General features: G+C 41.5%; 7 protein-coding genes across 8 annotated transcripts in view; 4 read left to right on the top strand and 3 right to left on the bottom strand.

Annotated features, from left to right (window-relative positions):
• The window catches only part of ZP2 (zona pellucida glycoprotein 2), a gene marked incomplete at both ends in the record, with an annotated part of 11,208 nt that extends 10,558 nt beyond the window's left edge, over positions 1-650 (bottom strand). The window contains 2 exons of the mRNA XM_082856242.1: positions 415-494; positions 589-650. Of these exons, the coding sequence (XP_082712368.1) occupies positions 415-494; positions 589-650 (142 nt within the window). The remainder of the gene's footprint in view (positions 1-414; positions 495-588) is intronic.
• A 17,907-nt stretch (positions 651-18,557) lies between these two features.
• Positions 18,558-28,901, top strand: ANKS4B (ankyrin repeat and sterile alpha motif domain containing 4B). The gene is made up of 2 exons (XM_082857974.1): positions 18,558-18,806; positions 24,338-28,901. Exons 1-2 carry the CDS (start codon positions 18,643-18,645, stop codon positions 25,410-25,412), a joined length of 1,239 nt encoding a protein of 412 aa, XP_082714100.1. The 5' UTR covers positions 18,558-18,642; the 3' UTR covers positions 25,413-28,901.
• A 510-nt stretch (positions 28,902-29,411) lies between these two features.
• Positions 29,412-47,146, bottom strand: CRYM (crystallin mu). Of its 2 annotated transcripts, XM_082857699.1 has the most exons (8): positions 46,923-47,146; positions 46,261-46,414; positions 44,297-44,359; positions 40,989-41,090; positions 36,630-36,813; positions 33,048-33,169; positions 32,249-32,333; positions 29,412-30,403 (listed from the first exon to the last, which is right to left on the bottom strand). In XM_082857699.1, exons 1-8 carry the CDS (start codon positions 47,090-47,092, stop codon positions 30,339-30,341), a joined length of 945 nt encoding a protein of 314 aa, XP_082713825.1. In that variant the 5' UTR covers positions 47,093-47,146; the 3' UTR covers positions 29,412-30,338. The 2 variants fall into 2 exon arrangements, with proteins under 2 accessions (XP_082713825.1, XP_082713826.1); XM_082857700.1 differs by lacking the exon at positions 40,989-41,090.
• An 11,085-nt stretch (positions 47,147-58,231) lies between these two features.
• Positions 58,232-59,502, top strand: LOC309972885 (apoptosis-associated speck-like protein containing a CARD; the record flags this gene model as incomplete). Its single annotated transcript, XM_082856793.1, has 2 exons — positions 58,232-58,547; positions 59,153-59,502. 2 exons carry the CDS (start codon positions 58,232-58,234, stop codon positions 59,500-59,502), a joined length of 666 nt encoding a protein of 221 aa, XP_082712919.1.
• A 13,331-nt stretch (positions 59,503-72,833) lies between these two features.
• Positions 72,834-104,253, top strand: UQCRC2 (ubiquinol-cytochrome c reductase core protein 2). Its single transcript, XM_082858180.1, has 14 exons — positions 72,834-72,931; positions 75,696-75,779; positions 75,877-76,026; positions 76,982-77,046; positions 78,405-78,461; positions 78,675-78,799; positions 80,763-80,860; positions 90,285-90,342; positions 94,778-94,873; positions 95,178-95,377; positions 98,165-98,245; positions 100,511-100,587; positions 102,658-102,811; positions 103,984-104,253. The coding sequence occupies exons 1-14, from the start codon at positions 72,899-72,901 to the stop codon at positions 104,065-104,067; spliced, it is 1,362 nt and encodes a 453-aa protein (XP_082714306.1). The 5' UTR covers positions 72,834-72,898; the 3' UTR covers positions 104,068-104,253.
• A 924-nt stretch (positions 104,254-105,177) lies between these two features.
• Positions 105,178-119,171, bottom strand: PDZD9 (PDZ domain containing 9; the record flags this gene model as incomplete). Its single annotated transcript, XM_082856792.1, has 4 exons — positions 105,178-105,897; positions 110,558-110,747; positions 117,092-117,271; positions 119,141-119,171. The coding sequence occupies 4 exons, from the start codon at positions 119,169-119,171 to the stop codon at positions 105,501-105,503; spliced, it is 798 nt and encodes a 265-aa protein (XP_082712918.1). The 3' UTR covers positions 105,178-105,500.
• A 5,989-nt stretch (positions 119,172-125,160) lies between these two features.
• The window catches only part of MOSMO (modulator of smoothened), a gene marked incomplete at its 5' end in the record, with an annotated part of 56,278 nt that continues 37,259 nt past the window's right edge, over positions 125,161-144,179 (top strand). The window contains one exon of the mRNA XM_082857124.1: positions 125,161-125,266. Coding sequence (XP_082713250.1) covers positions 125,161-125,266 — 106 coding nt within the window. The remainder of the gene's footprint in view (positions 125,267-144,179) is intronic.

The raw sequence follows: 144,179 nt of genomic DNA, 5'->3' as shown, positions 1-144,179 counted from the left end.
CTGACACTGTGCGTCCTCTGGCTCAGATGAAAATTTTGAAAAACTCATTACAAGTGGAACGGCTCTGATTTTGTCTGTTATGTTGACGCTTTCCTTAAGCGTGAGCATGTGTTTGAAGATGACTGCTCCCAAAGATGGGGGCTTAGTGTGTGGTGTGCTACTCTTTGGATGCCGTAAAGCTTGAGGCAGTGAGGGAATAGAAGGTAGTACAGGTGTTTTTGCACACTGCTCCATTTAGCTGGTAGAGCAAGCTCTAGGTAAGCAATGGAAAAACTGTAGTGACTTGATCAAGGTTATAAAGGGAATGAGTGGAGATTGTCTAACCTATGTTTGTGTTTCCTCGCCATCTAGGCACCCCAGGTGCAATCTGTTCGAAAGATGCTTAAGAGCACTTCCCTCACCCAAGAGGCCTACCTGGGAAGGCAGGATCCACCAACTGATGAACACGTATTGAGTTCACCGAAGTCAAAAGGGCGAAGATTAGAGGAAATGACCTGTAGGTGCTGGAGGGCATGAGGGAGAGAGTTAAAGAGGGACGAACTTCAGCAGACAAGGCCATTATGTCCTCTCCCTTCTGCCCCCAGTTACCTCCAGTCTGCACTGAACCAGCTTGAGGGTCTCCCACTGTCTCCTCTCTGCCTGCACGCCATGACCGAAGACACCACCAAATCAGCCAGGCAGAGGGGTGTGCTGCTCTGTGCTTTTATAGCAGGAAGCAGGCCATGATCCTGCCCTCTCCCCACTGGAGACACCTGAATCTTCTCCAGCCCTCCCAGCTGAGAGGAGGGGACTTGGGAAGGGAGAGCCTTTCTGGAAGGCCTGAAATAAGTGGAGTTCTGCGCTTTCTGACACTTGCCTTGCTGTTCCACCAGCTGCTCTGCGGGCCAGCCATGAAACCAGAGTTCCCTGAAACTGGCTCCAGGTGAATGAATTGGTGCTTTTTTTCTGTAACACTGGGAAAAATTAGGATCTTTTGGACAAAATCTTTACAGCTCAAATGCACAGTGAAAGAATGGTGGGATTTTTTTGAGGAAAGAACGTCTCTTATTCACGCTATCTTTAAGTAAACCTTTCCTTTAAGTTACTCCTGGTCTCCTGGCTATTGTGGACACCATCCTGGCAATGTGCATGAAGAAGTACCTTTGAAAAAAATGGATGAAGCATTATTTTCCCCCAAGAATAGATTTTAAGCTTACTTCAAAAAATGTCGACAGTTACAGAAGGATATGGAGAAAAGGAAAAAGTCATCCACATTTTACCACTGCTAATACTTAGGTATGTAACTCTATGGTCTTTTTCTACGAACACCACACACACTTAAAAACAACCTGAGATTGAAGTATAAATTATGTTTGTAACCTGCTTTTACTACTTTATATGTCATGTACATTTTCCATATCAAACATAAAGATCTCCATTACCATTTTTAGGGTTGCATAGTATTCAATGTCTAGATAAATCAGTGTTTAACTGTTCCCTAATGATGGACATTAATATAGCTTCCTAGTTATCATCATTATAAACAATAATCTGATGGACATTCTTGTACATTTCCCTGGTTAACTCTCAGGATAAATTTCTGGAGGTAGAAATTCTGGGTCAAAGGGAATAGTGATCTAAATAAGAATGTCACTGTGTAGCAATTGGGAGTTTACAGGTGGAGAAACTGAGGAAAAGCAATTTGCCCGAGCTGGGTGTCAGGGCCAGGGCCAGACTGAGATACCTAGATGTCTGCAGTCCATGTTCCATAACAGGTGATAATGCTCAAATTCTGTGCAAGTAGTGGGGTGGCACTTGAAATATTTATTTATGTGTTGTTTTTTATGTCTTTATGTCTTTATGATATAACTTGAGGAGTAATCTTCATTCCCTGTCACAGGTGTCTGAAATATGGTTGGTTAGAGTAGTGGTTTCCCCAACTTCCTTGATCAAAACGATCACATGGGGCTCTTGTTAACATCACAGATTCCTGGGGCCCACCCAAAAGCTGCTGAATCAGGCTCTCTAGGGGAGGGGCCTGGGGTACTGTATGTTTAACAAGCCAGGTGAGTCTTATGATCAGGAAAACTTGGGAAATATCTGGAGGGAGGCAGGCAAGAAACTGAATGATTGCCAGTGATTAACTAACTTCTTTATGGGAATCAGTTGATTATATACTAGTGGAATGGGGGAGAGGGAGCAAAATCCAGGATAAGCAGGATTTTGTGGATAGAGATGGTGAAAGGATTTAGATTCTGAGCAGAAGCATGATAGCAATAGTTACTCCTAAGCATATTTTCCGAAAAGTGGGACCTTTTCTACAACTGTGAAGGTAATTTGCTACCACGATGGTTAGGGCTATGATAAGAAGACCATTGGAGAGATTACAAGACCATTCCAGCCATTAGAGGATGGAATGCAGGAGCAAGATTCAGAGAGACCTGTTAAGAAGGTGGTCAGAGAGGTAATAGATTAATGTGTTGCTCCTGCTTCCCGGGCCCCACCCACAGGCTTGCTTCCCCCAATACTGTACCTTTTTTCCAGAGTGTGGGGTCTTGCCTTGGAAAAGGCAGCTCTGGTCAGAGCCCTAAACTGGGGGCTCTGGGAGACTAAGGGGCAGCACAAAGGCCCTGAGCAAGAGGCATGGAGAGAAGGAGGACCACTGTGAGAGCTGGTGAGGGTGGTGAGTGTACCAGAGATTAATTTCACTTGCCTTGCCTGACCCAACCAATGCTGTGCTTGGGACAGTCACTGAACAACTAGCTCCAGGCCCCTAAGAATCAATTCTGCATAAGGGCACAAGGATACAAATGTGTTCAGTGTAGCCAACTTTGAGAATGAGGAAGACATGGCTCTCTACAATAAGAAGGTGTCTCATATCACTAGCTAGGAAAACCAAAACCTTTACCAAAATAATAGATCCTTAATATTTTACTAAATAAACCGTAGGATCTCTTTCAGATGTATTTCTGTTTTCCACATTCTTTTCAATGAGACTTTTTAACTGTGTTTATAACTACAACGTGTTCCCTCTCCTCTTCTGTGAATGCCCTGGTCTCTGCTTGACGTATGAGGCCTCTTCTCACCTGTTGCTAATCACCAGGCATTTCTTGAAGAGAGTTTTAGGTTTTAATGCATAACAACAATGCATATTTTTGCCTCCTTTGGGCAGGTGCCCTCCTCACTTTCTGAAATGCAGTTCTTTCAAACAATAGTTCATAATTCTTAATTTCCAATCCCGTTGCCTTACTTTCCACAACAACTGTAAAAGTATTAATTGAAGATGACCTAACTGTTACCAGCAGGAGATGGTTAGATAAACTCTGGAATACTGTTCAGATACTAAAATAAATCTGTGGATTCAACTGGATCTATAAATGCTGATATTAAAGACATCCACAATGAATTGGAGTATTCGAGCTGTATGATTAGTATGTTGTCATATTTTACTTAGAAAAAGAAAAATGAGAAACGTGTGTATTTTCTATCCATTTATGTGTCTATGTGTGGGTAAAGAAATGTGTGTTTGCATTTATATGCCGGGGAGCCAACACGTTACCTGAGGGAGGAGACAGTGCAGGCATCCAGGCAGTCCACACCCATCCATCTGTGCTGGACATTCACAACTGTCGTCTGTTCTGATTTGTTTGTGCTCTTGCTGTACTGGTTATAAATATATGTGATGCATCATTCCCAGAATAGGAATAGGGAGATGAGAGACTCATACTTTTTTTTTTTTTTTGGCATCTTTATTGGAGTATAATTGCTTTACAATGGTGTGTTAGTTTCTGCTGTATAACAGAATGAATCAGCTATACATATACATATATCCCCATATCCTCTCCCTCTTGCGTCTCCCTCCCACCCTCCCTATCCCACCCCTCTAGTTGGTCACAAAGCACTGAGCTGATCTCCCTGTGCTATGTGGCTGCTTCCCACTAGCTACTTTACATCTGGCATCATACTTTTTTTTTAAACTTCATTCACTTCTGTATTGATTGAGTTATCCTGGTGATAAATAACCAATTGAAGTAATTTAAAAGTGATAACAGTAAACCTGATTTGTATATAAGTGATCTATAGAAGCTATAGAATGAAAGGCCGATGAATTCAAGCTTCATGGTATAAAGGTATATTGCCCAAGTGAGTAGATTTGGTTCATGAGGTTTTCAAAGTCCAACTCCCGAATATAAAATAAGGAAATTAAGCCTAAGAGGTTCTGTGACCTGCCCAAGGTCATTACAGAAAGTTAGTAGCAGAGCTCCAGGGAGAAACCAGATCTTCTGATATCTACTCCCAGGCTCATTCTAATTCATTATGATTTTCTGTGTGTGTGTGCTTGTGTGTGTATGAGTGGGTGTTTTAAAACTCAGTGCTTCTCTTGCAGTTCGCTTAGCTTTAAAAGTACAAGATGGCATTAATTAGAATTTAGCAGTATTAGATAAATAAGAAATACAGAATTTTCTATCAGGCTACCATAGCTTAAAATAGCTTTCAAATATGAAATATGAATGTAACTTGGAAAAGTAAGATAGACTATGTTAGTAAGAATGTTCTTGAGCATCATATAGTAGTTCCTTTAACTATACAATGTAACTATACAAAGTTAATGTCATTTTCTGCCTTTGGATCTTTAGACAGATCAAAATTGAATGAGCCTTGTAACGGTGATGGATTCAGAAAGAAATAGGACAAGGGCATAAAAGGGTTCATTGATCTGTTAATGTAAAAATAGGGCAGCTTAGATAAATGAATGACAGAGAAGGCTCAGAAGTTCTAAATAAAAGCTCATTTACATACAAATATTAACACAGATTATAGGTAGTAGCTAGGGTAATGGTTACCATAGAAATAAAGAAAATGCAATACAGCATAGTCCTTTTAGTTGATAGAATATGAAATGTTAAAGTTCTTAAGGTGATATGGTAGGTTAATTGTAAAGGTGCTAATCTTCCACCCCTCCCTGGACTCCCATCCTTGGCAGCATGGTTTGCAGTTAGCCTGGTCCTCCTACCCGCTGAATCTGACTGGCTTTGTAACTTGCTTTGGCCAACGAATGTGGTGGAAGTGATGGTATGCCAGTTCTGAGACTAGGTCTCTTGAGGCCTGTATACATATGCACTGTCTCTTAGCATTCGGCATTCACTGTGACAACAAACCCAGGGTATCCTACCGGATGATAAACAATCACAAGGAGCAGAGACAGGTCATCTAGGCTGAGGCCATCCTAGAGCAACTAGTTCCCAGCTGACCTGCCAGTTGACTGCTGATGAATGAGTGAGCCAAGCCGAGGTCAGCTGATCACAGAGGAGTTGACCAGTTGACTGTAGACTTGTGAGCTAAATCAATGCTTATTCTTTTAAGCCACTTAATTTTGGGTGTTTGTTAAGCAGCATGACTGTGGCAGTACTTGTCTGTGACTATTATTTAGAATTCCTGTTTCAAAATGAGCCCAATTTTACATTATGAAACTGTGGGTATTCTCCGAGGGAGCATTTACCGACCAACTATAAAACTGTGAAGTCTCAAAAGAAGCAACACACACATTTGTCCAAGTGCAGACAAAGACTGTCTTTAAGGGGTTTGCTTTCTGATGGGAGAGACCAAATGACTACTTATGTAACAAATAAAACCTAAGCATAAATAAGTAAACTTAAATACACACAGGTATATTCTTTTCTGTCTGGTATCCTTTTCTCTTCTTTTGGTAGGAACTCTCTTTCCCATTAGATATAGTCTTGGTGAGACTTTCAGTCAATCTGCCTCCATCACCCTTTGGACAAATGGTAGGCACATGACTAAAGCTAATCAAACAAGATCTATGGAATTTCAGTCTTGATCAGGGTAAGCCAGGTTGAAACTCAGCCCGTTTCCTGAAGGGTTGTCTCTTATTCAAGTAACTCCTAATTCTGTTAAATCTCCCTTCACTAAATCTCTGTAATCCACCCCCTTTCCCTTTGGGTTTCCCTGCGGGTTTTATAAATCCATGCCTTTATAATTCACATTTCACACAGAGTACTGGGAAAGAGTAGGTGGTCCTCAGAAGTGCTGTGATTTGGTGAGTCTCTGCAGGAAAGAGGGAAGGGAATTTTTGTTCAGGTCCATTGTGTATAGGTCCTGTGCTGGACACCGATGTATAAACCTTCAAGGTAGGAATAAGGAAAGGAAATTAAGGCTCCTCACGGTGAATTTCCCCCAAGTTGATAGCTACTAAGTAGAAAGCTGTTATGGAATGAATTTGTCCTCCTCAAAATTTTTTTATATTTTATTGAAGTATAGTTGACTTAAATGTTGTGTTAATTTCTGCTGTACAGCAAAGTGATTCATTTATACATAAGTATATATATTCTTTTTCATATTCTTTTCCATTACTGTTTATCACAAGATATTGAATATAGTTCCCTGTGCTATACAGTAGGACCTTGTTGTTTATCCATCCTATAAATCCTAGTTTGCATCTGCTAAGTCCGAACTCCCAATCCTTCCCTCCCCAAACCGCCTTCCCCCTTGACAACCACATAGAGAAAGTCTGTTCTCTATGTGATTCTGCTTCTGTTTCATAGATATGTTTGTGTCATTTTTAGATTCCACATATAGGTGATATCATATGGAATTTGTCTTTCTCTTTTTGACTTACTTTATTTAGTATGATAATCTAATCTAGTCCATCCATGTTGCTGCAAATGGCATTATTTCATTCTTTTTTATGGCTGATTAATATTCCATTGTATATATGTACCACACCTTTTTTTAAAAGTAAATTTATTTATTTGTTTATTTTTGACTGCATTTGGTCTTCATTGCTGCATAAGGGCTTTCTCTAATTGCAGCGAGCAGGGACTACTCTTTGTTGCGGTGCGTGGGCTTCTCGTTGCGGTGGCTTCTCCTGTTGTGGAGCATGGGCTCTAGGTGCGCAGGTGTCAGTAGTTGTGGCTCGCAGGCTCTAGAGCGCAGGCTCAGTAGTTGTGGTGCACAGGCTTAGTTGCTCTGCGGCATGTGGGATCATCCTGGACCGGGGCTTGAACCCATGTCCCCTACATTGGCAGGCGGATTCTTAACCACTGAGCCACCAGGGAAGTCCCTGTACTACATCTTCTTTATCCATTCCTCCGTTGATAGACATTTAGGTTGCTTCCATGTCTTGGCTATTGTAAATAGTGCTGCAATGAACATTGGGGTGCATGTATCTTTTCGAATTACGGTTTTCTCTGGATGTATGCCCAGGAGTGGGATTTCCGGATCATATGTTCATCAGTGATATTGGCCTATAGTTTTCTTTTTTTTGCAGTATCTTTGTCTGATTTTGGTTTCAGGATAATTATGGCCACATAGAATGAGTTTGGGAGTGTTCCTTCCGCTGCAATTTTTTTGAAACCGTTTCAAAAGAATAGGTGTTAACTCTTCTCTAAATGTTTGATAGAATTCGCCTGTGAAGCCATCTGGTCCTGAACTTTTGTTTGTTGGAAGTTTTTTAATCACCATTTCAATTTTAGTACTTGTGATTGGTCTGTTTATATTTTCTGTTTCTTCCTGGTTCAGTCTTGGAAGACTGTACCTTTCTAAGAATTTGTCCATTTCTTCCAGGTTGTCCATTTTATTGGCATATAGTTGCTTGTAGTAGTCTTTTATGATTCTTTGTATTTCTGTGTCCATTGTAACTTCTCCTTTTTCACTTTTAATTTTATTAATTTGAGCCCTCTCCCTTTTTTTCTTGATGAGTCTGGCTAAAGGTTTATCAATTTTGTTTATCTTCTCAGAGAACCAGCTTTTAGTTTCGTTGATCTTTGCTATTGTTTTCTTTGTTTCTATTTCATTTATTTCTGCTCTGATCTTTATGATTTCTTTCCTTCTACTAACTTTGGGTTTGTTTTTTTTTTTATAAATTTATAAAAATTTATAAAATTCTACTAACTTTGTTCTTCTTTTTCTAGTTTCTTTAGGTGTAAGGTTAGTTTCTTTAGGTGTAAGGTTAGATTGTTTATTTGAGATTTTTCTTGTTTCTTGAGGTGGGATTGTATTGCTATATACTTCCTTCTTAGAACTGCTTTTGCTGCATCCCACAGGTTTTGGGTTGTCGTGTTTTCACTGTCAATTGTTTCTAGGTATTTTTTGATTTCCACTTTGATTTCTTCAGTGGTCCATTGGTTACTTAGTAGCATATTTATTTAGCCTCCATGTGTTTGTGTTTTTTACAGGTGTTTTTTTTTTTTTTTCTGTAATTGATTTCTAATCTCATAGTGTTGTGGTCAGAAAAGATGCTTGGTACGATTTCAATTTTCTTAAATTTACCAAGGTTTTATTTATAACCCAAGATGTGATCTATCCTGGAGAATGTTCTGTGTGCACTTGAGAAGAAAGTGTATTCTGCTGCTTTTGGATGGAATGTCCTATAAATATCAATTAAGTCTATCTGATTTAAGGTGTCATTTAAGGCTTGTGTTTCCTTATTTATTTTCTGTCTGGATTATCTGTCCATTGGTGTAAGTGGGGTGTTAAAATCCTCCACTATAATTATGTTACTGTCGATTTCCCCTTTTATGGCTGTTAGCATTTGCCTCATGTATTGAGGTGCTCCTATGTTGGGTGCATATATATTTACAATTGTTATATCTTCTTCCTGGATTTATCCCCTGATCATTATGTAGTGTCCTTGTCTCTTGTAACAGTCTTTATTTTAAAGTCTATTTTGTCTGATATGAATATTGCTACTCCAGCTTTCTTTTGATTTCCATTTGCATGGAATATCTTTTTCCATCCCCTCACTTTCAGTCTGTATGTGTCCCTAAGTCTGAAGTGGGTCTCTTGTAGACAGCATACATACAGGTCTTGTTTTTGTATCCATTCAGCCAGTCTATATTTTTTGGTTGGAGCATTTAATCCATTTACATCAAGATGGCGGAGTAGAAGGATTTGGATCTCACCTCCTCCCATAAATACATCTACAAATGGAACAGTTCTCACAGAACACCTGCTGAACACTAGCAGAAGACCTCAAAAACCTGAAAGGACAAGAAAGATCTCCATGTAACCAGGTAGGATGAGAGGAAAAAAAAAAAAAGGGAGTGGGATGGGACCCGCGGCCTTGGGAGGGAGCTGAAAAAGAGGAAACGTTCCTGCACACTGTGGGAAGCTGCCTCACTGGCAGGGAGACCAGCTGTGTCAGAAAGTGAGCTTCAGAGGCTCAGAGGAGAGCACCGCAACTGGTTGGTGGCAGGCAGAACAGAGAGAGACTTACACAGACATTTGTGCCACCACCCTGCTCATCGTGGCCTGAGACATGAGTCTGCTGTTATGGGTGGGGCTGGGAGCCAAAACTCGGTGTTTAGAGGACAGACCCCGGGAGAGGAGTGCTGTTGGCTGCATGGAGACAGCCTGAAGGAGCTGGAGCGTGCTACAGCCGCAACGGGGATTGTTTGTGAAAGAAACCCGGGCCACCACAGAAGTGAAACGCCGTTGTTAAGTGGCCCACAAAGGGAGGGGTGGTGCTGCCTTGGTAGCTTTTTTCTCCATGCGCCACTCCCCGCCTACAGGGGTTCAGGGAGAGCGCATCCCAGCCGCCAGCTCAGCAGGCTTCTGTGCCCCAGCTGCCACCTCGGGGCCTCCCACCTCGGTGGCCTCCCATGCCCCAGCTGCTGCCTCGGTAGGCCCTGGGAGCAGATGCCACCCGGTTGCCCACACGCAGAGACAGGGCTGAAACCACAGCTGAGTCCCAGGGCCTGGGCGGCTTAGGCAGCAAGGCTGAATGAAATCTCTCCCCCCTGGCTGCACGAGCCACGGATTTACACCTCCACGGCCGGCTTTGTAAATTCAGCACCTGCAGGACATCTGAGTGGACAACGGGTGCTCCTGTGGCTGGGATGGTTCTGGCTTAGCAGCTGCGGGCTTTGTGGGCACCTGCACATGGGGCCTGGGCTGGGCCAGGGTATGAGCTGGCTCCGTAGCACTCATAGCGGGTCCAGGGGCATGCCTACTGCAGTCCTCGGGCCTGATTTCAGTGGACCTGCACTGGTTGCCTTGTAAAAACAATACCTGATAGATACCAGGGCCAATTGCTGGCACTCCCAAGGTTGAGACCTGGCCAAGGCAGTGCCAACGACAGTGTACTTTGTGAGCCTACACAGCGGGTGACAGGTGACACAACAGAGCACATTCACTGGTGAACATCTATGGTGGAGGAATACTCAGTGGCTCCTCTCCCAATGGGAGAGCTCCAGTCCCACCTAACTCACACGACAGCTCGGAAACACAGCTCAGAAATGGATCTGGGGGCCTCTATTCCAATAGCTAGGGAAGAGACCTGGCCCATGACAACCACATAGCAAAGAGGAGGCCCCGCTCAATGTCCAGTGAAGGCTCTGGTCACCGCAACACTAGTCACACCTATCAAGGGGATAATGGCCAGCACACACTGAGGAAAGAGGTGGCAGCCAGCCACACTAAAAACAGCCCTCGCACCAAAAAATATTAAATCCACGCAGGCTACACAAGGACACTCCCACATAAAAATAGCCCTCCAAGACCACGGTATATAATTGTTTCTCCTAAACTTATGGAGCAAGAGACATAAGTAAAATGAAGAAGCAGAGGAACCACTCCTAATGAAAAGATCAAGAGAATTTCCCTGAAAGAACAATGTAATAGACCTCTTCAGTCTAAGAGACACTGACTTTGAAAAAAGAGATAATGAAAATACTGAAGGAATTGCAAATGACTATTGATAGAAATGCTGATTACTATAAAAAGGAACTGGAAACTATAAAAAGAAACCAAGAAAAATTAGAGAACTCATTTGCCGATATGAAAGCTGAGCTAAAGGCAATGAATAGCAGAATGAAAAATGCAGAAGAATGGTTAAATGATCTGAAAGATAGAATAATGGATATCACCCAATCAGAACAGCAGATAGAAAGCCAAATGAAAAAAAAAAAAAATGAAAGCAATATAGGAGACCTATGGAATAACATAAAGCGTGCCAATCTATACATAATAGGGATCCCAGAAGGAGAAGAAAGAGAAAAGGGATTGAAAATGTATTTGAAGAAATTATGACTGATAACTTCCCAAACCTAACAAAGGAAACAGATATCCAGGTACGGGAAGCATAGAGGGTTAATATACTTGAATAACAGGGTAACCACAAATCAAAAACATACAGTAGATTCACAAAAACCAAAAAGAAGAGAACATAAGCATAATACAAAAGAAAATCATCCAACTAAAAAAGGGAAAAGGAAAGGGATAAAGAAGAAATATAAAATCAATAGGAAAACAACATTTAAAATGGCAATAAATATATATCTATCAATGATTACCTTAAATATTAATGGACTAAGTGCTCCAATCAAAAGACAGAGTGGCATATTGGATAAAAAACAAGAGCTTATAATATGCTGTTACAAGACACCCACTTTAGGGCAAAGGACACGCATCAGTTGAAAGTAAGGAGGTGGAAAAAGATATTTCATGCAAGTGGAAATGACAAGAAAGTGGGAGTTGCAATACCCCTCAAAATTAATGTTGAAAAAAAAGAAAAAAAAATTAATGTTGAAGCCTCCCCTGCAAAAACCAAGGTACCTCAGAATGTGATCGTGTTTGGAGCTAGGGTCTTTACAGAGGTGATTAACTTAAAATGAGGTCATTAGGGTAGGCCCTAATGCAATATGACCGGTGTCCTTATAAGAAGAAGGAATTTGAGCATAGGCATATACAGAGGGAAGACAATGTGAAGACGCAGGGAGAAGATGGCCTTTTACAAGTCAAGGACAGAGGCCTGGAACAAATCTTTCCCTCATCACCCTCAGAAGAAACCAATTCTGCCAAAACTTGGATCTCAGACTTCTAGCTTGCAGAACTCTAAGCAAAAAAAAATCTGATGTTTAAGCCACCCACTTTGAGGTACTATTTATGGCAGCCTTAGAAAACCAATATAAACTCCCAGATTGAAATACAGCTCTGTGTGACTATAAAATATATACTCTTTTTACTGTGTTGTAAGGTATAGGATGATAAAACCCCCAGGACCAAGTTGTTGTTCTTATTATCAAAAAGAAAAATGCAGAGGAAAGAGAAGAATGTTTAAGAAAATGCAGGGTCTAGTTTCTAACTTAAGAATCTATGTTCTTAACCATACTGTACTCTGGCTTTATTTCAGTGCAATGCTTGACATTCACATTTTCCTGTCTTCTCAGTCCAACTATCAGCTTTGAGAAAGTTGAATGGTTTTGATGGTATTTGATAATCTGCTTAACAGTGCTATACCACACCTCCCTTGTGGTAAATTCTGCCATCTTGAAACAAAATGACCACTGACGTAGGTTTCCCAGTGATCATTGTTCCTGAAGTTTTTATAGAACTTAAACTTTGTGTGAGGATTTAGGTCATATGATTATGTTGATTGAGGTCTTCAATTCATAAAACCATAATTAATTAGGAAGGGGAAAAGACATAAGATAAAAGGAAATTTGTCCAGCTAACAAAGTCAGTTAATTCAAGCGTGGAATTTAAATTCATAGCCCCTGCTTAGACTATCTAATATTCACATTTTAAAGAATTTGTTTTTGGAAACCTTTATAAAACTCTCCACTGTTAAAATGTACTGCCATCTGGGGTTTAGCATTTATAAAATGTGCAGTTAAGAGATGCCAAGAGATTCCTCATGCAAACCAGATGGTATAATAACAGCTCTATTTTTCTGGCAGAAAAAAATAGGACTTTGAGTGTCTTGAAACTTATGTGAATAAATTAAGCCCAATCAATACCTCAGGGACATTACAATTTCAATACTCAACTTATCCACCTAAATATTTTCATAAATGTTTTCATTTGGAGAAGAAAAAACAAAAGGGAAGACAATGGTTCTTTTGATTGCTTCATGTTTGTGTTTAAACAATGCTTCTAAGGAAAACACCACCAATGATCTTCAGTGTGGGAAAGAAAGTCTCTGTATTTTAAGAGTTATATATGAGTTTAAATGACAAGCAGGATTGTTGAAATCTCTTTTGAATAGAAAAAGTCCACATCAAATAGGTTGAACAGTTTTATTACAGTGATAAAGAGGAAAAAATACACATGTAAGTGACATTTCTTAATAATCCATATGAAAATGTCTTTACCTCAACAGATATATTTCTCATAAACCCATTCAGCACATGCAGTAGTGTGTTAACGATGCTTGGTTCTGCTCTTGCCTGATTCCTCTAAGTTTTCTGGGTAACAACAGGGCTTTTGTAATCCCCTTTATTTTCATTTACTTTCTGCTATTGTTTTTATTTTCAATAGAGTTCATAATAAGATGCTCATTAGATGAAGTAATCTTGTTAAAAGCAAATGTTCTGCTTGGATATTTTCTTTTTCCTTATTACATAAAAATGTGCTTCCCTACTATACAAGTGAATTTCCTCTGTAATTAGATGTGAGTAGCTTTGAAGAACAAATAATGTCTGCTTTTGAAAGCCAGACCTCTTGCAGTGCAGGGGGCAATCCCATTAATAAAAGTATAGGTTGCACAAGCTGTTGAATTTCTTTCCCAAATAGCAGTGAATGATTTTTCAGAACAAGGGAGAAGTTTGTTTTTCACTTTGCTGGCATTGGTTTTTCGTGGGGTAGACTGGAATTATCAACCACCACTAGTCTTTGTCCCTTCTTTTCCTCTCCCGAAGCAAGGGAACATACAGGATTCTGTTTTATAGATAGGTCAAAGCCCTGGATAAATCCTCCATCCAAGGACTACTTGGCCAGGATTGCATTCATGGTATATGGGACTCCTGTTCAGGCCACTCAGCTATCAGGTAGCCGCTATTAAAGCAGGAGAGGTCACAGAATTATAAACACAACAATGAAGAGTTGAAAATGGCATTGCTCTATGGGATAGAGGAGACCCACTGGTGAGAGAATCTCTCCAAATGCTGTTCCTGGAAGCTCGTTAACCCCGTTTTCTTATGAGTCTTTGGCAAAAAGAAGTGGTGTCTAGGCAGAAGGGGTCTCAGAGTTACATTCTTGGGGATCCTGGTAATAGGCTGAGTTTCTAGAGTTTTAGAAAAACAAAGGAGGAAATAGAGTCTACCCCTCTGAACCTAAGTAGCAACCAGAACAACACAGAAGACACTTGCAGGATGTTTCTCTAAAGTTATACTAATATTGCAGGAGTGTAGTGAGTTGAGGGCAGCAGGGTTGATTCCAATAGGATGGTTGATGAGGGCCTTAACTTGCTAGCTAGTAGAACAATACAAGGGAGGGTCATCACCACTTAAATCTAATCCTCAAAATCTCTGTGTATACGGCAGGTCTTCTCTGACCTTCCAAGCGTCCAGAAGCATACTGTTGGAACAGACTCAAATACTTATTTCCGTAAGAAAAAACAATCAAAAGTCACAATTGCCCCACAATTATCCAACCCCTCATAAGGAATTCGTGTCTACACTATACGTAAATCTGTGTTAGTTATTTTCATTAATCTTGGCCCTTACCATCTTCTACCAATTTTGCTTTCTTTGGGCCTTGGGGAATAAGGAAGTAGACCAATTATTGAGCTATAGCGCTCTCTCCCTGTCCCCTAAGCCACAATCACACTACTTCCAGTTTGTAATACCATGCTTTATAGTCTGTAAGGAATTTTTAAAATCTCATTTCACCCTTATTCCTGTAAGCTTAGGTGATGATGATAGGATCATGAGCAATTTCCTCCAATTTTATCCACAAAGAAATAGAGACTCAAATAGATAGTATAACTTGTCCCAGACCATATGGACTCTAGGCCTTCTAGCTCCAAGTTCAGCCCTCTTTCTCAGCCTCATCTTGAAGGGGTGAAGTAAGGAGGAACTTCAGATTCATAAAGATTTGTTTCTGCTTTCCCTCTCCCTCCCCATCCATTCTTCTCTCAAGGAAAAGTTTTCCCAAGGAAATGCCAGAGGGTGCCAATATCTTCACCATAAAAAAAAAAAAAAAAAAGCTCAGTTTTTTAACATTTCATAGGAGAGTTTAAGTCCAAGTCGTAAGTACTACTGGAGTTGAGAAACTCTTCCTTCTCCTCTTTGTCTTGCATTTCCAATTCTTATTCCCCTCCTCTATAATTGTTCTGTCCTCCTTTTCCTTTGCTTCTACCCTAATTCTTATCATTCTGCTCTTCTCATCATTGGTATCATTATCATTAATATCACCATCATCATCTCTGTCTGGCAGCAGACTCCTTGTTTGATTGGCACTTAGCATTCTATTACTGTAGAATAGAATAGAATACTGTATAATAGAACAGAGTGTTCTCTTCTATTAATCCATCTTTGAGAAGCCCTTTCTCAGGTTACATAAGATTTTCTATTTAGAGTACATTAGTGAATGCAATTGTGTCTAAATTAAAGTGGCTCATGCAAAAATGATAGAGCAACAGTGTTACATTGTTCTCAAAGTGCCCACAATCATGTTTGGATATTTCACTTTCTCTAGGCTAAAAAAATTCCTTTTTTTTTTTTTAACAAACAAATAATGCTGCCTTCCAGGCTTTGCTTCTACAGCTTCCACTGTTGTTCTCATAGAAACCAAAAAAAGGAACACACATTGACCTTTAGAGCTAATTATTGTGAGGAATTTGCATATGAAAGCTTTGTACTATTTCAGAGTGGGCAGATAATTTATCTTGGACTAAAGACTTGGACAAAAAGAGATAAGAGGAATAAACAGTCACAGACTTCAAATATATACCTTCCTCACATCAGTTACATGGACTATTATCCAAGCATATTAAATATTTTATAACAATATGGGAAATATTTATGACGTATTAAAGAGAAGAAAAATTACAATGCAAAATGGTAAGTATTTGATGATGAAAATGATGTAAAAGTTATATCACAAGAGAACATGTGAACAGTTAATCAGCTGTATAAGGATGATGGTTTCTAATTTTATTGCAGTGTCTTCAGAGAACATGATCTACATGAAGCCTATTATCTGATGTTTGTTGAGGCCTGCACCGGTTCTATTAAGTGGGCAATTTTTATAAATATTCTCGTGTGCTTGAAAAGAACATGCATTTTCTATTGAGTGCAGTGTTCTATATAGGATTGTTAGATAAAGCTTCTTAATTGTGTTCAATTTTTTTATACCTTTCCTAATCTTTAGTCTGACTGATATATAACATTAAGGAGTTATGTTAAAATCTCCCACTCTGATTGCAGATTTGTTCTTTCTCATTAAATTCTACTACTGTTTGTTTTCTCTATTTTAAGGTTATGCTATTAGGTACATACAAGTTTAGGAGCATCATATTTTCTTGATGAATTGTTCCTTTTATCATTATGTATTATCTCTCTTTATCCCTGGTAATATTTTTGGCTTAAACTATTTTTTTGTCTGATATAAATATAGCTGTACCAATTTGTTGTTAGTATTTGCTTGATATAACTTTTACATTTTTTACTTTCAGTTTTTTTTGCAATTTTATATTTTAGATGTCTGTTGTAAATAAGACATACCTCAGTCTTCTAACTGGTGAATTTGGTCTGTTTACATTTATTTTGATTGCAGATAAATTTGGACCATGTTTTTGGTCTTATATTGTGCTCTTTATTTACACTAATTTTTCTATGCTCTTCCTTCTTTCCGTAAGGTGGAAGTTTAAGTTAAGGATTTGAGATCTTCTTTTCTAACACAGGCATTAAAAACTGCAAATTTCCCACGAAAGTTTTGTTTTAACTGCATCCTGTAAATTTTGCAATGTTTGCTTTCATTTTCATTAAGTTCAAAATATATCTGATAAAAATTTGTATCTAGAATATATAAAGAACTCCTATATAACTCAATAATAATAAGACAACCTAATGAAAAAATGAGTAAAGAATTTTTTTAGAAGATGTTAGAATGGTTAATAAGCACATAAAAAAACATGCTCAACATTGTTATTCATTAGGGAGATGAAAATTTAAACCACAATCATACCACATCACACCCACTAGGATGGCTGAAAATGAAAAGACAGATAACAAATGCTGCAAGGACATGGAGAAATTTGAAGCCTCATACATTGCTGATGGAAAAGAAAATCGTACAGTCACTTTGGAGAGCAGTTTGGCAATTTCTTAAAAAGTTAAATACAAATCGTCATGTAATTCAGCAATTCCATTCCTCGGTATATACCCAAGAGACATGAAAATATATGTCCACACAAAGACTTGTATGTTCATAGCAGCATTATTCATAAAAACAAAATGTGGAAACAATTCAAATGTCCATAAACTGTTGAATGAATAAAGCCAATGTGGTATATTAGTATAGTAGAAACTATTCAGAAATAAAAAGGAAGGAAATATTGTTACATGCTATAAAATGGATGAACCTTAAAAAATTATTTTAAGCTGAAAAAAAGCTAGACACAAAAGACTATACATTGTATGATTCTATTTGTATGAAATGCCTACAAACAGCAAATCTGTAGAGACAGAAAGCAGATTAGTAGTTTCCTGGGGCTGGGAGTAGGAATGAGGATTGACTACAAATTGGCATGAGGGATATTTGGGGGGTTATGGATATGTTATAAAATTGGATTATGGTTGTTACCAAACAGAAGTTGGGTCTGCTCACCCTCAGTGCAGCAAAGCCAATCTACTGAAAATACAGCATTTATTGCAGGGTGCCAAGCAAGAAGAATGGGCAGCTTCTGTTCAAAAGACCCAAACTCACCAATGGCTTTCAGGGAAAGGTTTTTAAACACAGTGTAAGGGAGAGGGTTGCAGGGTGTGCGATCAGCTCATCCACAATTCTCTTATTGGTTGATGGTGAGGTAACAGGGTGATATTTTGGGAATCTCAATCATCAACCTTCTGGTTCAACCTTCTGGTCTGGGGTCTATGTGCTGGTGGTCAGCATGCAGTTAACTTTTTTCACCTGGTGAGGGTTTTAGTATCTGCCAAACAACTCAAGGATATGGTTCAGGATATTATCTATAGTCCTTGAGAAGGAACTAAAGGCCCTTGACTTTGTTTTATGGCTAAACTGTTATTATTTTGTTTTGCTTGATGGTTTTTCCTTTGTTTCTGTCTTTTCTCCCTTCTCTGATTAAGTTTGCTCTTTAGAACTCGGGGAAGGCCTAGGAGCCTACAGCTTTTCTGTAAACAAGAGGTGGGGGACTACAGCTTTTCTGTAAACAAGAGGAGGGGGTCTGTCCCTGGGAAGGCCCCACAGGGTCCTGCTTGGTTTCATGGTGATACAGAACTCTAAATTTAGTAATGATCATTGAATTGTACACTTAAAATGGGTGAATTTCATAGTTTGTGAACTATACCTCAATACAGCACTTTAAAAAATAGACCTCTCCAGGGAGCTAGACTAGTTCTGAGTTGTTTTGAAATTATTTTCTACATTCTGTGCCTAGATGACCAATATTACATTCAGGACTTGTTAAAGGACAGAAAAAAAAACAGTGCCTCAAAACATTCAAGATGAACACAGCAGTCCTCGGTATTCAATGTCATGGCCATTCCAGAAAGAAAAGGTCTAAGTTCAGTGCTGTGAACCTTTCTGGCTGCCTTCCATGGAGGGAGGTTGGAATGAGCTTTGCCCTGGGCTGACACTCTTCCTTGTCACTTATTAACAAGCTTCGTAGGAAGGCTGCTTCACTGACATCCTGCTCTGCCTGGAGAGTGATATTTGACAAAGCTTTGGTGAGCAGAAAAAATGTCCACTCGCTACCACCAAGCTGCTAGTGATAGCTACCTGGAACTTCTGAAAGAGGCTACCAAGAGAGATCTGAATCTTTCTGATGAAGATGGCATGACTCCCACACTCCTGGCAGCCTACCATGGGAACCTGGAAGCCCTAGAAATAATCTGCAGCAGAGGGTAATATCAACCTGATGGTTTTGATTGGAAACTGTTTATGGTAGGGTTTTGCAGACAGCAGCAAGAGGCAGGGAAAAAGTGAAAATACTTTGCTTTCTTTCTAGTCTGTGTAAAAAATTGTCTTTTTAGAGAAAAGGAGAAAATTCTCCAGAGTTGCTCTCTTTTCACTCTGAGAACCGGCACCATGTGTTGGCTGATCCTGTATGAGCCACACACACACAGATCCTGAACTCTAAGGCACTATTATTTGCCTTGGGGGAAGATATTTTAATTCTGTGTCTTTAAAAATCTTTTCCGGGCTTCCCTGGTGGCGCAGTGGTTGAGAGTCCGCCTGCCGATGCGGGGAACACGGGTTCGTGCCCCGGTCCGCGAAGATCCCACATGCCGCGGAGCGGCTGGGACCGTGAGCCATGGCCGCTGAGCCTGCGCGTCCGGAGCCTGCGCTCCGCAACGGGAGAGGCCACAGCAGTGAGAGGCCCGCGTACCGCCAAAAAAAAAAAAAAAAAAAAGGGTGCCATGTTTTACAGGCTTTTGGCACATATTGTGCCAGGAAATTTGAACCACTTTATGCTTCCTCCAGCATTGTTCATTTCCTCCCACTCCTGCCAAAACTGAGTAGTAGTATTCTTTTTATTTGTTGCCTATCTGATAGGCAAATAGATGGTGGTGCGTTGTTTTCACTTGCATTTATTTGATTACTAGTGAGTCTAAATATTCCTTGCTATGTAGAAAAACATTTCTTGAAAGAGTGATTTATTTTCTGAGAACAACTCCAAAAAAATCAAATCAACTTCAAAAGGAGAAACTGAAATGGAACAGATTCTCAGAGTAATTTAATATAAGCAAATTGCCTATTTTGTGACAGTAACAGCAATCCAGCTCTAAAAATTATTGCCCAAATGTACTAATCTACAAAAAAGCAAGGGCAAAATATGATTACTTAAAATCTTTTCATTGAGTTTATCTTTTGGGAAAAAAAGGATAGGAAAAAAGTCAAATCAAAATTTTATGAATTTAGCTGAAGGAAACGATATATGGAATAACATCAGTATCGGACTCAGATCATCAAATGAGTTTGTGACTATCTGGACAGGTATGTGTAATGGTTCTATCAAGAAATGTGAAGGATATCAGGGATTGAAAGACAAAGACTGATTTTAGAAGGACCCCCAACTTGTCAATAGTAAACATTTTGATTTAAGTTGCACATTAATTTGGAAAGTTGTCTGTAAACAGAATTTATTTCAAGTGGAAATAGCTTAAATGCACCAGGGAAACTCATGACTGTCATCTTTAAATTTGGAATTTTGTGTTTCTTAAGAGAAGAACAGTCTTTGGGGTCACCTCAGATTTTCTTCATGTTCTTCCTATCTTGAAGGATCATTTAAGGTCCCTCAGGATGGGAAAATTCCACTATTTTATGACCTGAAGCATGTAGATTTAACCCAAACTTTTTAATACCTCTAACATCCTTACCACAGTTCACTCCTCTCAATAATTTCTCTTTTAACTTACCCAATCTAATTTCAGGCAAACTTAATCCATATGTTTAGGTTTACAGTAATGTCTTAGATGTTTTACAATCCCTCTTTTATGTCTTTTGAGTGTGGTGTTTGGTTAAAATAAATAAGAAGTGAAACTCCATCTTTGGGGGTGAGGTACTGTGCTCCCCTAAGATATACAACTATTTTAAGGTTGAAAGAGGTTTCCTTTGATCCGAGACAATTAAATCAGGAAAAAGGCTGTGCAACAGAACTGTGTTATTTAATATATTTGCTTTCCTTAGATTCAATTTTCTTTTCTTTCCTTCCTCTTTGAACTTATTTGCCTTCCCTTATCTCTGGTCACACTGAAGTATACTCCTGGTGCCACAAATATGTAACATCACCTATATGTGCGTCTGCTTACACTGTTCTCTCTGCTCAGAAGGAAGTTGCCAACTGCCAGCTTATGGCTGGATCTAGCCCACAAATGTGTTTTATTTGGACTTCACTGTATTTTTCTCTTAAATTTGAGCCAACATTTAAAAATCAAAAAGCTTCACATGAAATTCTGGATTTCTGGCTTTGTTTGGAAAATGGAAACTCTGGCAATATTGTGTCTGCTTTTATTCAAGGTAGCAATCAGCCACAGCTGATCAATGTCTATTCTTTTAGATGGAACTTGCACTTAATTATGACTTTGTTGAAAGAACAAACCTGGCCCCATTAAGTTACTTACATTACATTCTTGGCTTCTTTAGGTTGAGTTTGAGACATCTGCTATGAGATATGGATGATATAAAGGACAAAAGACACAAAGGACAAAAGACACAGGTTTTGCCCTCTGAGACATATTATCTAGTTGGGGGGCAGGGCATATTTGACAAATTAAGACTATAAATGTTAAAAAGCCACAAGAGTCATCGCAGTGCTGCAGGAATTTACTAGATGGGTGTGAGAAAAAAATAAATATATGAAATTAAGGATTTTGAGTTTAGAGACAAGGGAAATGGTAACAGGTAAAGTTTATTGAGTACTCATTCTGTACCAAGCACGTTTCTAATGCTGTATGTATGTTGACTGATTCACGTAATAGTTCTATGAGTAGGTAATATTATCCTAAATTTATAGATGAGGACTCTGAGTCCTAGAAAAGTTGAACTTGGGGCCTCACAGCAGGTAAAAGGGAAAAGCTGAGGTGAGTTAACGTAAGACCATATTGTGTTGGAGACCAGTAGACTTGGAGGCAGGCCTGATCCAAAGTGTATTGCCCGTGTACTGGTGGGAAAATCAATTACGTGCTTGGAGTCTTATTTTACCCCTCTGATAATTCTTTTCTTCTCTAAGAGAAAGATGGTGCTTGTTGGTGGTGGGGTGGGGGGCAGAGAATGTGTAAGTGCTTTGTAACCAAAAAGCATGAAGAAGCCAAGGATTCCCATGGAGGAATTACAAATCTGATTCACCAAATTATAGGACACTGGTTGGGTCACCTTAACTAGTACAGCTCTCAACCTGCAGTGAGCCTAACCTGGGGATCTTGTTAAACTTCAGTTTCTGATTCAGGAGGTCTGGGATGCGGTCCAAGATTCTGCAGTTCTAACAACTTGCAGGTGATGTTACTGCTGCTGCTGCTGCTGGTCCAGGGACCAAATTTAAGGGACAAGGAATGGAAGGGCCACAGTGCATTAACATGCCAGTCACAAGGGCAGGGACCTTCTCTCCTGTTTCCACCTGATACCAGGAATGTTAAGAGGCCTTCTCAGGCTCTCTCTCCTGCCATCCCATGGGGCCAGCCTGGCCAAAGTTTACTGAGATCCTGATTTTGGAGTCTAGACTAGGGCAAAGGAAGAGGCCCTTTAGTACCTGTATTATCAGAGTTCTCAACAGTGGCTTGGGGTCAGAGCCATAGTTAATAAGTTATTACTTTACTTTTCATTTGTGCCTGTTTGTAACTCAAGGCCTCACAGGAGAAGGGCAAGGGGTGGGGGTTAGAGCCTGGGGCAGGATTCCAGTAGATATTCATTCCTCAAATCTTTTTTATCTACCATGTACCCGATTCTGTGTCAGGCATGGGGTCCCTGGCCATAATGCTGTCTAATAATGCCCCGAATTCTACCTTAAACCATTGCAGAACTACTCATAATTATGTGGAAATAAACTGAGGAATCAATAGACTCTTTGTACAAATATTAGTTGTATTAGACACTGTTTGCTTCCTGCCCAGTATCCATTCTTCTCTTCTTTTTTTGGAATACATGTTTTTTAAATTACTTAATTTATTTATTTTATTTATTTTTGGCTGTGTTGGGTCTTCGTCGCTGCGTGCGGGCTTTCTTTAGTTGCCGTGAGCGGGGGCTACTCTTCGTTGCGGTGCGCAGGCTTCTCATTGTCGTGGCTTCTCTTGTTGTGGAGCACGGGCTCTAGGCGTGCAGGCTTCAGTAGTTGTGGCACGCGGGCTCAGTAGTTGTGGCTTGCAGGCTCTAGAGCTCAGGCTCAGTAGTTGTGGTGCACGGGCTTAGTTGCTCCGCGGCATGTGGGATCTTCCCAGGCCAGGGCTCAAATCCATGTCCCTTGCATTGGCAGGCGGATTCTTAACCACTGCGCCACCAGGGAAGCCCCATTCTTCTCTTCTTTCTTGCTGATGGGGAACCAGTTTTGTTCAGTTTTCACTTCCCTACCTGTGACTCAGAGGAGGGTAGCAGTGGTGTACTGGAACTGAAACTGAGCAAGTGGGCTCATTGCCCACTGTGCAATGGAAAGACCAAGGCAATGGTCTTTTGCAGAGAGAAAAGGCTTTATTGCGGGGTGGAAAACAAGGAGACAAGAGGCACTCCTTTAGATCTGGCTCCTTGACTGGCATTTGAATGGAGTATTTATCTTGGAAGTAGGGAACAAGAGGGGGAGGGTGCTCAGAAATGATTGATGGAAAGTAAGTGCAAGTTTCAACGTAAGTTTCGAGAGTTCACAGGTTCCCTGCACAGGCCAGACAGTCCTTCATGCCTCTTCATGGGTTGCATGTACAATTTCAGAGGTGGAGGAGTCCAGTACATAACATGCAGTGGATTTTCAGCCTGCGGCATTCAAAGTGTGCTCTCAGTCATTCTAGTCCCTCAGTGCGCCCGCGTGATGCTCATGCTCAATTGGAGGGGCTGTCAGCAAGTTGTTTGCATATCTGTGGTTTCCCTGATACTCTGCGAAACAAGCTTGGTGTCCTCCATGTTACGATTTTTGTTTCTATCTTGTTTCTACCTTAGGGACCAAGATCCTTTAAGGTACAAGGTATAGTTTCAGAACCAGCTCTTACCAGCTCAGGAGAGATGACTGCTAAATTTTAGGAAGTTTGAATCAGATAAACAATCCATTATTAAAAATAAAATTATATAAACTTAAAATTTAATAAACTATATTAAAAAGGTAATACTCAAAACTTACTACTTTCTAATTATTTTACCACATTTTACTGTTATCTTTGCTCTTAAGATTACGCACATCTATTAAATATCTGTGTGGTGGGAATACTTTATACTCAATTGACTGTGTACCTCTTCCAAATTCTGTGTCCAGTAATGACACATTAGGAGCTTGAAATGTGCTGTGGTGGTGTGTTTACACCACAGAAATTGGCGCATGCTGTATAAATCAGAGCTTGATTTCTATCCTGGGTGAGCTGGTTGTTAACATTTACCAGCACACCACGGGGTAATGCTATACAGGGGAAAAATCTAATTGATTTAAGATAAACAAGGTAGCTCTATTTCCTTTCCCTTAGGCACGTGGCCCAATTCTGGCCAATGAGACAAGAAAGTTGCTCATGTTGGGAGTTTCTTAGAAAGCTTTTCTTGCTTCTAACGAGGAGATACAGGGTAGATATGGGCTCTTTCTGTTTCTGGCCATGGGATGTCTGGATGTGACATACGTGGACGTTCAGAAGTTATCTTGTAACAGTGTCAAGGCAGGATTAACATGCATTTTGTTCTTTTGATTTTTATTTTTTAGACCTCATGTTCAGAGAAAAAAATTAGCATGTATTTTTTATATTTTCTCTTCTAGAGGGGATCCTGATAGATGTGACATCTGGGGAAACACTCCTTTACATTATGCAGCCTCCAATGGTCATGCCCACTGTGTCTCATTTCTGATCAACTTTGGAGCCAACATCTTTGCCCTGGACAACGATTTACAGTCTCCACTGGATGCTGCTGCCAGCAGAGAGCAGAGTGAATGTGTTGGTCTCTTGGATAATGCTGCCACTGCCCAGAACATCATGAACCCCAAGAAGGTCACCAGGCTGAAGGAGCAGGCTCAGAAGAATGCCAGGAGGCAGATCAAAGAGTGCGAGAGGCTCCAGGAGAAGCACCAAAATAAGATGGCCCGCACCTACAACAAGGAGGAATCTGGGACTCTTTCTTCTTCCAAGGGCACTTTCTCCAGTTCATCCCTTTCAAATGTTTCTGCTTCCAACACATTTGGGTCACTGTCTAAGGGCATTAAAGACACCTTTAAATTAAAGTTCAAGAAGAACAAAGATACAGCAGAGCCGTTAGGGAAGGAGAGAACAAGTGGGCCGAAGAATGTGATGGAAGTGTTCAGAGAGGAGGACGAAGACCCCTTCTCAGGGGACTTCAAAGAGAAGCTCCAGTTCTCAGTAAAGGCGGACAGCTGTGTGCAACACGAATCCATTCTCAACCGTCCAGGTCTAGGAAGTGTTGTTTTTAGAAGGAACAGAATATTGAGCCCTGAAGACATCTCAGACAGCAAGAGGGAGTTGGGGTTGAAAATGCCCAGTGAATTGCTTCAGAGACAAGGAGGACCTGAGGCTGATGAAGAGGGAGCGGAAAACCACCATGAAGATGATCTGCCTTGGGATGAGGATGAAGTGGAATGGGAGGAAGATGTGGTTGATGCTACTCCCCTGGAAGTGTTCTTGCAGTCCCACTACCTGGAAGAATTCCTTCCTATTTTCATGAGAGAGCAGATTGATCTGGAAGCTCTGCTGCTTTGCTCTGATGAGGACCTTCAGAGCATACAGATGCAGCTGGGTCCCAGGAAGAAAGTCCTTAGTGCCATAAACAGAAGGAAGCAGGTGCTACAACAGCCTGGGCAGTTGGTCGACACCAGCCTCTGATGGAGTGTTGGGTCAACTGGGTGAGTCTGCAGCAGTGGCGTGATGCTGTGGCCCACTGGAAACATTTCAGGCATTGCCCACTCTCTACCCAGTACCAGACTACTGGGTTTCTAGGGTTTTGGAGGTGTCCATCTAAGAGGCCCAAATTCTACTCTTGAGAAATACTCTATACCTGTCCACATAAACCGCTAATGAGAAACTCAAGGAGACCTGGGAATAAGAAAATGACATTTCTCTTCAATTATCTTTTTGATATTTTTGAATACAGAAAGGGTTAAATGGATGACAGAGAAGGGAAAAAACTTTCTTCACTTTCCTAACTCTGGATTTAAAATTATAATCTCTCATCACATTAGCTGCTGCTTAATTTCTGATCCTCATAACTAGGGATTCGAACTCCAGTTCTGTCCTTAGCTCTATGACTTTACCTGTTGGTGGAGACTAAAGTTCCTCCATTGGCCCGCGGCGTGATGCCCAACTTAAATGTGTCTAACCCTTCAACAGATGTTTACATGTTCACAAGTAATAGAAATGGGTCTATAGTACTCCTGCCTGGGAACAGAGAGAGGATGGCAGGTAGAGAGAGAGAAGAAAGAAACGGAATGTAGGGTACCTGTATGGACTGAATTTGCTCCCTCCAAACTTCTTATGTTGAAACCGTAATCCCTAATGTGACTGTATTTGAAGATATGACCTTTATTGAAGAGCTGATTAAGGTTAATTGAGGTCATAAAGGTGAGGCTCTAATTCCATATGACTGTTGTCCTTTGAAGAGGTAGAGACACTGGAGATGTGCACACACAGAGAATAGGCTATGTGAAGACACAGCAAGAAGGCAGCCATCGGAAAGCCAAGGAGGAAAGCCTCAGGAGAAATCAAACCTTCTATCACCTTGATCTTGGACTTCCAGCCTCCAGAGCTATAAGAAAATAAATTTCTGTCGTTTAAGCCACACAGTCTGTGGTATTTTGTTATGGCAGCCCTAGCAGACTAATACAGTGCTTAAGCAAGAGAGTCAGGGAGGAGAGAAAGAAGAATACAGAAAAGAACTCTGGCTTGTTAGATGATGTTTCCTAAGGGTAAGTGCCTCCTGAAACTTAAAAAAAAAAAAAAGGAAAAAGAAATCTAGGTTCTCTGTAGGGAAAATTCAATTGTAAAAGTAAATTTTACCTTTTATGCTTATTATATACATATCTTTTATTTACTGTTGTCTATCACCATTTCTGCACGTCTGAATACATGTAGGTTCTACAATATAAACTGTCAACACTAATACTGCTGCTGATGTTATTTAAATGGAAATCCCAAATTTAAGTTGAAACCCTACTTGAATAGCTAAGCTTCACTGGATTTTTATAGCCAGCCTTGCATTAAATGGAATTTACCATTGATTATGTGTATAATATAGAAAAAGCTTCAGCATGCTTCCTGATTCACAGCTGTCTGTGTTACTTTAAGAGGCACCATGGAGGATACAGATGCTTAAATCTGATGAACAACTGGCACATTCTTCCTCAATGAATGGATCAAAAAGGTTGTCAGTCATTGAATAAATATGTTACACTAGGGGATGATTATGTTCACAAATACTGCATTTCATTGTTCTGGAGTAAACTGCAGTTGTACATGAAATAATGTACATGAAAGCAGTAGTCACATAGAAGGCACTCAGAAAAAGTTTGTAGTGTCTCAGTCTTTCTCTATTAGTATGTCCTTATTGTAGATGCCAGGATCCTCTCTCCAAGTAACCCCCAGAATCTGCCTAATGAGACACTCATTGCTAGGACATAGGAGAAGTATAAGCCCCTAGGAAAGTACTACTGTTAACAAAAAGGATGCTTTCCAGCAGTGCTTTGTACATCATTGTCAGAGGTAAAAATAATAAAGAAAGCCTGACAATGTATTCTAGCAAATGAGAGGTAGCATAAAGAATTTTGAGCTGGCAACCAGCAATGCTACTTGGAAGATGATAGAATAGTAAATGGAAAGGTACTCTTAGGGAAAATAAGAAAAGACAGGCCAGCAAAAACGTTACTGGAATTCAGCATTATAGGATTTAGTCCTGCTTCATGGGATTTGATTATTTCTAGTTGGAATTTGTCCATGTTGCCCTACTGGAGGGGTAGCAATTTGCTCAGAAATATGGGAAGGCGATGTTTGCGCAGCAGGACTGGACGTTCTCACCAGGACCATCCCATTGGACTTTATGTCAGTTCTGTGATGAGATAAAGGGATATGAATTTGAAGAACACCTCAAGCGAGTACGTGTTCTGTGGGTTTTAAAACCTCACATGAAACTTCCTTAACATTGCTGGATTAAAAAGGAGAGAGCAAACATAATCCCTTTATATAATAACAGTGAATAACATAAAACACAGTGAGGCCAGAATGGGTTGTTAGAAGGTGTTGGGGTTTTTTTCTCCAATAGTTGCATTTTATTTTTATTAAGGTATCCCAGCTTATAGACTCCATAGGCTCACCTACCATTCTCTGAATAACTCCTGTTCCATTTAAAGGGTAAATACTGTATTGATGATTATTGCAAAGACTGGCTTAAAGTGTATGAACCAAACAGGATTACCTTTGGTCTTACATATCAAGGAGCAAAGGAGTTAAATTAAACAGTTGCAGCTCCTGGGAATTCTCCTATGCCCACTTCCCTAGCAGAGAAGCTAGGTTCTGCCCTACTACAACGTAAGCTCCTTTAGCACAGGGAATTTGCTCTGTCCTGTATTCACTGATACATCCCTTGTACCAAGTGCCAAGCCATCACACAGCAGGTATTCAATAAATATTGCTGAACAACAGAATGTGATGCCTAGGCTGAAGGCGGGATGCAGATTACTCTGGTCTGTTGATTCCTATGATTCTGACCGACTTCAGGGGTTCACACGGCATTTGAGGTGGGTGGGCAATGTGAAATGGAAAAGAGTTAACTTTGAAAGGCAAAAAACTTCTTATTGCAACACTACTCTCGATCCATTTCCTGCCCTAACTCTAATATAGTTGGAGAGAGTCATCTGTGCTCTTTCGTGTGAGGACTATTTCTTTTCTGTTAGCAGCCTAGCGTGAGTTATTGTAGGGACTCTTATGAATGAAAGAAGAAATCTATGAACAAATTAAGGTGCTTTTGATAATCTCATCGTCACACACCCTTCTCTACACATCCTTAGAGTCGTGACCATTAAGATCCCCAGAAAGACTCCATAGTCACTTGAGGTGTGCAGAGCAGATCACGTGGGTACTTTGTTCTAGCACAAAGGCTAGACAGTCTGGCAAACGTGATAAACTTTTGGGTAAGCTACCTACAGCATGAAGAGGACCTGCCAGGAGGAACTTGGGTAAGAAAACAAAGCAAAATAATATGCTTCTCTTTGCTGCTGACTTATAACCAGCCTAGGGATTGGAGAGAGAGTATTTAAATGGGTCTTTGACAGGACACGGACAACACAGCTCTGCTAGTAACCCAGGGGACCTGAGGAAAGCATTGCTGCAGCTCAGTTTTCCCACCTGTAAGTTGAAGAGGTTGGACTGGATGATTCCTAATGGCCCTTCAACACGGATACTGTCGGGCACACCTGTAGATTTTGCCTACCCAATATACAGCCCTCCCCCTTTTTGGTAAGAGACCCCTTTCCTTTTGTTAGCTAATGTGGTCAGATGGGCTGATTGCACCACTGACTTCAAGGAGGGGCATGTGACCCAGGCCTGGATAATAGGGGAATTAGATCCCCCTGGATGATGCAGTGGTTCAGGGATAATAAGCATATGGGCCTGACCTGGCCAAACAGCATATTCCATTTCCTTTAGCCACTATGTTAGTTATGCATATGGGCATAGGCCCTAGATGGTCCGGTGTGTCTCCATTCTGAGACTTTTAACTGTTAAGGAAGAGAATGTCTCTTTCTGCCAAGGGTGCTGAAGAGGACAGACTATGATTCAAGAGCTGCTGGCATCCATCCTGCCACTATCAGGGGAGAGCTTACTGGATAATGCAGCCAACACCAAAGAAAACAGAGCCAAAGAACAGAGAGAGCAAGACGGGGTCCTGATGACACTTGGACCCCCTGGATCCAGCTATAGCTGAAACCAGTTACCTGTGTACTTCTTAATTATAAGAGCCAATGAATCCCGTTCTTCACTCACTCATTCATTCAACTTAAGGTAGTTTGAGTTGTGGTCTCTACCGATTGTGACTGAAGGAGTTCTGACCAATAGAGAAGCTCTGCTGTTCCTTGAAATTTCAATTATAAGAAGCCAGAAACAAAAGGCTACGTAATATATGATTCCACTTATATGAATGTCCAGAAAGGGCAAATCCATAACAACAGAAAGTAGATTAGTGGTTGCCAGGGGCTGAGAAGAAGGGGGAATGGGGACTGACTGCTAATGGCTACTGGGTTTCTTTTTGGAGTGATGAAAATGTTCTGAAATCAGACAGTGGTGATGGTTGCACAACCCTGTGACTATACTAGAAAACACTGAATTATATACTTTAAACCGGTGGATTTTATGATATGTAAATTGTATCTCAATTAATAAAATAGAAAAAATTTAACTATAGCCATCGGAGCTCCTGCAGGGAGTGAACGGGAGCATTTGATCCCCTCACTTTCCTTGCTGTGAGGGATAGAAGTTACCAAAGCAAGAACTGCAGAACTGGAAAACGCTTTATTTCAAGGGATTACAAAAGGTAGTGAAATACAGGGGAAAGGGAGTGCTAATATAATCTGGAATAACAGAGAATGGCCACTTAGTTTTGCTTTCTAACTACAAACACAAAAGGGGATCTCATTATTTAAGGTAAGACAGGATAAGCACAAAACTATAGATCACTGGGCTCCCTCATCTAATCTAGAGATTATGAGACAACTAGTTTAATACCCCTTGAGCTGTAGCATCCATTCAACACAAAGTTCCTTCGTTTTATTTACCAGATGACCAGGAATCGTACACAAGTTTGGCTGCAACCATGTCTTCCACCGCCATTCCTGGAACGGACAGAAATTTGGTTCACCTTTTGTCAGAACAACTTTTCCTCAAACAGCCCAGATCCCAGAACTGGCAGTCCCCTGATACAGTGTCCATCAGGGTAACAAGGACTGATGCCCAGAGGTGAGTTCAGGCTTGAAGTATTGGCAAAGGGCAGAACAAGGCAAGAAACGCCCACCAAAGAAATTTTACGTATCCTTCAGACGTTAGTTCAGGGGTCAGAAAACTTTCTGTAAAGGGCCAGATGGTAAAGATTTCAGGCTTTGCAGGCCAATTACTTGCAATTACTCAACTCTGCCATTGGAGTGCAAGGGCAGCCACAGACAACAGGGAAACAGCTGAGCCTGACTGTGCTCCAAGGAAAGTTTCTTTATGGACACTCTAGTTTGAATTTCTTACATTTTCACATGTCACGAAATATTCTTAATTTTTTCCCCAATCATTCGAAAATGTAAAAACCATTTCACTTGTGGGCTGTACAAAAACAGGTGGTAGGTTGGGTTTAGCCCGTGGTCTGCAGTTTGTTGGACCCTCTGGTCTAGTCCAAACCCTGAATCCTTCAGCAACGCACCCTCTGTCTTATAGTTTTGGGCACAAACCTTAAGCTTGAATGGACATACGTTCTTAAAGGCCAGGGGCCGGTTTTTATTAACTTTTGTAGCTACCACTGCACCCGGTATGCAGCTTGATACATAGCAGGTATTTAATGTGCACCTGCTGGAAGAACGGCTGTGCCGATAAACCAGTCCCCAGAAGTGAGAAAGGAAAAATTGCTCAGAGGTGTAGAGCAGCGCTATGCGGTGCTGTGTCTCCCGAAGGGAGCCGGCTGACCTCTGATCTGCTAGGAACAATGAGACTTTCAGACCCAACTAGACCAGTGTGATGTCTTTGAACCAGGCTCTAGATAAAGTTTATACTGTGTTTGCCTGTCTTTCTGTGCATGAGATTTAAAAAAAATATTTAACAGATGGCAAGGCATGGATCCTGACAGACTGGCATGGGTGCTGGGTGGTCAGAGTACTCTTAATACTCTGCCAGGCATTAGAGCTTTGGTTGCTTAATCATTAACAAATACGTAAGGTCTGGTGAGGCTGAGGGGCTCAGGGCAGCAAATACTTACCAACCATTTTGAGAGTATTTCAATATTTTAGGTGTAGGAGCTGAATATTAGCTCTGTTACCACGTGTGTCCATTTCCTTAAATCTGGTGGGATGGGAGAGCTGGGCTGAGGGGCAAACCAGCCGCTGGGAGCCCCTTCTTTGTTGGGCTTCTGCCTGTGCTAACTCAGGTAGTAATGGGGCTCCCCACTGAAGACCTTCTTAAATCAGCAAGCAGAAAGGTAGGGAAGGAGAGGAAAAAAAGGTCTCAGGCTGTACTTCCTGTCTGGGTCTCCATCAGGTTGGGGCTCCCTGCTCTTTCTCTTAAGCTCCCTGTTTTTAAACATCTTTTTCTCCTGTCCTCCCATCTCTGAAGGATATCTTCTTCTGAGTGTCATTGTCTTAATGCTGACACTTGCTGTGTGCACATTGTTTTATATACACATCTCACTTAATTCTCACAAAAACTCCAGGGAACAGGTGGTGAGAAAACTGTGGCTCAGAGAGGTGAGGTCACTTGCCCAAGGACGCGTGTCCAGGGAGTGGCAGAGAAAGGAATCCAACCCAGGACTGACCAGTTCCAGAGTTCATGGGCTTCACCACTATGCCGACGTAAATAATTGACCTGAGTGATAGATTTCACAATGCTTCAGCTGTGGAGCCTGCTCACCCATTCCTCTTCCCGCCCGTGGGTAAACCTACCTTGTGCTCTGGTTAAGTTTGTGCCTTGGGAGCAATGGCTCTTACCCAAAGACTTGAACACCGTAGTCTTCTCACAGTGGGCTGGTTTCACTCCCTTTACCACTTCTCCGAGCTCAGCGAAGATCTCGGCCTGTGAAATGAACACACACTGACCCAGGCCATGGGGCTAATGTCTGCTCAGGGCCAGCTTCTGAAGCCAGGACAGGGTGTCCCTGAACTGGATAAGGGACAAACTTGATAAAAGGACCTTTTGTAAACTGGATGATGTCAGGAAGGAAGCCTCCACCTTAAACCTTTTTTTTTGGGGGTGGGGGTGGCGGGCGCGGGTACCATCTGCCTCTGTGATACTGTGATTGCAGAGATACAAATCTGTAGCCAGGGGAATGTCCTGCCAGGATACTGCCAGTGAGGAAATAGGCCTGTTCTTATCTGAACACTCATTTTGGCAGCCCCCTTCTTGCCTCTATGCCCTGATTACAAAAAAAAAAAGGCCAGAAAGTGGCCAACCCTAGTCCTAATTTGTTGGCCACACTGGGGAAGTTTCCAGGCTGTAACAGGCTCCTATCTTCCAATCCTACTGCTTTATAGGACAGGCCAGTCCAACAGAAAAGCCCATCAAGCCGCTCTCTTCAGGCAAAGGGGACAGGAAAACACATCACCACATAATGGCCACATTATTCTGGGAGGGGATTAGAAAAGGTTGAGAGATGTTTGGGAGTTGTCATCCCACAAAGAGGTAAGGGTTACCGAGGTCTGAAGCAGGCCAGACAGAAGGAGGTATTAATGAAACCCTGGGATCCAGGTGAGGCCATCCAGGCAACAGCCCACCAGAAAGGAGGCTCACCCCTGACAAGAGGACATCTCCAGACTCTTTCAGGGCGGCCTCCTGGGAATCCACATACAGCACAGCCTGTGTCATGAGCTCATCATCCAGCTCTCTCCAGTCAGGTCTGCTGGCGCCGATGGCTAAGAGACAGCAAAACAGACCCTGAGCCTAGAAATGGTCACAAGGGATACCAAACACTCCAAAGAAGGAAAGGGGTGGGGAAAAGGAGGTGACAGAGGACACATGGGAACAGATGTGGAATGCCCCATTTCCCCAGGCCAACTCCCTCCCCATCGACGAGATTGAATTCACTAATAAGAATGATACCTGGGCATTTTTTCCTTTCCATTTCATATCCATTCTCATTACTAAAAAAAGATTTCGAGGCAACTTAGCATTAATTTACCGTGTGCCTACTATCTGTGGGATGTTTCACACATACTATTCATAGTCCTCACAAGCACACTTCACATCTGATTCCCATTTAAAAAGTACAGACTGAGGCTCAAAGAAGTGGTACATGCCAAGGTTAAGTATCTAATAAATGCATTTATAGCTCTGAGACAGTACATGCCTTTCATGCTTCTTCCACTTATCAGGAACAGAGACCTCCTTACAAAACCCCTAAAACAGAGACGTTACTTGGAGCTTATTCAGACCCCGCACTCCTCTATCTTCTGTCTGTCTGCTTGCTCTTCAATCATTCCCATCCCTCACCCCCAACCACTTCTCTCTTAACTCACGAGAAAAGAGCCCAGTGTTAGGGTCAGAGAGAAGCCCCAGTAAAGAGGAAACTGGCTGCACCCTGGCACCAAGGTTTCACATCCTCTGCAGAGCCCAGAACCATAATGATGAATCCAAGGAATCATGACTCCTGGCACTGGAACACAGGAATACGCAGAGGCTGCAACCAGATGCCTGCAGGGCCAGGAAGGTAATGAAAATGAGCAGAACTGGTCAGAGGAAGTGGATTGGAAATGGTGGAGACTGAGGTACAGAGAAGAAAGCAGACCCTTCTAAAGCGGACAGTTACTGTTCAGCTCAAGCTAATTGTTGCCATGTGAGAATGCAGGGCCACTGTTAGAAAGCCTCCCCTACCCCTGCTCCTTTTTTAAAAGAGAAACAGGAAATCTCTTTGCATGTGTTAGTTCTTGATTTTCAGAACACTCTATGGTCTGAAAAAAACACATCTGCTGGCTGGATCCGGCCCATGCCAGCCAGTCTTTGGAAACTGCTATAAAGCTTTATACAAATATAAGGCAGCATTTACAAGCCTTCTCTCACTGCCGTCCAGTTTTCTCTACTTGTTCCCTCTCCTGCTGTTCTCCCTCACTCTAATTTTCAAAGAGAGTGGTGTAAAAATGTCCATCTTGAAGGCTGTTTGTGTGAGAAGTTCTATAGAACAGAAGCACCAACTAATGAAGCTCATAAATAAATCATAAGCTGGTGGGAAAAACCCTAGCTTCTCAAGCCACCTCTTCTGATTGCTCTTGTTGCCCCCAATCTGGAGGCAGGGTGAGTTCTCGAAGGGCTGCATAAGGCCACTCAGGCTGATGGAGATGGTCCGGGTAGCAAAGGGAGGGGCTTGACTCGGGCTGGGCCTTGGTCTTCCTGCAGTGGGGCGAGAATGGGTGAGGGTCAGACGCTGGCTGTTGGGCTGCAGGGATAGGATGAGGGACGTGCAGGGGAGGTTGGAATTGGGCGTATCTTTAGCCAAGCTGTAAAGTAAGTAAAATCTGTTGTTGGTGTTTCCCTGTTGACTGCACTTACAACATACTTAAGTATATTTAATGCCTCTGTGAATACATAAACCAATTTCGTCTTTAGGCTAGGGAAAGATATGAGATGGCTTGACTCTCCTTCCTGGAGAGAGACTCAAAGTGTGACAGGGATCCAACATGAGGGATAGTCTCTGTTGTTGGCTTTGAAGGTGGAGCGTCCACATGAAAAGGAATGTGGACAGCCTCTAGGAGCTGACAGCAGCCCCAAGGAAAAGGGCACCTTTGTCCTACAACACAAGGAACCTGCCATGACCATGTGGGCTGGGAAGAAGACTCCGGGCTCTGGATAAGACTGCCGCCTGAACAACACCTTGATTTCATCCTTGTGTGAGCAGAGGACTTAGCTAACCCATGCCCAGACTCCTAACCACAGAAACTGAGATAATAAATATGTGCTGTTTTAAGCTGGAAAAAAAAAAAGAAAAAGCTGAAAAAATATCAAGTCAGTCTTGCTGAAGATTCAGCTCTTGTCCATTTCACCAAGAACTGGTTTCTCTTGATTCCCTAAGTCCTTCCAGAAATGGTCTTACTATTCGAGTCTGGCTTTATGAAGAGTAAGACCTACCCCCTGGACCCACATTCATAATACCAGTCCCACACAGGCTGAGACCTTCAATTTGCTATGGCCCATTCCTCAATCATACCACGTTTTGTTTCCTTTATAGAACTTATCTTCAGCTGGAACTATCTAGCTCATCTATCTGTTTACTTGTTTGTTGTCTACCTCCCTTCTCTGGAATGTAAGCAGCGGGAAAGCAGTGATCTTGATTGCTGGTTTACTGTGGCATCCTCAGCATCTAGAACAGTGCCTGACACATGGTAGGGATTCAATACATATTTGTGAATGAACTTGGCCCTTGCACGTGTGTGCTGACATTTTAGATTTTGAGTTCACACTATGTGCTTGTCACTAAAACATGGGGCACTGATACCATGTTTAAATTCTTGAGTCTTCAGTTGTTTGCTCATCAGAATCCAGTCTTCTTATTGAAAGATAACATAGGGTATCATTTAAGATCTTGCTAAAAAAATTAAAAAAAATAAAAATAAAAATAAATAAATAAAATAAATAAATAAATAAAATTAAAAAAATAAAAAAATTTTAAAAAAAGATCTTGGGCTCTGAGGGTGTATTACCTCAGTTCAAATCCCAGTTTTGCCTCTAAGAACCTCTGACTTTGGGCAAGTTTCTTAATCTTTCCATGCCTTGGTTTACCTACCTGTAAAATGGGGGTCATGATAATAATAGCTCCTACTTCATATGGTTGTTGTGAGGATTCAGTGATATAGTACATACAAAGAATTTAGAACAGCACCTGCAATAGTAAGTATTCAATATAGACCAGATCTTGTTATAACCCCCAGGGCCATTTGAGGATCTTCAGAGGCCCCAGGAACTCTTACGTTTAGAGTCCCAACCATCCTATCCCACATATTAAAAAGCACCCACATGTCACATTAAATGTCTTTGGTGTTGTAATTTTAAAAAATTTGTTTTTGTAATTCCAAGTGTTGTTAAAGAACAAGTGAGTCATTTGGCTTTTGTAATTTAAATTCCATAACATTTAAGAACTGAGCTATAATTGATCATTTGCTATAATGATACACTTTATAAAACTTTAATTAAATTTATTAGTTTCAGGTTTGTGATTTTTGTTTCATATTTTGGAGTATCATTTTTTTCAGAACTCAAATGTTTCTGAGGCCATTAAAACGCTCAAGCATTTTGCATGAGTAAAACAGCTCTGCAGATGCAGCCCCCTTGGTCCAGCCAAGGGAGAGTCTGGCCACCCAAGGCTCATGGAGCCACTCTGCTTACCATTGATGTGAGCCCCAGGCTTCACCCATTCACCAAACAAAATGGGCTCCGTTGCCATGGTGACTGTGATGATCACATCTGCCCCGGTCACAGCCTCCTGAACCGATGAACAGACCCGTACCTCTCCTTGCACTGTGTTCGCAAACTTCTCTGCATTTTCTTTGGTGCGGTTCCATATCCTCACCTTCATTGGGGGTAACAAGAGGGACATTGGTGCCATGATTATCTGGCTGTTTATGTTTCATTAAGCCCAGGGGTGCAAGGAAAAGTTGAACCACTCTGGGGTTAGGGCTGTAGTTATTTAAATCATTCCGTATGGCGAATGTACATTTGTCTGGGCCAGATATTTGAAAATGACCTTTCTCTATCCCATTCCCCTTTGAAGAAGGGGGGAAGTTTTTCACTTCTAGCTTGGGACACACAGCCTCAGTAGCTTAATAGCTACTATATAGCTTAATGATTAGCAGAGCAAGTTCTGGAGCTAAACAGGCTTAGAATCAATCCTTGCTGTCACTTACTGTTTCTGAAGTATATTTAACTTCATTCAGCCTAAGTTTTCATGTCTGTAAAATGCAAATGATAACAGGCAAAGTCAGCATCAAACTCACAGTTTATGTTTGGGAGTCTGTAAAGGAGTCATAACAGGCATGAGATTCACAAACAGGATGTGCACGGCTGTGCTTGGAATAGCTTGATCTCTGAAGGATATGTAGGGAATTAAAATCTGGAAGGGTTTCAGGAGTGAATGGTGCAGCAGAGTAGAAGGCCAAGAGTAATAGCTACAGTTAGATTCCTGGGAAGCGCTGGCGGGAGAGGGTGCGTCTCTGGCATCACCAGGAGGTGGGGACTTGCTAGCTTGCTTAACAGATTTTGATGTCTGTGGTGGCAGCTGTCAGCCTTCAACTGAAAATAAGGCCTAAAGAATCTCTCATAAGGAAATATAATAAATATGGAAATAAATGTTATGTCTGAGTAAGTTCATTAACTAAGGTGAAAAACAATACAATATGTCCATTTATAAGAGAATGGTTAACTATACCATCTTGCTTGATAGAAAAATATGAAATACCATACAAAACTTAAGTAATGTGGAAAAGTGGTATTACAACATTCAGTGAAAATACAGTATATACAACTGTGTATATCTAACATGATTAAATCTTTAAGAGGTTAATATTCAAAATATACAAAGAAATTATAAAATTTAATATTAAAAAATAAAGCAACCTTATTTTAAAATGGGCAGAGGACCTGAATAAATATTTTTCCAAAGAAGGCATACCAATGGGCAACAGACACATGAAAAGATGCTCAACGCCACTGGAACATAGGGAAATGCAAATCAAAACCACAATAAGATATCACCTCCATTTCCCTCAGCATGATGACTATGCACAGACCTATGGTCAATTAATCTCTGACAAAGGAGGCAAGAATACACAATGGAGAAAAGACAGTCTCTTCAATAAGCGGTGCTGGGAAAACTGGGCAGCTACATGTAAAAAAAATGAAATTAGAACATTCTCTAGCACCATACACAAAAATAAACTCAAAATGGATAAAGACCTAAATTTAGGACCAGATACTATAAAACGCTTAGAGGAAAACATAGGCAGAAAACTTTTTGATATAAATCACAGCAATAACTTTTTGAATCCACTTCCTAGAGTAATGAAAAAAACAAAAATAAACAAATGGTACCTAATTAAACTTAAAAGCTTTTGCACATGAAAGTAAACCATAAACAAAACGAAAAGACAACCCACAGAATGGGAGAAAATATTTGCAAACGAAGTGACCAGCATAGGATTAATCTCCAAAATATACAAGCAGCTCATGCAGCTCAATATCAAAAAAACAAACAACCCAATTAAAAAATGGGCAGAAGATCTAAATAGACATTTCCCCAGGAAGACATACAGATGGCCAAAAAGCACATGAAAAGATGCTCAACATCACTAATTATTAGAGAAATGCAAATCAAAAGTACAATGAAGTATCACCTCACACCAGTCAGAATGGCCATCATCGAAAAGTCCACAAACAACAAATGCTGGAGAGGGTGTGGAGAAAAGGGAACCCTCTTGCACTGTTGGTGGGAATGTAAACTGATAAGCCACTATGGAAAACAGTATGGAGGTTCCCATAAAAAACTCAAAATAGAGCTACCATATGACCCAGCAATCCACTACTGGGCACATACCCTGAGAAAACCATAATTCAAAAAGAGACATGTACCACAATTTTCACTGAAGCATTGTGTCCTGGCTATTAATTTACAATAGCCAGGACATGGAAGCAACCTAAGTGCCCATCAACAGATGAATGGATAAAGAAGATATGGCACATATATACAATGGAATATTACTCAGCCATAAAAAGAAACGAAATTGAGTTATTTGTAGTGAGGTGGATGGACCTAGAGTCTGTCATACAGAGTGAAGAAGTAAGTCAGACAGAGAAAGACAAATACTTTATGCTAAACCATATATATGGAATCTAAAAAAAAAAAAAAAAAGGTTCTGAAGAACCTAGGGGCAGGACAGGAATAAAGACACCGATGTAGAGAATGGACTTGAGGACACGGGGAGGGGGAAGGGTAAGCTGGGACAACGTGAAAGAGCAACACTGACATATATACAGTACCAAATGTAAAAGAGATAGCTAGGGAAGCACCTGCATAGCACAGGGAGATCAGCTCAGTGTTTTGTGTCCACCTAGAGGGGTGGGGGAGGGAGGGAGGGAGGGAGACGCAAGAGGGAGGGGATATGGGGATATATGTATACGTATAGCTGATTCACTTTGTTATACAGCAGAAACTAACACACCATTGTAAAATAAATAAATAAATAAATAACCTCCAATAAAGATGTTAAATAAATAAATAAGTTAAATAAATAAACCACTTGTGGTGATTTCCAGAGGGGGAGGGTTGGGGGATGGGTAAAACAGGTGAAGGGGATTAACAGGTACAAACTTCCAGTTTCAAAATAATTAAGTCATGGGGATATAATGTGCAGCATGGAGAATATAGTCAATAATATTGTAATAACTTTGTATGGTGACAGATGGTAACTAGACTTATCATGGTGACCATTTCGAAATGTATATAAATATCAAATCACTACAATGTACACCTGAAACTAATAAGATGTCGTATGTCAATTATACTTTAATAAAAAAAGCAGAGAAAAACCATACAACTATGTTACAAGAAGCAGACGAGAGAGATTGGAAATGTTAACTACTTGTCTTTGAAAACAGATAAAAGGGAATTTTTCTTTTGTTTTCTTCATTACAGTCTTCATTTCTCAAAGCAGAAGTATTATTTTTATCATAAGAAATCATACCTTAAATATACCCCACCCCTCTCACACACATAGAAAAAAATAAAATAAAAGTAGCATCAAATGTATCAAAAATAATAGGAAGTGTGAGCCAGCCAGAATGGGGAAAAGGAGACTAACATCTAGGCTGCAGAAGGCATGCTGTGGCCTCCTGCTCTCTAGGCCTCATTCCCAGCTCCTGGATCCCTAAGCCTGAATACTTAAGGACCCCAGATTCTCCTAAGAGAAACAACAGAAAGGGGCCAAAAGAACACCTGAATGTATGTAATGGATATGACACAATCTTTTAAGTAACCGAGTAGGCTCTCTGCGTACTTCGGCATACCCTGCAAACTGAGAAACTTGAGGGGGTGATTCAGGCCTTTCCCCCAACTCTTCATGTCCAGTGGGACTTCTGGGCAAATTGTTAAAAGAATGGTCTAGGAGGCTTCCCTGGTGGCGCAGTGGTTGAGGGTCCGCCTGCCGATGCAGGGGACGCGGGTTCGTGCCCCAGTCCGGGAGGATCCCACATGCCGCGGAGCGGCTGGGCCCGTGAGCCGTGGCCGCTGGGCCTGTGCGTCCGGAGCCTGTGCTCCGCAACGGGAGAGGCCACAGCAGTGAGAGGCCCGCGTACAGCAAAAAAAAAAAAAAAAAAAAAGAATGGTCTAGGGACTTCCCTGGTGGTGCAGTGGTTAAGAATCCACCTGCCAATGCAGGGGATATGGGTTCGATCCCTGGTCTGGGAAGATCCCACATACCACAGAGCAACTAAGCCTGTGCGCCACAATGCTGAAGCCCACGCACCTAGAACCTGTGCTCTGCAACAAGAGACTCCACCACAATGAGAAGCCCGTGCACCACAACAAAGACCCAATGCAACCAAAAATAAATAAATAAATAAATTTATATTAAAAAAAAGAATGGTCTAGATGGTGGGACTCTCAACCTGACAATTTCAGCATAACCCACACTGTAACAAAGGAGTACAGAGAAAGGTCACTGCTACTTCCTCCACAACCCTCCCTGGACCTACCTCCTTAAAGGAGAACTGCTCTGTGAAGACCTCATAATGGCTATAAGCCTGGACGCCAGCTCCAAGGATACACAACACTTCACTGCTGGGGGGTTTCAAAAACTATGTGAGAGAAATGAGATAGAAAAGGTCAAGGGAGACTCTAGTAGCCAGGAGAAGATCAAATACAGTTTGAGAATCAGGTGAACTTCAAGACCTCTCAGGCAATCAAGGAGATGTCATTGTGTATTTCCGTTTCCACAGAGTGGGGAGGGAAGGAAGGAGCCTTCATTGGGTACCTAACATATGCCAGTGCTTAAGCCTCATGATCTCATTTAGTCCAGACAATTGACCCTATGAGCTAGATACTCCCATTGTTATCCTCCTCTCACAGATAAAGAAATTGAGGTCCAGAGAAGTTAAGTAACTTGCTCAGGGCCCTATGACTACTGAATGGCACAGTGCGGCTCTAAAACCGCATCTTTCATTCTCCAAAGCCCACATGCTTTCTGCTGTGCTACCCTATCTCAGGGGTGTGATAAGCCACCCCTACTTCTGAGAGCTGTTAGTTGCTTCTGGAATCCATGAATCCTTGGGAGCCTAGGTTGTCAGCTATATTTGCTGTGCCCACTCTCTGTTGATCCTGACTCAGCCTCCGTCTTCCTTTAAAGAGGGATGTAGAGATGGCATTTGTGGCACCTGCTAAGGGTGTATGTGTGTCTTTATTTGTGAGTGAGGTTCTCTGATCAACTCTCCAGTAAAGTCTTTCTGACCACCCTGATAGATTTCACCACTTCATAGCACTTGTTTGTTTACAAATTTATTTTCCTGTACTGGTATGTATGCCCCAGGAAAACAGAGACAGTCTTATTTGCACAGAATTGACACATATCTACCATTACCTATGAGAAACAGAGCAGGGTTTCTTGACCTCAGCACTACTGATATTTGGGCTGGATAATTCTTTGTTGGCAGGTGGGTGGGCTGTCTTGTGCATTATAGGATGTTGAGAAGCATCCCTGGTTCTGTCCATTAGCACCCCCTATGTCCTCAGTTGCGACAACCAAAACTGTCTCCAGACATTGCTAATTGTCTCTGGGGCAGCTGGCCAAATTGTTTTCAGTTAAGAACAACTGGCATTGAGGAATGACAACACTTGCTCCTCAAACCATCCATATTAAATAAGACCATCTTCTGCCTTTCCTCTATTTCATTTAATAAAAATTGAGCTTCTTGGGGCTGCTCTTTCTTACAATGCTAATTATTGAGATTCTGGAGTGCAACCTTAAAAATGAAAGTATTCTTAATTATTAATCACTTGCAGAAAGGAGCCTCAAATATCGGCAGGTGATTAGAGATGATACCTCCTGTAGCTGCAGAAGGAGAGATAGCATTTTGTGCCGTCAACTATAGTTCAAAGAACCTTGATTTGAAAAGTTTTCAAAATGACAATATCCACAAGACTAGTAATCTTATGCTCCTATCCAATAAGGAGAATTATGTAATTTTTCCTTAACTAAATTTTTTTTTCTGTTCTCAGTTAATATGAATCTATTCTTGGAAGTACACGTGGGCTTCAGAAATTGTTGCGGTATCCTGTAAAGTAACCTTTAACCTCTGATAGAAGAATTAACCTGGTTGATCATCAGAATCAACCAGATACCATAAAAAACCAAAACACCTAGTTTCTTAGGCCCTACCCTCAGCGATTTCAATTCAGTGGTTTTGGGACTCTGAATTAAAAACAAAAATTCCCCAGATGCTGCTGCTGCTGCGTAGCCTGGGTTGGAAACTACTGATCTGGGACGAGAAGACCCACAGCTACCTGGGTTGTCTGACTACAGGAAACCCTAGACTCCATTTCCTTCTGCACAAAATGAGGCCAGTAATACTTGCTCTGCCTTCCTCCCAGAAATCCAAAAATAAATCAAACAATGGTTTGGAAATTATTCTGGAAAAGATCAAAGTCCTTTTCAAATGTAGGGCAGTATGGTTAGAGTCCCTCTGGTCCTAAGTTACCAGGGAACATACTTCAGAGTCCCTTGATCATTTCAATCTGAACTGGGTCTGCATATAATTTTTCAAAGCCAGTTCATCAAGCTGCACACTGTAGTCTACTCCCTTCCTATATAATTACCAGATTTATCCCCACAGTCTTCCCTCCCCATCATGTGTTTAGAAGACCTTAACACTCACAATTTGAACACCTGGTCTTTGCTCCTCCAACCCTCCGATAGACCCCACATTTCCTTTATGCTTAGGCCTCATAAACCAGCATTCCCAGACCTTTAATGTGAAAGATTCCAGCCTTTAACTGTTCCTACAGATACCTCGTCTTCTTAACCCTAGCCTCTAAAAATACTGTTCTTCTTGTAGGATGCCCTTGTAGGATGCTTAGAAATATCATCACCTCTATCACTTGCTTTTCCTTCTGCCTGGAGAGCTCCTCCCCTCTTCCTGTTTCACTCACTCACTTCTTTTTCAGTCTTTACTCAAATATCACCTTCCCAGTGAGGTCTTTCCTCGATAATTTAAAATATCACCCCTTCCCAATGCTCTCAATTCTGCTTTATTTTCATCCTTCTAGCTGGTGGTGGGGGTGGGCATGTTATTTTTTTAAAGCAAGTCCTAGCCTATTAGTAAACTCAAAAGGGGTTTGCTGTTGGTTAATTATTTTTTTTAGCAAATCATACTATGTATTTTACTTTTTATTTTATTTATTGTCTCACCTCCCCTCTGCATGTAACTCTCTGTTTCGTGCACTACCACATCTCTGACATTTAGAACAGTGCCTGATATGTGGTAGGATCTCAGTCAATACTTGCTGAATGGATACATCTGTGTGGCTTGGATCTGTTTATCTCCTCCTCTGCTTCTTATGCAGTACTGACTCTAGCCTATGGGGCAACCACACTGATTTGCCAGGAGCAGTGTGGTAGAGGGGAAAGAAAGCAGTCCTGGGAGTCAGAGAGGTCAAGTTTTAAATTCTTGCTCTGCCACTTGTTAGCTGTGTGACCCTGATCAACTCACACAACCTCTCTGAGCCATATTCCTTATACCTGGCAAATGGAGATAATCATATCTACTTTGCAAGGTTGGTGTGAAGATCAGGAATAGCACATGTGAGGTACCTGGAATCTTGGGCTCATTAAATGGTAGCCAATCATTTCGTGAATCACTGTGCTCAGCTGACATCCCATATTTGGCATATGAAGTTCCAGCTATGTCCAAAGAAGTTCCAAATGAGTTCCTCACTTCTACCTTAAACATTCAAACTTGAGACACTCAATCCCACCCACCAGCTCAGCACAGCCAGGCACTAATCTCACCTTGGTGGCGATGGCAGACACTGCAGCTGTTCTCTTCGCAGTTATGATATTTCCATCCATGACCTTGGAGGAAAGGAGAGACAGTGAACAAGGGGCACCCCTATCCACCACTTAAGCAGAGAGAAGACGCCCTAAAAGCGTTAGCCCTAGGAAGCATCATAATATTCTATAAAGAGAATGCTTTGCCTGGATACAATCCCTCCACTTATAAGAAATACAACTTTGAAAAAATATCTTAATCTTTAAGCACCAGTTTCCTACCTGTAAAAATAAAGATAACGGCAACCACTCAGAGGGTTTTTGTGAAGATTAAATGCACTGGCATACGTGAAAACATCTAGCATATGGCGAGCCCTCAAGAATTGCCCATTTGCTTTACTTGCCCTGGGATTCTCAAAACATCAAATTAAGGAGAAACTTCAGGAATAAGAGTAAGTCACTTGACATCTGTGCAAGGGCCCTGAAACTCTATCTCAGTGGCTCTCAACTCCTCCTGCACATGTGGGGAGGTTTGTGAAGATACCGATGCCCAGACATGACCCTTAGGTTGACTGAATCTGAACACTAGGGATGGGACCCAGACACTGTTGTTTTTAAAAGCTCCCCAGGTGATTCTGAATTATGCCTTGCTAGTAATAACTCCCATCCTTCGCACTGTTCTCTGTTTATATTAATCATCTCAATTGGTCCTCGCCAAGTAGTATCAGGATTCTCATTTTATGGACAAGGAAGGGAGTTGCTTGGCTACTCATCGGATTCAGGAAGAATCTCAGGCCTTGTCATTTAGTTCCAAAGCCTGAGGTGGTCCCGGTTTCCTGGGGAAGCACTGTTGGTAGGTAGTATGGATGCCATGTCCATTGGATGAGCAGAGACTGGGAAGAGCTACATACTCTTTTCAGGGGAGGAATAAATGGGCAGCTTCCTTGGGGAACCAGAAATTCTGAGAAGGAGAGTCTAAGGATCCAGGGGTGGTTTGGATTAAGGAGTCTGTCCCTGATGAGGACTCAACCGGCTGGCCTCAGAGCCAGGCTGGAGGGCAAAAAGCACTTTCACTAACCAGTCGTGTGACCTCAAGCAAAGTGACTCTAATTCTCTGAGCCTCAGGAACCTCCAAAGAAAGCGGGTAGGGAGGTGAGGGGGTAATAAAAACTCCCACAGAGGAGTGTTGTCAGGATTGAATGAGACCAATTTCTCCTGCCTGGTACATGATAAGTGCTCAGTCAACAGCAGTGAGAAAGGCAGTAGAGAGCACAGTCTTAAGACAGTATAGGCCTTGGACTTACACAGAGTAGGTGTGAAGTCCATCCATGCCCCTATGAGCTATGGAAATTTTGGTAAGTTTGGCATAGCTGCTCTATGACTCAGTTTTCTCATCTGCAAAATGGAGGTAATAAATTTACTTACCTCACAGAGTGGTTCTAAGTATTAAGAGAATTAACACATACAAAGTATTTAGAACAGTGCCTGACGCACACAAGGTGCTTAATAAATTTGGACTACTACTATGTTTTGATATTACCATTAAATGTTAAAACAGGTCGTTGTGTACCCCTTAGGAAAAAACTCCCAGGTATTAGAGAGCACCCCTACTCTGTAACTCACGTAACTCCACATCGCAGAGATTCACTAAATAAACGTTTCCTTGGCTACTGGGTTTGTGCGAGCTGTATATCTGGAGTAACCGGTAGAGGACAAGAACATTACAAGAATGACGAGATGATTCCTTCCACACTGTCACACGCTTAAAGCAGCAGTGGGCTCTGCTGCTGGGTTATGCATCCTTAGGCAGTTCTGGAATCAGATACACAGTCACAGACAACCTTCACTGTCACTGGCATCCAGTCACTCAGAGAGGGTCATGGGTGGTCACACTCCAAACTCCCCCTGGTCAACAGAGAACTAACTTCTGAGCCTAGCTCTGTGCACAGGGGCCCTGACCCACCCCTGAACAGGGAGTTGCTCACCGCCAGAAGGGAGCCATCGCTCGGCTGGAAGAGTAGCACAGTGGCCTGATGGGAGGGGACAGTGGAGGTGGTGCTGTGGCCCTCATAGAAGGTGACCAACTTGGTGGTCAGGGCGTCCTCTGCTGCACTGTAGGCGGGCATGACCCCCAGGAAACTACAAGAAGAGAGGGAGCAGCTTCAACCCCTTCCGATCAATGCTGAGGTATCCTATTAAGTCCTCATGTCGCTTCCCTTCTCTTTCCTCGCTCAATGCCCTACTGGCCTTCTCCCTCGCCCACCCCCCCACCCCCATCCGTCTGCCATTCCCTTTGGCAGTATGCTGAGTACGTTCAAGAATCCGGCTCTGGATGAGAAAAGTCACCCCAGTTCTGCCACTTATTAGCTGCGTAACCCTGGGTACTTCACTTCACCTCTCTGAGTCTCGGTTTTCCCATCAGTAAATGTTGCATCAATACCTACCTATATATGAAGTGTGTTGAATTAAACAAGGTAATTCCTGTAAAGCGCCCACTTGACACAGTGGGTTGCAAAAATCAGGTGGGAGCTGTTATTAGCAGTGGTTAGGTAAGCCCTCCCTTCCTTCCTCCCGCTGCTTCCATTCTCACCCCTTCTCTTCCTCCTTTCCAGTTTCTCCAGACCCTGGCCCGGCCTTCCTCACTCACCCACTGTGTTTGGCCACGGGCACCACGGTGCGCACCGGCTGCATGACCCCTCCTTCGGGGCCGCTGGAGAAGTTGGCCAGAGCCGCCTCCAGAGGCGGGATGAGTAGGCTAGAGCTGCGGAGGTGGTCCTGCACATCTGCCGCGCTCAGGAACGCTGGCACAGAGCTCATGTCGCCGCGGGCCTTCTACCTCCGCGAGCTCACGGGGATCCGCGCTTCCAGCGCTGTGCCCTATGCGAGAGCGCCCAGGGCGCGCTGCCGCCTACAGGTCACCGCCCAGCTCCGGGGGCGGAGCAAAGCTGGTTTCCTCCAACCCCCATCCGCAGGGGTGGGCGAGCTGGGTCCGCTCCAGACACAGGTTCCCCGAGATTGGAGTTGACGCGGCGGGCTGGCTGGGAGTTAGTATTCTTGGCTCCACTTTCTCAATTCCTGTAGTTAGCTGTAGTCACATTCCTTACAAAACATGTTAGTTTGGCACCCTACCTTCTTCCCTCCCCCCAACCCCACTATTTGCTGTCTAGGTCCTGCTGCCTGGGAAAGAGGAGACAGAGGGAGATGGGGGCAAACAAAGATGGGCTCCCTTATTTCTTAAATTATTGCCTGCTTTTTAGGAGCTCTTAGATGAAAGGAGATAGAAGGTTATTAAAAAACATTTTCCTTTCAATTCTGTCCCCATCTGGAGTCTCTTATCCCAACCTCGCTCCCACCCCAACCCCATCCCCACCCCCAGATCCCGGGCTGTTGACCGCTTCGAGTGCACAGTATTCTCCTGGGCTAATTAATTGAACTAACCTTCACCTTTAGAAAAGGGGGAAGTTCCCAGGACAAGATATAATGGCCTTAGTCACAAATCGCCAAATGCATAATATGTCATGTCAGCAGAGGAGTTGGGATCTGCCCTTGAAGAACTCTACTCCTAGCCATTAGGCTACATTGGCAGAAAGGGTGTAAGAGGGCATTTCGGGCCAGGTTAAACCCAGGGGTGGAAGGAATGTTGTCTCCTCCTTGAGGACAGAGTTGGACTGGAACCAGGGACTGATATCTAGGAGCACCAAGACATAAAACTGGGATGCTTCTTGAAGTCAAGCAGCTAAGAGGGTGATTCTTTGGAAGGGAATTACATGGTTAAAGAGATTAAACATTTAGATAGAAGGGTCTTGTACCAATGCAGAGGGTGAAACAAAGGAGCAAGAGTGTAGCCTGGGAGATAGGTCAGGAGACTCCAGTGCGTAAGTTGTGCTCCCCTGATATTTTCACTGGGAGCTACATGGGGCACTTCTTAGGAAATGGTCACATCATAATGAAAGTGTAGTAAGTGTCAAAATATGTACCAATGAGATAATAAATCACATGTAATGTACTTAGCACAGTGCTTGGCACAGAGTAGCCACATAATAAATGAAAACCTCTTATATCATCAAAACACAGAGAAGATGTGGCGGTGGTTGGAAAAGCTTATTTCAATTGCACAAATTTGTTTCTTCAGTTCACCATCCTTAGAAATGCAGGCCCAGGGCTGCTGGGATTACGGAAGTGTTTACGGCTCATTATTTGTGTTGTTATAATTATTATGATGTAACAATTACTGGGTTTAAAAAATGACAGAGGTATAAAGAAAACAGCAGTGTGTCTCATTATTCTTGAGGGAAAAAAAGCAAAACCAAATACTCACCAACTAAAAGAGAAATGAAATAGGAAAGCCAGATGGTTTTTTGTTTGTTTCCATTGTGTATTTAAAAATTGAGCCCTGGTCAAGTAGCAAGCTTTTGTATTTGTTTCTAGCAAATCCTGTAGGAACAGGACTAGTCTGTAAATCACCTCAAATCGTGTTCTTTATAAAGCTTTGCGTACCATCACCCAGGCCCTCACTAAAGTAGCGCTGGGAAAATTGGTCTTGATTGAATTAATTCTGTTGGGACTGGAGACCCAGGGAACTAACTGGTCCCAAGTAACCAGGGCCTTTCCAAAATGAAAGTTATGCAATATGCAATATCTGATTAGGGTCAGGAGTTGTACAACCTGGGCAGGTAGAAGGGAATTCTTAGGTGATCACATATGCTATGAGTCCAACTGCCATGTTCTGTTGAAGCTCTAATACCTCCTTGAGATCTTTTATTATTTACTTTAAATATATTGTGTTAAAATTTTTACTACTCTTTTTAGCTTCACTAGGAGCAAAATTAGCCTGCTATTGTAGTTTAATATGCTATTTCAATCATTTTGAATTTGCATCAAAATAAATGCATGATTATTCAAAAGACAGTAGGTCTGTGAGTCACCTCAAATCATCTTCCTCATATGGCTTTGGGTGATATCACCCAGGTCCTCAGCAAAGTTTTAGCTGCCAAACATGGTGGTCTGGTTTTAGCTCAAGGGTCTGGAAAGAAGTCATCATAAAAGGGGAGGGCAGCCTTCTTCCTCCTTCCCAGCCTGGTGGTAGCAGCAGTGGTTCTGGGGAGGCTGGTAGGAATTCCAGGGGAGCAGCACAGGTCTGGTGGCCAACTGAAGATCAATGATCTAGAATATAGGTTAGAAGCTGTTTTGCAGTGTGGACTGACAGCAGATTAACCAGTGTACAACAAACACTGGCCCAAATTGTCCAGAGGGAAGGGGGTTGCTGGTGCTACACCACTTGGCTGGGCTATGGAGTTAGCATACTTTTGTATAACATGTAAATAAACACCTTTCTAGGCTTAGTTTACAAGGAGCTTCCATGGAAATTATCACATTGTTTTTTTTAACTCATTGATGTGGTACATTGTACGAGCAGATAGCCTAACATCTCAATTTGTTTCTAAGGTTTTTATTGGAGTTCTAATGCTTTGGAGATGAAATCCCCAAGTCATTTCCAGGTAGAGGATTAGGAACTTTGTACTTTGTGATTCCCAAGTAAAGGCTCTCTGCTCAGCCAGTTTGGATTTGAATCCTAGTTCTGCCACTGTACATGCTGGATGACCTTAAACAAGAGATTTAACCACTCTGATCCTGTTTCCTGCACTGTAAAATCAGATAGTATTAGTAATATTAGGACCAACCTCCCAGAGTTGTGGTGAGGCATAAATGAAATCATTTTGTGAAGTGTTTAGCTGGTAGGTGTTTAATAAGTATTATATTATATAAGTATTATTGATGCTTTTTAGTTTATATTATTAAAATGAAACTACTATTAGCAGTAATGACACGCCTAGAGGGTTTACAGGCCCCTGTGCCTGCACCTCTGGAAGTTCCTTGCTAAGCCTCCGTAGACTTTGGGGAGAAGGTGGCCACTTGCACTTCCCTACCCTTCCATACTGCCACTACCACACTAAAGCTGACTGTAGGGCAGGGCTGTCACTAGGGTAAGCCAAGCACAGTGACTGAAGTACTCACTTCCAGCGCAAAATTTGGGGACATACTCAGAACTCAAGATACTCAGTACTGAAGATTTTTTTTTTTTGGCGATACGCGGGCCTCTCACTGCTGTGGCCTCTCCCGTTGCGGAGCACAGGCTCCGGACGCGCAGGCTCAGCGGCCATGACTCATGGGCCCAGCCGCTCCGCGGCATGTGGGATCTTCCCGGACCGAGGCACGAACCCGTGTCCCCTGCATCGGCAGGCGGACTCTCAACCACTGCGCCACCAGGGAAGCCCCTAAAAAAATTTTTTTTAATGTAATATTGAAAAAAAAACACTAAAAAAATTCCATGATAACGAAACTACCAACATTTTAAATAAAGCTAGGATCAGGATTACTGATTTTTCCTTTTGTTTTAGCCTCCCATATAGCACCTCATGGTACTTTTAAGTTTTTTATTTTGAAAAAATTTCTAAATGTCATATTAAAGTATTTATCTTGCTTATTGAGTTGTTTTCCTCTTAAACAGGCAAGCAAGGCATCCTGGTTACTGGCCCCTACATTACTAATAAGTTTATTAATATTCTTCCTATTAAGTCATTACTACTAATAGTAGTTTCATTATTTTAATAATGTCAAGGCAAGTGTCTCACTCCTCTCACTCCTAGTCTGTGAGGGAAGTGGGGGACTGTGTGGTGGGCCAGGAAGAGCAAGTGGTAAAATATTTGGGAAACCTGAGACAGGTGGGTTGGGCGAGCCAGGAGCCGGCAGGCTGCCAGGAAGGTAGGGGCTCCACGGTCCGTGGGCGGGAAAGAGGCCCAGGCAGCGCTTGCTGGGTCCTCCCGCCCGCCTGGTACGGGGTCGGGCCTCGCCTTTGGGGGGTCCGTGCGGGGAAGAGGCTGCAAACCTGTCCGCGGGGCCGCCGGCGGGGCGCTCGGGTAAAGCGTTGGAAGGAGGTACCGCGCTCGGTCGACTGGCGCCCCTCAACGGGGGCGGAAGCATTTACCAAGGCCTCGGCCGTAAGTGTACGGACCTCCTCGCCCTTCCTCCTCCTCCCTAAGCCCTCCAAATCGGGATGCTCCGCCTACCGCCGCCCCCCGTCCTCCTTCCAGCCCAAGAGCGTGCTTCCTCTCCTCCCCCCGCCCCTTCCCCCCGCCCCAACTCCATACAAACACGCAAAAACCCACTAGGGACTTAGAGTTAATTTTTAACTGTTTTTATTTTGGTTGTAATAGTGATTAGAAGGAAGGTTTTGGGAGGTTCAGTCAGCTTTAATTTTAATTTGACTTTAGACAAATGAGTTGACCTCTGAATCTCAGCTATTATGTAGGAATATCATTTTACCCATCCCATAGGATTTTTCTTTTTTAAAAAAATTGAGGTAAAATTCACCATTTTAAAGTATTAGAATTCAGTGGCTTTTATTACATTCACAATGCTGTGAAACTGTCACCACTCATTCCAGAACATTTTAATCTTCCCTAAGATAAACCCTGTACTCATGAGCAGTCATTCATCATTCCCCGTATTTCCACCCACTGGCAACCACAAATCGGCTTTCTGTCTGTATGGATTTGCCAATTCTGGGCATTTCTTATGTGGATGGAAACAATCAATAAGCCAATTAGAGCCAAACTGAGGATGATCGTCCGGGAGAGGGTCTCTCAGATAACTCTGAGGAACTGCTCCAGAGAAGCATGATTTTCCGCATAGTTTTATATCTCATCAGAACAAAGAACACCAAACAAGTCAGGAATACATTCCTTCAAGATTTCACAAAAACAAAAAAAAAACAGATCAGCATGTATACAGTGAGTCAGTATGGCCTTGGCACCTGGGAAGGGAGTCTTATCGAAGAAGTATGTAGCACTGACATCCCAGGAAGGGAGGCATTTAATCTTTATTTTTAAAAAGGACATTCTTTACTTCAGGTACCCTTTTCTTTAATGATTAAAGCAGATGTACAATGTATGTTTGATAGGCTACAAACAAGCTGTTTTAGCTAGCATAAAATTCAAGCTAAATCCTGTATAAGCTAGAATGACTGCCTCATAACTCAATATGTGAAAATTTCTTCCATCACATTTATATATAGAATCATTATAATATATGGTCTTTTGTGTTTGGCTTCTTCCACTTAGCATATTTTCAAGATTCATGAGTGTTGTGTCATGTATTACATTTTGGATAACACCACATTTTGTTCATCCATTCTCATGGACTTTCGGGTTGTTTCCACTTTTTGGGTATTATGAATAATGCTACTGTGTACAAGTTTTTGTGTTGACATATGCTTTCCATTCCTAGAAACCTAGGAATGGAATTGCAAGGTCATATTGTTACCAAGCCCAAGCTCCTTCTGCTCATCGCACAACAGGCCAATAAGTCGGGAGAGGAGTTGTTGCAACAACAAATAACGATTTTAATGGGAAAGCTAGCAGACCGAGAATACGGCAGACCAGCGTCTCAAAAATCCACCTTACCTCAGTCCGAATTCGGGCTCCTTTTATAAACCAGAGGGGGGAGGGGGCGGGGCCACTGTGGCACCGACCAATGGCTGAGCGGGGCTGCTGCAGCTCGCGCCTGCCTCTCAGGTCTCACACCCTGAGTAGAGAGGTGCGACCCCAGAAAGCCGCCAGGACTGAAGAAGTACCAGGTTGCTCCAGCAACGTCGTCCTCCAGGTCTAGGTGAAGCGAGGCGCAGAAGCCGCTGAGACCCCGGTGGCCACGTGGAGGCTGTTGACACACCCTTTCCTGGGATCGCTGTCTGAGGCGGCGGGCCCCCTGGGCTCAACCCGCGGCTGGCCTCACCGGTCAGTTCATGACTGATGACGTGGCCTGGGAGCGGGTGTCTCCACCTGCCCGCTTGCGCAGTGGGTGGCCGGCAGGTGCGGGGCCAGGCCGGTGGGTTAGGCCCAGCCGGAGCGCGGAGAGGAGCAGCGGAGCAGCCCCTGCCCCAACCGCGCAGCCGCCGGCGCCAGAGAGGGAGGAGGAGAGGGCCCGTCACAGTTTGGGTTCGGGCTGGGGAGGCCGCTATTACAATATGGTAATTATATGATTAACTTTTTGAGGAATGGCCAAACTTTACCACAGCTGCTATATACCACGTTACATTCCCACTAATCGTGTGTGAGGGTTCCAGTTTTCTACATTCTTGCCAACACTTACTTTCTGTTTAAAAAATTAAAATGTTTTGAAAATTATAGCCCTCTTAGTGGGTAAATGGTTTCTCATTGTGGTTTTGGTTTAAATTTCCCTAACAGCTATGTTGAGCATCTTTTCATGTGCTTGTTGGCCAGTTGTATAATTTCTTTGGAGAAATGTCTATAGATCCTTTTGCCCTTTATTTTATTGGTTTGTCATTTTGTTGTTGAGTTGTAAGAGTTCTTTGTTCGTTCATAACGTGAAATCCTTATCAGACATATGATTTGAAAATGTTTTCCATTCTATGACTTGTCTTTTCACATTTTTGTCCTTTGATGCTCAAAAGTTTTGATTTTGATGAAGCCCAATTAATGTATATTTTCTTCTGGTGTCATATCTAAGAATGCATTACCGAATCCAGGTTATGAAGATTTACCTATGTTTTCTTCTAAGAGTTTATTGTTTTAGCTCTTACTTTTGGGTGTTTGATCCATTTTTAATTAATTTTTGTATATATTGTGAGGTAAGAGTCCAACTTTATTCTTTTGCATGTGCCTGTTACCAGGCCCTCTCCAGATTCTTGGACAGCAATACCATAGAAATGAATTTCACTCCCTCAAGGCTCTTAGGTAAGCAAAGCTTTTTATTAAAAGGATAGTTTGTGCACAGGGGAGAAGGCAGAAAAGAGTGCCAACTCCCCAAGGACTTTCAGGGAACAGGTTTTAAAGCGAGTGTGAGGGAGGGGGTAGCAGGTGCCCGATCAGCTTGTGCTCGATTCTCAGATTGGTTGGCATCAAGATGAAGTTTCAAGAATCATCAACCGTCAACTGGTGTGGGGGTCTATGCACTTGCGGTCAGCAGTTTTCATCTGGTGGGGATCTGCCTTCTGCAAAAACAACTTGGGAATGTCTGCCAGGCCTTTATCTATATCTTTCAGGGAACTGGAAAGCTTTAGGCGCTTTGTTTTAAGGGATCTGTGAAGCCTGCTTGCGCAAGGTCGTTCCCTGGGTCCTTTTCAAAAATGGCTGTACTCTTGTCTTCCAGTCTCACGCCTATTTAGTTGTTTAAGCACTGTTTGTTCAAAAGACTGTTATTTATTGTTGAAAATCAATTGACCATAGATGTACGGGCTTATTTTTGGATTCTCAATTCTATTTCATTAGATTAAGATATATCTATGCTTATGCCAGTACCAAACTGCTTTGATTACTGTCACTTTTGTAGAAAGTATTGAAATCAGGAAGTGTGAGACCTCAAACTTTGTTCTTCTTTTTAAAGAAATTTTTGGCTATCCAGGGTTCCCTGCAATTCTATATGAATTTTAGGATCAGTGTGTGCATTTCTGCAAAAAAGGCAGCTGGGAATTGACTGACTGTAGATCAATTTCGGGAATACTGCAATGCTAACAATATTGAATTTTTCATGAACATGGGCTGTCTTCATTTATTTAGGTCTTCTTTAATTTCTCTTCCCCCAGTTTTATTGAGGTATAATTGACAAATAAAATTGTACTATATTTAAAGTGTACAACATGATGATTTGATATATGTATACCTTGTGAAAGAATTCCCACATTCAAGTTCATTAGCATATCAATCACTTCACAAAGTTGCCCCCTCTCCTTTTTTTGGTAAGAACACTTACAATTTACTCTCTTAGCAAATTGCAATTATACAATACAGTATTATCAACTATAGTCACCATGTTTTACATTAGATCCTCAGAACTTATTCATCTTATAACTGAAAGTTTGTACTTTTTTGCCAACCTCTCTCCATCTCCCTCACCCCTTAGCCATGGCAACCTAGAGATTACATTTAATCTATAGATGACTTTGGGCAGTAGGAACATTTTAACAATAACTCTTCTGATCCATGAACATGGGATAGCTTTCCATTTATTTGTGTATTCAATTTCTTTCATTAATATCTTGTTTTCAGTGAATACATCTTTCACTTCTTTAAATTTACTCCTTAAGTATTTTATTATTTTTGATGCTTTTGTGAATGGGATTGTTTTTTGTCTCCTTGTTGAACCTGTCGTTTTGTTCTTGTATTGTCTTCCTGATTTCATTAAATTGTTTATGTGTTCTCTTGAGCTCTCTGAACATCTTTTGAATAATTATTTTGAATCCTTTGCCAGGCAATTAAACTATCTCCATTTGTTTGGGGTCAGTTACTGGAAGTTTGCTATGTTCCTTTGGAGGTGTCATGTTTCCCCAATTCTTTGTGACCCTGGTAGTCTTGTGTAGGTGTCTGCACAACTGAAGAAATAGTCACCTCTTCCAGACTTTATGGACTGACTCTGGTAATGAAAGACCTTCTGTGGGTGGGAGCATGCTGGAGTCTGTTGTGACTCTGTATCTAGTGGCGCAGGCTGCCAAGGGCAGGGGCATGTGGCAGCTCTGGGTCCAGGGTGGGGGGTGGGGGCATGCTGTCTCTCTCGGTCAGGCCACAGGGGTCCACAGCATTGACAACTATGTGGTCCTTGGTGAGCATAGTGGGGTATCTGCAATGGCTACAAGGGCTATTGGGGTCCTTGTGGTGCCTCCAGGTCCAGAGGCTACACACAAGGGCAGGCAGCAGTGGCATGGAGCTGGTGGTGGTGTGTACATACCACCAACTGGTGCCTAAGTAATGGCAGAGGCTGGTTGCAGATACACACACAGTGGTAGGGGCCAGGGCCAGGAACAAGGGCCAGGGCCACGTGAGGGTACACAGGCAGCTTCAGAGGCCCTGGATGTTGGTGTATGTACATTCTGTGCCTGCAGGATCTCACATCAGACATGCACAGCAATGGAGGCTTAATGGGGATCTAGCTGGCTGGGTGCAGGTGCACAGTTTATGGGGACAGCTGCAGGTGAGCCTAGTGGTGCAGGCCAGTGACAGGAGATAAGGCCAGAGCTGAGCCCTCAGGCAGCTGTGGGGGCCCCAGCTGTCAGTGTGCAATTCCATGGCTGCAGGATATTGCTACAGGTATGCACACTGCCTTAGAGGCTGGTGATGGGAATCTACTATTATTGTATTGCTGTCTACTTCTCCCTTCAGTTCTTTAAATATTTGCTTTATATAGGTGCTCTGAGGTAGGGTACATAAATATTTATAAATGTTGTATCCTCTTAGTTAATTGATCCCTTTATCATTATTTTTTTTGGAATTTTGTTTTTTTTATACACCAGGTTCTTATTAGCTATCTATTTTATACTTATTAGTGTATATATGTCAATCCCAATCTCCCAGTTCATCCCACCACCACCCCTCCCCTGCTTTCCCCCCTTGGTGTCCATACGTTCGTTCTCTACATCTGTGTCTCTATTTCTGCCTTGCAAGCCGGTTCATCTGTACCATTTTTCTAGATTTCACATATACGCGTTAATATACTTCCTCCCAGAGGAAGTAGCATTTAACTTAAGACCTAAAGTCTTGAGAGTTTGTCAGGCAAAGAGTGAGGGAAGAGAGCTCCAGGCTGAGGGAACAGCATGTGCAAAGGCTTGGAGAAGCAAAGGAGCCTGGCAGATTTGAGGAACTGAGAGGCCAGTGTGGTTGGAACTCAGAGGTGGAGTGGGGGGCAGGGTGTGGTGCAAGACAAGGCTGGGGAGGTCCACAGGGACAGACCAGCAGGGCCTTCCCAGCCATGTTAAGGGCAAGTTAATGATTCTGGGCACAGCTTGGCCTCCAATGCCATCCCACACCACCTTTCATCTGCTCTTCTGGGTCAAGCCCTCTGACCCCAGAATTGCTCTCTACCCATGACTTTCCCTCCAGTCAAGAATTTTCTCAACCATTGCAAGGGTCTCTTGTCATCACTTCCCAAGAAATTCAATTCCTGGGGGACCAAATTCTGGCTCTCCCAGGAAGCATTTGTCAAGGTCTCAGGTACCATCAGGTAGCCCACGTTATGTTGGAATATTTACTAAGTGGAAGAGTGAGTGTTATTATCCCCATTTTATAGATAACGAAACTGAGGTTTGGAGAGATAAAGCACACACAGTTATCTCTACACTCTTTTTTTTTTAATTTTTTTTTTTTTTTTAAAGGGGCTTCCCAGACCAGGGCTGGAACCCGTGTCCCCTGCATTGGCAGGCGGATTCTTAACCACTGTGCCACCAGGGAAGCCCCTACACTCTTTTTTTAAAATTATTTTTTATATTTTGCGGTATGCAGGCCTCTCACTGTTGTGGCCTCTCCCATTGCGGAACACAGGCTCTGGACGCGCAGGCTCAGCGGCCATGGCTCATGGGCCCAGCCGCTCTGACATGTGGGATCTTCCCGGACCGGGGCACGAACCCGTGTCCCCAGCGTCCGCAGGTGGACTCTCAACCACTGCGCCACCAGGGAAGCCCTCTACACTCTTTTGACACCTCATTTCTCCCCAGTATTCCCCAGAATTTGGGAAGCTACATGGTCTGGCTGTTAGGATTCTATGACTCTGATTCTATGACATGTCAGAGAGGATGCTAAGGTTTAGGGAAACATGGAGATTTCAGGGTTCTAAAATTCCACAGTTCTAAGCCTTAGCGCTCCAATAAACCAGGTTCCTGATGTGTGCTAGCTAGTCCAAGCCTGGAGAGGCAGGCACCACCCATGAGCCCTTTTCCACCCGGTCTCCTGGGTCCCACCTCATAGACCAGCCAAAGGATGCGATCTGGGCGCCCCCTGATGGCCAGGAGAGGATGGGAAGGAACGGGATAGTCGGGAGCCTTACACCCGAGGGCAATGTTCTGGGGCAGAGGCCAGAGTTGAGAGAAGGCGGAGAGTTCCAGGTCCCGCCGCAGAGCAGACCTCCTGCTTGGCAGACAGCCCAAGTGAGCTACAGTGGGGGACCCCGGGAGCCATGGGGTGCATGCGTGATGCCATCCTGGATGCGCTGGAGAACCTGACTGCAGAGGAGTTCAAGAAGTTCAAGACGAAGCTGCTTTCAGTGCCGCTGCATGAAGGCTATGCGCGCATCCCACGGGGGACGCTGCTACCCACGGATGCTGTGCACCTCACCGACAAGCTCGTCAGCTACTATCTGGAGGCGTACGGTGCCGACCTCACGGCGCTCGTGCTTCGCGACATGGGCATGCAGGAGGTGGCGGAGCAGCTGCAGGAGACCTGGGGCAAGGGGGAGCTCACCTCCTCCACCCTCCGCGCAGAGGTCCAGACCAGTATGCCCTCATCTGTACCCTCCTCCCAACCCGAACATTTGCCTCTCCCCGCGCTTTCGCTTCCTGTTCCTCCTACCCTTTAATAAAAGCTTCTCCTGCTGGGGAGGCTTGGTACTGACCTTGGCTTCCGGACCAGGAGATCCCTGACCCCAGAAAGACTTGGAGACACCACTTAACATTTTCTTACAGGCCCTAGAACCGTGCCAACCGAGATGAAGGCCCCTCGCCAGACAGCAGCCAAGTAAAGCCTTCAACACCCAACCTCACCTACCTGGGCACCTCACCAGCCCCGCCCCACTGCCCCCCTGCACAGCCTGAATCTGTTGTCCCAAGGCCAAGAGCACCCAGAGAGCGCAAAGCTAGACCAACCCTCCCCACCCACCTACTCACACACCTCCAGGGCCCGAGCCTGGTTGGGAGGAGAAAGGGAGACAAAGTTAAACTCATCCCACTATAGGTAGAGTCCTGGTGGCATGCCCACCTTGAGCCCCACCGCTTAGGGTTGCATTCAGGGCAATTTCTGAAGAAAGCCTAGTGTTCAAGAGGGACAGGCTCCAGCACCCACCCTGGTCCCAGCTCATCCCCTCTCCTCCCTCCCGCCCCAGCACTGCACTTTGTGGAGCAGCATCGGGCGGCCCTCATTGCGCGCGTCACAGACGTGGATGGGGTGCTGGACGCCCTGTACGGGAAGGTCCTGACAGAGGAGCAGTACCAGGCAGTGCGGGCGGAGCGCACCGATCCTACCACGATGAGGAAGCTCTTCAGCTTTGCTCCAGCCTGGAACCTGACCTGCAAGGATCTGCTCCTCCAGGCCCTGAGGGACACCCAGCCCTACCTGGTGGTCGACCTGGAGCAGAGCCGAGGCATCTTCCCCAGCAGCGGTCCCACAGACAACCCCTGGCTGTTCCAGCCATCTTACCTGGAGTCTCTGATTTTTTTTATACACGATATATGAAAAACCAGCTTGTACTTGGTGTGTTTCCTACTTCCAGCCTGGAAGCACATGCGGAGCTGAGCTACACATCCAAGCCCCACAGAGGCTCAGGTGAAGCTCTAGTTTCCGCCTGTTCCTGGGGCAGCAGGCTCCCCAGACACTTCATCCTTCCTGCCTCAGTCACCATGGAATAGTCCCTCACCATTTTGTGGCTCCTTCAATGCCACCCCAGAGGGTCTGCCCTTGAGACCTGTGAATACAAGTTAGCCTTGTGGCCAAGGTCTAAAAATTAAAATAGAGGTATGTACAAAGGGCCTGAACTGTGGGGGGCCATATTTGACAGATGCATTTAGAAACAGACTCGTCTACCAAGCTTCTCTTCCAATTCTCTCACTTTTTCATAGGAAAAAAAATTTGCAAAATGAGAGCAATTTTCAGGAGAAGTGACAAGAGTATCATCTAAACAGGACAGACGAGCGCAAGCCACCGAGTGTCCCTAGGGCTCCTTCTGGCACGGACACCAGCAGGCGTCACTCCTCCCTCTGCTCCCTCCCACCTAGTGCAAGAGGGGTTATAGGTCACACTTTGCCCAGAAAACATGCCAACCACAAAAGCAGAACTTTAGGAAATGAGTTCTAGTAGCTGTTCCTTCTCTTGATGGAATTGTGCCAACAAAAGAAAATACAGATATCTATTTCCAGAAAACAGCACTTAAGGGGCCTTTCCAGAGGCTGTTAGGGAACCAGGATCCTAGGACCACTTCCTGAGTACATTTTGCACCCAAATTCTTTCTGGCTTAGAAGGGGCGGATGCAAAGCAACAGGCAGGCCCCAAGGAGGCCAGTTATCCTATCCCTAGGAGTCAGATCATCAGACTCAGGGATCCAGGTATGAGGGTGCAAGGTGTACCATTCACAATGATACACCAGTGCAGAATGAACAAAGCTGTATGAAGGCTTCACTTGGAATACCCTCCCTAAACACAAGAATTAGCAAATGTAGTTTTTATTCCCCGCCTCCCTCCACACACACACACACACACACACACACACACACACACACACACACACACACACACACACACAGAGTCTGTGTAACATTTCCCTATTCTGATGACCAGATCACCAGAGCAACAGGAGAGAACAAGTAATTTGCTGTAGGAGGAAGCTACCAAGAAGCTAAGCTAATGACCACTGTCAAGGCTACACAGTCACATGGGACTGCTCCTAATGCCATTTAGGACTCCAGGAGGAAAGCTGAGCTTCCCCCAAATCGGGATCCAGCCCCAATACTGAGGATCCCCTGGGCTTATCTTCTTTAGTCAGCCACCCCACAAAATAAATGCTGATGTTCCCCATTTCACCCTCAGCCCTTTTCTACCAAGTTTTCTTAAATCTTATAAACCAAGCCTTATTCAATCCCTGAGATGTGTTTGTTCACTTACGTTCTGCAAGGACCTTACCATTTCCCAAACTGAAGTTGTCTTCCTTTTACTACCCCTGTATCTCGACATATGGCAACAGCAGCAGCCTAACCAGAAAATAAGAAATCCTAGCCTGTTCCAGAAAGCCCAGATTTAGTCAGTCTTCCAGCTTATATCCAAACACCTTCCTTTTCAACTTCACTACCCCCATCTGGCTTATGCCTTCATGTCTTACCCACAACAGGCTTCCTGATCTCCCTGCTTCTAGTCAACCACCTTCAAGGTCCTGAGTGATCAAAACTGATGATGGACATGGACTCCCTTCTAACACTAGGACACCTAAGCCCCTCTTCCAGCCTGATCCTGAATGATCCATCCAAACTCTCCTACCTTCCTTTTCACCTACCCCTGGATCCCAACACTACTGACACCCCATGCCCTAGCACACATTGGTCCCTTAACTCTGGACACCTTGAAACCCATCTGTCCTAGCATGCCCACAGGTGGCCTTCCTCTGGTCTCCAGTGGCATTTTCACCTACTGTCCCTGTGGGAGAGCAAACCATATTGTCATGTCTATTTTCACACAAGACCCTCCCATTAGAGCAAGCCCCATAAAAAGACATATTTTCAACCTCTGTACAGTGCCTTGCATGTGAAAAATAATAAACAGCAGTTCCTGTGTATGTCTAGTGTCTGACAGAGGATTTCTTCAAAAACTTCACAGGAACCCAGTGCTTCTCATGAGATGGAGCCATAACTAACACTTCCCTGCACAGCAGATGCTCAAACAGAGCAGCTACAAAAACCAGGGCAGGCCTGAGGCAAAAGGTATGGTTCTAAGAAACAGCTCCACTAAGTTGAAAGACTTCTTGGGGGCTTTATTTTTCCTTTTTATTGGAGGGGGAGGAAGGGCGAGGCTCAGAGTTCTACCAGCCACAGCATACTGGTTAAGGACACAACTTCTGCAGCCAAAGGATAGATTCAAATCCCTGCTCCACTTCACTCATGAGTTATGAGACTTAAGGGCAGTTTGTACCTAAGCATCCCAATCTATAAAGTACGGACAACAGGACACAGCTCATCACCTAACAGCAGATGCCCACAGTGAGCACACATTAGTGTCAACAGTGATCTCCAGGATGTTTTTGTTTGTTTGTTTTTTGCAGTACACGGGCCTCTCACTGTTGTGGCCTCTCCCGTTGCGGAGCACAGGCTCTGGACGCACAGGCTCAGCGGCCATGGCTCACGGGCCCAGCCGCTCCATGGCATCTGGGATCTTCCCGGACCGAGGCACAAACCCGTGTCCCCTGCATCGGCAGGCGGACTCTCAACCACTGCGCCACCAGGGAAGCCCTCCAGGATGTTTTTGTTCCTAGCTGCTCAATGGCTTAGGCCCCTCAGTGGCCCTCAATCTGAAACAATCACCATTTTCTGCCCAAACCTCTAAGCATCACAAGACTGAAAAAAGAACAAGCAGATCAATACCCAATGTTCACTGGGCCTGTGCTAATTAGAACAAAAACCCATATGCAAGACCCAGCCTTCTGTGAGTGACCTTTTTCTTAGCTCCTGGCTCAAATTGTCTACACAGAAAGCTTTATACCAAATCACTTACCCCTTCACAGAGAAGGTGGGGGAATGAGCAGAAGAGGAGTCTCTGCAGAACTTTAGAGCATGGCTCTAAAAGTGTGCTGCTGAAACAGCAGCATCACCAGAGAGCTTGTACCCCACCAAGACCTACACATGGAATTAGAACCCACCTGCTAACCATACTTCCAAGTGATTCAGGTACGTATTCAACTTAGACACACAACGCTACAGGGAGGATCTGGCTCTGCCACCTCAGTTAGACTGCAACAGGTTTGCAGAAGCCTTCTTACATGGGGATTTGCCTTGCTTTTCACTCAGGGAAAGAGTACACAGGATGGGCCTGCTTCCCCTCAAATTCTGGGAAAAAATAAACTAAAACAAACAAACAAATGAAAAACAGCCATCAGGCTAGATCTAACAGACAGGTTCTTACCGTGAGCAGGCTGCAGTGAGGCCCTAAGGATCCTGCAGAAACAGCTACAGAAAATCAGTGCAGTTGTGCAACACTGCCACCCTGAGGTGCATGTGCAAGACGCCACCTAGAAAGCCTGGCTCCCGCTCCCTTCAGTTTCTTCTTCCCATACCCACCCCACCCCACCCTCCTTGACATTCTCTACCTGCAATTGCCTAAGCTTGGTTCCCCGCTACATGCAAGGAACCTCCAATCTTCGACCCTGTAGGCCAAGCTCCCTTCCTGTCTCCAGTCCCCACACTGGTGGCTCTCAATCATCCTTCCTGTTAAAGGAGCCCTTCTTGCTAGCACTATAACCCCAAGGTTTAAGGCTAAGGCCACAATCCAAGGAGCTGAGAGAGCACAATCCATCCACAGAGCACTATTCCCAGACCCAAACTCCTGACATCTGTCTGGTCCTGCCTCAAGCATATTAGGAATTTTAGTATGGCTGCACAGGTCCTGGGCCTGAGTCCCACGTCCGCCAAAGCCTGTGAGGGTCCCGCAGTCCCAACGGACCCGAGCACCAGCCCTCCCCCGTCCAAGCCTCTGTGGTGGCCCATGGGCCGCCCCTGACAAAGCCTCCTCCGGCCACATGGGTCCAGGAGGGCCAAGTGCCACCATCCTCCAAAGCCTCCTCTGGCTGTCCCGGCCCCTGTGGACACACCTGTGGAAGGCTGCACCCACCTGGCCTACACGAGCATGTGTGCTCCAGGCCAGGTTCAGGAGCAGATGCTGGTAAAAGGAACACATGCAGAGGTGGGGCTGACACAGCAGGTCCAGAGACCTACTTAGAGGTCTCGGAGGGCCTCCTGGGGGGGCGGGGATTGGATGTAGCTCACTGTAGGCGCAAGGACACTGATAGCAGAGGCACCAGGGAATTTTTCATTTTTTCAATTTTATTTTATTTTTTGTTGCTATCCTCTTTCGTTTTGTCATTGCTTCATTTTTATTTTTTCTAATATATTTTTTATTTTTCTTATTTTATTTTTTATTCTGTTATTGTTCTGCTCTTTTCCACTTGTTGTCTGTTTTTTGTTTTCTCGGTGGTGGTGGTTTGTTCTTTTGATATTTTTGTGTTGTTTTCTTTCATTTTGTTATTTTTTTGCTTTTTTATCTTTTGTTTGTTTGTTTTTGTCATTTTAGTGTTTGTCTTTTCTCTTAGCTTTTCTTTTAGTTTGTTTTTTTATTTTGTATTATTGTTTGTTTTCTGTTTAGTTTCATTTCTATTACTGGTTATGGTTTGGGGGCCTTCTTGTTTGTTTGGGTGTTTTGTTTTTTCCTAACCATGTTGTTTTGTTGTTGTTGGTTTGCTTTTTGTTTGCTTGGATTTGTTTTTGTTATTTGTCTCAGGTTTTGTGTTTTTTTTGTTTGGTTGGTTTTGTTTTTATTATTTGCCTTGGGCTTTGTCTATTTTAGGGTTTTTCTGTTTGTTTGGTTGGTTTTTGCCACACCTTGTTGCTTGTGGGGTCTTGGTTCCCAGGCCGGGGGTCAGGCCTGAGCCCCTGTGGTGGGAGCACCGAGTCTGAGCCACTGGACTACCAGAGAACTTCAGGCCCGAGGAAATATTAATTGGTGTGAGCTTTCCCAGAGGTCCTCATCTCGGCACCAAGATCCAGCTCCACCCAACTGCCTGCAAGCTCCAGTGCTGGACGCCTGGGATCAAACAACCAGCAAGACAGGAACACAGCCACGCCCATCAACAAAAACGAGACGACAGAGAAACGTGTTACAGATGAAGGAGCAAGGTAAAAACCTGTTAGACCAAATATATGAAGAGGAAATAGGCAATCTACCTGAAAAAGAATTCAGAGTGATGATGGTAAAGATGATCCACAGTCTCGGAAATAGAATGGAGGCATGGATTGAGAAAATATAAGAAGTGTTTAACAAGGACATAGAACTAAAGAACAAACAAATGGTGAGGAACAACACAATAACTGAAATGAAAAATACACTAGAAGTAATCAATAGCAGAATAACTGAGGCAGAAGAATGAATAAGTGAGCTGGAGGACAGAATGGTGGAAATAACTGCCGAATAACAGAATAAAGAAAAAAGAATGAAAAGAAATGACTGTCTCAGAGACTTCTGGGAAACAGTTAATGCACCAACTTTTGAACTATAGGGGTCCCAGAAGAAGAATAGAAAGAGAAAGGGTCTGAGAAAATATTTGAAAAGATTATAGTCAAAAACAGCCCTAACATGGGAAAGGAAATAGCCACCCAAGTTTAGGAAGCACAGAGAGTCCCATACAGGATAACCCTAGGAGAAACACACCAAGATACATATTAATCAAACTAACCAAAATTAAAGTCAAAGAAAAAATATTAAAAGCAGCAAGGGAAAAGCAACAAATGACATACAAGGGAATCCCGATAAGGTTATCAGCTGATTTTTTGGCAGAAACTCTGCAGGTCGGAAGGGAGTGACAGGATATATTTAAAGTGTTGAAAGAGAAAAATCTACAACCACGATTACTCAACCCGGCAAGGATCTCATTCAGATTTGATGAAGAAATCAAAAGCTTTACAGACAAGCAAAAGTTAAGAGAATTCAGCACCACCAAACCAGCTGTACAACAAATGCTAAAGAAACTTCTCCAGGCAGGAAACACAAGAGAAGAAAAAGACCTACAAAAAGAAACCCCAAACAGTTAAGAAAATGGTAATAGGAACATACATATCAATAATTCCCTTAAATGTAAATGGATTAAACAATCCAACCAAAGACACAGACTGGATGAATGGATACAAAAACAACACCTATATGTACACTGTCTACAAGAGACCCACTTCAAACCTAGGGACACATACAGACCAAATGTAAGGGAATGGAAAAAGATATCTCATGCAAATGGAAATCAAAAGAAAGCTGCAGTAGCAATACTCATATAGGACAATACAGACTTTAAAATAAAGACTATTACAAGACACAAGGAAGGACACTACACAATGATCAAGGGATCAATCCAAGAAGATATGACAATTGTAAATATCTACGCACTCAACATAGGAGCACTTCAATATGTAAGGCAAATGCTAACAGCCATAAAAGGGGAAATCCACAGTAACACAATAATACTAGGGGAATTTAACACCCCACTTTCATCAATGGACTGATCATCCAAACAGAAAATAAATAATGAAACACAAGCTTTTTTTAAAAAAATTTAACTTTATTTATTTATTTTTTGGCTACATTGGGTCTTCATTGCTGCCCGCATGCTTTCTCTAGTTGGGGCGAGTGGGGTCACTCTTCCGTGCAGTGCGCAAGTGTCTCATTGCAGTGGCTTCTCTTGTTGCGGAGCACGGGCTCTAAGGTGCATGGCTTCAGTAGTGTGGCACATGGGTTCTACAGTGCAGGCTCAGTAGTTGTGGCACATGGGCTTAGTTGCTCCGTGGCATGTGGGATCTTCCCGGACTAAGGCTCGAACCTGTGTCCCCTGTACTGGCAGGCAGATTCTTAACCACTGTGCCACCAGGGAAGCCCCAGGAAACACAAGCTTTAAATGACACATTAGACCAGATGGACTTAATCAATATTTATAGGACATTCCATCTAAAAACAACAGAATAGAAATTCTTCTCAAGTGCACACAGAACATTCTCCAGGATAGATCACATCTTGGGTCACAAATCAAGCCTCCGTAAATTTAAGAAAATTGAAATCATATCAGGCATCTTTTCTGACCACAACGCTATGAGACTAGATATCAATTACAGGAAAAAAACTGTAAAAAATACAAACACATGGAGGCTAGACAATATGCTACTAGGGAACCAAGGAATCACTGAAGAATTCAAAAATGAAATCAAAATACACCTAGAAACAAATGACAATGAAAGCACGATGACCCAAAACCTATGGGATGCAGCAAAAGCAGTTCTAAGAGGGAAGTTTATAGCAATATAATCCTACCTCAAGAAACAAGAAAAATCTCAAATAAACAACCTAACCTTACACCTAAAGCAATTAGAGAGAGAAGAACAACAACAGCAAAAAAAAACACCAAGGTTAGCAGAAGGAAAAAAATCATAAAGATCAAATCAGAAATAAATAAAAAAGAAATGAAGGACACAATAGCAAAGATCAATAAAACTAAAAGCTGGTTCTTTGGGAAGATGAACAAAATTGATAAACCATTAGCCAGACTCATCATGAAAAAAAGGGAGAAGACTCAAATCAATAAAATTACAAATAGGGGACTTCCCTGGTGGCACAGTGGTTAAGAATCCACCTGCCAACACAGGGGACATGAGTTCAATCCCTGGTCTGGAAAGATCCCACATGCTGTGGAGCAACTAAGTCCGTGAGCCACAACTACTGAGCCCACGTGCCACAACCACTGAAGACTGCATGCCTAGAGCCCATGCTCTGCAACAAGAGAAACCACTGCAATGAGAAGCCGCACACCATAACAAAGAGTAGCCCCTGCACGCTGCAACTAGAGAAAGCCTATATGCAGCAACACAGACCCAATGCAGCCAAAAATAAATAAATAAAATAAACAAATAAATTTATTAAAAAGAAAGAAGAATGGTACAAGAGACAAGGAAGGACACTACATAATGATCAAGGGATCAATCCAAGAAGAAGATATAAAAATTATAAATATATATTCACCCAACATAGGAGCACCTCAATACATAAGGCAAATGCTATAAAATGGCTATAAAAGAGGAAATTGACAGTAACACAATAATAGTGGGGGACTTTAACACCTCACTTACTCCAAAGGACAGATCATCCAGACAGAAAATTAATAATGAAACACAAGCTTTAAATGACACAAGAGACCACACGGACTTAATCAATATTTAGAGGACATTCCATCCAAAAACAACAGAATAGAATTTCTTATCAAGTGCACACAGAACATTCTCCAGGATAGATCACATCTTGGGTCACAAATCATGCCTCAGTAAATTTAAGAAAATTGAAATCATATCAAGGGTCTTTTCCGACCACAACTCTATGAGACTAGAAATCAATTACAGGGAAGAAAAAGTAAAAAACACAAACACATGGAGACTAACCAATATGTTACTAAATAACCAAGAGATCAATGAAGAAATCAAAGAGGAAACCAAAAAATACCTAGAGACAAATGACAATGAAAACACAGCAGTCCAAAACCTATGGGATGCAGCAAAAGCAGTTCTAAGAGGGACGTTTATAGCAATGCCTCAAGAAAAAAGAAAAACTCAAATAAACAATCTGACCTTACACCTAAAGCAAGTAGAGAAAGAAGAACAAACAAAACCCAAAGTTAGTAGAAGGAAGGAAATCATAAAGATCAGAGCAGAAATAAATGAAATAGAAACAAAGAAAACAACAGCAAAGATCAATAAAACTAAAAGCTGGTTCTTTGAGAAGATAAACAAAATTGATAAACCTTTAGCCACACTCATCAAGAAAGAGGGAGAGGACTCAAATCAACAAAATAAGAAATGAAAAAGGAGAAGTTACAACAGACACTGCAGAAATACAAAGCATCCTAAGACACTACTACAAGCAACTATATGCCAATAAAATGGACAACCTGGAAGAAATGGGCAAATACTTAGAAAGGTATAACCTTCCAAGACTGAACAAGGAAGAAACAGAAAATATGAACAGACCAATCACAAGTAATAAAATTGAAACTGTAATTAAAAATCTTCCAATAAACGAAAGTCCAGGACCAGATGGCTTCACAGGTGAATTATAACATTTAGAGAAGAGCTAACAGCCATCCTTCTCAAACTCTTCTAAAAAACTGCAGAGGAAGGAACACTCCCAAACTCATTCTACAAGGCCACCATCACCCTGATACCAAAACCAGACAGACATACTACAAAAGAAGAAAATTACAGACCAATATCACTGATTAATATGGATGCAAAAATCCTCAACAAAATACTAGCAAACAGAATCCAACAACACATTAAAAGGATCTTATACCATGATCAAGTGGGATTTATCCCAGGGATGTAAGGATTCTTCAATATATGCGAATCAATCAGTGTGATACACCATATTAACAAATTGCATAATAAAAACCATATGATCATCTCATAGATGCAGAAAAAGCTTTTGACAAAATTCAACACCCAGTTATAATAAAAACTCTCCAGAAAATGTACATAGAGGGAACCTAACTCAACATAATAAAGGCCATATACGACAAGCCCACAGCAAACATCATTCTCAAAGGTGAAAAACTGAAAGGATTTCCACTATGATTAGGAACAAGACAAGGATGTCCACTCTCGCCACTATTATTCAGCAGTTTTGGAAGTCCTAGCCATGGCAATCAGAGAAGAAAAAGAAACAAAAGGAATATAAATTGGTAAAGAAGAAGTACAACTGTCACTTTTTGTAGATGACATGATACTATACACAGAGAATCCTAAAGATGTCACCAAAAAACTGCTAGAGCTAATGAATGAATTTAGTAAAGTTGCAGGATATAAAATTAATGTACAGCAATCTCTTGCAGTCCTATACACTAATGATGAAAAATCTGAAAGAGAAATTAAGGAAACACTCCCATTCACCACTGCAACAAAAAGAATAAAATAGCTAGGAATAAACCTACCTAAGGACGTAAAAGACCTGTACTCAGAAAACTATAAGACACTGATGAAAGAAATCAAAGATGACACAAACAGATGGAGAGATATACCATGTTCTTGGATTGGAAGAATCAATATTGTGAAAATGACTATACTACCCAAAGCAATCTACAGACTGAATGCAATCCCTATCAAACTACCAATGGCATTTTTTACAGAACTAGAACAAAAAATCTTAAAATTTGTATGGAGACACAAAAGACCCTGAATAGCAAAAGGCAATCTTGAGGGAAAAAAACGGAGCTGGAGGAGTCAGACTCCCTGACTTCAGACTATACTACAAAGCTACAGCAATCAAGACAATGTGGTCCCGACAAAAAACAGAAATATAGATCAATGGAACAGGATAGAAAGCCCAGAGATAAACCCACGCACCTATGGTCAACTAATCTTTGACAAAGGAGGCAAGGATATACAATGGAGAAAAGACAGTCTCTTCAATAAGTGGTCCTGGGAAAACTGGACAGCTACATGTAAAAGAATGAAATTAGAACACTCCCTAACACCATACACAAAAAGAAACTCAAAATGTATTAGAGACCTAAATGTAAGACCGGACACTATAAAACTCTTCGAGAAAAACATAGGCAGAACACTCTTTGACATAAATCACAGCAGGATCTTTTTTGACCCACCTCCTAGAGTAATGGAAATAAAAACAAAAATAAACAAATGGGACCGAATGAAACTTAAAAGCTTTTGCACAGCAAAGGAAACTATAAACAAGACGAAAAGACAAACCTCACAATGGGAGAAAATATTTGCAAATGAATCAACGGACAAAGGATTAATCTCCAAAATATATAAACAGCTCATGCAGCTCAATGTTAAAAACACAAACAACCCAATCAAAAAATGGGCAGAAGATCTAAATAGACATCTCTCCAAAGAAGACATACAGGTGGCAAAGAGGCACATGAAAAGCTGCTCAACATCACTCATTATTAGAGAAACGCAAATCAAGACTACATGAGGTATCACCTCACACAGGTTAGAATGGGCATCATCAGAAAATCTATAAACAACAAATGCTGGAGAGGGTGTGGAGAAAAGGGAACCCTCTTGAACTGTTTGTGGGAATGTAAATTGATACAGCCACTATGGGTAACAGTATGGAGGTTCCTTAAAAAACTAAAACTAGAATTACCATATGATCCAGCAATCCTACTACAGGGCATAACCCAGAGAAAACCATAATTCAAAAAGACATATGCACCCCAATGTTCATTGCAGCACTATTTACAATAACCAGGGTATGGAAGCAACCTAATTTCCCATTGACAGACGAATGGATAAAGAAGTGGTCCATATATACAATGGAATATTACTCAGCCATAAAAAGGAACGAAATTGGGTGATTTATAGAGATGTGGATGGACCTAGAGACTGTCATACAGAGTGAAGTAAGTCAGAAAGAGAAAAACAAATATCATATATTAAACACACATATGTGGAATCTAGAAAAATGGTACAGATGAACCGGTTTGCAAGGCAGAAATAAAGACACAGATGTAGAGAACAAACGAATGGACAACAAGGTGGGAAAGTGGGGGAGAGTGATGGGATTAAAAAATAAAGAAAAGTACTGGAGACAGAGATTTGTATGCCATGTTAATCAATTTGAACTTTATCCTGAAAAACATGGGAAATCATTGAAAAAGTTTAAGCAGGTGGGTGACTTGATCAGCAAAATGTTTCTCAAACTTCACTCATTATAACACCTTCATGATTTTTGCCTTATCTTCATATCACCTGTAGTTAATTTACTTAATGTTGTTCAAACTAACCTTTTATTCTTTTACAAACATATGTCAAGAGGAAACTCATTACCACCATTGCTTGCCATAATAAATATTCAAAATAAATATATAACTATTAAAGTAGAACAATGTTCATTTATGTACCAACTTTAAATCATCTCATGCACCACTATGTAAATCTACCACAGTTTTGTGCCAGAGTCTTAAGATCTGTTTGTTTGTTTTAATATATTTTGGCCACACCACCCGTGGCTTGCGGGATCTCTGTTCCTAACCAAGGATTGAACCCATGACAGCGCAGAATCTTAACCACTAGGCCACCAGGGAACTCCTGCCGGATTCTTAATGACCGGGTCTTAGATGTCACCTGGAATCTCCTGTTAGAGAACCACTTGTAAGTGTGAAGAAATTCGGACACAGGCCGAGGGCATAAATTTTGTCTATGCTCTGTAACGCCTAAAGCCAGCCCTTATGAAATTTTAATGTGCATACGAATCACCTCGGGACCTTGTAAAACTCAGATTTTGATCCATTATGTAATCTGAAGATTCTGCATTTCTAACAAACCCCTAAATGACACTAATGTTGGTTTCCCAACCACGCAACGTTGTAAGGTACGAGATTATACTTCCCTGAAGGGGAGGGACCGTGCCTTAATCTTTAGCATAGTGTCTGGCACAGGCAACTTATTAGCTAACACTCGTTGAAGACAGCATAGAATTTTCTTCCCACAAAAGCTGTCACGTGACTCTCCATATGCAGGCTTCAGATCAGAAGTCTCTCACACACACACCACTACTACTCAAAACATTTTAATTTTTCTAAGACAAAACTATATTTCAGTTTTTATTTTCTACGTAATCTCAGCCTAAAATATACTCCATGAGACCAAAGACCTTAGTCGTAAGCATTTCCTAAGTTTCGGTCTCACCTATGTGTACCAAGCCTGGTCTGCGAGTTAGAGCGGCGAATTCATTGGACAAGGGCTCTGTTCCTATGGAGCTAATGAGCTAGTGAGGACCTCACCAAGCAAGAGGCGATCACACCCGGCTTCAAAGCCTATGTCTCTGTAGAAGGTCAGATATGGAATAGTCTCCTAACGCCGCCGGCTTCCACAGTGCAGGAAGTCCTGAAGTTCAGAAGACTGGAACCCAGAGGCCGCGGGTGGGATCCGGCGAACCGGGGCTCTTTCATTGGACAGCCCGGATCAGAAGAATCCAAAGTGGAGGGGGGGGGTGCGATGGGCTGTCGCAGACGTAGTCAGAAGAGGATTAAAAAGCGGATATCCGGGCCAGGAAGAGAACTCAAAAAGCGGTAACTTAAATCATCTAAATTATCTTCTGAAAACTGCGTTACGAAATTATGCGTCTCCCTATCCTGCGACTTGGAGGAGTTGGACTGTTCCAACCTCCTCCAAGGAGCAGTAGAGTGCGGTCGGTCGTATAGAGAGTCCCCTCACGTAGGAGGCGTGGGAAAGAGTGCCGCGGGGCAGTCTGGGCCGCTCCCGCCGTCCGCCGCCATCTTGCTTTACACTAAGGCGGCAGTGACCGCGGCTCAGAGCAATCTTGAGCCATGAGGCTAATAGCCAGAGCTGGGTCCCTCTCGGTGAGTACAGCTGGCGGGCTTGGGGGAGGGTGGGGGAGCAGATTGTCAGCAAGGTCATACGGACCGGAGGTGCCTGGTTTGAGCTCCCGGGGCCTTGGGTTTTGTTCTGCCCTTCAGGTGAATCCTGCCGGCCAAGTGGGCTGCAGGCTGGGTGGATTGGGCGTTGGAAGGCCAGCTCGTGCTTTGAGCAGAGAAGACTTAATGCTGGAAAACCTGAAGAGAGGGGGAGGGCTTAAGAGCGGAGGTGAAGCGACTCGGGTGGAGACACCTTTGAAGGTCACTGCTGCACTTGGTGTGCAGAAGGAGACCGCGAGATCTGGGCCGCAGGAGGCCGGCGTAGACCTAGTCCCCCATCCCTAACCTATCAACTGCGGCCTCTTCTTGGCGTATCACGGAGCATCAGCTTCCCCAACGGTTAAGTGGGCTTATGAGTAAAATCATAAAGAAGAAATGAGTTAATTCCTTTATAGCTTTTTTCACTGTGCCTGGAACTTGATTGTTACTGTGGCGTCCTGGCTGTATAAAGTGTGCTTTTCTTGATCTCTTGTTAGAGTTTATCCAGGAGGGTTTCTTGGCGTGCTCTCTAGAGCTTCTTAAGACTCCTCCTTCAAGCCCGAATGAAACACAGCTGTCGCTTGGGGAAAACTCCTCTAGGGTCAGTGTGAACCGGTGGTTGTCAAGGGGGGACAGTCTCAGTCTCTGAGATTTAAAGTTCAGCGAAGGGCTTACCTGGTGGCGCAGTGGTTGGGAGTCCGCCAGCCGATGCAGGGAACCCGGTTTGTGCCCCGGTCCGGGAGGATCCCACATGCCGCGGAGCGGCTGGGCCCTTGAGCCATGGCCGCTGAACCTGCGCGTCCGGAGCCTGTGCTCCGCAGCGGGAGAGGCCACAGCAGTGAGAGGCCCGCGTACCGCAAAAAAAAAAAAAAAAAAAAAAAGTTCAGCGAGGCCAATTTTGCCCCCCAGGGGACAGTTGGCAATGTATCTAGAGACATTTTTGGTTGTAACAGCTTGGGGGGAAGTGCTACTGCTGAACATCCTACGGTGCACAAAGCCACCCACAATAAAGAATTTTCCAGCCCAAAGTGTCAAGAGTACCTGGGTTACTGAGTAACCTAGTAACCTTCTAGAAGGAGGTGCAGAAGACCAGGGAGTGGAGTTTCCCTGTGCTTAATGTTTAAATAGATAAAATATGAATTATACAAATAGCTGTAATTTAGACTGTAATTCTCTTACCCTTCTTAGCACCCCTAGACTAACCAGTGATTAATAACCCTTAGAGAGAAGCCCGGTTAGACTGGCAAAAGGCCCCAAAAGCTCTTCCTCCATTGCATCCATCCCCACCTTCCAGTAGAAAAAAGAACTCAAAGATAACAGAGTTGAAGAGGACCAATGTAAACAAATTGCAATAAGCTTGAAAGCAATTGTTTCTACTTATAACACTTATTTTACATAAGAGTAAATTTATACATCTTTTGTTATTTAAACAAAATAGTAGTTGTATGGACAATTCCTAGGATAATATTTTGCAACAGATTTGAATGGGACAAATTATAGGAAGTACCTAACCAACAAAGTATCACTGTTCAGGCACATTTGAGAGGAGAGCACCTAAATGTACCTTAGCAATAGAACTATGGATTATTTGAACTGCTGTGCCCACAGCAGTTTTTTTACTTTCTGGAAAATCAAAAGCTAGAATCAATAGTAGGGTTAACTATACCACACCCAGGAAACGAAATTGATGATGATAAAGCAAAGCTAATTGGAATTTATAATTTGAAAGCACTAACAGCAAATGAAAACTAGGAACCAGCTTATCGATAGTATAGCACTGATGCTGAATGCACAACAAAAAACCGTCCTGGACAACACGGAGTAGAGGCATTGCAGCCTCTGAGGGGGGTCCTTGGGAAACTCTAGCAGCATGTTCATTTGATCCTGCGAGTACCAAGGATTAACTCTCAACATCTCCACTAGTAACCTTAAGATCCTTAGACATAATCAGAATGAATTATGTGGCATTATATATCATTTGCCAAAAAAAAAAACTGAATAAAGTTATGCGTTTTGGATCCATTATCTGACATTTAAGAGGACCCCTTTACCTTTCCAGTGGCTGCATATTATATATACTGAGAATCTACTATGGATGAAGCTATTGTTAATCTCAGGGTATATTAGTCAAAGAAGATAAAACCTTTGGTTGTGTAGTCTTAATGTAGCACAGAAGAGAGTGAAGATACTATGGGAAATATCGGGGGCTGGAGGAAGTTTTCTTTGATATACTTTGTCTTTTTTAAAGATTACTAAACTGATTAAGGAAATGAAGTCATATTGGAAAATAGACTAAAAAGATGAGACTCTTTGGGCAGATAAGGGAAACAATAATGCTGAAATCTATAAAAGGGTATGAATGTGGCTATTCCACACTTTTTCAAAAAATTCCAAAGCATTAGAGCTAGAAAGGACCACTTGAAGTTTTAATAAGGTAGTTAAAAGGTAAAAGAAAATACAGTAATTCTTTACATAGTACAAAATGAACATGTTCAACTCAGTATTCCTTCAGGCTCTACAAGTCACAAATAACTAGAGATTTAAGAGTGGCATGGGTAAACTGGTGGGTAGTAATTTCATAGTAAAGTTAATCAGCTAAATCCCCCCATGGAGTTCTTTTACCACTGAACACCCTCTATTGCTTGGGCCCACTTGGATACAATGCACTATTCTTTTGAGAAATGTGGTAACCTGTCTTTTTTGTGTTTAGAGATTTTATTCCCTCAAAGTTGCTCCCAAAGCTAAAGCCACAACTGCCCCTGCAGGAGTGCCTCCACATCCTCAGGACCTTGAGGTTAGTCCCACTGAGTTGCTCACTGGACACATACGTGCCTTACTGTCCTTGGTAATATAAAGACATTAATCACATCCCTATTTTATTTTAAATACAGTTTACCAAATTACCAAATGGTTTAGTGATTGCTTCTCTCGAAAACTATGCTCCTGCATCAAGAATTGGTTTGTTCATTAAAGCAGGCAGCAGATATGAGGACTCCAACAATTTAGGAACCTCTCATTTGCTTCGTCTTGCATCCAGTTTGGTAAGCATCTTTACTACCTCAATATGTTTAGAAATCTGTGGCACCTTGGTCCTACAGAAAAGAAAAACTAAAAGCAACATCCGTATATTAGTTTCCTGGAGCTGCCGTAACAAATGACTGCAAACAGGGTGGCTTAAACAACAAGAATTTATCCTCTCACAGTTCTAGAGGCTAGAAGTCAAAGTCAAGGTGTCAGTAGAGCCGTGCTCCCTCTAAAGGCTCTAGGAAGAATCTTGCCTTGTCTCTCCTAGCTTCTGGTGGTTGCTAGCAATCCTTGGCATTCCTTGACTTGCAGCTGCATCATTCCAATATCTGCCCCTGTTCTCACATGGCCCCCTCTGTGTCTCTGTGTCCAAATATCCCTCTTATTGAATTTTTCCAGTCATATTAGATTTAGGGCCCACTCTAATCCAGCATGACCTCATTTTAAATATTTATATCTGCAAAGGCTATTTCCAAATAAGGTCACATTTGCGGGTTCTGGGTGGACATGAATTTGGGGGACACTTCCAACCCAGTACAGTCCCCTAATACATCATGAAAAACCACAGGATATTTACCATAGAGAAGCATTAAATTAGTGTCCATCCGAATGTTAGTGCTAGAGCATAAGAAATCAGTAAAAAACAAAATTTTTAATTTTAAAAAAGAAGTGCCAGAAACGGAAAGAAAATTACTCTTTCTCATACGCAAATCTCTTTCAGAATAAATGGATGAATCCAGTAAGCTTTATTTGATAATGGAATTTTTACCTAAATGTACTTTGTATAAAAATCTATACTTGTGCTTTTTGGTCAACTTTGTTTTATAATTCTTAAACTAAAAAGGATTCACTATTTGGTTAGCGTTCCTTTTGAATTTAATGACAATTAGACTTTAGATTTTGACATAAAGTGATGTTTGGCAAGCTTAGCATTAAAAAACTACTAAAAACAATTGTTTTTTCATTTCTAAGACTACAAAAGGAGCTTCATCTTTCAAGATAACCCGTGGAATTGAAGCAGTTGGTGGAGAATTAAGGTTTGTTAAAAATAAGTAATCGGAAATAGTGAAAACACCAGAAGGTAATCAATTGTAAAGGAACTTTTCTCTGTTATCAAGGTGGTTAACAATTTCTTAAGGCACAAGAAGAAAAAGACTGATGAATTTGACTGCATAAAATGTAAAATATCTTTATGCCTTAAAGTAAAAATTTAAGTAACTAGGAATAGATATTTGCAACATATGTAACATGGAGAGGATTATTTGGAAAAATAAAGAACTACAAATTAGGAAAAAACAACCAAAGAGTAAATGGACAGACATAGGAGAGGAACAGGCTGTTCCCAGAAGAGGAAGCCAGAAACAATGATATTTACTTATAATCAACAGTGTGATACCATTTTATACTGCTGGTGGGAGAATAAATTGATACATCTACATAGGAAAGAATCAAGGACTATCTATTAATGTTGAAAATGAGCATATTCTACAACCTAACAGTTTTTAATCCACATGCACAAAGGGATTCTTTATCGTTATTGAGACTGGAAACAATCTAAATGCCTATCTTTAAAGACATGCATAAGTGAAGTATGATATAGTAATATGCTGGGACTACTACACAGCAGTTAAGAATGAACTCAATCTGTTTCAACATAGCAGGCTTTAAAACAAAATGTTTTGTGGAAAAACAAGTTTCAAGATTTTTTTAAGGTATGAGGTTTTTAACAAAATAATATGTAATGCCTATGATTATGTTTGTCTCTAGAGTGGGAGAAAGTGTGAGGGTTAGCCTGGGAATGGTACAAAGAGACCTTCAACTTTAAAGTTGCCCTTTTTTTTTAAGTAGTGGTAAAATATACTTAACGTAAAATTTACCATCTTCTGTTGTATAAGTTCTATGGCAATAAGTGTCATTAAGCAACCATCACCACCACCCATGTCCAGAATGTTTTCATCTTCCCCAACTGAAACTCTGTAGCTATTAAACACTAACTCCCCATCCCCCTCTTCCCCTGGCCCCAGGCAACCACCATTCTGTGTTCTCTTTATATGATTTTGACTACTCTAGGTACCTCGTATCAGTGGAATCATACAGTGTTTGTTGTCCTTTCATGACTGACTGACTTCACTTAGCAAAATGTCTTCAAGGTTTATCCATGTGTAACATGTCAGGATTTTCTTCTTTTTTTTTAAGGTTGAAATATTTGCAGTTTTCTTAAGATTTTTAAAAATATTTTTTAAATTTAGTTGAGTGTATTTTTGTTATACTATTATTTATACTTTATGTACTTCAAAATAATTTTTTCCAAAAGAATTGGTTGACTTAACAAAGATATAAGGGAAAGCTTGTTCTTCTGATTTAGATAATTCACTGTAATTTATTTTTGACTCAGTGTGATTTCAACAAGGGAAAACATGGCTTATACTGTGGAATGCCTGCGGGATGATGTGTAAGTACCTTTGTGTGTTTAGAACATCTGCTTTTAAAGAAATACTAAGTTGCTCAGTTGTCTTTTTTTTAATGTAGCATTATGACCTCTGATGTTGGTTTCAGATTATTATTCACAAACTGCCTAAAGTTTAATAATGAGAGCAATACAGTTATGTAGAATGGATGTTGGTTTTAAATTTTTGACTGGTAACCCTTATCTTGTCTTCTGTAGTGATATTCTAATGGAGTTCCTGCTCAATGTCACCACAGCACCAGAATTTCATCGCTGGGAGGTAGCTGCCCTTCAGTCTCAGCTAAGGATTGACAAAGCTGTGGCTTTTCAGAATCCACAGGCTCGTAAGTACACTTTTAGATTATATTCCGTTGTTTCTAAGATACTGGGTTTTTGAGAAGATCAATTTGTAGAAGAATAAAATTGCTATCGAAATTCTTTTTCTCCTTGGGTTTGAAAATACCCTCTCCAAAAATTTGTCCACTTTTTAAAACATATTGTTCATTTCTAAACATTTGTATTGTTATTTTTCATCTTTGATAGTGAGTAAATTGACTATAGACTCCTAGGCCTTTTGCCTGTGTCGCCCCCCTCCCCCCATCTCCCCACCCATCCACCCTACTGCCCACCCCACCCCACCCCTGGTGTTTTTTCAGTGGTTGTTTTGCTTACACTAAATCTGGCAGCAGTTTATTGTTGCTGCTGCTATTATTGTTTAGCCAACTCACTTTTATTGTGTCTTTCCAAAGTAATCAACTTAATTTTTAAAAAAAAAAAACTTTTTTATATTCATATTTGTGTTTATATAACGTTTAGTTATCTAATCTTGACAAGCACATCTGGCAAAACAAATCTTTAAAAAAAAGCACCACTGATTCTCAGAAGTCATAGCGCTTCTGGTAGGAGCGGAAGTGTGCAGGTAGACCACTGAGGTGTAAGCAGGTGACCAGCTGCAGGGGCTTAGAATGGGATGGACTTCTCAGATGCAGGCCTGTCAAGAGAGGGTCTCCTGTCAAGTGTCTGGAACATAATGAGTGCTTGGTTCCTGTTAGCTCATATTATTTCACGGAGATAACTTTGTTACTCCACACCTCTACCAAAGAAATAGATAGAATGGTAAAATTGTACAAAAGATGATTTCAGTGTCCAGAGTAGCTTTCTTCCCCACTGGTAGCAGTGAGGCTCCAGCCCTTATCCTTTCTGCCTGGACAGTTATTGTAGTCTCCTGGCTTGTGTCTCTGCCCCCAGGTGTACATCTTCCACCAATGGCAATGTACATTTTACATTGCCATTACAGTGATCCTTCTGACATGAAAATCCAGTGAAAATCCTTTAAAGGCAAGCTCTTTAACTTAGCATATATGGTAACTCTAATGATCTGTCCCCTGCCTCCCTCCCTTGTTTCTTGCTCTCCTAGCTGCAATTCCCCTTTGAATCAGACTGTTGTCATACTTTATGCTTTTGTCTGTGTCCTCTGCCTCAAATGCTGTTCCCAGATCATTCACCTGGGAAACACCTACTCATTCTGTAAGACTCATCCCAGATTTTACTTTTACTACTCCTTTCCAATTCCCCTGCCCTTCCCTAGTGCCCCCGCTGCACTTTTGATATACTACTAACATCACACCCGTAATACTTTATTTTACAGTTTTTCCCCCTCAACATTTTGAGGGCACACATGTGTCTTACTGCTCTCTGTGTTTCCAGCACAGTGCCTGGCGTGGAGGGACACCCAAATAATAAGCAAATAAAAGAGACATACCTCAAGCAAAGGCACTGAACCAGGAAAGTAGGAACAGTGCCAGGGAGGTGTACAATTTGGCAGTAGCATTTGACCCCTGTAAGCTAGTAATATGACCTAACACTGATACTTTCATATCTCCTCTTACCCTGACGACTCCCTTGTTACCTCGAGAGGGAACCTAGAAGTAAGCAAAATTCAGATTAGATGACTTAATCAAGGTCACATGGCAAATCAGTGGCAGAACTGTAATTAGATTCAGACTTCTGAATCTAAAATCCATATATGGTTTCCAGATGATACCAGGTCGATTAAAGTTAGAGAAGAGTTTAGGTGGACTCTGACATTTAGAAGCTGCTATCATAGAAACTCTTATTTTTCTCAGCACATTCGAGTGGCAGAATTTTAACAGTTGTTAGAGGTTAAATGAAATTATATTTTCAGTCCTCTTAATACTTGAATTTGATGACCAACGTTGTGTAGTTTAGTTGCTTTCTAGGCTCTAAACGTCGTGTTGTCTTTATTTAAATCACACTTCTGTAACTGCTGCTTTACTTATTTTACAGACGTCATTGAAAATTTGCATGCTGCAGCTTACCGAAATGCCTTGGCTAATTCCTTATATTGTCCTGATTATAGGATTGGAAAAGTGACACCAGATGAGGTACTGATAAAACACATTACATTTTTTTTTAAATTTAATTTTATTTATTTTTTTATACAGCAGGTTCTTATTAGTCATCAGTTTTATACACATCAGTGTATACATGTCAATCACAATCGCCCAATTCAGCTCACCACCACCACCACCCCCACCGTGGCTTTCCCCCCTTGGTGTCCATACGTTTGTTCTCTACATCTGTGTCTCAATTTCTGCCCTGCAAACCGGTTCATCTGTACCATTTTTCTAGGTTCCACATATATGCATTAATATGTGATATTTGTTTTTCTCTTTCTGACTTACTGCACTCTGTATGACGGTCTCTAGATCCATCCACATCTCAACAAATGACCCAATTTCGTTCCTTTTTATGGCTGAGTAATATTCCATTGTATATATGTACCACAACTTCTTTGTCCATTCTTCTGTCGATGGGCATTTAGGTTGCTTCCATGACCTGGCTATTGTAAATAGTGCTGCAGTGAACATTGGGGTGCACGTTTCTTTTAGAATTGTGGTTTTATCTGGGTATATGCCCAGTAGTGGGATTGCTGGATCATATGGTAATTCTGTTTTTAGTTTTTTAAGGAACCTTCATACTGTTCTCCATAGTGGCTGTATCAGTTTACATTCCCACCAACAGTGCAAGAGGGTTCCCTTTTCTCCACACCCTCTCCAGCATTTGTTGTTTGTAGATTTTCTGATGATGACCATTCTAACTGGTGTGAGGTGATAACCTCATTGTAGTTTTGATTTGCATTTCTCTAATAATTAGTGATGTTGAGCATCTTTTCATGTGCTTCTTGGCCATCTACATGTCTTTGGAGAAATGTCTATTTAGGTCTTCTGCCCATTTTTGGATTGGGTTGTTGTTTGTTTTTTTAATATTGAGCTGCATGAGCTGTTTGTATATTTTGGAGATTAATCCTTTGTCCATTGATTCGTTTGCAAATATTTTCTCCCATTCTGACGGTTGTCTTTTCGTCTTGTTTATGGTTTCCTTTGCTGTGCAAGAGCTTTTAAGTTTCATTCGGTCCCATTTGTTTATTTTTGTTTTTATTTCCATTACTCTAGGAGGTGGATCAAAAAAAATCTTGCTGTGATTTATGTCAAAGAGTGTTCTGTGTATGTTTTCCCCTAAGAGTTTTTTAGTGTCCGGTCTTACATTAGGTCTCTAATACATTTTGAGTTTCTTTTTGTGTATGGTGTTAGGGAGTGTTCTAATTTCATTCTTTTACATGTAGCGGTCCAGTTTTCCCAGGACCACTTATTGAAGAGACTGTCTTTTCTCCATTGTATATCCTGGCCTCCTTTGTTAAAGATTAGTTGACCATAGGTGTGTGGGTTTATCTCTGGGCTTTCTATCCTGTTCCTTTGATCTATATTTCTGTTTTTTGTCAGGACCACATTGTCTTGATTGCTGTAGCTTTGTAGTATAGTCTGAAGTCAGGGAGTCTGATTCCTCCAGCTCTGTTTTTTTCCCTCAAGATTGCCTTTGCTATTCAGGGTCTTTTGTGTCTCCATTCAAATTTAAGATATTTTGTTCTAGTGCTGTAAAAAATGCCATTGGTGGGCTTCCCTGGTGGTGCAGTGGTTGAGAGTCCGCCTGCCGATGCAGGGGACACGGGTTCGTGCCCTGGTCCAGGAAAATCCCACATGCCGCGGAGCGGCTGGGCCCGTGAGCTATGGCCACTGAGCCTGTGTGTCCGGAGCCTGTGCTCTGCAACAGGAGAGGCCACAGCAGTGAGAGACCCGCGTACCGCAAAAAAAAAAAAAATGCCATTGGTAATTTGATAGGGATTGCATTGAATCTGTAGATTGCTTTGGGTAGTATTGTCATTTTCACAGTGTTGATTCTTCCAATCCGAAAACATAGTATATCTCTCCATCTGTTTGTGTTATCTTTGATTTCTTTCATCAGTGTTTTATAGTTTTCTGAGTATAGGTCTTTCACCTCCTTAGGTAGGTTTATTCCTCGGTATTTTATTCTTTTTGTTGCAGTGGTGAATGGGAGTGTTTCCTTAATTTCTCTTTCAGATTTTTCATCATTAGTGTATAGGACTGCAAGAGATTTCTGTGCATTAATTTTGTATCCTGCGACTTTACTAAATTCATTCATTAGCTCTTGCAGTTTTCTGGTGAAATCTTCAGGATTCTCTATGTATAGTATCATATCATCTACAAAAAGTGACAGTTGTACTTCTTCTTTACCAATTTGTATTCCTTTTATTTCTTTTTCTTCTCTGATTGCCATGGCTAGGACTTCCAAAACTGTTGAATAATAGTGGCGAGAGTGGACATCCTTGTCTTGTTCCCGATCTTAGAGGAAATGCTTTCAGTTTTTCACCATTGAGAATGATGTTTGCTGTGGGTTTGTCGTATATGGCCTTTATTATGTTGAGTTAGGTTCCCTCTATGCCCACTTTCTGGAGAGTTTTTATCATAACTGGGTGTTGAATTTAGTCAAAAGCTTTTACTGCGTCTATTGAGATGATACGTGGTTTTTATTGTTCAGTTTGTTAACATGGTGTATCACATTGATTGATTTGCGTATATTGAAGAATCCTTGCATCCCTGGGACAAATCCCACTTGATCATGATGTATGATCCTTTTAATGTGTTGTTGGATTCTGTTTGCTAGTATTTTGTTGAGGATTTTTGCATCTATATTCATCAGTGATATTGGTCTGTAATTTTCTTTTTTTTGTAGTGTCTTTGCCTGGTTTTGGAATCAGGGTGATGGTGGCCTCATAGAATGAGTTTGGGAGTGTTCCTTCCTCTGCAATTTTTTGGAAGAGTTTGAGAAGGATGGGTGTTAGCTCTTCTCTAAATGTTTGATAGAATTCACCTGTGAAGCCATCTGGTCTTGGACTTCTGTTTGTTGGAAGATTTTTAATCACAGTTTCAATTTCATTACTTGTGATTGGTTTGTTCAGATTTTCTGTTTCTTCCTAGTTCAGTGTTGGAAGGTTATACCTTTCTAAGAATTTGCCCATTTCTTCCAGGTTGTCCATTTTAATGGCATAGAGTTGGCTGTAGTAGTCTGTTAGGATGCTTTGTGTTTCTGTGGCGTCTGTTGTAACTTCTCCTTTTTCATTTCTAATTTTATTGATTTGAGTCCTCGCCCTCTTTTTCTCGATGAGTCTGGCTAATGGTTTATCAATTTTGTTTATCTTCTCAAAGAACCGGCTTTTAATCTTATTGATCTTTGCTATTGTTTTCTTTGTTTCTATTTCATTTATTTCTGCTCTGGTCTTTATGATTTCTTTCCTTCTGCTAACTTTGGATTTTGTTTGTTCTTCTTTCTCTAGTTCTTTTAGGTGTAAGGTTAGATTGTTTATTTGAGATTTTTCTTGTTTCTTGAGATAGGCTTGTATAGCTATAAACTTCCCTCTTAGAACTGCTTTTGCTGCATCCCATAGGTTTTGGATTGTCATGTTTTCATTGTCATTTGTCTCTAGGTATTTTTTGATTTCCTCTTTGATTTCTTCATTGATCTCTTGGTTATTTAGTAACGTAGTGTTTAACCTCCATGTGTTTCTGTTTTTTACATTTTTTTCCCCTGTAATTCATTTCTAAACTCATAGCATTGTGGTCAGAAAAGATGCTTGATATGATTTCAATTTTCTTAAATTTACTGAAGCTTGATTTGTGACCCAAGATGTGATCTATCCTGGAGAGTGTTCCGTGTGCACTTGAGAAGGAAGTGTAATCTGCTGTTTTTTGTTGGAATGTTCTGTAAATATCAATTAAATCTATCTGGTCTACTGTGTCATTTAAAGCTTCTGTTTCCTTATTTATTTTCATTTTGGATGATCTGTCCATTGGTGTAAGTGAGGTGTTAAAGTCCTACACTATTATTGTGTCACTGTCGATTTCCTTTTACAGCTGTTAGCAGTTGCCTTATGTATTGAGGTGCTCCTATGTTGGGTGCATATATATTTATAATTGTTTTATCTTCTTCTTGGATTGATCCCTTTATCATTATGTAGTGTCCTTCCTTGTGTCTTGTAACATTCTTTATTTTAAAGTCTATTTTATCTGATACGAGTATTGCTACTGCAGCTTTCTTTTGATTTCCATTTGCATGAAATATCTTTTTCTATCCCCTCACTTTCAGTCTGTATGTGTCCCTAGGTCTGAAGTGGGTCTCTTGTAGACAGCATATATATGGGTCTTGTTTTTGTATCCATTCTGCAAGCCTGTGTCTTTTGCTTGGAGCATTTAATCCATTCACATTTAAAGTAATTATCAATATGTATGTTCCTATGACCATTTTCTTAAATGTTTTGGGTTTGTTTTTGTAGGTCCTTTTCTTCTCTTGTGTTTCCCAGTTAGAGAAGTTCCTTTAGCATTTGTTGTAGAGCTGGTTTGGTGGTGCTGAATTCTCTTAGCTTTTGCTTGTCTGTAAAGCTTTTGATTCCTTCATCAAACCTGAATGAGATCCTTGCTGGGTATAGTAATCTTGGTTGTAGGTTCTTCCCTTTCATCACTTTAAGTATATCATGGCACTCCCTTCTGGCTTGTAGAGTTTCTGCTGAGAAATCAGCTGTTAACCTTATGGGAGTTCCCTTGTATGTTATTTGTCATTTTTCCCTTGTTGCTTTCAATAATTTGTCTTTAATTTTTGCCAACTTGATTACTATGTGTCTCGGCGTGTTTCTGCTTGGGTTTATCCTGTATGGTACTCTCTGCACTTCCTGGACTTGGGTGGCTATTTCCTATCCCATGTTAGGGAAGTTTTTGACTATAATCTCTGCAAATATTTTCTCTGGTCCTTTCTCTCTCTCTTCTCCTTCTGGGACCCCTATAATGTGAATGTTGTTGCGTTTAATGTTGTCCCAGAGGTCTCTTACGCTGTCTTCATTTCTTTTCATTCTTTTTTCTTTATTCTGTTCCGCAGCAGTGAATTCCACCATTCTGTCTTCCAGGCCACTTATCCGTTCTTCTGCCTCAGTTATTCTGCTATTGTTTCCTTCTAGTGTATTTTTCTTTTCAGTTATTGTATTGTTCATCTCTGTTTGTTCTTTAAGTCTTCTAGGTCTTTGTTAAACATTTCTCGTATCTTCTCGATCTTTGCCTCCATTCTTTTTCCGAGGTCCTGGATCATCTTCACTATCATATTCTGAATTCTTTTTCTGGAAGATTGCCTATCTGCACTTCATTTAGTTGTTTTTCTTGGGTTTTATCTTGTTCCTTCATCTGGTACATAGCCCTCTGCCTTTTCATTTTGTCTTTCTATGAATGTGGTTTTTGTTCCACAGGTTGCAGGATTGTAGTTCTTCTTGCTTCTGCTGTCTGCCCTCTGGTGGATGAGGCTATCTAAGAGGCTTGTGCAGGTTTCCTGATGGGAGGGACTGGTGGTGGGTAGAGCTGACTGTTGCTCTGGTGGGCAGAGCTCAGTAAAACTTTAATCCACGTGACTGCTGATGCGTGGGGCTGGGTTCCCTCCCTGTTGGTTGCTTGGCCTGAGGGAACCCAACACTGGAGCCTACCTGGGCTCTTTGGTGGGGCTAGTGGCGGACTCTGAGAGGGCTCACGCCAAGGTGTACTTCCCAGAACTTCTGCTGCCAGTGTCCTTGTCCTCACTGTGAGCCACAGCTACACCCCACCTCTGCAGGAGACCCTCCAACACTAGCATGCAGGTCTGGTTCAGTCTCCCCTGGTGTCACTGCTCCTTCCCCTGGGTCCCAGTGCACACACTACTTTGTGTATGCCCTCCAATAGTGGAGTCTCTGTTTCCCCCAGTCTTGTTGAAGTCCTGCAATCAAATCCCACTAGGTTTCAAAGTCTGATTCTCTAGGAATTCCTCCTCCCGTTGCCGGACCTCTAGTTTGGGAAGCCTGACGTGGGGCTCAGAACCTTTACTCCAGTGGGTGGACTTCTGTGATATAAGTGTTCTCCAGTCTGTGAGTAACCCACCCAGCAGTTGTGGGATTAGATTTTGCTGTGATTGCACCCCTCCTACCATCTCATTGTGGCTTCTCCTTTGTCTTTGGATGTGGGGTATATTTTTTGGTGAGTTCCAGTGTCTTCCGGTCGATGTTTGTCCAGCAGCTAGTTGTGATTCTGGTGTTCTCACAAGAGGGAGTGAGAGCACGTCCTTCTACTCTGCCATCTTGGTTCAGGCTCCAACACATTACATTTTAAAATGTGCTTATTTTCACATTAAATTGAATGTTCATCTACCACTTCAGTTTCGTTTGCTAGTTTTTTGTATCATCTAATTTTTTTTTTTTCCCCGGTACGCGGGCCTCTCACTGCTGTGGCCCCTCCCGTTGCGGAGCGCAGGCCCAGCAGCCATGGCTCACGGGCCCAGCTGCTCCGCAGCATGTGGGACCGGGGCACGAACCCATGTCCCCTGCATTGGCAGGCGGACTCTCAACCACTGCACCACCAGGGAAGCCCGTATCTTCTAATCTAAGAAATTTTCTAGCTTGCTTTTTTTCCATCAGCTTGCTTTTTTTTTTTTTTTTTTGTCCATGCCATGCAGCTTGTGGGGTCCTAGTTCCCCTACCAGTGACTGAACTGGTGCCCCCTGCAGTGGAAGAGCAGAGTTCTAACCATTGGACAGCCAGGGAATTTCCTATCCAGCAGCTTGCTTTTTAACTAAAATTCCATCTGAACAATTTTTGTGTATCTTTCAACTAAAAAAGTTTTTATTACAAAATGGACATGTTCCTTACAGAAATTTCAGAAAATAAAGGGGGACAAAAGATATCTCACACACCTAAAGTCACTCATTGTTAGCACCTAGGTGTATTTTTCTTCTAGACCCTTGTCTATGTATATCTATCTTTTAAACAGTATGTAAGTGTTTAAATACCATAATCTTGTGACTAAAAGTCTTCCTTTAACCACTCTGAATACATAGGTAGAAATGAACCCCACTTTCTTGCCTCCCGTTCTGTCATCAGCCGGCTCACCAGCTCATTTACCTTCTCCAGCACACCTGCCTCACTTTGCTGGCAGTGCACATTTGTCGTATGTCACAGCCATGTATATATCTTAGAACTTTGTTTCCAAAGTGTGAAACATTGAGCATTAAATTTGCAAGTGTAGGTATGTGTATACAATCTTAATTTCCACTCCTACCCCTCACCCACCCCCAAAAAAACTTTTTACCAAGAGACATTAAGAGAAAAACTGGGAATTATCAACACTTTCAAAGTATATATGACTCAGAAATTAGGCTTTTATTCTCATTTCTGGTTATCCACTACAGAAAACTGAATTTTGTATCCCTTTCCTCTTTTGACTTATCTCCTGGTTAAGAAAACTATCCAGTTATCAATTTAATGCCTACCATTCATATGGTACTGTTAAACAAAATTATAACTGATATCATCCAACTTGGAACAGCCAACATTTTTCATAAGACTGGCCTGTAGTAAGTTTTTGAAGTTTTTCAGAAATCAAATTCACCCTTGTGAAGATATATTATTGAAGATATATTATTGAGGTAGCTAAAAGGATGCACATAACAAAACATTTACCTACAAGGATGTCTATTGTGGCATTGTTTGTAATTGTGAAAAATTAGAAGAAACAAATCAAATATCCAACATTAGAGAACTAGTTAAATAATATATTAAATATCTGTAGAATGGAATACTATTCAACCATTCAAAAATATTAATTGATAATGAAGTTTTCATAGCTTATTTTCAAGTAAAGGAAAGGTAATTTATGAATAGGATGTACCAAGGGGTCCCATTTTTAAAAAAATAAGGTGTTTGCATCATAGACAAATACCAAGATGTTAACCATGGTTATCTCAAAGTTATTAGCATTTTTTAAATGTATCCCTAGGCTAAAGGAAATTCTAAAGAAATGGTTGCTAGAATAATTTGAGCAAAGGCAGCATTCAATGGAAAAACATCAACATTAAAAAAAAAGAATATGACTTTCCAAGGTGGCTCCATAGATGGAGACACCATTCATTTTAGGGCACAAATTCTGATAAATTGAATAAAAGTTTAGTTTTATTACCTTAGCTTCACAGTTCTCAACATTAGCCAAGGAGCCTTTTCAACCAATACCCACCCCTCATGAATTTTTTTTTAACATCTTTATTGGAGTATAATTGCTTTACAATTGTGTGTTAGTTTCTGCTTCATAACAAAGTGAACCAGTTATACATATACATATGTTTCCATATCTCTTCCCTCTTTCATCTCCCTCCCTCCCACCCTCCCTATCCCACCCCTCTAGGTGGTCACAAAGCACCGAGCTTATCTCCCTGTGCTATACGGCTGCTTCCCACTAGCTATCTATTTTACGTTTGGTAGTGTATATATGTCCATGCCACTCTCTCAATTTGTCCCAGCTTACCCTTCCCCCTCCCCATATCTTCAAGTCCATTCTCTAGTAGGTCTGTGTCTTTATTCCCATCTTATCCCTAGGTTCTTCATGACCTTTTTTTTTTTTCTTAGATTCCGTATATATGTGTTAGCATACGGTATTTGTTTTTCTGACTTACTTCTTACTTAATGCCATGGATATACTGTATATCTGTTTATGTACTGTATGTATATTTGTAGTTTATATATAAAGGAATAAGGTTTTTTTCTTACCCCAAAAACCTAAATTTCACTCCCGTGGGAGCAATAGTGTGCCTGTTTAGAATGCATGTTTTAGCCCTACTTTTGAATATTAGGTCTAAAGTGATAGTATAAACCAGTGATTGTCAAGTCTCGCTGATCCTCAGATCACCTGGTGGTTGATTAGATAGGTGGGTGGTTTGTTTTAAATAAAGATTCCAAGATCTCACATTGAATCTACTATATCAGTCTATACAGTGGGCACAGGAATAGGATGGGGTGGGGAGACATTGTTTTTGTTTTTTAAGCTCCCCATATAATTCTGTAATCATCCAGGTTGGAAACCCTGGTATAGACAGTAACCTCAGAGCAAAAAAACCTTCAAAGATGCACAATAGGGGTATAGTGATATAACTCTATTAGCCCTACTATAGAATGTTAATAACAGTGCTTTATTACTACCTGTATAAAGACAAAAGAAACCTGATGTACTACTTAAATCACATTATAATAAAAATCATACTTAGTCCCATATCTTCAAGTTCAAGCCAAGGTGTGCTCTAATTTTTAATTCTGATTTTTTCCATTAACAGCTTCATTGAGATGTAATTCACATACCATACAGTTCACGCATTTAAAATGCACAATTCAGTGGTTTTTATTATATTCACTGAGTTACATAACCATCACCACATTAAGTTCTAGTTCTTTTTAAGCAATGGTTTTTGAAAGCTCAGTTTCATTCAGTACTAAGTAGTCCTTTATAGTTCATTATAGCAGCTTTTAAGCCTGAGTATTTATCTTCTGCTGAACTGCGGTTTCACGTTTTTATAGCTTTTTATATTTATACCAATATAACCTAATAAATGTTTTTACTTCCTCAGTTACATGACTATGTACAGAATCATTTTACAAGTGCAAGAATGGCTTTGATTGGACTTGGTAAGTTGGGAATTGCCTGCATGTCAGTTTGCTTCTTTTAAGAGTAGTTTTTTAAGTCACAGACATAGAAAACAGACTTTTGGTTGCCAACGGGGAGGGCGACAGGGGAGGGTTGGATTGGAAGTTTGGGAATAGCAGATATAAACTGTTATATATAGAATGGATAAACAACAAGATCCTATTGTACAGGAAACTATATTCAATATCCTGTAATAAACCATAATGGAAAAGAATATTTATAACTGAATCACTTTGCTGTATACCAGAAACTAACACAACATTGTAAATCTTCAGTTAAAAAAAAGAAGTATGACTTGGCAGATAGTGAAACATGTGACTGACTTATTCAATGAGGAGGTAGAATTATCCTTGAAACTCTGAAAAATCAGGTACTATCATACGTAACTATGTATATATACATCTTTTATAGTTATATATAGAGCGATATTTAGATAATTTACAGTTCCATGGTTCTTGGCTCCCAGAGAAAGTGGTAGATAGTCAGAAAATTCACTGAGGCTGCTGACTTTTCCTTTATAATTTGGTGTGGCAGGGGATGGGACACCTTTCCAGTACATTGTAATTCTGTCGCTATATAGGTAACCAGCCTCAATTTATAATATACTCACTTGGGTATTTTCTTAAATTCTGATTATACAATTCTCCATTATGTTGTTCTGTCGCATTCTAGAAAGTGGTTAATTGAAAAAAGAGAAACTCTAAGGTGTGCTACTGTTAAATGTTGCACTTATAGTTATGAATAAAAGTATTTTTTCACTGTCTCAATGTGAGTCATTAAAAAAAAGAGTAGTTCTTTAAGCTATAATTATGTGAACACAAAATTTCAGAACTTATCCTCTGTTTATGTCAGAAAGTCAGTATGTGGGGCTTCCCTGGTGGCGCAGTGGTTGAGAGTCTGCCTGCCGATACAAGGGATGCAGGTTCGTGCCCCGGTCCGGGAAGATCCCACATGCCGCAGAGCAGCTGGGCCCGTGAGCCATGGCCGCTGAACCTGCGCGTCCAGAGCCTGTGCTCTGCAATGGGAGAGGCCACAACAGTGAGAGGCCTGCGTACCGCAAAAGAAAAAGAAAAAAAAAAAAAAGAAAGTCAGTATGTGATAGGATTTTAATAGCTAGTCTTTCATGGAAACAACCTAAATGTCCATTGACAGATGAATGGATAAAGAAGGTGTGGTACATATATACAATAGAATATTACTCAGCCATTAAAAAGAATGCAATAATGCCATTTGCAGCAACATGGATGGACATAGAGATTATCACACTAAGCGAAGTAAGTCAGAAAGAGAAAGACAAATACCATATATCACTTATACATAGAATCTAAAATATGACACAAATGAACTTATCTATGAAATAGAAACAGACTCACGCAGAGAACAGACTTGTGGTTGCCAAGGGGGAGGGGGCTGGGGGAGGGAAGGATTGGGAGTTTGGGATTAGTAGGTGCAAACTATTATATGTAGAATGATAAACAACAAGGTCCCACTGTATAGCACAGAGAACTATATTCAATATCCTGTGATAAACCATAATGAAAAAAAATATATATATGTATAACTGAGTCACTTTATAGTGGAAATTAACACATTGTATCAATTATATGTCAATAAAAATTTAAAAAGATACAACTTCCCCAACACAGTTTTATAGCATATAAATAAATCCTCCACAACTCTAAAAAAAAAAAAATAGTCTTTTTTATTTTTAAGCAGAATCCAGCATTTAACTTTTTAAAGCACTGGCTTTCAAATTCATTACAGTATTTGCAAAACCTACGACAAAGGGCAGATTTCTCTAAGCAAAGAGCTTTTACAAAGAGGTTTTGTTTTTGTTTTGCTTTGTTTTAAGTACAATTTAGTAGAAAAATAGACAAAGGGCATGAACCAATTCGTGGGGAAAGTGTGTGTGTGTTGGGGGGCGGGCCAATTATTGTAAAAGATAACTAAAAGTTTTTTTATCTGTGAAATTGACAAAAATTAAAAGATTGACACTGCCCAGTATTAACCATGGTATGGAGAAATAGGCACTCTCAAAAATTATTGGTGGGAGTGTAAAATGGTACTTTTTTTTTTGCGGTATGCGGGCCTCTCACTGTTGTGGCCTCTCCCGTTGCGGAGCACAGGCTCCGGATGCGCAGGCTCAGTGGCCATGTCTCACGGGCCCAGCCACTCCGCGGCATGTGGGATCCTCCCAGACCGGGGCACGAACCCGTGTCCCCTGCATCGGCAGGCGGACTCACAACCACTGCGCCACCAGGGAAGCCCCAAAATGGTACATTTTTAGAGGACTTTTTTTTTTTTTTTTTTTTTTTTTTTTGGCTGCGTTGGGTCTTTGTTGCTGCACACGGGCTTTCTCTAGTTGTGGCGAGTGGGAGCTACTCTTCATTGTGGTGCGCGGGCTTCTCATTGCGGTGGCTTCTCTCATTGCGTAGCACAGGCTCTAGGCGTGCGGGCTTCAGTAGTTGAAGCACGTGGCCTCAGTAGTTGTGGCTCACGGCCTCTACAGCACAGGCTCTTTTGTGGCGCACGGGCTTAGTAGTTGTTGCCCTGCGTCATGTGGGATCTTCCCGGACCAGGGATTGAACCCGTGTCTCCTGCATCAGCAGGTGGATTCTTTTTGTTTGTTTGTTTTTGCGGTACTCGGGCCTCTCACTGTTGTGGCCTCTCCCATTGCCGAGCACAGGCTCCGGACACGCAGGCTCAATGGCCATGGCTCACGGTCCCAGCCACTCCGCGGCATGTGGGATCTTCCCGGACTGGGACACGAACCCACATCCCCTGCATCGGCAGGCGGACTCTCAACTGCTGCGCCACCAGGGAAGCCCAGCAGGTGGATTCTTAACCACTGTGCTACCAGGGAAGTCCCTGGAGGTCTATTTTAATATATTAAAATTGTAATTGTTTATACTCTTAGGCCCAGCATTTACTTTTAAGAATTTACCCTGCCAAAACATTTGGTCAAGTTTACAAAATAGTCGCGTGAGAATATTATTTGCAATTTGGGTTTTTATTCATTTGTTTTATAAATAACAGCTTAATTGAGGTATAATTCACATGCCATAAAATTTACCCTTTTAAAGTGTACAGTTTGTGGTTTTTAGTATACTCACAGAGTTGTGCAACTATTGCCACTATCTAATTCCAGAACATTTTCACCATCCCCAAAAGAAACCCCATACTCATTAGCAGTCACTCCTCGTTCCACCTCCTCCTTGCCTCTGGCAACCATTAATCTCCTTTCTGTCTGTATAGAGCTGACTATTCTGGACATTTCATATAAAGGGAATTATACAATAATAGTCTTTGTAACTGGCTTCTTTCACTTAGTCACTTAGCATAATGTTTTCAAAGTCCATCCATATTGTAACATGTACCAATGTTCCATTCCCTTTTCTGGCTGAAAAATATATTTCATTACCACATTTTGTTATTCATTCATTAGCTGGACATTTGGGTTGTTCCTGAATGTTTTGGCTTTTATGAATATAAACATTCATATATAAGTTTTTTAACAAAACATCTTTTTCATTGTTTTGGGTGTATACCTAGGAGTAGAATTGCCAGGGTAGGGTATCTCTCTGTTTATCCATTTGAAGAACTGCCAGACTGTTTTCCAAAGCAGTTGAACCATTTTACATTCCTTCAGCAGTGCACAAGGGTTCCAATTTCTCCACATCCTTATCAACACTTATTATCTGTCTTTGATTATGGCCATCCTAATGGATGTGAAGTAGTGTCTCATTGTGGTTTTGATATGCATTTCCGTAGTGATTGATAACATTGAACATATTTTTTTGTGCTTTTTGGCCATCTATATATCTTATTTGGAGAAATGCTTATTCAAGTCCCTTGCCCATTTTTTAATTGGGTTGTTTGTTTTTTTTAATTGTTGAGTTATAAGAGTTCATTATATATTCTGGATACTAATCCTTACCAGATTTTTTCCCATTTTGTGGATTATCTTTTCACTCTTTTGAAAATGTCTTTTGATGCACATTGCCATATTGTTTTAATAGCCAACTATTAGAAGCATACTAATGTCCCTCAAGAAGAGATTGATTAAATAAATGATGGTATATCCATATAATAAAATTCTTTATAACCATTAAATGTTTGGTGTAGTCCATTCACTTAGATGTAAATTACAAAAGACAAGTTAGAAACAATATCAATAGAATGACACCATTTTAAAAATAAAAAGGATAATATTTGCATAGAAAAAGTTCTAGATGAATATATAGTAAAGCTGTAAATGCATATGTCTGGAAGAGTGGCATTATGGGAGGCTGTTATTTTCTTTACTGTTTATTTCTGTAATATTTGAATTGTATAATGATGTATTTTTAAAATAGTGTTTTACAATTGTGTTCTAGAAATTCTGGTTCTAGTTTGTTTTTATTTCTTTTGAAATAGGTGTGAGTCATCCTGTTCTAAAGCAAGTTGCTGAACAGTTTCTCAACATGAGGGGTGGGCTTGGTTTATCTGGTGCAAAGACCAAGTACCGCGGAGGTGAGCGTTTTGTTCCGTTAAGGTTAATTTACCAGGGTGCCGCCTCTCCCCCCAGTAGCATATTGGAGTATAATAGGCCTGATTATTTACTACCAAATAGTATCAATGTGGAAAGAAAGAATTAGATTGCTTGAGTGTTATGTATTAAACATGTTTGTGTATGTGTTGGGGGAAGGGCAGGATAGCAAGGAGAGCACCAGGCTAGGGAAAAGCTTAATCTTAATGGGTTAATACTGTGTTGTAAAGAATACTGAAGAATAAAACCAAAAGCCACTTTCTTCGCTCTTGCCTTACCTGGCCCCAGGTGAAATTCGAGAACAGAATGGAGACAGTCTCGTCCATGCTGCTCTTGTAGCAGAAAGTGCTGCTGCAGGAAGTGCAGAAGCAAATGCGTTTAGTGTTCTCCAGCATGTCCTCGGTGCTGGACCACATGTTAAGAGGGGCAGCAATGCCACCAGCTCTCTATACCAAGCTGTTGCCAAGGGAATTCACCAGCCATTTGATGTGAGTCTGAACAGTCGATATCTCTCCTTTTGTTTTCACAGGATCAGTGTTTACGATGTAGTCCTGATAACTTGCTCTTAATGTTAATCTGCTTTTAAAATTTAAGATGAGGGACTTCTCTGGTGGTCCAGTGGTTAAGACTCAGCGCGCTTCCACTGCAGGTGGCACGGGTTCTATCCCTGGCCAGGGAACTAAGATCCCACATGCCACGCGGTGTGGCCAAAAAAAAAAAAAAATAAGATGAACACAAAGAAAATCTTTGTAAAATTGAAGAGACAGCCAGGCTTAATTTTAGTACCTTAGTGGGTCTATCAAAAACTTGCTGTTATTCTAATATAAAAGGAAGAATTGAATGCTTAAAAAGTCAGAAATTCACACTTCAGTTCCCTTTAGAATAAAGTTTTAGATATTAAACATTCCCCTAGATTCTAATTAGTCATTTTTTCTGATTTCTTCTGTCCCCTTCTATTCTTGTGGCTACTTCCTGAATTTCACTGCCCTTCATGTTTTCCAACCAAGTGTACAAGATAAACAGCAAGAAATTACTTACAGACCTGCTCCTCCAGCTTGTGATTAAGTTAAAAGAAAAAAATGACATTTAACCATAACCAAAAGTTATGTTGCCTTAGAAGACACCTTTTTATGACAGTGAGGAAAGTGCTAAAGCTTTCAAAATAATGATACTCAAATCGAGAATGTAAAATGTCAACCGGCAAAATATTTAATGAGTGACGGTAGTTTGCCCAATGTAATGCCCCATGTGACCTTCAATTATATCTTTAAAAAGTAACAAATGTACTAAATTGTAGGATTAAGTATCGTTCATAATTTCAGCAATAGTACATGGCACAGGTAGGTTTATGCCTCTGAGTCTTTGGCCATTTGACACTTAATGGTGAAAATTAAAATCAGTCATCTTCTCTTTTTATTCCTCTGTTTAATACTTTAGTGGTAGTGTCAGACTTTTTTTTTTTTTTAGCAGAGGAGCCTTTTTCATCAGTGCCATTCCCCAATTGCAATGCCCAACACAAAAGTTCTTGCTTTTAAAGAAGTTTAGAAGGCTTACTTGACAGTGAAACCCTTGGAATCTTCTGTACAGAACCTTAGAGTTCCCTGGAGCACAGTTTGAAAACCATTATCTTATTTTTTTTTTTTTTAAGTTTATTTATTTTGGCTGCACTGGGTCTTAGTTGTGGCACGTGGGATCTTCATTGCGGCATGTTTAGTTGTAGCATGCGGGATCTTTTAGTTGCAGCATGCGGGCTTCTTAGTTGCAGCGTGTGGGCTTCTTAGTTGCGGCATGCACATGGGATCTAGTTTCCCGACCAGGGATCGAACCCAGGCTCCCTGCAGCTCAGAGTCTTACCCACTGGACCACCAGGGAATTCCCAAAAACCGTTATCTTAAATTAGTCCTAGTCCTTAATTAGATATCCTCCAGATTTTCTTTCTCCTGGTTCATGGTCTACTCTGTTTTCTTTTCTTCATGCTTTACTCTTCACCATTGAATGTTAATGATGCTTTGGGTAGTTGGAGTTTAATCTAATCCAGTGACATAATATAATAGAAATTCCTGGGAAATTCCCTGGTGGCGCAGTGGTTAACAATCCGCCTGCCAATGCAGGGGACATGGGTTCAAGCCCTGGTCCGGGAAAATCCCACATGCTGCGGAGCAACTAGGCCCATGCACCACAACTACTGAGCCTGCACACCACAACTACTGAAGCCCGTGCACCTAGAGCCCATGCTCCACAACAAGAGAAGCCACCGCAATTAGAAGCCCAGGCACCACAACAAAGAGCAGCCCCCGCTCTCCGCAACTAGAGGAAACCCGCGTGCAGCAATGAAGACCCATTGCAGCCATAAATAAATAAATAAATAAATTTAAAAGATAAATCCACCAAAAAAAAAATTAATATAAATTCCTACTTCAGAATTTGGCCAGAAATTTGGAGGATGACTAGTTAGTCTCAGAATTGTAATTAAACTTCAGGTGATTGAAGTGCATATCTTTGTATGCTTCGTATGGGCCAAACCAATGGTTTTCAAACTTCATCTGGAACACTAGTTTAAAATTCGGAATCCCAGACTGCATCTTTAGTGATCTGAGTGAGTAGATCTGTCGTAGGAACCTGAAAGTCTACATTTTTAATAACAACTCAAGTGATCCTTATGCAAACGGTCCACATAAACACTGAAAAGCACTTTACTAGGGTGTCATGTCCACCTTAAGGAACTTAACACTCTACTCAGACTACAGACAGAAATACCCGTTTTCCAGAGGCTAAACTTCTTGCTCCCTTGGACATCTGAATAATAGATACTAAGCAGAAATTTTTTTCCTAACCCTTTGATTTTAGTCTATAGGAGAAGTGAAAGCGAATTGGTGAAAAGGAAGTCACCACCAACAGCAGAGGGAAGAAAGCAGGTTTATCTAAGGCCAAAGCCCATGATTTATACCACTCAGCTGTACTGAATCTACAGTAGTAATGTTCACAAGTTAATGTTTGCCTTAACTTTTAATCATCAAAAGGTTAGAAAATATCAAGGAAAGTGAGCCATCATTTTAGAAAGAGTTAAATGAGAAAAGCTAAAACATTACAGTTGTGAAAGAGGTAACCTGTATATAGAACACTTCAGTCCTTAATAGAACCATTTAAGTGAAATATTAATCCATGTCTTTGCTTATACTGTGAAGGTATACGTTTTTGTCTAGACGGCCTTAGGGAAATTGTGCCCTGTTTTACCTGGTAGAATGACATACAGTAAAGTTTCATTGTATTTTCAGGTTTCCGCTTTTAATGCCAGTTACTCAGATTCTGGACTCTTTGGGATTTACACTATCTCACAGGCTGCAGCTGCTGGAGATGTAAGTTGCAAACTCATCAATTCTCACAAGATGTTTTCCCCCATTAACATATTTTTAGTAAGAACATAGAATGTTTGAATGCCATGATTTATCAGAGTTCTGTATAGTGTATTATCATTAAAGTGTTATCTGCTGTGGAGGAAAGTTAGAAATGAAAAACGCATATACTGATGCTTCCAGAAAAGAGGGAGGAAATGTTTCCTTGGTATTTTCGTTCTGTGTGGGCATGTGGCATTGAGTTGTCTCTGGGATATCTAAATGAAGACCTCAGTTGAGGTCAAGGCCAAGATGTATACTGGGAGTCATCATTATAAAGAGTGTGTTGAAGTCAGGGTTACACGTGAAAGGTTGGAGGAGAAGAAAACTGAAGGTCGAGCTAAGGAAAATGGCCAAAAAGAAACAGAAAGAAAAAGAAGAGAAACTGGCACGTTTGGAGGCCAGGAAAGAGAGAATGGTTAACACTGTTTCGATATACTCTGGATTAACATCCATTTAGTTACCACAGACAGGTCTGGTAGTTTTAGCAAACTAGGATAATATTGGTGATACTATCAGTTTTTATCAGAGTATTGGAAGTGAACTAAAATTTATAATATTAAGGAATGAATGGGAAGAAAGAAATACAAAGTTGGTGCAGGCAAGTGGAGCTTAGACTTGAGGTGGGTGGTAGTTTTAGGAGAGTTTCCACTGAGAGATTAAGTAGGAAGAGACATTCACACTGAAAGGAAAGAAAATTGGAGCGAATATAGGAGATAAATTATAGATGGATCAAGTCTGAAAAAGCAAGAGCAAGCAGGATCCAAAGTACAATCGGACATTTTAGCCTTGGACACAAAGGCTGATGGGAGAAGAGGATGTCGGGAAGATGAGGAAGTACATCCCTGTTAAGGTAGGAGGCTAAGTCATGTTTTGAGAATAAGAGAAGGGAGGAGAGTTTAAAGAAAGTAATGAGGTTTGGGACAGATGAGTGGCTAGATGCACACAGAATGAGCATAACAGCAGTACAGATGTCTCCATGAGATAAGTGACCACAAATGCATAGTACAGCCAGACGTCTAGCCTAATGCAGAAATGGAGGAGGCAGGCAGTAGGGTTGATCCCAGGCTGGAATCTTGCAAAGTAGGCAGGTCAGAAGTATGAAAAGATGGCAGGAAGTTGGAAGCACTGGCAAGAGTGATTGAAGAGATGATTCATGGATTTAGGCTAAAGAAGTGAAGCCAGGGGGACCTGATAGGTTGAAAGTGGGCAAATCAAGGACCTAGAGATGTTGATAAAATGGAAGATAAGGATAGTGTGATTAAAGACTTAGGCCAGAGGTCTTGGAATTGAGGATTTCAGAGGTAGGTCAGATCTAGGTTATGTGCATGTCTGGGGTATGGCTATGGAAATGGGTAGCTCACCTGGAGGGGAAATGAAGGTCCTAGAGTTTAGGTGATTAGAAAGAACAGTAAGTAGCAGACCCAGAATGGTGCCAGGGTTGGGAGGGAGAAAATCATGGGCCAGGTTTATTATTAATTTATTTATTCAACATATATTTACCAAGTACCCACCCACATCACTAGAAGTTGATTCCTTCATGACTCTAGCACTCCAGGTATGGACAGGCTTTTCAGATTGGATATGTATGGATTACTACTTTTTTCTTAGTGAATAGTAAGAGATAGTATTAATTACATGATACTTTGAGAGTCTTGGGAAAATTTTGAGGTGCTTATTCTTTGTAGGCAATTATAAATCCCTGAGTTTTCTTTTCCTAAACCCTACTGCCGTCCTCTGCCCTCTGCCACTTAACGTTTGTTAAGAAACTTGGCCACTTGGATATTGTACAAACAGCTGCTTTATGGAACATTGGAAGAGTAAGCAGCACGTAGTGAATTAAGAATTCCAAATGGACACTATACTGTTTCTCTGGAACTAACCTTCCATCTTTTGTTTTTGCCTCAGTAGAGGAGCATTTGAATGCTGCAGCAGACTTTGTTTTTTGTTTGTTTCTTTGTTTGTTTTGTTTTGGTTTTTTGCGATACGCAGGCCTCTCACTGTTGTGGCCCCTCCTGCTGCGGAGCACAGGCTCCGGACACGCAGGCTCAGCGGCCACGGCTCACGGGCCCAGCCGCTCTGCGGCATGTGGGATCTTCCCGGACCGGGGCACGAACCCGTGTCCCCTGCATCGGCAGGTGGACTCTCAACCACTGCGCCACCAGAGAAGCCCCTGCAGCAGACTTTGGCACTGATCAAAGATGACCAGCTTTTACTTGTCTATCCTAGGTTATCAAGGCTGCCTATAACCAAGTAAAAACAGTTGCTCAAGGAAACCTTTCTAATACAGATGTCCAAGTTGCCAAGTAAGTTTCAATATTAATGTTTCATGTTTCAATTATTTGAAAGTTGTATTTTTTCTAGTTACAACACTATTGTAATAAATACACAAAAAGGATTGAAAGGCACAGAAAAGTATTTAAAAGGAAAGGGAAATATACTCCTACCCCCTAGAGATATAATTGTTAACATTTTGATTATTTTCTTGACCATTTTTAAACATAATTGTTAATATTGTATATATACTTGTTAATAAATAATACTTATTAGTGTTTATTGTAGAAATTGAAAATTACAAAGACAAAAATTATTTTTCATTCCCTACCAATGATTCTTCTCTTTTTTTAACATTATAATGCTGTTTGCATTTATTCCATTTATTTTTATTACTAAAAATTTGTCATAAACAGTTTTAATTGGTGTGTCAAAATATACTTATTGGACATTTTCAACAAGTTGGCAGTTTGAAATTATAAACTATAAAGGATATCTTTGGGTTTTAAAACATTTTTGTATTTCATATTACTTTCTTGATATAGATTCGCAACTGGGCCAAGAGTTATAAACATTATAATGAAAGGCTGTGCATTAAAATATACGTTTGTGTTTATGTAATATTTTTATTTTTATATTTTGGAGTCACAATGTTGAAAGGTTTTATCAGTTGATAAGCACATTGTCAGTATATATGAGAGTGCCTGTTCTACCATAACCATTGGCAACTTTTTCCTCTTTACTGATTTGATAGACCAAAAAATATATCTGATTAAAAGATTGCAATATCTGTCTCCTATTTGGTGATTTTTAAATTCCCACATTGAAAGTGCTAACAACTCCTCTTAACTCAGTAGCTCTGGGAGTTTCTCTAAAAGAGACAGACTTTGGACAGAGTTGGAAATCAGCTTGCATTTTCATACAGGAGTTTAAAACATTTAAATTTGACTCCATCCATTTAGGACAATTCAGAATGTGAATCCTAAAACTCCGGAGGCCTCTATGATCATTTAGTATTGCCCACAAGGAAATATGACAGGGTGAATTACAACCCAGGAGGGAACAGTCTTTTACCATTTCTGTTCTCATTAGTATTATTACTTTTGTTATACTGAACACACTAAGAAGTGCATCTCTCAAATAAGTACAACACAATTTATTAAATATTGTATACATGGAACCAAGGATCGATAGGATGCAGCTCTGCATGATTGCATCAGAAACAAACCTTATAATAAATTGAAACAATGGATAAGCTTAGGAGAAATCTGTTTCAAATCTAATTTATTTAAGAAAATGTATTTTCTTAGTAAGTGTGGCACAGTTCTTATCAGGTACAGCAACATTTAGAAAATGGAATTTTGGTTGTTAATGTCAAGATATATTTATTTTCTGCCATTTTGATGGAGTTGATACTTTTTTTGTAAGGTTCTTACTCCTATAGTGAAAAAGAGAAGGTGAGGTGTCATTGCTGAAGGGACAAACTAATAATCACTTGGTAAAGTTTATTGCAGGTAAAATCTTTTTTCAATTAAGTGGACAGTGTGGTAAAATTGCTACATTAAATTGTAATTATGTTTAAATGGAAGTCTTGCTACAGAGTGCCAAGGAGATTAGTTTGAGTTAAATAACTCAAGTGCCTTATTGAACATAATTTCTTCCTGGGATAAGTATGAATTGGATTTTGTTTTATTTCAAATTGATGTTTTTGTGCCCATATTTAAGCTACAGGGACTTATAAGACCTATACTGTCCTTCCCCACTTGCCCCACCCTCAGTGAGACAAATCCCAGCACACAAATGGACTATGGGTGGGGTTAAGGGAAGTTATATTATCAGCACACAGCATTCTGCTAAAGGGACAGTGAGAAGAGCCCACATAGGGATGTTCTTTAATAGAGATACCTAAAACCATCACCAAAAATGTATCTAAAATAGTTGGTGAATTGAAGAAATAGAATGGAGACCTTTAGCACTGTAAGATTTCAAAGCTGTTAGTTAGTCTGTATATTTACCCAAACATGTTTAAGGGTGTGGGAACATACTTTGCCTTGCTCTGTAAAACTGGCATCTGCCTTAGTTGCACACCTTTTATTGGACAGGAACAAGCTGAAAGCGGGGTACCTAATGTCAGTGGAGTCTTCTGAGGGTTTCCTGGATGAAGTTGGGTCCCAGGCTCTAGTTGCTGGTTCATATGTGCCGCCATCCACAGTCCTTCAGCAGATTGACTCGGTAGCTGACGCTGATGTCATAAATGTAAGCAAATGAAAATTTATTTAACATCAAATAACTTGTCCTTAATGATCCAGTTTCAGAAGGAATGCGTAACCTTCCTTGGGTTGTATATGCTGTTCTCGTGGTGTTTGGTGCTTATGTACCTGGTGTGGAGGCAGAAGGGCTCATCCCCATATCTGCAGATAGCTTCCTTGTCAACTCAGGGTGATGTATCTTCCTCATGCAACTAAATTACCATTAGGTTAAACCATTTTAAATTCTTAAAGGTCAAGAAGAGTCAAATATTGGCAGTTTCATATGATTCAACCTAATTGTCAAGTTTGGTATTTTCCTCCTCACTCCTAAGAAATAAACTCTATCCTGCCAGTCTTTCGCAATCTACCATCTCAAGATTTTCTTTAGTCTTCTCAACATAAGACCTTCTCCTGCCCCTGCTCTATTTTTTTTTTTCACATATATTGTTTCCTATAAAATTGAGTTGTTTTGAGGGCAAGGACTATGTCTTATACCTCTTTGTATTCCCTGCTATGCCTAACAAGTACATGAACTACAGAATGAACCCAAAATCAGTCCTTTCTGTATTAAAAATGCCAACTCCCCTTCCATGGTCGAGGTCTTAACCATCTTCTCACCAAGGGGTCTCCCCTTGGGGATAGAAAAAAGAAGCAGGCTATTTTAAGATAGCAGCCCTGACTTGATTTCACTTGAACCATAAGTTCATCATTACATACTCTTCCAAATGGCTGTTCTCATCTTATATACCATACTATCATGTGAGTCCAACCCAGCTGCCTGCAACACTGTCTATTAAAAAAGCTGACCTGAGATAATGTGGGACTGCTCCTCGTGGTATTGCACTTAACCTAAACAACCAGCCTTTGGACTCAAAGTAGCGGCATAAGGAATACTAGGATATAAAGTGTAACTTTTAAGTTAACAATCAGTTTATTTTTATTGACTCAGACTATTTGCCATTGCAATACCAAAGCAGGGAAGTACAGCTCTGCTCAAGGAGACTCTGCCCTGTTTTGCAACGTCAGAAGGGTTTTCCTTTTCCCTCTTTAACAGCTACGCTCCTATTTAGAGCACCACACTTGCTCAGTCACACGTAGGATGAAATACTCAAAGGAACAAGTTTATCTACTTGCTTATTTCTATTAACTTTCTGTCTTATTTTGTTTGTTTACTTAAAGGCTGCAAAGAAGTTTGTTTCTGGCCGGAAGTCAATGGCAGCAAGTGGAAATTTGGGGCATACACCTTTCGTTGATGAGTTGTAGTACTGAAACACATATTGCAGGAAAGAGCTGAACATTTTCTCAACTAAGAGCAGCAAGTATGTGAAAGTGAAAAGTCTTTAATGTAACATTTATCTTTTTTTCCAGTGAGATGAAATATCAAAAAGCATAAATGCAGGTAATTGTTCCCAACTGACCTAAAGTCAATAAAACTTCTGTTTAAATGTTTTTCTTGCGTTTTTCCTAATCAGTTAATCAACAAGTATTTGATACATGCTGAGTTTTTGTTTTAGATGCTTTAAAGGAGAACAGGAATATAATAATAAAGTACAGAAGCATGAGAAACTATTAAAAATTAAGGCTAAGTGGCTATCAGAGTAACTATTTCCAGATTATTATTGGTGGCTTTTTAAGATAAACACAGTTAAAAGTCTGTCTTCTTGGGTAAGAATAATTAAATGGTCTGGGTTTTACCCCCTTTTTTGCCTTTTTTGCGAAAGAGTTATTTGTGAAAAATATAAATTCCCTGCCAGTCATATCCTGTATTCGCACTGCTTCATTTTATCTTCACTGTGGCAGAATTTTGTGGGTTTTTTTCCTCGCCTTCTCCCTCATCTGTTTCTATCCTATCTCTTTCAAGTAATTAACTATCAACCCAACATTCAGAGTAACAGTAGGGGGACTTCCCTGGTGGTCCAGTGGTTAAGAATCCACCTTCCAGTGCAGGGGACACGGGTTGGATCCCTGGTCGGGGAACTAAGATCCCACATGCTGTGCGGCAACTAAGCCTGAGCGCTCTAGGGCCCATGTGCCACAACTAGAGAGCCCTTGTGCCGCAACTACTGAGCCTGCACGCCACAATGAAAGATCCCACATGCCACAACTAAGACCCGGTGCAGCCAAATAAATAAATATTTTTTTAAAAAGTAAAAGTGGGGCTGAAAAGGGGGAAAAAAACTAGTGTGAACAACTAGGCAAAAATCTCATTTAAGTAGGGCACTTGAAGTTTACAAACGAGAAACTAAAGTAAAATGTGATACTTGAAGAGTAAAATTCTCTACTGTGTTTACACATTCTGATATTGGGTTCCTCTGCTGCATTTTCTAAATGATGAGACATTCTTCTCAGAAAGGAGGGTCCTAAGGATCTGAATAATTGTGAGGCCTGTGAAACCCCAAGGAAATCTTCGGATATCACACTGAAGAAGGTCTCTAAAGGCTTTACAACACACTCGTGAAAGAGAAATGTTAAGTCTGTACATATTCCTGTAAGTATAGCAAATGTATACATGGCAGTGCACAAAAAATGGGTGTTTTCAAGACAAATGCTCCTGTGGTCACAGATTTGCAAACTGCTGCCTAACCAACTTTTTTTTTGTTTTTTTTTTTTTTTTTTGAACTTAAGCAAGCTTTATTTGGGAACGCTCCCGGGCGAGGTTCATTGGTCCGAGAGAAAGGGGCCAGGGAAGTCGCCTCCTAACCAACTTTTGATACAGGTTCACTCTTGCCCTTTTCAGCATGGGCATAGTCTTCGAGCCAAAATGCATCTGAGGTAGAGGAGGCCGAGGAGGAGGAGGAGCTTTCGTTGTCTTGCTTCACCATTGTCCAGTATGGAGAAGGGGCCCTCACTTCTTTCTTGTGGTCTCTGTGAATCATCACGTCACAGTTACTGTCTTTTCCTACACTAAAAGTACAGTTCTTCTTTTTATATCCATGCCATTCTCTGGAGATAGACATCGGTCTCCTTGCAGGGTAATGCCCAGTGGACCGTGGATATTTATAGTACTTAAGTCTTTTATCTAAAACTGCATCTTCATTGTCATCACTGCTTGTGAAAGAGTCATCTTTTGCCTCCTCAGTTTTCTTTGTTGTGCTGAAATGAGAAGAATAGTGAATGAAATGGATTCTTAATGTCTGAACATTCATTATCACCTAAGAGATTGTCTTACAACCTGCTTTGGTTCGTAAAAGAAAGAATACAATTTAGCTTTAACACTACCTTTCTGTGTTATTGAAAATTTTCTCTTTTTAAAATTACCTTTAGGGAATTCCCTGGCAGTCCAGTGCTTAGGGCTTGACCTTTCACTGCCGAGGACACAGGTTCAATCCCTGGTAGGGGAACTAAGATCCCACAAGCCACGAGATGCAGCCAAAAAAAAAATTACCTTTAAATTTGTTTCCATTCCTAAATGGAAATCAAATTCTGCCCTAAATTATTTCACATTACTTTAAAAAGCTTTGCACAGACTTAAGCCAGACTATTGACCAGAATATTAGCAGGCCTTAACGGTGGGTTAATTTCACTTCACACAGAATGACAGGTCAATGTGGCCATCTCCTCCACAGAACTCAGTTTTCATGGGTCACATGGGGTCGGCAATAACAGAATATTACTGATTTCCAAGGGGACGTCCAGAAATAATGGCCCTCAAAGACCTTCAACATGCTAATCTGAGTCTTTTTCTTTCCCCCCCTGAGTATCATTCTTTGCTTCTCATCTGGGTTTACATATGTGGATCTGTAGAATACCCTTCTATCCAGATGTCTCATCACTCACTATTCCACCTCGCTGTTGCCATCCAAAAACTTGTAAAGACTTTTTTTTTTGTAATTTGCCAACAGCAAACTTTTCTAATGAACTTTTCTAATGGCAGCACGTGCACCTGCTATTATTTTCCTGAACAAATGCTGTCTGTTACCTGCTACCTCTCATTCTGGTGCTGGATTTGCCAGCAGATCCAAAACCAGACCTTTGTAATTATGAACCTCGGTTACCTTCTCTGTTACTTTCTGTGCTGCTAATAGGAAATAGATTTCTTCCCTACCCCAGTCCCTCCAAGCTATCAGACTTACTGGTGTTTTCACTAACATCCTTGGAGGCCTGCCTGTTTTATTTGCTCCTAAGCTTTTGAAGCTTTTCCTAAAGTTTATCTCTTCTGGAAATGACAGTTGGTGTGGAGTCAATTTTACAAAGGGCCACTAGTCTTAATTGTACTATTTTCTTTTAATCCTTGATTTAGTGCTGTGCAAGGAGATTCAGATCTCAGGACTAGAACAGTTTGCCTTCAGAGTGCAAAGGACATCCTTTGTAACTGTATTAGATAACCATCAAGGACAGGCGGCAGAGCCAGGTTCGTATTGAACCGCATTAGATAGTGACGCCACAAGCCAGCAGAGGTCAGGGTTAGCTGGAAACAGTTTTTATACGACTAGGCCTGCCCAGAGCAGCATATGGAGTATTCTCTCCGTTGTGCACACAGTGCTGTTTGCTCCTGAAGGAAGTCATACCAAATAAGCCTTTTCCTTCCACTTCTGCCCCTTCCCCGCCCTCTTCCACGTAAGATGCTAAAATGCCTTAGCTACAAGCACTTTACTTAATTAAGAAAGGGATTCAGAACATGATTGATATTGTTCCTAAGTTTGTGGATTTTAGCCTCATACTTAAGTTGTGCTCTTCTGTGTTTGCTTTTGAATGGTCAAACTGCCATCCTTAGATTTTTAATACTCTGAATCTCAAACTCAGCTTAGAATGTAGTTGTTCTATAAGCAAATGGTTAAGAGCTCAAGTTCGGGAGCTGAACTCCCCAATACAAGGTCCACCAGCTACGTGTGGCTGCTAAATTTAAACTGGTTAAACTTGAATAAAATTTAAAATTCCTCAGTTACAAATCTTCACATTTCAGGGGTTAGTAGACACCTGTGGCTAGTGGCTACCACATGGGATAATGCAGATACAGAACATTTCCACTATCACAGAAAGTTCTTATTGGACATTGCTGCTCTGGAGACAGACATATACCACTTAGCCCTGTGGCCTCTGGCAAGTTTATACACACTATTGCCTTCAGTTTTCTTATCTGTAAAACGAGGATAAATAAAAAGAATTGGCATGAGGATTAAATGGTATAATGCTTGTAAAGCAGTGCCCACCACATAGTAAGCAGTTATCACTATTATCATTAATGATTTTTAATCAAATCAGGATTGGCTTAGTTATTGGGAATTTTTTCCCCAATCTGTACCCATCTGAAGGGGACAACTGCCCAGCTCTAGTCCACTGTCACCGTGTGGGAATGCAAGCCCATCTTCTAGTTTTTTCAGGAGAAACCAGAGATAAAGACTCTTTGCATGAAATCTTAGATTTGTAAATTTAGCGATTCAAATATTTTTTCATTGAAAATTTTTTTGAGGGCCTCCCTGGTGGCGCAGTGGTTGAGAGTCCACCTGCCGATGCAGGGGACACGGGTTCGTGCCCCAGTCCAGGAAGATCCCACATGCCGCGGAGCAGCTGGGCCCGTGAGCCATGGCCGCTGAGCCTGCGCGTCCGGAGCCTGTGCTCCACAACGGGAGAGGCCACGGCAGTGAGAGGCCCGCGTACCACAAAAAAAAAAAAAAAAAATTTGAAATACACAGAAAAATGCAAAAAAGTTGAATGAAGAAAATTATAAATACCTTGGTAGCTACTGCCTAGGTCAAGAAATAGCTTATTACTGCCCCCTGGAAAAGCCCCCCCTACGTATCCTCCTTTCTCTCTACAGTGTTTAAAACACTGAGGAAGACAAGCAAAGCACATCTGCTGGCCATATCAGTTCCTAGGGCCACAAGTTGGACTCTAAAGTAATGTCTATGGAATATGGGCCATTTTTTAGTCTTAGTAAAGCCCCTAGCCATATTTCTTTGAGCCTATCCCAATAAGCAAAGGTGCACAGCTGTAGCAACTAGTGGTCAGTAATCTGGTCAGAATTAATAAGGACCACTCTTGCATCAGAGCATTGAATTTGTCACTTAAAGAAAAGGGAGATGGAGAAATCAAGCACAACCCATAAATTTCTGACTTGTTTGACTATGTGAGTGTTCTTCCACTAGGACAGTGGCAAGCTGGCTTTTGATTTTAGGCATAATGAGTTTGAGGGGTTTATGATACATACAAATGCAGATATCAAGTGGATGTTTATACAAGTTTGGAGATAATACAATTTGAAAATTATTAATTTATGGATACTAATAGAAACCACTGAAATCAAGTTCTTTTTTAACATCTTTATTGGAGTATAATTGCTTTACAATGTTGTGTTAGTTTCTGCTTTATAACAAAGTGAATCAGCTATACATATACATATATCCCCAGATCTCCTCCGTCTTCCATCTCCCTCCCACCCTCCCTATCCCACCCTTCTAGGTGGTCACAAAGCACCGAGCTGATCTCCCTATGCCATGCGGCTGCTTCCCACTAGCTATCTGTTTTACATTTGGTAGTGTATATATGTCCATGCCACTCTCTCACTTCATTCCAGCTTACCCTTCCCCCTCCCCGTGTCCTCAAGTCCATTCTCTACATCTGCATCTTTATTCCTGTCCTGCCCCTAGGTTCTTCAGAACCATTTTTTTTTTAGATTCCATATATGTGTTAGCATACAGTATTTGTTTTTCTCTTTCTGACTTATTCACTCTGTATGACAGTCTCTAGGTCCAGCCACCTCACTACAAATAACTCAATTTCGTTTCTTTTTATGGCTGAGTAATATTCCGTTGTATACATGTGCCACATCTTCTCTATCCATTCATCTGTCGATGGACACTTAGGTTGCTTCCATGCTGCAGTGAACATTGTGGTACATGTCTCGTTTTGAATTATGGTTTTCTCAGGGTATATGCCCAGTAGTGGGATTGCTGGGTCATATGGTAGTTCTATTTTTAGAGAAATCAAGGAGTTTGCTTAGGAGATTGAGAGAAGAAAGCCAAAGATTAAACCTTGAGGAACTCCGAGGTTGGGTAAAAGGGGATCAAGAGGAAGTGACTAGAGGAAATAGGAAAATCATGGGAGTATGGTATCCCAGAAGTCTGGGGAACATGATGTTTCAACCAGAGTTGAGTATACAGTGTCTAATGCTGCTCAGAAGCCAAGCAAAATAAAGACTGAGAAGAGTCCACTGAAATCAGCAGCATGAAGGTTGTAGGTGACCCTGGGAAAAAGGACTCAGCCAAGGCCTGCACTGAGGGGGGAAATGGTGTCTCCTGAGGAAATGGCAAAGTCTAGTACAGCTCTTTCAATGGGTTTGGAGTCAAGGGACAGGGCAGTGGCTGGAAGGGAAAGGAGAGGAGAGTGGAATTAGGTGGGGTTTGCTAAGATGGTAGAGGTTTTAAAAGGGCTTAAATGTTATTGGGAAGGATCCAGAGAGAGAAGTTGAATATGCTGGAGACAAACGAGGAAATGGGATTCACAGCACATGTTTAAGGGCTAACTTTGGAAAAGGCGGAGTCACGCATGTAAGTTTGGAGGTGGAGTTGCCATTGGATAGTTTGGTCTTTTTTTAAACTCCATGTCCAAGGCTCTTGCCTTTATCATTCTGCCTCATATTAGGTCCTACAGATTGTACTTTGCAAAAGGACTTAGAAACCCACTAAATTGTGGCAGTGTCATCAATCCCTCCTACATGGTCCAACTGATAGTTCTCACATTAAACTAAGACTCTACTTCATAGACCCTGGGAATTCTGTAGTATAACAAAGATTTCCTAAACTTAACTACTTACTGTGTAATTGGGAATTTGGTCTCAGGGATTAAATCATATATTTCTTGCCATTCTTGGGGTATGTCAATAAAATCTCGGTAAACCTTGATTTGTAGCACTGTTCCTATGGTGATATGTTGCAAAAGCTTTAAAAATTCTCGAAGAGTATATCCTAACACATTGGCATAGCCAACAGTAATCAAAACATCACCTGAAAAAGGAAAAAAAATAGGTAAAATTAAGATAATGGTTTAAAAGGATCATACCATTTCTGGCTTTATTGTGCGATGTTTTTCTTTTTTTTTTTTTTTTTTGGGTGAGGTATTTCATTTTATGGGTTCATATTGTTGGTTCATTTTGAACCAAAGCCAGGCTTCAGCCTTTATTTAATAAAAATGACCCTCTTAGTGACATAAGTATCCTCTGAATAATGAAGAATACATGCAAGATGTTTCTTAATAGTGTGGTGGTAGATATTGTAGCACGTTTTTACAACATTTCTAAAGTCCTTGGTGTGACAGAGGCTAAAAACCATTTATAATCTGAATCATCCTTTAGGATTCTAAAAATGTGTTTCAAGTAAAATAAATGGCTATTACTATTAAAGAAAAAACCACTTAACACTAAGTGAATAAATGACCTTTCTATTATACCTGCCTGGCCATTTCCAATGCCCTTCACAGTAAGCAGACCATATTAAACATCAAGCCTTTCAGTTTAATGTTTGCCCTTACATAGTATTCGTTGAGCAAGTAATTCTACATGAAACACTGGACAATTAGCATGCTTTAATTAAGTTTAAGCTATGTATACAGAGAGTATGTCAGCTCAAAGGGATTTGACAGCTAGGTCCCCTACCATAGCACAGTGCTGAACAGACAGGGGAGGGTGATGGCCAACCATGGAGCTCCTGAGCCCCCAGCAGATAGGAAGAGAACCATATCTTGACAGCAAGCTCCTGGACCTCCAAACTGGATGTTAAAAAGACCAGTTATTCACTTGTACGCAGCAGCTAGGGCATGAACATGTAAACTAGGTCCAGTTATTTGTCAGTCTCCCTGGGTCACTGAACCTGGAGCAGGAGATGCAGAGAGGTGACAGGAGCACCCAGTTTCCATGGCCCTTTGTTCTCTCACCATTTTCCAAACCTGGTTCTCCAGGCTTTCTGGCAGTTCTGTCAGACTCAGCGTTCTAAATCCAATGCCTTAACAGAACTTTTCTATTGCTTGCATTGAAGACCTCTGACTACTACAAGGGCATTCAGCAAGAGAGGAAGGAATACAGGGAAATTGCTTTTTAAGGACAGACAGACTCACATTGGGTAAAATCTTAGTCGTCAGCTCTTGCCAACATCCTGCCAAATGGTCATGGATACCTTATAGCTAACATCGGATAAAGTGACCCCAATGAGTCCCAAAGGACATGTTCACCTCTCTGTGCATGGGAAGCTAGAGACCCCTCAGTCAACCTCAAAGACAGCTGAAGCCTAACCTCAGAGGAGAAAAGAGTCAAGATGAAGTACATGTTCTGATACTACTCCCCACTGTGCTATAATTGGGAATTATGCTGATCCCAAAGGAAGCCTCCAAGGAATGCCAAGGACAAATTTCCATAGTGCTAGATCCTATCAGCAACAAAAGTTCACAGTATTAAAGAAAATGAATACTTAGAAGGGTGAAGAAAACCTTCTGCTTTGGTCTTTAAAAATAGCTGGGGCTAACTTCAGAATGAAATAGGGCTTCTCCCGGCAACCTGCAGATTGTGTGATCTAAAACTGTTCACCCTATGGAGGTTAATTAAAATGGTGGGGGGAGGAAGAAGACGTCACTGGATGAGCTTACTTGCCTAATCTTAAAAGGAGTGTTTATGGCTTGTCATTCTGCATAATTATGTTGTTAAAGGGTGACTTTTATCATGAGGGCAGAAAATAAACAGCTTAATTCCCTGACCCTCCTGGCCGTAAACCAGACATATCTTTGTGTGAATGTGAGTACTCCGGCAATAGACATTAACGTTGCCTTTCATAAAGAAACACCAATTTAGTATTTATGTATATCAACATTATACATTTTCTTTCTGATTTAATGGGCTATAGGAACCACATTATATAAACTGTCTCGATTACCTATCAACTTTGCAGCAGCCAAGCCACTACCATCTCTACAAACTAGGCTGTAAATTCCATAAGCTCTGTGTGGTTAGAGACCATGTATGTCTGGTTCATCATTATACCACAGCGCCTAGCAGGATGCCTACACAGAGCAGGCATTCAGGAAAGGCTTATTGAATGAATGTGGCCTAGTGAGGGTGGTGAACAGTGCATGACTTGTATTTACCTTCAAAGCTATATTAATTTCTCCACGAAAAGGGAGAAAAAGCTATATTTCTTAAGACTCTGGATATCAGAGTTTGCTAAAGCTATACTAGCCAAAAGGATTTTAAAGTTTAGCCAGAATAAACTAATTAGGAAATCAAGATGAAGCCCTATTATTAAACACCAAAAAGAGAGAAATTCAAAGCACATGAATGAGAAATAATGGGGCTGGGAGGTAATGGGGTCAAAAAAACATCAGGTTCATCACCTCTCAGAATCTCATAATTATTGTCAAAAGGACTGAGTTACAGAGTCTTTGAAACCTAGACCTTGAAGAGAAGTGGCTGACTTGTCATGAAGAGATTTGGGGCCCTGGACTTATTCTCTATTGAAATCTCTTTTCTAGTCAAAGGTATGGGCTTTCTAAGCAGATATGGTTTCAAGTCTCAGCTCTGACCACCCACTTACCTCTGTATTGAACAAATTACTTCATCTCTCTAAGGCTCTATGTTTTGTTATCTACCTTCCAGGAGTGTTGCAAAGATTAAATGAGATAATAGATGTGGAAACACCTTGCAAAATGCCTAGGACAAATACTCACTTGCTATTCACTTATCAAACACAGACATAACAAATGTGCCAGTGCTGTAGGTAAGTTGTGGATTTAAAAGGTGATTTCAAGACTGCCTCTGACCTCCAGGAGCCCACTAACTGTAGCCCCACCAGGAGATCCTGTTTCATGTGCATGAAAGCATACTCCTGTCCCACTCTAGTGAGTGTGCACTCCGGTTATCAACCAGCATCTGTCCCCTGACCCCAGAGAAGCTAAGGAGAACAAGCAGAAAAGGCCCATGGGACCTGGCCTAGAGTTCTTTTGGTCTGGAGTGTCCAGAACACTCTTTCTGTCAGTTTGTTCCCCAGCACCATTTTCTATGTGGAGAAAATGCTTTGGATTTTAAGGTGAGGTAAACTTTTGTAATAGCATCATTGATCTACTTAATTCTTTAATCCACTGCTTCTAACCCTAGCTGCAATTAGAATCACCTGAGGAGCTTTTAAACCATGAACTGCCCTATCCCCAAAGCCAAACCAATTGAATCAGAGCCTCTGGGGACATGGGGCCAAGGCATTTTTGCTTTAAAAGGCCTCCAGGCAATTCTAATAGGTAACCAGAGTTGCAAACCAGTGGTTTAATCCACTGGGGGCTCCTGTACCACAATCATTTTTGGTTAACAACAACAACGAAAAAGATACCAGTCTAAAGAATCTCTAAGTAAGAACAGCCTAAGAGAAATTACTGCCAGTATTTCCATAGCACTGTAGTCCTCAAAGCACTTTCATAAAGATTATCTCATCAAATCCTAGCAACTTCTGACAAAGTATTATCCCAATTTAGAGATGAGGTGACTAAGGCCAGGAAAGTTAAGGGACTTTGTCCAAGGTCACAGAACTAGAAAGTGGCAGAGCCTGGGCCTGAATTCAGGCCAGCTCCCACTGAATGGTCTTTCCTTCCCACCACCTTACCATCCCATTGTGCGTCTCTGACTCCTGAGCACAGCACCAGGCCCAGAGTAGGCACTGGGAAAACGTCTTGAATTGGATGGAAAATTCATTCACCCAAAGCCAAGAGAAGCAGGGCAGTACTGACAGAGTGTAACAGAGAGGGTTCAAATCCCCACTCCTTGGTGTGACAAGGTACAAGTTACTAAATATCTGATTCCTTCTCTGTAAGGTGGTTTAATGTAGAATCTAATCAAGGAATTTGGTAAGGTTGCAGGATACAAAATTAATGCACAGAAATCTCTGGCATTCCTATACACCAACAACAAAAAATCAGAAAGAGAAATTAAGGAAACACTCCCATTTACCACTGCAACAAAAAGAATAAAATACCTAAGAATAACCTACCTAAGGAGGCAAAAGACCTGTACTCAGAAAAGTATAAGACAATCATGAAACAAATCAAAGGTGACATAAACAGATGGAGGAATATACCATGTTCTTGGATTGGACGAATCAATATTGTGAAAATGACTATACTACCCAAAGCAATCTACAGATTCAATGCAATCCCTATCAAACTACCAATGGCATTCTTCACAGAATTAGAACAAAAAATTCATATGGAATTTTACAATTCGTATGGAAACACAAACGACCCCAAACAGCCAAAGCAATCTTGAAAAGAAAAACGGAGTTGGAGGACTCGGGCTCCCTGACTTCAAACTATACCACAAAGCTACAATAATCAAGACAGTATGGTACTGGCACAAAAACAGAAATCTAGATCAATGGTACAAGATAGAATGCCCAGAGATAAACCCATGCACATATGGGCACCTAATTTATGACAAAGGAGGCAAGAATATACAATGGAGAAAAGCCTCTTAAATAAGTGGTGCTGGGAAAACCAGACAGCTACATGTAAAAGAATAAAATTAGAACACTACCTAACACCATACATAAAAATAAACTCCAAATGGATTAAAGACTTAAATGTAAGACCAGACACAATAAAACTCTTAGAGGAAAACATAGGAAAAACACTCTCTGACATAAACCACAGCAAGATCTTTTTTGACCCACCTCCTAAAGTAATGGAAATAAAAACAAAAATAAACAAATGGGACTTAATTAAACTTAAAAGCTTTTGCACAGCAAAGGAAACCATAAGCAAGGCAAAAAGACAACCCTCAGAATGGGAGAAAATATTTGCAACTGAAACAACCGACAAAGGATTAATCTCCAAAATATACAAACAGCTCATGGAGCTCAATAGCAAAACAACAAACAATCCAGTTAAAAAATGGGCAGAAGACCTAAATAGACATTTCACCAAGGAAGACATACAGATGGCCAAGAGGCACATGAAAAGATGGTCAACATCACTAATTATTAGAGAAATGCAAATCAAAACTATGATGAGGTATCACCTCATGCCGGTCAGAATGGCCATTATCAAAAAATCTAGAAACAATAAATGCTGGAAAGGGTGTGGTGAAAAGGGAACCCTCTTGCACTGTTGGTGGGAATGTAAATTGATACAACCACTATGGAAAATAGTATGGAGATTCCTTGGAAAACTAAAAAGAGAACTACCATATGACCCAGCAATCCCAGTACGGGGCATATACCCTGAGAAAACCATAATTCAAAAAGAGACATGTACCACAATGTTCATTGCAGCACTGTTTACAATAGCCAGGACATGGAACAGCCTAAATGTCCATCGACAGATGAATGCATAAGGAAGATGTGGCACATAGATGCGGTGGAGTATCACTCAGCCTTAAAAAGAAACAAAACTGAGTTATTTGCAGTGAGGTGGATGGACCTAGAGTCTGTCATACAGAGTGAAGTAAGTCAGAAAGAGAAAAACAAATACCATATGCTAATGCATATATATGGAATCTAAAAAAAAAAAATGGTACTGATGAACCTAGTTGCAGGGCAGGAATAAAGAGATAGACATAGAAAATGGACTTGAGGACATGGGGTGGGAGGGCAAAGCTGGGGTGAAGTGAGAGTAGCATTGACATATAGGCACTACCGAATGTAAAATAGTTGGCTGGTGGGAAGCAGCAGCATAGCACAGGGAGACCGGCTCAGTGCTTTGCAGTGACCTAGAGGGGTGGGAAAGGGAGGATGGGAGGGAGGCTCAAGAGGGAGTGGATATGGGGATATATGTGTGCATATGGCTGATTCACTCTGCTGTGCAACAGAAACTAACACAGTATTGTGAAGCAATTATACTCTAATAAAGGTCTATTAAAAAATTTAAAAAAAATTTTTTTAATGTAGAATCTACCTCAGGGATTGCCAGGAAGGTGAAATAAGATCATGCTTCTAAATGTTAATGATGATTAATACTGCCTACAAAAGAAGAAAGCTTTATCCACAGAGAGCCATAAACGCTGGAGTGACACTGTGCCTGTATATGAATCCCACCTGCTAGATGGGGGTGAACCTCGACAAGGAACTCAGTCTCACTGAGCCTCAGTTTCCTCACCTGTAAAAGGGCAATGATAATAGCTCCTACCTAGAGGGTTATTGTAAGAATTCAATGAATAAAAATGCCCAACAGCGAAGGTTATACAAGTAATACCAACTGGCCTGCCCATTGAAAGCTCTCAAACAATGTCATCATTATCATTGTTACAGTGAAACCTGAGTCTCCCTGAAGGCAGATGGGAGAGAGAAAGCGGTGGAGTGTTTGGGAGGCATGGGGAAAGCACAGTCACCTGGCTGGAGTTTTCCATCCCTGGCTGCAGACCCCTTCTTAATGAGGTGGGTGATCTGAAGGTAGGGCCCATGCTGGATGATGATCAGGCCTAATCCCAGGCTGCCCACAGTGAGTCTGGTCTCCTGAGTTTTGCTCAAGTTGTGTACAGATGGCTTGACCTTGAGGCCGATTTGTCTTTCTAAAAAAGGAGAGATGTGTTTTAGTCCTTCACCTAGACATCAGCATGACAGTAGAAAGCCAGACCCTTGGGGCAGTTACTCAACCTCTCTCTTCCTTAGTTTCCTCATCAGTAAAGTGATGATAATAAAAATGCCCACTCAGAGGGTTGTTATGAAAATTAAAGGAGATAGTTAAAGGGCTTTTGCACAGTGCCTAGCACACTGTGAATGTTTAATTAATGTTAGTTATTATTATCCATTCACTTAACAAATAGTTATTGATACGGGCAGTGTGCTAGGAAACGTAAGTGTTTCTTGCCCTCATGGATCTTCTAGCCTAGTGGCTGAGACAAATATCAGTGAATCATGTAAACATATTTAGAACAACAAACTGTGACACATGCTATGAAGGAAAAGTTCAGAGAGCTCTGAGGGTGACCAACAGGCTAACATCTCCCGTGAGGAAGGCGGGCCAAGGCTTCACAGAGGAGGTAAAATCTGAATTGAGGTCGAAAAGACCAACAGGAAAGCTTTAAGCAAAGTAGGATGGGAGAGAGCAAATTAGATCAAGATTCTGAGACAGGAAAGAACATAAAGGAGACCAGTAGGGGGCAGGCAGGAGGGGCAAAGGCAGAGCAGACAGGCTGCTTGGCAGGTTTACCTCACTGGAAAAGCTTAGAAGCAATTTCAGCAGGACAAGCTAAGGTCTGCCTTCAAAGAAACACACAAACAAAAACCTCTGGCTCTTATATGGATTGTGGAGTCCAGAGTGGAAGTGAGAAATGAGTTACTGCGTTCACCCAGAGCATGTCACCCAAGCAAGGTCAGTGGAAATGGACAGTAGGAAGAAAGCATTTGGGAGGAAAATCCAGGAAAAATGGGTAGGGAGGTGTTGAAGTATGTTTCCTACAAAACTAAATCTCACAAGAAAAGTTTCAAAGATGGAGGAGTGATTTAAAACAACAAGTTCTTTTCCCCCAAGAGGAAGCTTCTGAGGAGACTCATTTTCAGTCTACAGGAAGCTTCTGGGGAAACTTGTTTTCAGCACACTCTTTCAGCATTTCACACACACAACACTTTCCCTTAAGGAGAAGTGACAAACTGCTACCTTGCCAAATCCATGTGACTGTGGTGTTTGGGGGGCCAGGAGTCCTCCCCACTCCTGGGGGAGGGGCTTCCCATGCTCCCACATCTCCAGCTGCAGGGAGCTGGGCGGTTTCATGGCCCTTTCGACTCCAAGCAAGTGTCCTTGCCTATCTCCAACCTCACCCTCCCCCAAACCACAGATGCTCTCTGTCTGGAAAATAAAGTAACCTAGTATAAAGAAGGTACCATCTTCAAGACTTTCCAGGATTACAGGTCATCCCCTCCTCGAGCCTCTGGCTCCTGAGCAAACAGAGAGCTGGCATCATAGACAGGGTCTGAGTTCCAACCTCAGCTTGCAAATTAAAGTGCTCATGATATAATCTACTATGAAGCCCAGTCTCAAAAGACAGCAGTGTTAAGTGAAACAAGCCAGATTCAGAAGACTCCATACCATATGATTCCATTTTTGTGACATTCTCCATGGAAAGGGCAAAACTGTAGAAAACAATCAGGAGTGTCAGGAACTGGGGTGGTGAAAGGCACTGGCAGCAAAGGGGCTTCATCACAAGGTAATTTTGGGGGTGGTGAGACCTCCACACCTTGATTGTGGTGGTGGTTAAACGTGGGTATATGATTATCAAAACTCACAAAGCTGTACACTAAAAAGGGGGGGGGGGCTCTTCCTGTATGTAAATTATAGTTTGGTAAACAAATGATGGTGAGAGGCCCAAGAGTGTGACTTTCCCATTTTACAGAGGAGGAAAAGTGAAGAAGTCTTGGTCCCTAGGACATCACCCAGTTACCCTTAACGCTTTTGTGGACGGCCTTCTTCATGGCCCCGGGACGGCAGGCCGATCAGGAGGGTCTCCCGGAACCGAAGCTGGAGTCAGTCCAACTCCCAACTGTTTGGAACCCTCCGGGAGCCGGCGCACTGCGGGCCGACCGCGGGCGGCAAGGAGATCTCGGGCTGGCCCCCAGGGGACGCTGCGACAACGCCCAGACGTTGCGCTGCAGTGCGGTCACCACAAGGTCCCCAGTGGACCCTGGAAAACGCAGTATGTGAAAATTTTGGTGCAGAAAAACAAGACTTCTACGGACTAGCACAGTGCCTGGCTCAGTGGGTTCCTCACCCATTCTTGGGAAACGGAAATGGAGACGGTGGAGGAAGCCCAGAGGAGGGTGTCTCAGAGATGTGAATGGTCTACGGAGGAAGATCATAGCTAGTTCATACAAGAGCAGATGCCCTGCTGCGCTCCCGATAATGGTGTTTTCAAATACTGTTATATTAACCGCGCCAACTGCTTTGGAACTGCGCTTTTTTCACGGATGTTTTGAATAAGAAAAGGCCAAGGGTGACCTGAAAAAAATGAGTCACGATTAGGAGAGGAATTAATTCTTCCTTCTTTTTTTTTCCAAAATAATTCTTCCTCCCCCAGACACGTTTACTCATACAGCAAATATTTACTGGAAGCCCGCTCTGTCGTTTTTGCTGATGCTGGGGACACAACAGTAGACAAAACAAGCAAGGGCTCTATCCTCTTGGAACTTAGATTTAAAAAGCAGATGGAGTGGACAATTTTAGGAAAGTATGAAGTATCAAAGATAAATTCTAGAAGAAATAGAAAACAATGTAACGTAGTAGGTCCTATTGTCATCCCCACTCTGATGAAACAGAAAGACAAAGCCTCTTGTGTTCATGCCTTCAGCAAATAGTAATCAAGCACCTATTAGTGTGCAAAGATTTCCATGGTAAACTGGGAGGTCCCAGCTTATTCAGCTGTTTCTGTGGCTCTACCCAGACAATAAACCAGGGCAGATTTCCGGTTGGATAAATCTTGTGTTGTAGTGGCTGCGACAGAGGAAATGCAAAGAGTCATCCCATTCCCTGTTACTCTCAACATCAAGGCATCTCCTGCAGGTAGCGCCTTGTGATAGATCGCCTGTTTCCTCCTCCAGTCTGGCAAGGCTTCTGTCCAGACACAAAATTAATTCTATTATGAAATGCATCCTTTTCCTCCATTTTCCTATCGGTAGAGAATGGTGAGAGTTTGAAGGAATAAAGCACATCAGCATTTAAGGTCCTGTGAGGGGAGCATATCAGTGCCTGGCACAGCGGGTCCATCCACCTTCCCTCCATCCCAGACAGAAAGCTCTTTATTGCGAATGCCAAGATCACACTGATTGGTGGAGCTGAAGGATACAAACTGTTATGGATGCTGTGCTACCCAGATTCCCCCTTCAGGACTGAAGGACCTATTCCTTTCCCTCCACCCCAACCCTGCCACTAGCTGAAGAGAACCCCTTGCCCAACATCACACCTACCCGGGGCAGCTAGCATCCAGTGACTGATCAATGCAGGGTAAAAAACCTGGCTCCCTCAGCCCAACTTGAACAACTCTAGAGGGACATCCCAGCTTCAGAGCTCCCTAAAGGGTCTGCTGAGGTCCTCCTATGGCTGCACTGCAACCCGACTTCTCCCTCTGCCAGATCCTGCTTCCTTCTCTCCCTCCACAGATGTGGGTCCCAAGAGCACTCCTCAATAAATGTCCTGCAACTCAAGAGTATTTCCTAGAGAACCCAACCTGCAACAGCTTGTGCCAGGGACAACAGGAAAGAGTAGATGCTAAGATGGGATTTTGGAGCTGGACCTGCTGCCCAGGTAATAATGAGGACCCCATCCCCAGTAGAGGAGAAGCATACGTAGCCTTCAGCACAGGGAGGCACTAAGATTGTTCAGTTTTTCACGAGTAGTAAAATGGAATGATGTGGCACCCACATGATCCACCTGGTGTCTCTTAGTTCTCCTTTGGCCTATTTTACAGTAAATGGACAAAAACAGTAGCCACAGCCTGAGAAGTATAGAGGTGCTAGCAGAGGGTGAGAGGAATCTAGGATGGATAGGCGAGGAGGGAAATGATGAGTATGTCAGTTACACCTTAAGGTGAGCTACAGCAGCAGCAGCAGCAGCAGCAAGAGCTATACTTTGTCCCACTAACTTTCCTCTTATAAGTTTCCCACAGGAAAAGACGTCCACCAGGGTCCTAAAGGTGCTGCTTTCAGAATAGAAAAAGAAGCAAGTGGATCTGTGCAGCACAATGGGTGCACTGTTGCAAGTGCCGCACTGTCATGCCTAGTCCCCTTTCAGGACAGGAGAACCTAGGCCCCAGCTCTTGGGGAGGTTGTAGGTTGACTGCTCTCAGCTGTCAGCTCTCTCAAGGAATTGTCCTTGGCTGGAGAGCCGCCTTACCCAAGGTCATGCCCCATGACTAACATCCAATGACTGGTCCATGCAGAGATACAAAGGCTTGGTTGGCCCCTTTACTCCAACTCAGAACAACTCAGAACAGCCATCCCAGCTTCAGAGCTCCCCCTGGGCTCTGCCAAAGCCTCCTGTGACTGCACCACAGTCAAACTGCTCCCTCTGTCCAATCCTGCTTCCTTCCCTTCCCCCACAGGAGTCGATCCTAAGAGCACACCCTAATAAACTTCCTGCACAGTAGACAATAATCTCTTGTCTCCAAGTCAGCTCCAGCAGAACCCAATCCATGAGACTAAATGAGACTTGAGCACAAGGCACAAACTATTAACCTCTGGATTTAGCTCTTTTGTTTTGTCTAGTCCCAGAAACCCCAGGTGAACACATGTGGTGCATCCACCACATTCTTGGCCTGGATGGTAAACTTAACCTCCAGGGAGGTAGTGTGTTCTCCATCCTGTCAGGTCAAAGATCCTCCTTAAAGAGAAGAGTGATTGCACACTCCCCTCCACAGCTCTCCCTGAGGTCCCATTTGGATTCAGCCTCTGCTGGGCTGAAGCCTGCCATCCATCACCATAAAGCACGCTGTGTTCATGGCCCTTTAACAACCACGGAATGACTATTTATGACTTCAGGCTGCCAGCATAGCTCCCTCCTGGGGGCCTTCTATGTTCTTCCGGGTCCTCAAGGCTTTTCTGCCTTAAGTAGCCTCATGGCTCATCCTCTCTCTGAATAGAAAAGCCCTAGCTGGTTTGCTTAGGGGTGAGAGGATGGGGAAGTTCTATCACTGAAGCAGAGTGCCTGACTCTAGGAGTCTGTTGGTCAGATAGGGGAAAGAGGCCCAGAGAGGTGACATGACTTTCCCAAGTTCAAGTCAGTAGCACAGGTGGGACTAAAATATGGTTCTGTATTCTTTTTACTCCATCACGCCACCTGTCCCTAACTCCTAGGGTTTGTCTCTTAAAATCTAGATTGAGATATAGAGGAGAACAGAATTGATCTGTCCTGTCCTGAGAGACTTGAGACTTTGAAACACTAGGTACATTGGCAAGCAAGAATGAGACTTGGGGCTAAAAACAGCCCCAAATTAATGGGATTAACGGGAAATCTGTAAACAGAGTATTTGGTCCTACCCATGCCACCCACCCCACATCCTGGTTGGTAAGGAATGGGATAGGTGACTATTGTCTGTAGTGATTTGCAGCTATTTACCTGGTTAAATAAATGTTTTAAATCCTTTTAACCGTGTACTGGTTGTTTTTATGCTTTAATCTTAGATCCAGAACATTTCGTGGAGGGGCAAAGGCTGGAGGGACCAGGAATGGATGCCTGGGTAGAAGGAGGGATTTATACTTGTATTGTTTAAACACAAGAATCAAGTCATAGTTCCACTTAGCTGGACTTAGGATAGGTAAATGTTCCAACATTTCACCCTAGGATTCTCATCAACTGCCCAGTAGTGAACATCAGTGGACATTATTTGAGAATTCAGGACTGTATAGTTGGAGTTTCTTCTATTACTTGGCAACAGAAACACCAGAAAGAAGCCAAGAATATGACTCCACCAAACTTCTCCAGTGTTTAAACAACAATAAACAGTGAAACCTCCTGCAGTAATGTGATATGCATTATGTCTAAATCCCTGGAACATATAAATCAGCTTGTATCAGTTTCTGTGGCAGAGGAAAAATGAATGGTTTAATAATAATAATAAAAAACTACCCCCCCACCCCCAAGAGACCAATGTTTGGACAGGAAAGTCTGCAGGCTAGCAATCAAACTTCCTTGCCCAATCTATGTGGTGATACTGATAACTCTGTGCACTTCTGCAAGGCTGTTGGATTGGTGGAATTTGAAACTTGCTGAGTTCTGTGGACATGTAGGCATTCCAAAAATAGAGACAGATGTCACTCTTCTAGGTCTTTCTAGAGATGACCTAGGTGGCGTTTATGGAGAAAATGAGCGTCTCATGGGGAACTAACTGGGAAGGAAAGAGCTGGACTCAAAGTCAGGGTTAATGGTGGTTTAGTCTATGAGCCATGGAAGAAAAGGAAATCTCCACTAGATAGCAAAACTGTGTATGGTAGGCCATCTGTATTGCTAATAAATTATGCTAATATTTTGCTAATTATGCTAATTATGCTAAATTAGCTAGATTATGCTAATAAATTATTTTCTGATTCTCCATCCAAGCTAAGCCCCTCCCCACATCCCACCTCAATAAACAGTATCATCAAACACCCCATTACTCAGGCCAAAAATTTAGGAGTCATTCCCTGAGTCCTCTCTTTCTTTCAACCCCTCCCCCGTTTATCAGCAAGTCCTTCCCTCTGCCTACAAAACATCCAATCTACCCATCATCCCCTATCTTCACTACTCTCGTCCTAGCTAAAGCTACATTTCTCTCTCTCCTGGACTACTGTGCTTCTTAACTGGTATCCCTGCTTTCATTCTTGCCCCTCCCCACCTACAATCGACACTCTCTTTACAGATTAAATAAGCCCTTGTCACTCTCATGTTCTAAACCCTCCGGTGCCTTCCCGTTGCATTTAGAACAAAATCCAAACTCTTTATCATGGCTCTTAAAGTCTTGCATCTGGTCTCTGCCCACCTCTGTCTTTTCTTACCACTCTCCAGCCACACAGGATATATTGCGGTTCCTTGAACAGGCCAACGTCTTCCTTGCCCGCTCCCCGAATGTCCTTTGCACTTCCTTTTCCCTCTGTCTGGAACAGTCTTGCCCAGATCTTCATAGATCAGGTTTTTATGAACCTGGCGTTCTCCGTGTAACCTTCCTTCCCTGACTATCCTATGTACCATCGCCGCCCCCTAAACCCCCCATCAGACCGACCCCCAACTTAATAGATCAACACCTAACATTATCTTTATTTTAAAGATCAGTTTTTAACAGTTTCCGTTTCTTCCCCACCAGGAGGTAAGCTTCCTGAGAACAAAAACTTTCTCTCACAGGTCCACTCCAGCAGCCCCAGCACCTACACCTACAGTGCCTGACGCACAGCAGGTGTCCATAGCCATTTCCTAAAAGGCGCAGTCCCGGGGCTGACAGGGCAGAGGCAATGGTAACACAAGGTGACAAGGCGTTGTCACCGACTCCCTCCGCGGGCTCGGGGCCGCCTCCTGCTGAAGACAGGCGGCTCCTGCCCTGTCCAGGACAGCGAGGCGGGCGGCCGAGGAGAAGTCGGGCGGAGCGGGGCCCCAGGCGGGAGGGCCGGAGGGTCCGGGTCGCGTGCCAGGGCAGGACCGAGAGGTCGGAACGGGCCCGTCGCCGGCCGGGCCCCGGGGCCGGCCTCGCCAGCGCCGCGGCTTCGCTTCCGGGTGAGGGGCGGGCGGGCCGAGCAGTTCCGGGGCGGGCGGCGGTTCCGGCTGTGCGGGCCGCGCCGCGGCTGCTGGTCCCGGGCGCGCGGAGGGCGCGAGCGGCGCGCGGGGGCCGAGGGGGCGCGAGGCGGCGGCGCGGGGTCTCCTGGCCCCGGCGGCGGCCCATGGGGCGGGAGGCGTGAGGCCGCGGCCTGCCCGGGGCTCGGGGGGTGGGGGGAGCGGGGCGGGGAGATGGATAAACTGACCATCATCTCAGGATGTCTCTTTCTGGCCGCCGATATCTTCGCCATCGCCAGCATCGCCAACCCGGACTGGATCAACACCGGGGAGTCCGCCGGTGAGCGGCGGGCGCGCGGGGCCGGATGGAGGACTGGCTGAGGGCGAAGGGAGGGGAAGGGAGACCCGGCTGAGGAGAAGACCGGGCTGGAGGGTGCGAGGCGGAGGCCGGCCTGAGGAGAAGGGGGCGGAGAGGCGATCCGGGCTGCCGGGCCGGGTGGCCGAGGGGCAGAGGGGATGGCGAAGGGGACGCGCGGGTCGCTAGCGGGACCCCCGGGCGGAGGGGAGCTGCGCCCCAGGCTGAGTGCTAAGTGGCGGAAGGGCGAGGAGACCTGGGCAGGGCTGGCGGTCCTGGACCGGGGAGGGAGAGTGAGGGGAGACAGCCGGCGACTTGAGGGACCGTGGAGGAACGAGCTTAGTCCTGGACTTAAACAAACAAAAGTCAAGGTGGGAGACGGGAGGAAACTGAGGCGCACTGTGAAGGAATTAGAAACCCGCCGGGGAGGCTGGGGCCGGGAGCGAGGCAGCCTATGGAGTGTGAGAGACACCCGAGAGCTGATGGTCGATGAGAGACCAAGAGGAGTCGGGTCCGACCGCTGACGTCCCCCCACCCCTCCCCAGGAAGCGGCGTCCGGGGGAGAGGTCCGGGCGGGGCCGGGTTCATGGTGCCGGGAGCAGTGGTGCCGGTGGAGGGCGCCGGATGAGAGCCCCCTGCCCGCGCCCCCGCCCAGCCCCTGCCCACTTGGCAGTGTTTGAGATGCATGTGGCTTCCGAGTTTCCCTTTGACGTCTGTGTGGTTATAATTTTGCTTTATTTTAGGCCCCGGAGCTGTAATAACCTTAATAATAAACTTCATTTTATGGAGCATCACAAAACGCTTTAGCGATCCTAATAGTAGTTTCAAAATTAAATAACACATTAGAGTTGCAGGCAGCCCAGTAGCAGTGCCTGCTGTAACACCACGGAGCTGTGGGCAGAGACAAGGTGGCGCCCTCAGGAAAGAGGCAGGCATCTTTCTGAAGGGTATCCTAGGTGAATGCCCTTGCACGATTTTTCTCAGCTCGGACCACCCTCCACCCTCCCACACACACACTCACTCACTCACACTCACCCAGACCTGTGAGACCAAACCTTTAATTAATGTAACAGCTGCCAGGAGAGCTGATGGGAATAAAGGAATGAGCTTGTTTTCTAACTGCTTGTTCAGTGCAGATGAAGTGAATAATGGGGGGTGGGAATGTCAGACTCCCTCCATGAATAATTTGTTGTAAGAATGTATCACTATGCTGTCAAACTTACTTCTTAAGTATTACTTATGGTTCTGTATTTATCCTGCAATATTTTTAGCCCTTAAAAAAAGCTGTGGCTGGGACATTTGTTGCTTCCTCCTCCGTTCTCTCCCCCATCTAGACCTAGTAACACAAAATCATGCCGTCAGATTTACTGGTTATTAAAATAACACTCTAAAAATTTCTGCTCCTTTTCTTGCCTATATAGTCTTAGCAGAGCTCTGAATTGTAAAGCATATATGATTGTTATGTGACCCTATAGAGGTGTTAGCTAATGCTACAGTGGTACTATTGCAATATATAAATGTATCAAACACTTTGTGCACCTTAAACATAAACAATGTTACATGTTAATTATATCTCAATTTTTTAAACTGTAAAGCACATAAAGAAAATATCAATGATTTAGAATTTGGTGAAACTATGGGCTTTGTTTCTGAAAATGCTGGTGATGTCATTGTTAGTACTAGTTTATAGTTATATGTGTGATGTCCAGTTCATGACTTGTTGTTTTTATCCTGATTATGTGTGCAATGACTCCTTTTATGAGACTTTCTTTGAGACTTAACATACTTAGGGGCAAAGAGGTTCACTGTTCTAGCAGATCTTTTTTTGTAGAGAAGTTTCAAGTGGAATCCCAATGTATAAAATAGACTAAATGTCCATGGGAAAGATAGAGTTGAGAGAGGGAAGAGAGAGATAAGTAATAGCATAACATTCCTGAGATGTTATGCTCTATTATATTTGAAAGAAAGCAAGAATAGGATGAATACAACTCCTTCAAATTAGGCAAAGTCATCTGCTGTAAGTTGCCTTGGAGATGGGAGGGACAGAAGTCCAAGGTTTGAAAGAAGTAGAAGATGTTTGAAATAAATAAATAGTTGTGAGAGAAAGCATGCCAACCAGAGACAGTAGGATTATCTAGCAGTGTGGACACTTCATTGAAGTCAGTGGTCGTGAACATACAGTGTGATAACGGATCTGCTTTGTTGACTGTCTCTGGTAGTGCTCAACTACTTTGTCACCAGTGTGTGGTGAAAGCCAATAGAAGGCTTCATTCAGGGTTGGGATTTGCCAGATACATGCAACAGAATGACAGAGGAGCAAAGGTGTTTAGGGTGTTAGTCAAAATATTGTAATGATGGCTCATGAAATCTTAGCTGGATAAAGAGTGAAAGGGAAAAGGGGAAAAGCTGGTATATTGGTCATTGAATAGCAGTTGGTATATGGTCAGTGGAGTAGTTGACCTGGGCCCATTGGAGCTGAAGACTTGACTGGGAGTGATTGATACAGCAGAATGGAAGGGCAGGGCATTGTGGGCACAAGGTCCAGAGTGTGACAGTGGTGATGTGTGGCTGAAGTGGTGTGGAGGTGGTGATTTTTTTTTTCTAACAGTTTCCCTTGCCATCTCAAGATATCTTCAGTTAAATATTCTGTGGCTAGAAAGAGGAATAGGAGGAGATAGTAAGAACAGGGGGAAATTGTTCAAAATCGTATCTAACCCGTTTTTTTTTTTTTTTTTTTGGCCTAACCACTGTACTGGCAGGGAATTCCCTAACCCGTATTTCTTAAGGCTAAATATGTCAGACAATAAGCCCCCCAAAATGTAAAATGAATGAGATGGTATGGTATGTTCCTTTGTTCACTCTTGTGCTTTTGCATTGTGATAAGATGCACCTGAACTTTGCCTAGTGTTTGAGCTTGTATGCTCACTGTACACTTTTACCTGGACAGATCCAGTCTTGAGTTTAAAAAAAAAAAAAATCAGTGCAGAGTTATACTTTCCAAATCAATGAAACATTTACAGGAAGTTCAGTTAAGATCTCAGAGGTGACAGGACTAGCTTTATGCTAAGATCTGCATAAAAGTGACTTCACCTGGTAGCACAAAGTTAATGTGTTGATTCCCTTTGGTGCATTATACATTGTACAAAAGTCTTGATTGTGATGTTTTTACTGCAGTTTTTTAAATGAACAAAATATATTTTGAAAATAGAACTCCTGGAGCCTGAAAGATTCTGTAGAATGTAGTTTGAAAACCACTGCAGTAAACTAGTAAGGGAAAGTTTAGGATTCAGATCCAGGCTTTATCACTTACTAACTCTGTTACTTTGGAAAAGTTACCTAGCCTCTCTCCTTATAGTTCCCCTTCTGTAAAATAAGGGTAATAATAGTATCCATCTCAATGGGTTGTTGTGATGATTGAGTTAATCCATGTAAAACATTTAGAACAGTGCCTGACACATAGGAAGTGCTCAGTAAAAGTTAGATATTGTTATATTGCTGTTCTAGTTTATAACAGGTGTTGGAATCCCAATTTTGAAACTAAAGCTCAGAACTTATTACTGTGAGAACTGACACAGTTTCTTTATTAGATGCTCTTGGAAATGAAGAAACATCAAGAATAATATAGCCAGGCTTAGTGTAAGTCAAATAAATTTGTCTTCCCTCTTGGCTTTGGACTTCTCCATCACTGTTTCTCCTCTTTCAGTCTCTCATCTCCATATTCTAGTGTCTCTACTCCTCAGCTTCTACTTGAACTACCACAAAAGGAAATGAAATATCCTAAAACAAAAAGCTGAGTAGAAGAACTTCCTAAAATCCCAACTAATAAACTATATTACCATAATATTATGGACCGTGCTTCATACCAGCAGTTTTTATAGTATTGGCCCCAATACAGAGAAAGCGTGTTCCTTTAATTTTCATCTGTGTGTGATAGCCTTTCCTGAGTTTGTTCTAATAGCTTGCGGATTATGCACAAACTTTTAAAGATATAATGACTGCCACCTTATTTATTTATTTTTTTACTCTCATTCTTTTTCTTTTTAAAATTGTTTAGATTGGATGTTAGGGTGTTTAAGGAGTCTCAATAACACCCTCTTCCCTACTTATATTCTGAACTAATTGAGAAAAAAAAAGAATAAGATAATTAGGAGCCAAAATATTATTGATAAAGAGGATATTGGAGAATGTGGCTTATATCCTTGGACAAGTCGCTTCCTCTTACTGGGCCTCAAAATTGAACAGACTTAACTGTCCAATCCCAGGCAGGACTTGGGACCTGCCCTATAAGACTTCCAGCATGAAAGAACAGAAGAGATGAATGCTCCCTTTAGGCAACTTGCTCCCAAGGGCAAAAAGTTGGACCACTTATGCCCAGTTTTTTCTCCTGAACTGTCAGTCAGATGAAGTCATTCCTCCTGATCTGAGAAGGATTGAGTGAGGGGACGCAGATAAGCTAAAATATTCTAACAGCCACACCTCTACCCCGCCCCTCATGGATAGAAACATCAGAAATGGGAAAAAAGCATTAGCTGGTTGAAACCCAGGATATGGCTGGCATTTTGCAAGGAAGAATTTTCTTTTTCCTCAAGTACAAAGACTGGCAGATGCTTGGGGAAATAAAAGACTTTGTGGGGAGGGTTTCATTTCCCATTCTGTTACTCACTACGCTCTCCACAGGAAATGCTGGTAAACCTCAGATAGGGGACTGTGGGCTTGACATCTATCACATAAGAGTTCAAGATCTTTAGGTAGATCCTAGCCTACAAGTTGGGAGTCTTTGGTTTAAAGCATTAAAATTACAAGCTTCCCAAGCAGACCCGTTTATTAAATACTAGAAAATTGTTAAATAATAAGCCCTTTCTCCTGAACTGTGACAACTTCAGTAATCACAAAGTTGGTTTGGTGTGAAGGAGCTCTGTAACATCAGTTGTTAAACAAACAAACCTATCTATAACTTTGTCTTGTTAATCATCTTGGACATGACTTACAGAGAAGGACATAATTGGGTTACCTAAGAGGGCAAAAATCTTGAGATTGTGCTTTTCTTTAATTTAAAAAGCATTAACAAAACTTTTTCAATGGCCTTTTGAGTCTTTTTCCAGTAAATTTCTTTTTTAAAAACAGCTTTATTGAGATATAATTCACATAACCATAAAATTCACCTATTTAAAGTGTACAGTGCAGTGGCTTTTAGTATATTCATAAAGTTGTGCCACCATCACCACAGTCAGTTTTAGAATATTCTCAGTACTCCAAAAAGAAACCCCAGATGCCTTAGCTATCACCCTCCACCTTCCTGGTTCTTAGTCAGTCTACTTTCTGTCTTGGTAGATTTGCCTATTCTAGACATTTCATATAAATGGAGTCATACAATATGTGGTCTTTTGTGATTGGCTTCTTTCACTTAGCATAACATTTTCAAGGTTTATCCATATTATAGCAAGTATCAGCAGTTCATTTCTTCTTATTGCCAACTAGTGTGGTATATCCCCGTTTATTTATCCATTCATCAGTTGATGGAAATTTGGGCCAGTAAATTTCTTTGCCTTCCAAGAATAACATTTCTTCATAATGGTAAAGGGGTATAAAATTTTTTCCTTTTTTTTTTTTTTTTAATGGAAGATTTTTTTTTTTTTGGCTGCGTTGTGTCTTTGTTGCTGTGCGGGGCTACTCTTCATTGCGGTGTGCGGGCTTCTCATTGCGGTGGCTTCTCTTGTTGCAGAGCACGGGCTCTAGGAGCATGGGCTTCAGTAGTTGTGGCACACAGGCTCAGTAGTTGTGGCTCACAGGCTCAGTAGTTGTGGCGCACGGGCTTAGTTGCTCTGCGGCATGTGGGATCTTCCCCGACCAGGGCTCAGGCCCGTGTCCCCTGCATTGGCAGGTGGATTCTTAACTACTGTGCCACTAGGGAAGTCCTCTTTGGTTTTTTAAAAAGTAACATTATCAGTGTTATTTATTTCAACATATCAAATAAGAACTTTGAATAAAAATTCAAAGACCTCACAGCTAGAGAGAGAAAACCCGCACGCCACAACTAGAGAGAAGCCCTTGCACTGCAACGAACAGACCACGCACCACAATGAAAGATCCTGCATGCCTCAAGGAAGGTCCCACGTGCCACAACCCAGTACAGCCAAAAAGAACCCCCAAAATCAAAGGCCAGTCTTTTTACAGTGCTCACAGGTCATACTCGAAACTTGAAATCACTTATAATACTGTGAATTTCACAGCATAGTCCAGATTTTCCAATATGAGATTATATTTCCTGAACAAAGCATTTATTCCCTTTACAACCTTAGTTCCAGAAAGCCTCTGTTTTTACCATTATCAACAGAGATGTAGCCACTTCAGGATGAAGGGTGTAAGCTAGTTGGCCTAAAAGTTTGGAGAAGGGGAATTTGGGACCAAGAACATGGACAGAAGCCATGAGAGAATGGAAAAATCTGAGAGGAAGGAAATTCCGAAAAAGATATTACAGAGTGATGACTGCTGTTGCATTTATTAGACGCAACCAGGCTTGTTGAATTTTTCTTCACTCGACTGCCTGAGCCCCTTTCAAAGCTGGCATAGTAGGAGTCGTATACGTCAGTCCTCCACTGTTCAGCTTAGTGTGTCCTAAAATAGTGTTGTTGTTTAACCCCTTTCCTCATAAATATTGAGTTTGTATTGGAGTTGCAGTGTAGTAAAATGGTCCTATGGGATTTGAGTCAGACATATCTAGATTTGATTCTTGGATTCCCTTTTTATGAGTTTTATGATTTGGGGCATGTAATTTGATTTCTCAGCTGTAAAATGGGGATGATATATTTATCTCAAAGGATGCTTGTGAGAAAATAAAATGTGGCATATGAAGAATTGGCACATGGTCTAATACATAGCAAATGCTCAAATGTTAGTATTATTATATGAAAGATCAAAACATCTGAATTTAAAAATATTTCCCTTTTGTATTATTTGTGTTATTTATTTACTTATATCTTGCCTTGTTCTAAAAAAGATTTAAGGCAACACGATGTGTCTGTATTGAATATTTCTGAAGTCCTACTTGGGGAGGGGAGGTCTCTGGGAAGACAGACTTTGAGGTCAGTTGTAGTGGTGATATAAGCTTAATGGGATACACGTAAGTGCCAAAACCAAGGAATGCATTGGGTTTATATGTTTCTGGAACAGACTAAAGAAGTTTTCTAAATGAAAGGCAGCCTGGCATAGTGGAAAGGGCTCACAGCTTTGGGGGCTAAATCAACATGTAGTCAAATCCCAGTCCCACTATTTGCTAGCCATGTAATTGATCTTAGACAAGTTGTCGTTGAGGGTTTTTTATTAATAAAAATTATATCATTCAGATGTACTTAATACCTCTTGCAGTACTTCCAATTGTTATGCAGGTTCAGACCCCAACTTTATGTTCTTCTGTAGATTAGAGTAATATCTGCAGCGCTCTGTGAAAATCATTTATTTCGTAAGTTTTTTTTTTTTTTTTTTGGCTGTGCTGGGTCTTCGTTGCTGCGTGCGGGCTTTCTCTAGTTGTGGTGAGTGGCAGGCTACTCTTTGTTGCGGTGTACAGGCTTCTCATTGCGGTGGCTTCTCTTGTTGCAGAGTACAGGCTCTAGGCGCATGGGCTCAGTAGTTGTGGCACATGGGCTTAGTTGCCCTGTGGCATGTGGGATCTTCCCGGACCAGGGATCGAACCCATGTCCCCTGCATTGACAGTCAGATTCTTAACCACTGGACCACCAGGGAAGTCCCGGAAGTTATTTTTAAAGGGATATAGTGGTCTGTAAAGCTTTACAGTTGGAGTATAGAGAGTCAATTAGTCTCACCTCAAAGGCTGAAAATAAGTTTGAAATATATGAGATAGTTGTTTCTTAATAGAATAGTACAACTGAATAGCAAATAGTACAACTGTATAATAGCAAATAGTACAACTGAAAATTTAGTTTTTGTTTATGGCATAAAATTTCTTCTAGTTGTCATTAGCTTCCTCAGTGCAACTGTGAGTCTTTGAATTTTTTCATACCCCATTTCAATGCATACTTAAGCAGTGGGCCATATTACACAATCTTATAGGGGAAATTTAGACATGTAGTAAAGTATTACTGTTTATGAAATTGTTATTATTGAATTATAAATAAGAGCTTAATCGTGCAACCTGAATGGATAATTGTTTACATAGTGACCTTGTTTTATATCTTCTAAGTAACCCAAGAAATTAGGTTGTACAGTAACAGCAATGACAATGTATAGGTAAAAATTTCATATTTATAACTTTGTTTATGATGATTTATGTAAACATGACATTCATATCTTTTTGGTTGTCAGAATGTTTTATTTTCAAGCACTGAAATTACACATTTTTTCCAAGTACTTTTTAGAATTCTTTGCCCAACTAGCAGCTAGCTGCTGAAAAGTTTGATACTTATAAAACCTGGTCCACCGGTAACAACAGGTTGGGGGTAGTGGTAACATTATTTTATTCTTTATTGACTGTAGACTGATGAAAAAGTAATATTTAGCAAAGCTATTGTTGAAATACTAGAGAGGTTAGATAAGAGCATGAGGGAACCTAAGGATCCTTAAAAATCAAGGTACCTAAAAGTAAATATCTGGATCAAAATCACTTTTCAATAATATACCTCTGTAAACTTTACTATGTATTCTCTCATTAGCTGTAAATTATAACTAAATTACATATCCTTACTGAATATGACACGGGCAAGTAGGACGCAGTAGTCCTTTGGGATTTATTGCCTTAGAGTTGACAAAGTAAAGATTTGGGTATTGCTATCAATGATACTTACATGTATTTATGAGTATATATAAACCAGCAAGAATAATTTGCTTACATGAAGTTTCAGTATATGACTTCAGTTTTGAAGCAAACATTTCTTTGAATTGCTGAATTTTTTTTTTTAAATGGGAGGAAAAGACTGTACTTTTTATGTCTCTTTATACTAGCTTTGCTATAAATAAAAGGTCACATTTGGTATTTTGACACTTGCTGTTGTGTATATTGAGCAAAAAGGCAGCTGCTGACTTTTAATATAGATCTGTTCAACCAGAGACCATATACTGCTATCGTTAGAGATTTAAAAAGAGTAAAGAAAATGCAGTTGGTTGGGTCAAGTAAGAAAATGGGAGAGGAGAATTTCACTAGGTCTTCCCACTTGTGGTCTATTCACAGTAAGTTATTCACATGGAACATTATTGGGTCTACTTTCAGCTATAATAATAGAAATTTTTTTCAAAAATAGATAGGACATGTTCAAATTAAGGCAGAGATTTCCAAAGCCATTTCATTTATATGACCATTTCATTTATAAAGTACCATCCATTTTAATAAAATAAATCTTTAATTTACTATGAGTATTCTGTAAATCTTCCCATAGATATTTCGTATACCACTGTACTTTATTCCAGACAGTCTTACAACAGATGTTTATTAAGGTATGTGTGGTCTGTAAGGAACTGTACTAAATATTCTGAGGGATTGCCTTTAAGCAAATGAAAAAGTATTTTATCCTTGAGGAACCTGTACTGTGTTTGGGAAGATAAAGTTATATACGTAAGAAATAAGTGTCATAGGTGATGAAACTACTTTCTGCCCAGGTGGTTGAGGAGGAGGTAGAATTTGAGCTTAATAGGTTATACATTTAATGATGAGTATTTATGAAACTCAATTCTTTCTTTCTTTTTTTTTTTTGGCCGCGTCCTGCGGCATGTGGGATCTTAGTGCCCCGAGCAGGGATCAAACACATGCCCACTGCACTGGGAGTACGGAGTCTTAACCACTGGACTGTCAGGGAAGTACCAATGATGGTATTTAAATAATTAGGAAGACTTGGGCAGTGCTTGAAAGTGGAATGCCATGAGTAAACATATATAGAAGACAGGGAAATTTCCATTTCAGTTCATTTCTATACATCGCTGCTAAATTTATCTTTCTAAAGGATAAGGATAGTAATAATTGCAAATACTTATATAGCATTTACTTTATGACAGATACTTTTCTAGGCACTTTACATGTATGAACTAATTTAATCCTCACAGCATCCCTAAGTGCTGTTAGCCCCACAGAGATACAGAGAAATTAAGTAACTTGCCCAAGGTCACATAGCTGGTAAGTGGAAGAGCTGAGATTTGAATCCAGGAACGCTAGCTCCAGAGTCCTGGCTCTTAACCACTGCATATGCTTGAAACAGAAACCTTCAGTGACTCTTCATCTGCCATAGCACAGAAGGCACTCACTCAAGGATCTTCACAATATGGCTCTTGCTTACCTTTCCAACCTTAGATCCTACATTTTCCCTATGTGGATCTACATTCCAGCCCCTCTGTATTACTTTATGTTTCCTAAATACGATCTATAGTCTCATCTCTAAATCTTTGCTTATGTTGTTTATTCTCAGTCTGAAATGCCCTCGCACTCTTCGCAGTTCCTGTTGTATCAGCATCCTACCCATCTTCCAAGCGTGTGTCAACTGCTGTCTTCATAAAAACCTTTTTTGATCCCCTACCTAAAGTGATTTTTCCCTCTTGCATGTTTTTCATGGTAGCATATCCATATCATGGTTATATGTGTGTTACTTGCCCTGTTTTCTAGTGTAGATTTTTTTAAAATAAATTTATTTATTTTCGGCCACGTTGGGTCTTTGTTGCTGTGCACAGGCTTTCTCTAGTTGCAGCGAGTGGAGGCTTCTTATTGTGGTGGCTTCTCTTGTTGTGGAGTACGGGCTTTAGGCGCGGGCTTCAGTAGTTGCGGCGCACGGGCTTAGTTGCTCCATGGTATGTGGGGTCTTCCTTGACCAGGGCTCAAACCCGTGTTCCCTGCATTGGCAGGCAGATTCCTAACCACTGTGTCACCAGGGAAGTCCCTCTAATGTAGATTTTTAAAGTTCCTTAAGAACAGGGCATAAAATTTATTGGTCTCCGTACCTTAGGTAGCACTCACACCAAGCTTGCACATGGCAGGAAAGAGGAAGTGTTATGGTTGACACTAAGATTTTGAACCTGGAGTAGGGAATAGAACTGGGAACTTTGGAGAGTGAGCTGCTTTAAGGGCAAAAGTGATGATTTTGGTTTAGACGTTATGTTTGAAGTGAGAGTAGAATTCGAATATCAAAGCAGAAAGGAGCTAGTCAGGAAAGAGGACTATTTGGCATTCCTAGTTGTCTTATCTCATTTTCACAAACACGATACTTACATTGTTACATATGCCAAATTTTTGTTCAATAACTGCATGTCCACAAAATTCATTCTTAATTTTTTTGACAGATTATCAGTTGGTTTTTATTTTGGAAAGTAAGGTCCAGCAACCATCTAGTTATTCCCAACTTTGAGAAGATATTATAAGATGAAAGTTAATTTGTAGGTTGATTAGTTGATTCTCTGGGTCAATACAGAAATTAGATTCCTAAGCAAGTCTGTAAGGCCATGTTATAACTGAAACATTTACTTCTGCATCAAAAAAAAAATAGTAGAAAGCAATACAGTTGTATTACTAATAAATAGCTTTTAAAAAGTTAAAAAGGAATAAGAAATGGTGGCTTATTTCTCTGATCCTTTAATTTGTCAATTTGACTTTAAAACTTATGACATTTCTTCTGTGTGATATAGGTGCTTCACTGAGATTCTTCTTACATTTGTCAACAATATTTTGGGTCATTTTTTTACTTACAAATTGCCCTGTCAAAGGAAGAAAAAGGACTTGCAGAAAATGTATGTTTAAGAGATTTCCTGAAGTGGAATAACCTGAGATATAATTAACTCAGTGGAGATGAGGAAGATTGGTATGAGTGCATGAATGTGCATGTGATATGTATGGTGCATGATGGTGGTGAGTGGACATGGGGAAGATAAGGAACTTGTAATGGATAAATGATCTCTCCATGGGGAAGCAAAGTGATACAGAATAGGCTAGATCCAATGCTCCTCATTCAACCCCCATGGGAGGGGCCGTGAGTCCTGGCTAGTATGGTCACTGTTTGTTGAGGGGCCCTGTGAATGGATGGAAGGAGGAGGAAAACAGTATTTTATATGCCAATTGGGGTACAAAATGGTACAAATTAAGTATTTTTAACTTGAGGAGTATCTCTATTGAAACTTGGCTTCTAGTTTAGGCTTTGCTGTAGATGTTTTGTTTGTGCTTGAAAAATTACCTAAATGTTTATTCTTTATTTTCCCCAACCAAAAAATAGTTCTGTGTTCCTCCTTCACCCTCATGAATCCCATCTCTTGATTTAAAATAAAAGTGGGTATATATGATACATTGAATTCTTAGAAAATTATTTTATTAAGAAAGTTATAGTGAAAGGAGTATGGGGGTGAAGCCAGAAATCAGTTCAAATTCTGGCTCTGCCATTTCCCAACTATGTGGCTTTGGACTTGTTGTTCGGCCTCTGAGCTTTAGTTTCCTCATCTATAAATGGGGATAATACCTCTTATCTTGCAAAGTGGCTGTACGAATCAAAGTTAATATACCTGAAACACCTACCACAGTACAGTCACCTATGATAGATAGCTGTTGTTAAGCAACTAAATGGATTAATCTGTTATCACATGTGATACATAAAATATAATGTTGCAATTGGCTATTTGCCCATCATATAGTCACCAAAAGCAATCTGATTTATTTTAAAAATATTTATTTATTTATTTTTGGCTGCATTGGGTCTTCGTTGCTGCACACAGGCTTTCTCTAGTGGCGGGTGGGGGCTACTCTTCGTTGCAGTGCGCAGGCTTCTCATCGTGGTGGCCTCTCTTGTTGTGGAGTGCGGGCTCTGGGTGTGCAGGCTTCAGTAGTTGTGGCACGTGGGCTCAGTAGTTGTGGGTCGCGGGCTCTAGTGCACAGGCTCAGTAGTTGTGGAACATGAGCTTAGTTGCTCGGCGGCACGTGGGATCTTCCCGGACCAGGGCTCGAACCCGTGTCCCCTGCATTGGCAGGTGATTCTTAACCACTGTGCCACCACGGAAGTCCTGATTTTCTTTTAAACTAGGGTGTATCACTGTGTTAGACCTGGTTGACCCTATCATTTTTACCATACACGCTGTACGATGCCCCTGATGCTTAACCTGGATTGCTGCCTTCTTCCTTCCACCTTAGTGCACTAAGAGAAAAAAGTACCAGGAAGCCTATTTAAATGTTTTTATACAAGTTCTGTTCTGCATATCAAAGGTAACATGTATTTGGGGATTTTCCAGTAATGATGACATACTAAACCATTAATATTCTGTCAACCTTCTTACTCTAACTAACATTTGCTAAGTGGGTTATGGATGTAGTCTGCCGTCCTAAAGTAGATTTCTCCCTAACCAGCTAAGTAAATAAGTCATGACGCTGACCTCATTAGTTGAAGTCAGTAACCAAGTATAAAGAGTTCTAAAAGTAAAGGGTGATTGATAATCACAGGTAGCCTGTAAGATAATTTGTTACAGTCCTATTCATTTGCTTATTATGAGCATAAAATGAGAAACTCTTTATATTTTCTTATCCTTAGATAAAATAATTACTTTGAGAGTTTAAAGTTTTAAAATCATTAATTGAATCACTTAAAAAAACATAGCAATGAATCTTATTTAAAACAGATGTAGACAGTCATGTTAGATCACCTTTAGGACTCCCGCTCTCAGTAACATTTAATGTGTTAGGATCAGAAGACAAACTCATGTATGTTGAAGTGTGGCTGATATAGGACTAACCCCCAGAGCTTTGGAGGACTATTTCTAGTATCTGCCTACTAACCATCCAGTAGGTAGCTATCATCCATCAACCATTTACAATCACACCAGTAGCTGGTAAGATGTCTGCTTTAAGTGGACCACCCTGTATTTAAGATTTCATTTTATTTTATTGTTTTGACTTTCAAGTTTTATTTTATTTTAAAATTTTTATTGGAGTATAGTTGATTTACAGTGTTGTGTTAGTTTCTGCTGTACAGCAAAGTGAATCTGTTATACATACACATATATCTACTCTTCGTTTAGATTCTTTTTCCATATAGGTCATTAACAGAGTATTGAGTAGAGTTCCCTGTGCTATACAGTAGGTCCTTATTAGTTATCTATTTTATATATAGTAGTGTATATATGTCAATCCCAATCTCCCAATTTATCCCTCCCCCTTTAAGATTTTAATTAATGTTATTGTGAATGTCTTCAGAGTTATCAGGGGGGTTGGGTGCATTATGGGTTTTCCCTACTGTGCTATTTCTTTTATTTTTTTTTATTTTTAATTTTTACCTCTATAAATTGTTGGCCGGTGCTTTTGTTCTCTTTGTTAGCCTAGAGTTAACAAAAATACTTTATCCCTCATATATCACCTCCTACTGCCCTCTGCCCTCCCTCTTTAGGAACTTGATGTGGCAAATCCCCACCTTGACTTCAAGCAGTTCACACCCAGGTGAAAAAGTCTGGCTGGCAAATGTCATCAGCCATCCCAAATGGTCAGGACACTGGTGCAGTTCCCACTGACTTCTTGTATCCCCTTAGATATCACCCAAAGCCCTCTACTATGGTTGAGGGCTCCAATCTTCTGAGCTTGGGGTTTTTCTGAGTTAAAAAACTAAGAAGGAGGGCTTCCTTGGTGGCGCAGTGGCTGAGAGTCTGCCTGCAGATGCAGGGGACACGGGTTCGTGCCCCGGTCCGGGAAGATCCCACATGCCACGGAGCGGCTGGGCCCGTGAGCCATGGCTGCTGAGCCTGCATGCCCGGAGCCTGTGCTCCGCCACGGGAGAAGCCACAACAGTGAGAGGCCCGCGTACCGCAAAAAAAAAAAAAAAAACTAAAAAGGAAAATCCATCCACTTCTGTGAGGAAGAGAATTGTCTTTTAACTGTATTATTATAAGCAACATAGACACTTACTCCTTTTCTGTGAACTTATTCTTTTCTACATTCCAGAAATTCTTTAGTGATTCTGCTTTGTTGTTGACATTTTCCCATGCTGTTATAGAATTTTTCTACATATATATTGCTTGGGTCATTTCAGTGGGACTTGGAGAAGGAAGGAGAGCAAATAGATTCACTTTATCTCCCAAAGGTGTTTAATAAATGTTAATTGAATGAGAGAAATCAAAAGAGATTTAGTCCATATTTGCTTATCTTTTAAATTTTTATTAATAATGGGAAAAGTTGTGATACAGTAATTTTCCTAAGCCACACTTCTTTTTTTTTTTTTTTTTTTTTTGCGGTATGCGGGCTTCTCACTGTTGTGGCCTCTCCCGTTGCGGAGCACAGGCTCCAGACGCACAGGCCCAGCGGCCATGGCTCACGGGCCCAGCCGCTCCGCGGTATGTGGGGTCTTCCCGGACCCGGGCACGAACCCGTGTCCCCTGCATCGGCAGGCGGACTCAACCACTGCGCCACCAGGGAAGCCCAGTCACACTTTTTTTTTTAAGGTAAGCCAGAAAAGGTTTAAATTCTGTAGTCCCCATATGGCAAGAACATCTGTGTGACTGGTTAGGATGCAGGAGACATTATAGTTAAGTGGCTAATAACACAGACTCTGGAGTCTGGATTCAAATTCTACCTGTACCACTTGCTAGCAGCATGATCTTGGCCGACATACTTCAGAGGTCTCTTTGAAGGTTAAAACGTTCATGTATTTAAAACAGTGCTTGGCACGTAGCACTGTGTGTCAACTAAAATTAATGGGACTAACTTTTGAAGATTCTTTGCTATAATCTTTTCAGTAGCCATAGGCAGTTATTTTAAAATTGATCATAAATGCTATGTAGTTTTAGGTTATAGATATAAATGTCACCATACTAGAATATAGATTCTAGCCCGTGGACAAATGGTCAGATTTTTACCCTACATAAAGAATAGTACCACTACTGTAATGAAGGGCAAAGAGGACGCTTTGCTTGAACCACAAATGTGTGTCACATATTCAAAAAAATAAATTAAAAATGATAGCAAGAAAGTAAATCCTAGTATTGAATACAAATTGAAACCAGTGAGCCTGACTATATGTCAAATTGATAATGTAACTATCAAGGAAAAAAGAATTAAGTAACTTTTGAACATAGTGCTTTCTTAATAGTATATAGCCTAAGGGCAAAGAGACCAGCAAAGAAATATTGAACTTAGCAAACCCCCTATAGTAGCTCTTCACAAGAAATGTTATTCCCATTTTCCTGAAAAAGAAGCATATTTAGAGAAGGATTTGCTTGGCATCATTTAATTAGGTGGTAGAGTGGATTTAAAAGCCCATGCTCTGTTCTTTATGCAGTACTACTTTTTTTATTTTTATAGCGTGCTGTTCAGGTGAGTCCCTGGTTTCTTTAGTACCTCCCTTTTCTTGGCATCATCTGTAATATTAGTCAGAACCCCATTTTCAAGAGCTTCCTAACCTCTCGCGTCTCTTTTCCTTCAAGAATTTCATTCCGTGCAATCATGCCTACCTTTTTGAAATCTGCCTTCCTAAATTAAAGGGTATGTGACACTTCCCACCCTTTTCTTTACAAATTAAGGTGGCCTGACACATCTTTCTCTTGATTCTCATTCCTCCTACTTGATTCTCATTCCTCCTGCTGAATTATAGCTAGTGTCAAAGTCATGATTACTTACGGGCATAGTCTATTGATAACTGAGCCTGAAAGTTGTAAATGAGAGACGTGCCTTCTTAAAGACATATATCTATTTGTAATTTAACATATCTTTTGGGGATTTGGTGGTGAGACATGTAGCGGGGAGAGTGATAAGGAATGCAATTGTTGGACCTGCATTTTTTCCATGAGAGGTAGTAGAAACAAGTATCACTTTATAAACTGTGATTTTGAAATGATTCATTCATTAAAGAAGGCAAACAAAAATAGCAACGAAACAAAGACATAATAACTGGTTGTTAAATGAACTCTGTCCTTTGAAAAGCGAATGATTAAGGGAGAAAATATGTAAATAACTTGAGTACACAAGCTGCTATTTGAGATTTTGCAGAGTAAAAATGATAGGAAGAATTAAACTGTACAAGAATTTAGTTGGATCTTGCTTAAAGTACTTCGTGTTGTAAATCTCCAAACTTACTTTTAAAATAAATTACAGAATTTAAAGAACTTCTTGAATTAGCAGAATCAAAATGGAATTCAGTCTATTTTTTAATCACTCATGAATTACTATCTTTAAAGTGCATGGCTTTAAAATGTAATTTTAAATAATATACCAGAGAAATTGTCCAGAAGATCTAGGCCCAGAGTTTCAATATAATTTTAAAAGGGAGTAAGGTTGGCAATCAGATTAATTTTTAAAAATTGCTTTTTATTAGAATTAAGAAAGTAAAATAGTGTTATAGTCTTTTATTGGATTAACTGAGTTTCTAAACACCTGGAGAAAATTTAGTATTTCCTGCGCAAAGTTGTTTGTGGAGATTGTGCCATTGTCTGTGGAAACAGGGTCTATGAGACCTCTTTGTTGATGTTTCTAAGGTTTTAACTCTCTGGACAAACATACAAAAAAATTAAACTGTTCTACCAAAATATTACTAAATAGTAAACTTTGAGCACAGTGTCGAATCAGACCTTTTTCATGCTGGTACCTATTCATTTAGCCTGTTATTCAGTTCCTTCATTTGTATTGTTTTGAGAATTAAATGAGCATATGTAAAGCACTTAATACCACCATGAATGGCACTAAATAAGTGCCCAGAATATAGTGACAGCTATTATTATTTATCCTTTTTCCTCCTCCAGATTTATGAGTGATAGGGAAACAAAATTTATTTTGAGCACCCTTTATTCTAACGTCAAGGTTTTAAAGGAGAGTTTAGGACAAAACCAGATTTTTCTGAACCCAAACACTTGAGATTCTGTTTGGGAAATGAGAAAGACAGATGCCAAATATCTACTCTACTTGTGCAGTGACAAGAAGATTGAATTTCTAATTTGTTTCCTGCCTCAAGCCCTTGCCTTCAGTTCCTTTGTCTCAATATGAAAATTTCTGTATTCGTTTGGAGATTCTTGTCTGACTGAAACAACAAAGAACAGTCTCCAGGAGTTTTAGTATGGCTAGCTAACCATAACTTTCTGGAAGAACATCTGGATGCAGTTTCAGCTTTTAAAGTCTATCATATTTTATGTCATTAAATTTCTGTAGTTCTAAATTATTGATTTCAGTTCTTTTCCTAGGTTGTGCCCATCCATTTTAAGAGCTGTATATCTTTTATGCAGAAAATACAAAGAATGTAGTTGACTATCAATAAAAATTATTATCAATTAAACTACTGGAGTTTTCCCTTCTTATCTCAGTTTCAGAATATAAGCATTACACCAAACACATACATGCATATACATATATACCCATACATACAAATGTAATTTTCCTTTATTGTGATTACTCAATTGCTTTAAGTAGTAGAAGTTATGATATTTGTTTGATTATAATCATTTCAGCAATGTCATGGATAAGCTGCTGGTCCCTGGACTTTAAAGAGAGAGGCTCCGGGACTTCCCTGGAGTTCCAGTGGTTAAGACTTCATGCTTCCAATGCAGGGGGTGCGGATTGGATCCCTGGTCAGGGAACTAAGATCCCACATGCCGCACAGCATGGCCCAAAAAGAGGATCCTAACATCAGAAGCACATAATAATTAATACTTTGTAAATATCAGAAGGGTGTCTTAAACTTATTTCTAAAACAACTTGTTTTTAAATTGAAGTATAGTTGATTATATTAGTCTCAGGTGTGCAGCATATTGATTCAGTATTTTACAGATTATATTCCATGGTAACCACTAGTTTTTCTATATCTGTGACTCTTTCCTTTTTTTTTTTTTTTATGGTACTCGGGCCTCTCACCGTTGTGGCCTCTCCCGCTGCGGAGCACAGGCTCCGGCATAGGCTCAGTGGCTGTGGCTCACGGGCCCAGCCGCTCCGCGGCATGCGGGATCCTCCCTGACCGGGGCACGAACC

This window comes from Leucopleurus acutus (genome assembly GCF_964270905.1).
Source record: "Leucopleurus acutus genome assembly, chromosome: 16".
NCBI classification, from domain to species: domain Eukaryota; kingdom Metazoa; phylum Chordata; class Mammalia; order Artiodactyla; family Delphinidae; genus Leucopleurus; species Leucopleurus acutus.
Note: the sequence above shows the minus strand (reverse complement) of the source record. Positions and strands in the feature narration are given on the sequence as shown.

What these genes read in the sequence shown, in the direction of transcription:
- UQCRC2 (XM_082858180.1), top strand. Translation starts at nt 72,899, where the DNA reads ATGAGGCTAATAGCCAGAGCTGGGTCCCTCTCG. An exon ending in CACATCCTCAGGACCTTGAG is followed by an intron (nt 75,780 to 75,876) that starts GTTAGTCCCACT and finishes TTTTAAATACAG; the next exon opens with TTTACCAAATTACCAAATGG. An exon ending in TTCGTCTTGCATCCAGTTTG is followed by an intron (nt 76,027 to 76,981) that starts GTAAGCATCTTT and finishes TTCATTTCTAAG; the next exon opens with ACTACAAAAGGAGCTTCATC.
- ANKS4B (XM_082857974.1), top strand. Translation starts at nt 18,643, where the DNA reads ATGTCCACTCGCTACCACCAAGCTGCTAGTGATAGCTACCTGGAACTT. An exon ending in GAAATAATCTGCAGCAGAGG is followed by an intron (nt 18,807 to 24,337) that starts GTAATATCAACC and finishes TTTCTCTTCTAG; the next exon opens with AGGGGATCCTGATAGATGTG.
- CRYM (XM_082857699.1), bottom strand. Translation starts at nt 47,092, where the DNA reads ATGAGCTCTGTGCCAGCGTTCCTGAGCGCGGCAGATGTGCAGGACCAC. An exon ending in GCGATGGCTCCCTTCTGGCG is followed by an intron (nt 44,360 to 46,260) that starts GTGAGCAACTCC and finishes CTTTCCTCCAAG; the next exon opens with GTCATGGATGGAAATATCAT. An exon ending in GCCTGGGGCTCACATCAATG is followed by an intron (nt 33,170 to 36,629) that starts GTAAGCAGAGTG and finishes GCTGTCTCTTAG; the next exon opens with CCATCGGCGCCAGCAGACCT.